General features: G+C 39.7%; 10 protein-coding genes across 21 annotated transcripts in view; 8 read left to right on the forward strand and 2 right to left on the reverse strand.

Moving 5' to 3' along the window:
• Positions 1-7,321, forward strand: part of grwd1 (glutamate-rich WD repeat containing 1) — a 7,551-nt gene extending 230 nt beyond the window's left edge. The window contains exons 1-7 of the mRNA XM_074653471.1: positions 1-67; positions 172-289; positions 3,065-3,227; positions 3,333-3,543; positions 4,684-4,829; positions 5,490-5,681; positions 6,737-7,321. The exon at positions 1-67 is cut by the window's left edge and continues 230 nt beyond it. Coding sequence (XP_074509572.1) covers positions 1-67; positions 172-289; positions 3,065-3,227; positions 3,333-3,543; positions 4,684-4,829; positions 5,490-5,681; positions 6,737-7,045 — 1,206 coding nt within the window. The 3' untranslated portion in view covers positions 7,046-7,321. The remainder of the gene's footprint in view (positions 68-171; positions 290-3,064; positions 3,228-3,332; positions 3,544-4,683; positions 4,830-5,489; positions 5,682-6,736) is intronic.
• A 119-nt stretch (positions 7,322-7,440) lies between these two features.
• On the reverse strand, positions 7,441-10,171 carry cdc42ep5 (CDC42 effector protein (Rho GTPase binding) 5). Of its 2 annotated transcripts, XM_074653473.1 has the most exons (3): positions 10,011-10,171; positions 8,377-9,263; positions 7,441-8,229 (listed from the first exon to the last, which is right to left on the reverse strand). In XM_074653473.1, the coding sequence occupies exon 2, from the start codon at positions 9,259-9,261 to the stop codon at positions 8,377-8,379; it is 885 nt and encodes a 294-aa protein (XP_074509574.1). In that variant the 5' UTR covers positions 9,262-9,263; positions 10,011-10,171; the 3' UTR covers positions 7,441-8,229. The 2 variants fall into 2 exon arrangements, with proteins under 2 accessions (XP_074509574.1, XP_074509573.1); XM_074653472.1 differs by having other exon boundaries at positions 7,441-9,263.
• Positions 10,172-17,947: 7,776 nt separating this feature from the next.
• On the forward strand, positions 17,948-31,160 carry leng8 (leukocyte receptor cluster (LRC) member 8). Of its 2 annotated transcripts, XM_074653475.1 has the most exons (15): positions 17,948-18,271; positions 20,489-20,624; positions 21,061-21,264; positions 21,451-21,528; positions 22,801-23,230; positions 23,577-23,748; positions 23,831-24,001; positions 24,203-24,451; positions 24,541-24,699; positions 24,831-25,125; positions 25,395-25,496; positions 26,251-26,319; positions 26,411-26,540; positions 26,690-26,897; positions 27,002-31,160. In XM_074653475.1, exons 1-15 carry the CDS (start codon positions 18,231-18,233, stop codon positions 27,162-27,164), a joined length of 2,607 nt encoding a protein of 868 aa, XP_074509576.1. In that variant the 5' UTR covers positions 17,948-18,230; the 3' UTR covers positions 27,165-31,160. The 2 variants fall into 2 exon arrangements, with proteins under 2 accessions (XP_074509576.1, XP_074509577.1); XM_074653476.1 differs by lacking the exon at positions 21,451-21,528.
• Positions 31,161-33,325: 2,165 nt separating this feature from the next.
• On the reverse strand, positions 33,326-48,262 carry rbfox1l (RNA binding fox-1 homolog 1, like). Of its 2 annotated transcripts, none has more exons than XM_074653477.1 (12): positions 47,837-48,262; positions 41,589-41,825; positions 37,876-38,055; positions 37,410-37,463; positions 37,229-37,321; positions 37,063-37,132; positions 36,922-36,981; positions 36,704-36,839; positions 36,579-36,618; positions 36,427-36,494; positions 35,048-35,129; positions 33,326-34,941 (listed from the first exon to the last, which is right to left on the reverse strand). In XM_074653477.1, the coding sequence occupies exons 1-12, from the start codon at positions 47,921-47,923 to the stop codon at positions 34,897-34,899; spliced, it is 1,152 nt and encodes a 383-aa protein (XP_074509578.1). In that variant the 5' UTR covers positions 47,924-48,262; the 3' UTR covers positions 33,326-34,896. The 2 variants fall into 2 exon arrangements, with proteins under 2 accessions (XP_074509578.1, XP_074509579.1); XM_074653478.1 differs by lacking the exon at positions 47,837-48,262 and adding an exon at positions 43,229-43,339.
• A 2,965-nt stretch (positions 48,263-51,227) lies between these two features.
• On the forward strand, positions 51,228-52,796 carry rps9 (ribosomal protein S9). Its single transcript, XM_074653444.1, has 4 exons — positions 51,228-51,382; positions 51,487-51,609; positions 51,806-51,992; positions 52,534-52,796. The coding sequence occupies exons 1-4, from the start codon at positions 51,286-51,288 to the stop codon at positions 52,709-52,711; spliced, it is 585 nt and encodes a 194-aa protein (XP_074509545.1). The 5' UTR covers positions 51,228-51,285; the 3' UTR covers positions 52,712-52,796.
• Positions 52,797-53,892: 1,096 nt separating this feature from the next.
• mboat7 (membrane bound O-acyltransferase domain containing 7) lies at positions 53,893-65,968 on the forward strand. Of its 2 annotated transcripts, none has more exons than XM_074653480.1 (9): positions 53,893-54,025; positions 55,742-55,824; positions 57,156-57,285; positions 57,928-58,054; positions 58,154-58,310; positions 58,715-58,910; positions 60,012-60,164; positions 60,293-60,469; positions 62,252-65,968. In XM_074653480.1, the coding sequence occupies exons 2-9, from the start codon at positions 55,749-55,751 to the stop codon at positions 62,655-62,657; spliced, it is 1,422 nt and encodes a 473-aa protein (XP_074509581.1). In that variant the 5' UTR covers positions 53,893-54,025; positions 55,742-55,748; the 3' UTR covers positions 62,658-65,968. The 2 variants fall into 2 exon arrangements, with proteins under 2 accessions (XP_074509581.1, XP_074509582.1); XM_074653481.1 differs by having other exon boundaries at positions 55,745-55,824.
• Positions 65,969-66,134: 166 nt separating this feature from the next.
• Positions 66,135-76,837, forward strand: tmc4 (transmembrane channel-like 4). Of its 5 annotated transcripts, none has more exons than XR_012596154.1 (17): positions 66,135-66,701; positions 66,880-67,066; positions 68,444-68,592; positions 68,727-68,876; positions 69,603-69,688; positions 70,146-70,291; positions 70,436-70,583; positions 70,684-70,842; positions 70,937-71,094; positions 72,434-72,560; positions 73,850-73,947; positions 74,074-74,257; positions 74,355-74,485; positions 74,731-74,886; positions 75,055-75,133; positions 75,271-76,396; positions 76,453-76,837. XR_012596154.1 is itself a non-coding variant. In XM_074653479.1 (16 exons), exons 1-16 carry the CDS (start codon positions 66,647-66,649, stop codon positions 75,358-75,360), a joined length of 2,103 nt encoding a protein of 700 aa, XP_074509580.1. In that variant the 5' UTR covers positions 66,135-66,646; the 3' UTR covers positions 75,361-76,837. The 5 variants fall into 5 exon arrangements, 1 of the variants encoding a protein (XP_074509580.1); XR_012596153.1 differs by having other exon boundaries at positions 75,271-76,368; XR_012596151.1 differs by having other exon boundaries at positions 75,271-76,312; positions 76,379-76,837.
• leng1 (leukocyte receptor cluster (LRC) member 1) lies at positions 76,807-83,073 on the forward strand. 2 transcript variants are annotated; one of them, XM_074653482.1, is made up of 5 exons: positions 76,807-76,937; positions 77,246-77,416; positions 78,968-79,156; positions 80,877-81,184; positions 82,137-83,073. In XM_074653482.1, the coding sequence occupies exons 2-5, from the start codon at positions 77,285-77,287 to the stop codon at positions 82,354-82,356; spliced, it is 849 nt and encodes a 282-aa protein (XP_074509583.1). In that variant the 5' UTR covers positions 76,807-76,937; positions 77,246-77,284; the 3' UTR covers positions 82,357-83,073. The 2 variants fall into 2 exon arrangements, with proteins under 2 accessions (XP_074509583.1, XP_074509584.1); XM_074653483.1 differs by lacking the exon at positions 76,807-76,937 and adding an exon at positions 76,975-77,112.
• Positions 83,074-86,747: 3,674 nt separating this feature from the next.
• Positions 86,748-113,529, forward strand: lmtk3 (lemur tyrosine kinase 3). 2 transcript variants are annotated; one of them, XM_074653484.1, is made up of 16 exons: positions 86,748-87,373; positions 89,784-89,932; positions 90,301-90,448; positions 92,054-92,127; positions 92,334-92,452; positions 94,640-94,727; positions 95,623-95,771; positions 96,410-96,494; positions 97,530-97,651; positions 99,502-99,651; positions 99,772-106,048; positions 106,146-106,309; positions 107,729-107,862; positions 108,868-109,202; positions 109,292-109,376; positions 112,091-113,529. In XM_074653484.1, exons 1-16 carry the CDS (start codon positions 87,283-87,285, stop codon positions 112,222-112,224), a joined length of 8,304 nt encoding a protein of 2,767 aa, XP_074509585.1. In that variant the 5' UTR covers positions 86,748-87,282; the 3' UTR covers positions 112,225-113,529. The 2 variants fall into 2 exon arrangements, with proteins under 2 accessions (XP_074509585.1, XP_074509586.1); XM_074653485.1 differs by having other exon boundaries at positions 86,749-87,373; positions 89,784-89,917.
• Positions 113,530-114,703: 1,174 nt separating this feature from the next.
• On the forward strand, positions 114,704-121,594 carry prpf31 (PRP31 pre-mRNA processing factor 31 homolog (yeast)). Of its 2 annotated transcripts, none has more exons than XM_074653490.1 (14): positions 114,704-114,876; positions 116,389-116,604; positions 116,700-116,766; positions 116,908-116,991; positions 117,100-117,197; positions 117,638-117,744; positions 117,870-118,039; positions 118,168-118,325; positions 118,441-118,530; positions 119,615-119,742; positions 119,899-119,971; positions 120,922-121,050; positions 121,134-121,232; positions 121,324-121,594. In XM_074653490.1, exons 2-14 carry the CDS (start codon positions 116,389-116,391, stop codon positions 121,435-121,437), a joined length of 1,533 nt encoding a protein of 510 aa, XP_074509591.1. In that variant the 5' UTR covers positions 114,704-114,876; the 3' UTR covers positions 121,438-121,594. The 2 variants fall into 2 exon arrangements, with proteins under 2 accessions (XP_074509591.1, XP_074509592.1); XM_074653491.1 differs by having other exon boundaries at positions 116,700-116,759; positions 116,907-116,991.
• The last annotated feature ends 447 nt before the right edge of the window (positions 121,595-122,041 follow it).

The following is a 122,041-nucleotide window of genomic DNA, read 5'->3' on the forward strand; positions in this document are numbered from 1 at the left end:
CTGAAGCCCGGGGAGGAGCTGGAGATGGACCGCTCCGCGTACCGCATGTACCACGAGTGTCAGACAGGCAAGTTGGAGCCTGTAAAAGAGTCACCAGCTAGATGTAACACCTCTTTATAAGTGTCGTCACCACGCAGGAGGTGCAGTATTAACTGTTTGTGTCGTGTCCAGGTGCTCCATGTCTGAGCTTCGACATCCTGAGAGATGGAGATGGAGACAACAGGGAGCAGTTTCCTCTGTCCATGCTGCTCTGTGCGGGCACTCAGGCGGACACGGCTCTGAGCAACAGGTACAAAACATCCGGGCAACCTTTATAAGCACTGTGTGTTCAAGGTTGTTGCTGTTAGTTATTAAATTAAGTGAACTTTGATCAAAGCACACTGGCTTTGGAGCTTTTTCAGTGATGGTAACCAGGCAACAGGGAGGAAGTTAGAATTAATTGGACAACATAAACATTCTAAATGGGCCCTTTTGTATTTCCTGTTGCAATGACAGGAAGTCAACTTGGACCAAAGCTGTTGCCCTAGCAACAGAATGGCAATGAAGCGCACACACACACAAACACTTGAGAAAATGTAAAACATAGATAGCACAGAAATTGAAAAAAATGCAAATAAACAAACAATTTGACATTGTTATCCATAATGTTTCTCAAGAGATGTGATGTCTTTTTGTTTTGTTTTGAGGGACTACAGAAAGAATCATACAAAAAAGTATTTTTCTCAAACAATTTTAGATAGATAGATGGATAGTAACTTTATTGATCCCGAGGGAAATTCAAGTCTCCAACATCACAGTTCCATAGTGCAAAACATGTTAGTAAAAAGGCAGTAAAAAAGTTAGTAGTGCAAAGTACAAAAAAATAAACCGGATATAAAAATACAAGGAGATGAAGAAAACTCTTAAAAGTGAATATAGTGCAGGGTAACAGCTGTGATACAGGACTATTAAAAAAGTGAATATAATGCAGAAGAGACTGTTAAAAATGAATATAGTGCAGGGTAACTCCAGTAGCTCAGTCTATGAAAGTGCACTATGTGCATTATTATCTGTCCTGCAGACCGTCCTCCTTTGTCCCCACCCCTCCCTCCCTAGAGAGGTGTTGTACAGTTTGATGGCTCAGGGGACAAACGATTTCCTGAGCCTGTCTGTGGAGCACTTGGGGAGCAGCAGCCTGCCGCAAAACGAGCTCCTCTGTTTTTTTATTTTATTAGTTTTTCGAACAACTACAACAACGTACAGCACACTATAAATTACACTGTACGTTAGGGCTGACCCAAATGCTTCGAAGCTTCGACCACTGCCATGGTAATCAATCTCCAAATCAGTATTTGAATGCTTTGTTGTTGTTTTTCCTTTAAAATACAACTATGTAGTAATAATAACATTAATCATTATTAGTTATTCTCAGAACAATACCGCTGTCTGCTGTGTGTAGAGGTGCGTCTGTGTACAGTAGTGCTGCAGCAGCACTGCCCCAGGCACTGAAACGGGGGACATGAGGAGATGAGATGGGGACAGACAGAAGAACGTATCCGCCTGCTGCACCGCGCCGCGCTGCGAAGCTCGAATACCTTCGAATAATTCTTACCAAAGCTTATTCGGGACAGCCCTACTGTACATACACAGGCAGACAAGCAACATAACACACTCACAACAATAGGACAACAACAAGATGACAACAAGAGATAGAGAAAAATAATAATAAATAAGATAAAATCAGTCAGACAATAAGTTCAAGCACCGATACTCCGTCCTGAAGGTTTCCATGTAAGAAGAAAGACAGTTCAGTTGACCAGAGATTAACACTTTCTGCAGGGAGATGGTCCATGAGTGGATTCCCAATGTTCAGAAATGACTGGTCATTACCTTTAAGCACAGAGGTGATCCACTCATGTGGTAAAACATTATATATATCTCTTTATACCACAGAGTAACAGAAGGAGGAGTGTCCTGGATCCATTTTAACAAAATGCATTTTCTTGCCAAAAGCAATAACTTATCCAGCAGTTAAAATTTCAGTGAGGGAAGTGACACGTCTTTAGAGGGTAGACCCAGCGAAAAAAAGGGCCGACTCTTTTTTTAATTTTGATTTTGAAAATACAACTAAGCTCCCCAGCTATGCAGCTCCAAAAACGTGATATGTATGTACATTGCCAAATAAGATGAATATAATTCCCTTCTTCTCTGTGACATTTTAAACAGAGAGGGGATAAACTATGATCATAAAAAAAAAGTCTTAAGTTCAACACAAAACAATGTTTGGAAGAAACTGAAGAAAGTTTTTGAATGTGCCAAAGAGACAAATCAATTTGATAAAATAGATTGTTATTTGACTCATTCAAACAGAAGACCGTACCTTCTGTAACAGGGACAAAGTCATGATAACACTCCCAAGATTAGCAAGGTATGTTGAGTTCAAAAGTTTTGCAGAAGGAACATAAAACTGGTTGCATATAATACTGCATATAAATAGACGGGATTAATTCCCGTGTTAATGAAGGCGTTCACATCATGAAGATGGTTTTATATCACGACTGTTGAGTTGGCCATGTGAGGATTAAAACACAGTGCACCGACAAGATAACACTGACAATATAACTCTGACAATATAACACTGACAGTATAACTCTGACAGTATAACTCTAGACACATACAATTAGGGTTTAGCTACTGTTTCGTTAAAGGTAGATTAACTGGAAAGCCCACACGGCAGAGCATATTATGGTATGGAAGTAGCAACAGTAGAAATAAAAATATACAAGTTTAAACAGCAGATTGTTTTGAAACTGTATGCACCTAGGCATAATTCACAGTACAATTGGGCTTTTGTTTTGTTTTGCACAGTTTCAGTTCTGTTTTGACATCATCCACACAGCTGTGAAAGAGCTGGGGATTTTCCTTCAACGGTTCAGTTAAAGTTTAATGGAAAACATTTTTAAAAAAAGTTCAGCCTATTTTGTTTCATAATAAAACTCAGCACCTGAATACAGATAACAGACTTATTTCTTAAGTAGTTTGCTTATCTACGTCTTCTTAAATGCATCATTTTACTTTCTGGCAGACTTATCGTCATACGCATGCACAACCTCCATGGAACAGAGAAAGACAAAGAGGGGGAAGAAAGCAGTGATGAAGAAAGCGATGACGATGAGGAGGATGAAGATAAGAAACCACAGATGGAACTGGCCATGATGCCTCACTATGGAGGGATCAACAGAGTCAGAGTATGTTATGTTTCAATTCCCAGGCAGACATGTATATGAATTAAGCCATTATTAACTTTACTTGTCTAACGTTCCTAATTACTGATTTTGCGTCTGAATTTCCAGGTGACCCGGCGTGGCGAGCAGTCGTTGGCTGCCGTCTGGTCAGATAAGGGACAGGTAGAAATATTTGACCTCCGAGCTCAGCTTGAAGCCGTGCACAGTTCTGCTGCGATGGAAACTTTCATCAAACAGCAGAAGGAAGCCACAGCTCTCTTCAGCTTCTCCGGACACATGGCTGAAGGCTTTGCTGTTGACTGGTCACCTACAGTACCTGGTGAGTGTCTCCTTTACCTGCAAGGGTAAGCTGCAGATGAAAAAAGAGACAAACTCTAGGGAGTCTTGGCCGACCACCATACGTTGTGTCCTAAAAAGTATAAATGTGTCCCTGACTGCACTTAGGTCGACTGTGTAGTGTGTGAGTAACATGAGAAGAACAGTTTGTACCCGAACGTGAAGTATGATTTAATCCCTCACACTCTTTATTGTCTCTCCCTCTGTGTCCTTTTCACAACATCCGTGTTTGCTTGCTGTTTTACAGCAAAACAGCTTATAAATGACTGTAAAGTTTTAGATTTACAAACATTTTTAAACACTTGGTTCCGGACCCATCTAGAATACACAAAAAGTTCCTTTACATGGCCCATGAAAACAAAAAGAGCATGCATGAACTACTAGAATGGGATTGGAATGAAATATTTTAATCTTGAATTTATCAGACATCCTCCTAAAGTCATGATAAAGTGAAATCCGAGATTTGTTTAAAAAAACGTTTTACATGTTGGAAAATAAAAGATGTGCTCATAAGTTTCTTGGAAATTAGTCATTCAGGATTAAAAAAAGCACAGTGGACACGACTCCAGCATTTCAGAGCAGATACTGCTTATCTTTTCACAATTTTGGAACCTAATTTGATATACTCTGCATGTTTTTTTTTTTATTGAATCATTAAAATTTGGCTTGGTGGTTAATAACGAATTTTTCTTAGAACTCAGAACATATATTTATTTTTACTTTACCCAGATTTTAAAAACATAGATACATCATGTTTTACACAACTGTGAAAATTCTGATTGGATGGGGTTTATTTATTTTATTTAATCTTTATTTAATCAGGCAGTCTTAAAGATCTCCTTTCCAGGAACACAATCAACAAAACATAAACAACTACACTATAAACAGGAATTAAAAACGGTTACAAGAATCATAAAAAAAACATCAGATAATAAAGCTTTAAAATCTCCAAGAGAAATGCAAGACTCTAGTTTGAAGGCAGTTTGCAGCTCTTTCCATTTAAAAGTTGCATAGTATCTGAAACCTGCCAACATTAGTGCGTTCAGTACATTGGGGAGATCTAAGAGGAAGTGTAATAGCACCGATGGGATGCTAAAGTGTTCTGTTTGTACTTTATTATCAGGCCGTCTTGTCAGCGGAGACTGCAAAAAGAACATCCATGTGTGGGAGCCAAGAGAGGGAGGTACCTCGTGGCAGATTGACCAACGACCCTTCAGCTCCCACAGCAAGTCTGTGGAGGATCTGCAGTGGTCGCCCACGGAAGCTACAGTACGTTTGTAGGAAAACAGTGACGCAGTGGGTCAGACTGAGGGTAACGTAGACGGTGCTTTAGAGGGCGGCACTGTCTGGGATCTGTCTGTTTGTGTGGGTTTCCTCCCAAAACCAAAAATACGTACATGCAAAGTATTAGACATGCATACTGGGATTTGACATGCAGGTTAGGTGTCCTCATGACATGCCCCCTGACCACTGTGTTGACCTCAGAGCTGGAGTAGCCCCACTGATCCCAAATGTTTAGGATGATTTAAATGCAGAGGATGAATTCCTCCACAGAGTTCAATAATGTCAAACTGATCTTACAGCTCATCGGTGCTTTAAAGGTGTTCAGATGGAAACTCAGGGTGTGCTGAGGGGAATGAATGATTGGAATGAATGATGGCACATAGTTGCAGTGTTAACAGATGGTGTTTTTAAAGTCAACATGTTTCATGGTGTTGTAACTAAGAAACACAAACTAGTTTTTGGCATGTGGATGTGAACCCTACAGCCTCACATGGGTGGTTACCTTTATGCCTCTATGGGTGTACACTGTTTTGCAAGAAATACAATAGAGTTCCCTGTTTGGTAAAAGACCAATTAAGTCTTGTGTTGTGTATATTTGATCCAACGGTTAAAATTTCAGGATGCGTTCTGTCTTGTTTGCTGCAGGTTTTTGCATCTTGCTCCGTGGATCAGTCTATTCGTATCTGGGATATCCGCTCCCCGCCCAATTCAATGCTCTCAGCCAACGAAGCTCACACATCTGACATCAATGTGATCAGCTGGAACCGGAGCGAACCATTCATCCTGTCAGGAGGGGACGACGGGCTTCTGAAAGTCTGGGACCTTCGACAGTTTAAGGTAAAAAAACAACAGTTTAATTTGCAAATCTAAAATCAGTAACTTTATTAGTAATCATTCAACTCGTACAAGATAATTCAGTTGACCATAGAGCGCCTCAGGGATGAGGTATTTTTGTAGGCCAACCAGGAAGTTAGCATCGCACTGGGTTCCCTCGACAAAAAGCCAATGGGATTTTTCCATTAGGTTTTGGATTATTGCAGAAAATAAACTCTGTGGCAAACAAACGTTTATGATACTTACACGTTTTGTTCAGCAAGGTAATCTCCACAAATGAACACCACTTTTATGATTTTTGAAGCGTGAATGCAATAGCCAGAAGTAAAAAGCCAACGTCAGGGCTATAAAGGAGCTACACCACGGTCGCATGACTTCAAATCACCACCACTCAGCTAAAGACGGTCTAGGGTTCGCCGCGATGACGTTTAGTAGTCTCATTTAGCCACTTGTTAGCAACCGCCTTTTTAAAGATACATAAAGGGTTAAAAATTCATGAGTGTGATATTTACTGACCTACTATATATTCTAGAACAAAAAAATGTCTTCAGCTTGTGTTAACCACAGACCTTATTTCAGGCATGTAACTAAAAACCCATTGACTTCGAGACGAGGGAACCAGAAGTGCTTAAATGCTAACTCATTTCCATGTTTTAGGATTCCTGCAGCACTCTATTGTACAGCTATCAGTTATCACTTGCTAATGTATGACTTGGATTGAAGATCTTTATTGTTTGATCAGTGGGCGTCATCACAACAAAGTAAACCACCATTAGTGTTACAATACAAACAGTGCTTATATTCACTCACCAGCCCCACCTCACTAAAAACATTTGTTCCATCTTGTGCCTGTTGCACAACAGTGCGTCATCATCACCGCAGTCACCATCCTCCTAATACGGGAATCCATTTTTAATTCGCATTTTACGCATACACCCTGTTATTATCTTGTTGAGACAAAAAAGCAGACAAGACAGATTTATAAACCTTCGTGTTAGGATTAACACTGTACAGGATGAATAGCTCGTCACACCTCTTATTCCACCTCTAACCTGCAGACCGGGCGACCCGTGGCAAACTTCAAGCAGCACAGCGCTCCCATCACGTCTGTGGAGTGGAGCCCTGCGGACTCGAGCGTGTTCGCCGCCTCGGGGGCGGACGACGTCGTCAGCCAGTGGGACCTGTCTGTTGAGTCGTGCGACGTGGGCGCCAGGGTGGAGGGGGTGAAGGACTTACCCCCCCAGCTGTTGTTCCTGCACCAGGGACAGTCCGAGATCAAAGAGATCCACTGGCACCCGCAGATACCTGGCGTGATGATCTCAACGGCTCTGTCAGGATTCAACGTGTTCAGGACGATATCTGTGTAATGTGTGTGTGTAGTGTGTGTTTGTGTGTTTGAGAGAGATTTACATGAGTAGTACACATTTAATGTGTAATGAGCAGCAAACTCTAATATGTCATTAAGGAGCCTGTAATAATGTACATAACTCAGCTGTGTAGGTAATAATTCTTCTTTTTGACATTTACTGGCGCCATATGGTGTTATAATCTTTGCTATTGAACTTTCAGTCTGTATGTTTTACAGATGTGGAAACTATTTTAGGCATTCTCCATTGTTCTTAAAATAAAGTGTTTCAAACTTTTTTTAGGTTCTGCCTTCTTCACTGTTTTCAAAGAGACGGGTGTACTCTGTTTTTTTTGTTCATAGTGGAGAAAAGCACAGAATGTCATTTCCAAAGAAAATACACGTCATAGCCGATGATTAATATTTTAAAATCCCAATAATTGTTTTATTGTTTTCACTGTAATCCACAGGATAACACATGTGTTTAAACCAGCATTTAACAGATGAGCACAATGGTTTCTCCCTTTTACAGCATTATGAAATAAAATATTTGTTCAAAATAAAAGAACTATACAAGCAAAAAATAAAATAAAAACATGTACAAAAATACACCGCTGGTCCTGATTTACAATTTAAATCCCATGATTGTCTTAGCATCAAATTAGTTCCAGCCCCACAGCCCAAAGAAAAGCTTTGGTAACTTAAACATGCTAAATAACTGCACTATGAAAACAGATGTGTTAAACAGAGAAACTCACACTGTCAGACTTGGAATGTGACAAATTCACAGTAATTAACTAAACACAGAATAACTTTATGTCTCTGGGAACCATTTGTAAAGCTCGTCAAATGCATTAAACATCAAGAGAAGACATGGAGATCGTAGTAAACATGCAATATGAGAAATAATTATTAAGACATTGATATAGCACACATGGTACAATAATGTAAGAATACAGCTCTCTTTAAGGCACTATAACATAAAGCTCAATAAACACCTGTTGTGTGCGCTTCCGATGGTAAGAAATAGTACAAATCAACAACGTGAGCGTCATTAACTTAGTCTGTTTCATAGCAAAGCTTCCAGGTCAGTGAAATAAATCAAAGTGCTACAAACCTTTCACTGTAATAACCTCCATGACACAAATCTGTTACCCTCACAGATAAAACATGAAATGTCTTTTCCAGTTGAGCAACATCGTCAAACTGTAAAAAAAAGTAAGAGGAAATAAATCCAGTTTGCATTCTGTTTAAGCCTCCCATTCAAATGATACTGAAATGATGAGTGAAGGAAAATACAGTATACTTGATTTACTTGACAGCAAAGATGTGTCTTTAAAGGGGAAACCGTACCTATAGACCGATTTCATCATCAAACTCATCTTCAAATGTGTAGCCCCGTCCTTCCTCCTCCTCCTCCTCCTCCTCCTCTGAATCAGTCTCTGAGTGGCAGCTGTCGACCCTCCTCCTGTCCAACGGCGTGACTCCTTCATACTCTGAGCTATGTGACGAGGCCGGACTAGGTGGCAAATCTACTTTGTGGTTGGTGATCTCACCTCCACCTACTACACTCGTTGGACTCGCCAGCTGATCCTCATCCTGGAAGTCAAACCCTTGACCCTCTTCCTCTTCGGACGCTTGGCGAATTATCTCCTCTCGTTTGTCACTGAATCGCACTTTTGGTCGCAGCCCTTTTGGCTTCCCATCTGGTATCCTGCCGTCTCCCACCTGGTCTTCATCCAACCCAACCAAGTTCTTCCCGTTCAGCTCGTTCTGCATGTTCACAGACATCTCCACGGCCCCTCTTTCCTGCGTCGTTTCCACTGAGGAGGCGCCAATTTTGGGATTGAACACGTCCTCCTCGTTGGAGTCGAGCCCCAAACCGTCCATCACCCCGAGAACGTCCCCCAGCATGGACGGGCCTAGATCAAAATCCAAGTCGAACGAAGAAACTGACTCGGAGTGCTGGAGCTCATTGTCCTGTGGGCTTCCTGGAGCGTCTGTGTGAAGATCACTGTGGTTGGACGCCGCCACCTGAGGGTCAACAGCCGGCGACGGCGGCGGCGGCGTCTCCGGATCAGGGCTGGCTGAGCTCGGGCCAAGAGTGGACAGGAAGGAGGTGTCCCCAAAGGCGTCGCCTCCTCTCCCAATGTGCATGGTATGGCGAAAGTCGCCCAACGGGGCCGAGATCATGGTCGGGTCCAGGCGAGGTGCCCGGGTTGATTTGTGCAGTGGCATGACTGTAGACACATTGAGGAAGAGGAGAAGAAGAAGGAGAGGGAGAGAACTCTTTATTTATATATGATAGCAACCCTGAAATGAAAGAAAAACAAAAAACTGTGCAGGAAGCTGGCAACCCTTCCAGTCGTCCTGATAAGACATGGAGGGCAGCGTCAACACTTCACCATGTTGTGCAACACTGTGAGACTCCAATGAGTGAAGGCCATGCTGAGACTTGTACTTGAAATACACTCATGCAACGCTAGCACATACTTTTCTCTAGCCTTAGGGGTGTACAGCGGACAAAAACAAGACTGTTACTTTCTCTACCAAAAAAAGAAAGAAAAATCTATAAAACCAAAGTCATTGAGCTGTGCTACTTTAATGGCCATTACAATTCCAGCATAATAAAGGTTAATAATTATTACGGTAAAGTGGAAGCCAATATTGCCTCATACTTTTTATATTACAGGCTCCACCTTAATGGCAGTTTCTTTATCAACATCATACATTAGAGAAGTTTTTCTGTGCATGTGTGTGAGTTAGACTTGTGAGGGGAGGGGGCTCACAGGCCTGACCCCAACACTCAACACTTACTATGATAATTAAAATAAATGGTATATTATATTGGTTAAATATATATACCTAAACCAAGAGCACCCGAGGGTTACACGTATTGACAAAGCAGTGAGGTTCTGATCAAACTCACTGATCAATAGATCAGACTGAGACTCTTCAGCGACACATTCAAAGTAATGAAAACTTACTTTACAGAGAATATTCAGGTCTTTGGTTGGCTCGCTCCTCAGGATCAAACTTTTTCATCTGGCTTTTTGACTTTTGCTTCCCTCTCCACTTTTCCCTCGCTCTTTTTCTCGCCGTCGTTTGTCTGTGTGAATTTTCTTTTTCTTTTTTTTTTTTTCCAAAGGGATGGGCATCATGGGCTGAGGAAGTGACGCGACGGTGTAATGTGGAGAAGCTGGATATCAAAGTATCATGTCGACTTTACCAGACGTTATTAAATAGAAACGACACTAACAGACTGCCTCTGCCTACACAGAGCAGATCTTTATTTAAGGTTAGGTTATAATTGTGAGCCATAGTTTATTAATCAAGCAACAGGATGTATGTAGATGACTGGAAGTTGATGTGATTGAGGGTTATGTGTATAAATATCCAGTTAAAAAGTATCAAATTAACAAGTTAATTAATAAGTAACTGTCATGATGTCAGCTTTAATTATATGTCTTTTATTTGATTTAAAAAATATATTTTTTTATTTATTTTCTTATTTTTTATTTTTTATTTCTTTATTTAATTATTCATTTATTTATTTATGTATTTATTTTTTTATTTATTATTTTGTATTTATTTTTTTATTTTTTTATTTATTTAAAAAAAGGATCCCCATTAGCTGATGCCAATGGCATCAGCTAGTCCTCCTGGGGTCCGAAACCCAGTACATCATATTTATCATATACATACGTTATGTCTTTTTCTTTTCTTTTTCTTTTTATTACTATTATTACTGTTATTAAATAGAAACTAGACTAACAGACTGCCTCTACACAGAGCAGATTTGTATTTACGGTTATGTCATACTCTAATTGTGAGCCATAGTTTATTACTTAAGCAACAGGATGTATGTAGATGTGTATAAATATCCAGTTAAAAAGTATCATATTGTAACTGTCAGGATGTCAGCTTTAATTTAATTAAATGTATTTATTTTATTTATTTTATTTATTTTATTTATTTTATTTATTTTATTTATTTTATTTATTTTATTTATTTATTTTATTTATTTTATTTATTTTATTTATTTTATTTATTTTATTTATCGAAATCCAGTACATCATATTTATCATATACATACTTTATGTCTTTTTATTTTAGTTTTTATTATTACTATTATTACTGTTATTGAATAGAAACTAGACTAACAGACTGCCTCTATACAGAGCATATTTTTATTTAAGGTTATGTCAAACTCTAATTGTGAGCCATAGTTTATTACTTAAGCAACAGGATGTATGTAGATAACTGGAAGTCGATGTGATTGAGGGTTATGTGTATAAATGTCCAGTTAAAAAGTATCAAATTGTAACTGTCATGATGTCAGCTTTAATTTGATGTCTTTTATTTATTTATTTATTTATTATTATTTTTTTTATTATTATTTATTTATTTATTTTAAAAAGGATCTTTATTATTACTAACTTATTACATTAAGTTATATATATATATATATACTTGACAAGTAATCACTTCTTCCTACTCCTAAATCCAAAATCTAATCTAAAAATCCAATCAGAAAAATATATTATATATAAATATTTTTTTTTAATTCAGGCTACGGTTGTGCTCAATGCTTTAGTATACCAGACACATTTCATTTCACACTGAAATTATTATGAAGGTTTTAACTGATGGAATGCAGTCAGTGAAGTTCTAACATTTTCCCCACCACTTAGCTGTCAACGGCATATTTTTGTCAGGCTGGTGCATAATTAACTCACATATTCAATCCCACATTCATTCACTCACACAACCAAAGGAATCCTCTTTAAAAAAACGACAGGAGAAAACCTGAATTTGGATCAACAACAGGAGTGGAGTAGAGGTGCTATTTAAGAGTCCATATTGTCCAGCTTCCTCTCATGGGTTAAAGAAACACAGGCATTACCAAACCCCAGGTATTCACACAATGGTGCTGGGTAGTGACTCATTGTCTGTGAGATCTTGTCACAAATGCTCAGCATATTTGTGTGATGATGTTGCCGACAAAACAACAATGGTAACGAATTATTCATTCAGCAGGCGCATGATATCATTCACTGTGAGAAATGGACTGGAAATTACACTAAATACAGTGTTTTATTTATTTTATAGTAACCTACATCAGTATTAAAAGGCAGTACAACTCTCTTCAAAGAAAAAAATGATGATTGTATCTCTTGAAACGCTCATGTGAGCAGGTATGTATGAAATGTCTTTATTGTGGGGAACCATAATAATTACATGGTGAGTATAGATTAGGTAGCTTCTGGATATGTGTGCATGTACATCATTTGATAATTGTTCAGTGGCGACAGAAAGCAAAGAATGAATTGGATCTCTCCTCTAAACACCATTATGATAAGGTGACATTATTATTTCATTATTTGTGTCAGTATGACTGTTTCACTTACAGCACCATTACAACAGTCCAGGTAATTCTTTCCTAACAGATATCATGAAACTTCCCCAGTTGATAACTTACATTAAGACAAGTATTTCTTTTATTACAATTTTTGTGAAAATGTATGTTTAAATATGCAAATGGAGCATTATGTTATAAAATATGTGCTAATTTGCAGAACAGAAATGTGACTATTGGATAAACCTGGGTTCAAAATTCTTGTTTCATTTAGTCAAAGAGTCAACGGTTTTTAAAGAGGTAAATTCAGATATCTCTTGTATCTCATAAATCAGAAAATACTGTAAAAATCATTTTCGCCATGTTTTTTGGAATAAAATGTTATATAACTCAGGCTATGAATGATATATGAACAAACCCCTCTGTAAAAACCTTTAGACTATAGAGAGGAATGAAACTGTAAATTGTGTTAGTGCTACTGAAGTGGAGATTTCTGACTCAGAGTCTGAGAAAAACATAACTTTAGGAAAACAGCCTTTATTGTAAAATTACATTTTGAACAGTGCAAATAAGGCATTATCTAATGCTAACTTTTGGTGAATTTAGGAGAGATCTACAGACGTTTTACATTTTAAAAGTAAATTATCATCACATTTAAATCATGATGTCTAATTATCTTTTGATATGTTTAGATACATTTTCTTTTTTTTCTTCTGTAGGGGAGAGTGGGGTAAAATGAGCCAGTGGGTAAGTTGACCCACCCCCTGTATCTTGGCAACTGTGATTATGTTTTGTCATGTGACCATAAATTCAGGAAGTACCCATCATTTCTATCTTGCTGTGATGGAGTTAAGCACATGGGAGAAGTAGTAAGTACTTTTTTACACCAAAAACAGTTTTTTCCCTATCAAAGTAAATTTTCTGCATGTCAGGAATAATGAATGTTAGGTCAAAGCAAATTTATCCAGGTCTAAAAAAATATATTATACACGTTGGTGATTTACTAAGATATAACACCATGTTAATCCCTTCACTAAAGATTAGCCTGAATTGCTAAACTGGGCCATTTTTTCCAAAATGGTAGCTATGGGGCAAAGTGAGCCAAAGGCTATGGGGTAAGTTGAGCCACTGGCTCACTAATATTCTACTATTATTCCGAGCCACTGGCTCAACTTACCCCACCATAAATTAACCAAATTAATTCTCTGATGTATAAAATGGTATTACTGTTGAGTGTTACACAACTTGGTTTGATTTTTTTATGTGTTAACCTTTATAGAAGAGGGAGATAAAGGAAGTTAAAACAGTTGGTTATAGTGGAACAGCAGAGGCAAAGAGGGTCCTCACAGAGGAGGTAGAGAAGGAGCTTGCAGACCATATCAAGAAGCTGGCTGAACAGTTCCACGGCCTTACTCCAAAGAAATGCTGTGAACTGGCATTGGAATTGGCAGAAAGAACAACCTTCCTGTCCCCAACAACTGGAAAGAGCAGGGTTTAGCAGGTAGGCAAAGACCAAGACAAAAATCACAGCGTACAGCAGTTCTGAGAGTGTGTTGCCATCCCATTTGATGACACTTCTGAGCATGAGAGTTCTAATGATGAGAGAAGTAAATCAGACATCTCAGATCTGTCAGTTGGTGACTTTGTCATAGTAAACTTTGTATCCAAAGGCAGAAGCTACCATTACATTGGCTTGGTTGAGAGCCTGGAGGGCAACGAAGTGAGTGCAAGATTTCTCAGAAGAATCCGGGGGAACACTTGACGTGAGAAGCCCACCTTTGTATTCAAGGAAAAGGATGAGGCATCTTTTCCACTGAGTGATGTGCTGAAGGAGCTACCTCAACCTCAAAAGGCTGGAGGAACTGCAAGGAGGGAGCAACAGTTCATATTTCACTGCAACCTTGACGACTGGAATATTGTCGAATATTGAATGATATTTTGATTGTTCAATGGTCTTGAAACTCACAGGTGGTTTGTTCTCACAAGTTCATAACTGTGAAACTGTTTGTTAACACACTTATGCTGAGGTTTAAACTTAAAAACTCAGATGTTCAGTTTACCCCACGATGGCTCAACTTACCCATTGACTCGGATCAACTTACCCCTTACCTGGGGCAAGTTGAGCCACAGGAGCACTTGTTTTGGGAAGGTCATTTTTTCCAGACAGCTTTGTGATAGATGCATGCTGATCATTTCATTTGATAGGAGAGATCCTGAATTTAAGGTTCAAGTTTTCATTCTGCTTCTGTCTTATTTTTCCTAACCTCGAGGACAGCATAAGTAAAAATTGGCTCATCTTACCCCACTCTCCCCTACTGTTTTTTGTATGTATTTCATTGTTTTTATTGGATTGTTTTCCACTGTTTGGTTAGGGTTTTTCTGCACATTTTGTGTACTTCTTGTTGTTGTTTAACTTTTGTTGTATTTTTTAAATGATGTTAGTTTAGATCTTTCTTCCTTTTTTTGTTATTGTTTTTTTTTCCTGGGGTTGCGGGAGGTCCTTTGTATAAGCCTGTGGCTTCTTGACCTCTCCTGACACATTTCTTGTTTTTTTCTTTCATTGACTGGATTTTGTGCAGTTTTATATATGTGCAAATATATAAATAAAAATAAATAAATAAATATTACAACTTTATTCTCGTAATATTGTAACGTGAGGTTCGTTGTGTGGTGGTGGATCACTCTTTAGGAGAATAAACATGCAGGATGGAGACGGATAACCTTTTAAGCAGCCACTTTACTGTTCTTCCCACTTCATCAGTTTCACAACAACAACAACGATACTTCCTTGTTTCCAACTCACATGTCATAGAACTAACCAATCAGAGACCAGAAGGACCTGGACTAAGGTAAATGTCAGGGAGATGCTTACAGGCAGATTCAAGATATTATTATAACTATTTCAAAGATGCTGCCGTAAATATTTGAACATTATGTAAATAATAATCTTGTAGACATAAATATGTAAATATTTAACTGTGTAAACATTGTTAATATATTTTTAGTAACTTAACTCAAATATATAAATTAACTTCTAAACCTAGGTTAATTGTTGACTCTAAATTGCCCGTAGGTGTGAATGGTTGTCTGTCTCTATGTGTCAGCCCTGTGATGGACTGGCGACCTGTCCAGGGTGTACCCCGCCTTCGCCCAATGTCGGCTGGGATCGGCTCCAGCCCCCCCCCGCGACCCCTAACGGGATAAGCGGTTGCAGATGGATGGATGGAACTTCTAAACCTTACAATATTCTGATTTTATTCTCGTAATCTCAGATTTTTTTTTTCCCCTCAATGTGGCTCTAATACTCTTAAATGCACTTAAACCTGCTTTGTATTAAAAAAAGACATGAAAATCAAATATTTTACAGTATGGGACCTTTAAAGTAGGCATTTGATTAGTGGAGCCTGTAGGGGGCGATACAGAAGGTGAGGGCTACCGAGGGAGTGAGCTTTGCCTCAGAGGATATACCCAAAAAACCTCTCTTAATATTACAACTTTATTCTCCTAAATTTATGACTTTATTCTCGTAATATTACGAATTTATTCTCATAATTTTACGATTTTTTCTCGTAATATTATGACTTTATTCTCTAAATCTCCGATTTTTTTTTCTTCCTCAATGTGGCTCTAATACTCGGTCATAATATATAACTTAAACCTGCTTTATGATAAAAAAGGCATGAAAATCTAAAATGTTTACAGTATGGGACCTTTAAAACAGGCATGTGATTGGTGGAGCCTGTAGGGGGCGGTACAGAAGGTACAGAAGGTGAAGGCTACTGAGGGAGTAAGCTTTGCCTGAGAGGATTAACTCTGGGCAAAAAACCCACACTTAATATTACAACTTTATTCTCGTAATATTCTGACTTTATTCTCAAAATCTCAGATTTTTTTTCCCCTCAATGTGGCCCTAATACTTCGTTGTACTATATAAATACTGTGAAAGTATCCAAACATTAAATCCATGGAGAAACACACACAGCCCATTCAGAAACTGTGCCCTTGCAACAAGCTGTCAAGATTTCTGTAACTATTGGTTCCTTCAAATGAAACTCGTGATCTCGTGTTTACAACATGGGAAGTCGTGTACACAATATGCTTGGCGTTCAAGTGATTAAGACAACACAGCTGCAAAGCAACAGCAATATTAATGTTACTGTCAGTGTCTAGAGCCACAGAAGCTAACAATTAACAAACTAGCAGGTGGGTAACACAATGCATCAAATAGAAAGGCAATGACAAAGTAAAAAGATGAGGATGTTGGGAACCTCAACATTTTCCACAGACATATTATAAAATTACGAAGAATTACAATATACAACTTAAATTACAATATATTCACTTATTATGTACCGAAAAATTTACTTGCATGGTCTGCGCCATTTCTGAAACTCGTGAACTCGAGCTTTCAGAAACTTTACACTCACAAGGTCGTGGATACGACTTCAGGGCGGCGTTCATATGGAGTCTTCTCGTGAACACGGTAAACACGACCCCATTTGAAGGCACCACCGTAATATAGCACTTAAACCTTTTTTATAGTAAAAAAAGACATGAAAATCAAAAATTTTACAGTATGGGACCTTTAAAACAGGCATGTGATTGGTGGAGCCTGTAGGGGGCGGTACAGAAGGTACAGAAGGTGAAGGCTACTGAGGGAGTAAGATCTGCCTGAGAGGATGAACTCTGGGCAAAAAAACCCCACACTTAATATTACAATTTTATTCTCGTAATATTATGACTTTTTTTCTCCTAAATTTATGACTTTATTCTCTTAATATTACCACTTTATTCTCGTAATTTTACGACTTTTTTCTCGTAAAGTTACGACTTTATTCTTGTAATATTATTACTTTATTCTCGAAATCTCCGATTTCCCCCCCCCCCCCTCAATGTGGCTATAATACTCCGTTGTAATATAGCACTTAAACCTGCTTTATAAAAAAAAAGACATGAAAATCTTAAAATTTTACAATATGGGACTTTAAAACAGGCATGTGATTGGTGGAGCCTTTAGGGGGCGGTACAGAAGGTACAGAAGGTACAGAAGGTGAAGGCTACTGAGGGAGTAAGCTCTGCCTGAGAGGATGAACTCTGGGCAGAAAAAAACACACTTAATATTAAAATTTTATTCTTGTAATATTCCGACTTTTTTTCTCCTAAATTTATAACTTTATTCTTGTAATATTACGACTTTATTCTCATAATTTTATGAGTTTTTTTTATCGTAAAGTTACGACTTTATTCTTGTAATATTATGACTTTATTCTCTAAATCTCCGATTTTTTTTTACCCTCAATGTGGCTATAATACTCCATTGTAATATAGCACTTAGACCATTTTTATAATAAAAAAAGACATGAAAATCTAAACTTTTACAGTATGGGACCTTTAAAACCGGCATGTGATTGGTGGAGCCTGTAGGGGGCGGTACAGAAGCTACAGAAGGTACAGGAGCTACAGGAGGTGCAGAAGCTGAGCTCTGCCTGAGAGGATGAACTCTGGGTAAAGAACCCACGTATCAGTGTTACTGATCTGCCATTTTGTATCCCCACTCAGCCGCTGCTCAGACCAGCTCAGAGGTAGACCTCAACGAAGCAGGACAGAAACATGCGATTTGTTCACTTCTCTTGTTAATCAGCATCTTTAAATCATAGTACATTACATTACAGTTCGTATAGCTTGACGTTAGTCTCGGCGGGCTGACTGTGATCGTCGTGTAATCACCTGATCGTCGTGTTAGACTTCATCTTGTTGACGTTAGCAGCGGAGCTAACGCTAGCCAGCTAGCTTAGCTTAGCTTAGCTTGTTAGCTTCCTGAAGCTACCAGCAGAGTCTGTGTGGTGAAATGGCGGCCAACACGGCACAAGCAACCTCCACTACAAACTGGTAGGTTCCTCTCTCTAGTTACAGAACAACACCACAACACACAGGGGGAATTAAACACATATCCTGGTTTTAACTGATTGACAGCTCTAATGTAAACATGTTTCATATCAAACACTACTTCACCATCTGTGCGACTGAAAGGTTTAATGTCCTTTGATGGAAGTGTTGGATTAGCTACTGAATAATGCACTATACTCACGTTTAACAGTCTCTTCTGCACTATATTCACTTTCTTAATAGTCGTGTATCACAGCTGTTACTCTGCACTATATTCAGTTTAACAGTTTTCTTCATCTCCTTGTATTTTTATATCTGGTTTATGTTTATGTACTTTGCACTACTAACTTTTTTACTGCCTTTTTACTAACTTGTTTTTGCACTATGGGACTGTGATGCTGGAAACTTGAATTTCCCTCTATCTATCTATCTATCTATCTATCTAATAGACTCCAATATATTTAGGATATAAACAGTCACATGTGCCCAAATACTAGATATAGTATGATATCTCAGAAACTACAAGGAGCACAATCAAGTATTTGGTATCCATGAACTCATAACAAGTTGAATATCAAAGATATGCACACATATGCAGAGTAGAACAATATTTCATGCGGAAAAAAATTTAATAAACACAAATGAAGATATTTTTTTACCTATTTTTTCACAAATCTGGATTTTGACTATTAATAAAAGTGTTTTTTAAGTGATCTAAAAATGTCAAAGTTGTCCTGTTAGATACTTGACCAAAGTATGTTCGTACCACATTTAAAGACTTGTATAGATTGTGTGATATGGTAAAGATGACTGGTGTTATTGATAAAGAGGTCAGCTGAGGGTGTTGACAAGTTAAGCATACCCAGCGACACACAAGCTAACCTGTTAGCTGCTTAACGTTAGCATTGTTTAACACTGTATTAGCTATCTAAATTCGTATTTCGTTATGTTTTAACTCTAATGTTGGTAAGTTAGTAACGTTACACACTAACATAACGCTGATTAACAGGCTAACAGTGACGTTAACGTGGATAGCTGCCTGGCTGTAACCAAGGTGATTAGCTGGCAGTTAGGCCCTAGAATAGAACGTTGAAGTCAGCTGATATGTAGGTCACTGTGAATGTCGTTCAAACATGTAAACAAACATACATATTTACACCCAGGGACTGAAGTTAGCACCCGCCACCTGCCAAATAACTGGGTAAATGTTGGCTGTGGCAGGTATAACATTTCAGGCCACCTGCCACCATGGCAGAACCCTTATTTATGTATTTTATTATATCATTGATTTGACTGATCGAGGTGTGTATGGTGAACACTGTGATGGAAAGTTAGAATATTTATGTTTAACATTAAGTTATATTCAGGATGTATGTAGATGACTGGAAGTCGATGTGATTTGAGGGTTATGTGTATAAATATCCAGTTAAAAAGTATCAAATTGTAACTGTCATAATGTCAGCTTTAATTTTATGTCTTTTATTTGATTTAAAAAAATATATTTTAATATGTATTTATTTATTTAAAAAAGGATCCCCATTTTATTGTTATATTTAATTTTATTTAAAAAGGATCCCCAATAATAATAAATAATAAACTTGATCTGTATAGCACCGTTCCAAACATAGTTACAAAGTGCTTTACATGAGTTAAAATAGTGCAAACATCAAGATAAAAACATAGGCCAAAATAAAATGTTGAACATAAGACTTTTGTACAAAAAGTCAACAATAATGAAACAATAATGCATACAAAAGTAAACTTTTTTTTGCTCAGATTTTATAAATATGGCGGTGTGTTTTTTTATACTATGACAGTTTTCCTAAAATTTGATTTATTTAAAATCGCGATATGTTATGTTGCTTACCGTACCGCAATATTTTGAATCATAACCCTTGTATCATGATACGTATGTTATCGCCAGATTCTACATAGATTTCAGAAGTGGCAGACAAAACAATTGTGTGGCTAGTAGAAAAACTTAATTTTAGACCCTGTTAACACCTGTCTGACACATGACAAACATTAACCTGATTTGGAATAAACCTTTAATATGTTGTATTTTATTTTTATATTATGTTAATGTTGTCATTGATAGATTATCAATTTTGTGTTACTCAACCTCAAGACTGTCAAGCTTATACATGTGCTATTGATTGATGACAAATGAAAGCGTATAAATAAATACCTAAAACACTCATGTTTTTCTCCTAATGACAGGTCCTATGGCGGTGCTGGAGATGGCCAGGTACATGAAAACCCAGAATGGGAGAAGGCAAGACAAGCACTAGCATCCATTAACAAGAGTCAGAGCTCTGCTAAGACTGCACAAGCCAACCGGACAGCCACAGCAGAGGTGTGCTTTTATCTCTTTGTGTGTCTATATATATATATACGTATTTACAGCGAATGCATATGTGTGTCCTGACTACATTGGGCACCTTTAGTCATCTGCATAAGAAGGAGTACAATAGCATTCACACACTGTCAACATAACAAAAAGTGCAGCAATTAACAGGTAAAGCAAGAGTCGATACCTATGGATTGCTTCTTCCTTTATTTCTTAGACCTATACAGTACTCCTGTAGCAACGATAATGGGTGTTTTTGATGTGTGAGTTAGGGTAATGCCTCTTAACAGCTGTGCTCTGTTCATGTTTTGGTTTGAAATTAGTTTCCAAACATTTCTTTTTGTCTATTCTTGTAGCATTGCCATTTCTGTCCCTGCTAGATGATTTCCTATCTGTTCTGGTTTAAAATAACAAGTCTATTTGTGCATGTGTCTCATTTCAGGCTGGTCAGTTTCAGCCAGCAGTGACTGACTCTGCTGCCATTCAGCTTCAGCAGCAGCAACAGCAACAACAACAGCAACAGCAGCAACAGCAGCAGCAGCAACAGCAGCAGCAGCAGCAGCAGTACTATCCATGGTACCAGCAAACTCAGCAGCATTATCCTGGATACACATATCCCTATAATTACTACTACCCCATGGGTCCAGTAAGTACAGAAAGGAATTTTGTTCTTATCAATATGATACCATAATAACGTTTAATACAAATGCATCTACTGCATTCAACTCTGTCCACTGCAAAGCTTGTTCATCTGTATCTCCTAAAATAACATGATGCTGAGAAATTGCGAGAAGGTTCTACTATGACAACATGGGTTTCTCTGAATTTCTAGTATGGAGCTGCATATCCACCAAATCAGTATGGTGTACCCACAGGGCCTTACCCGGGAACTCCCTCCTCTAATGGACAGGTACATCATAAGAATTTGTAGTTATTAGGGACGTTATTTGGTTAACCACAGAGATATTATTTTGACCAGTTAAGCATGTCGGTCCGTAGGTTAATCTACAGTCTATATGTTAATCTAGCATAGGCATCAAAAGGAACATTCAGCGGCCATGTTAACCAATTGAGCTGTTCAGACAGGACGCACCACTGAATGTGTGTATGTATATCCAGCTGTGTCGCTCTCAGGGCGAATTAAAGAGCAGGTGAGAAAGCAAAGAAATGAACATTGAAAACATTTCAATTCAGTATCGATGCGTCATCTGATCGACCTTTATAGAGACAACCGATCAAACCTATTTAGAACAAATAGCAACTGATAACGATCTGTGCACCGTATCAAAGTGCGGCAATAAACTTGAGCAAAGCAGAACAGAAAATAAAAACGCTGACAGATCTCCGACAGTATGATAATAATGCACTTTGCGTGCCTAGTCTGATAGTCTGTAGATGATATAGCCTATAAATAAGATATATTTTAATAAAATACAGTTGTACCGACAGAATAGAGTAGAGCACAGAAGCCATTTCCATGCTGCGAGGCAGACAAGCGCTCTCGTATGCCTGTCATTTCACATGAGGAGCGCAGATACCCCGCGGATTCCAGTGGGACGTCAGTTGAGTAAGTGGTCCAGGACACATTCGCGTACACACTGCTTAAAGAATGAGGCCATATGTGGCCCAGACCACCTCTGAATGTGGTCTGAGTGATCGGATCTCAGTGTACCTCTGTGTCTTGAGTGCGTTCACAACTGTACTTAGTGCTGTCCACTTGTGATCTGATCACTCAGGACGCATGTTAATAGCAGGTCTGAACAGGGCCAATGGAGCGCCGGAGTAAACAGAAAGCGTAATTTTTCTTCTTCTTTTTTTCCTTTAAACATTAACCGCTTAGTTACCGGTTAATGGGTGTTGGGCTATCAAAAGCAAAGTTAACCGAAACTTACATCCCTAGTAGTTATTCATAGACCCTTTAATTACGTCAGATATATAAAAACGGACCTAATTGATGAGGTTTTGTCACTGACCCCTTAGATTTTACAAAGCTAGAACTATGAGCAGCTGACAAAGTAATGCCTGAGTCACTGGACATGACCAATTAAGCAAGCATTTGGTGATATTGATGTGCAGTGTAAGGCATGCCAAATTTATTCCCCTTGCATTTCTGTAGCTTCTACATTTTTATCTTCAAAAATAGCTAAAGAGTTTTTTTTTTTTTCTGTCTTTCCTTTCATAGCCTCCACCGGTGCCTGGAATGGAAGACCAGTCCTCCGGCTACCCCTCTCAATCACAACCTGTTCCCCCTGCTACTCCCCAGCCACCCCACAGCCCAACCACCTCAGAGAAACCCCTTCCTCCTCCTCCCCCAACTATTCCTCCCCCACCCAACTCCCAGTACCCCCCTCCTCCATCACAGAATGCTTACAGTGCCAATAACTCCATGTCATACCCACCTGGTGACCCCAACCAAATGCAGGTTTACAATCATTCCCAGGGAAGGCCTAACTATGGACAGGGCTTCCAGGCCCAGAACACCTATCAGCCCTCTCAGAATACCTCCCAGCAGCAACAGCAGCCAGGCCAGTATGTACCAGGGCTTGGCAGAGGGGAGGCCAACAAAACCAAAAACCAAAAACAAGGACAGCAACTGTGGCACCGCATGAAACGTAAGATTTGCTCTTTTGTGACGTAGCTGACATGTATACATTTTTTCAACTGAATAGCTTAACTGTTATTCTCTGATGCAGCTTACACACATTATCTCTACTGTTCCATATTTGCATTTGAGTGCAGTATTTACAGGCTTGTTTTAACTATAGCTAAAAGCTACATTAGACCATTAATGTCACTGCGGACAGAAAGAAAAAATCTGGGTTATTGTGGGATTTAAACCAGATGTCAGTTTGTCCTACAAAACATTGCTGTTGAAGGAAATTGCGTGATTTACATAATCAATACATATCGGTTATTGTATTTCTAATTATATTCTTTTTGTATTTTTTGTTTTCACAGAGGCACCTGGGACATCTTCTGTGAAGTTCAATATTCACAAGAGGCCCTATCAGGTTCAGTGTTCTCCGATGTCCAATCAGACTTTCCCTCCAGGCGAGCAGCCTTCAGGATTGAATCCAGCTCCCTCCTCCCCGGCTTCTGCCAGTACTTCACCCGGAGGTGCTCAGACACGGTGAGAACTGGTCTGTTCCTACAGATAAGAAAAGACGGAGTATCAGTGAATAATATGTTGACTTAAAATGCTTTCTCTCCAGACCTCAGGACTGGCCCCAAGCCATGAAGGAATACGTGCAGCGCTGTTTTACAGCCTGTGAGTCAGAGGAGGACAAAGATCGTACAGAGAAAGTGCTGAAGGAAGTTCTGCAGGACCGGCTGAAGGATGGCTCTGCTTACACCATTGATTGGACTCATGAGCCATTGCCAGAGTGAGTTTAGTAGTGGACTAGTGTTTGCCTGAAGTATATATTAATTATCTAAGCTTTGAAATTTCTTCAAACTGCTGCACATGAGCTTTGTGGATTAAACCAATATATGTAGTCCCACTGCAGCGATCTTGATTGATGCATCTCTTTACTCTAAATAGTTTAGAATTTTGATTTGGGTCTCTTTTTCTTTTTCTTTTGTAGACTAAAGATGAAGCAGTCTCGTTGGGAAAATGTTCAATCCCAGAGGACACCAGATGGCTCGATGAGCCGTGGTGGAAGTACAGCAGCTGCATCTCCAAGAGGCAGGGGTGGTGGACACAGATTGGGCCACTACAGGAATATATTTTCTCAAAGGAGTCCATCTTCTAGTTCCTCTCGCTCCTCCTCCCGCTCCCCATCCCCCACCCACGGCCGACACAGGGACCGCAGTAATCAAAGGCACAGACGCAGGTGAGACACCATTTCCATATTTTGTATTTGGTTACTGTAGGTGTCCTGTGTATTTCCCTTTTATAAAAGTCTTGTGTCTCTGCTCTCAGTGATTCTGGCTCTCAGTCGGACAGCAGCATCTCCAGTGACCTCCGACCTCAGCTGTCACGACGAAGAGGCGCCCGTGGTCGTGGTAATGACAGGGATAGAGGCCGTGGAGGTGGAGAGAGAGGACGAGGAAGAGGAGGAAAAGCAAACAGAGGAAGACGGTAAATAAATAAATATGTTATTACAAAAAGTTCTTCTCATTGATCATTGTTGTCTTCACTGGAAGGCTCACTACGTTACTACTCTATGGCACAGGGATAGCTTATGAATAACCTTTAACTTATTCTCCCAGAAACATGGACGATTCCAACGCAGGTGTTGGAAAGAAGAGGAAAGGTGGCAACGCTGGACTGGATTTCCACGATCCAAACAGAGAAGCCAAGAAGCAGAGCAGAGCGGCTCGTTTCCACAAGCAGCTTCGCTCAGAGCCCCTGGTTCTCTCCATCAATTCCCTCGACTTACCTGATGGAACACAGGAGGGCCTCAGCTGGGAGGACTGCCCCATTGTGGGGACATGCCAGGACATCAACAAGTCCTACCTGAGGCTCACCTGTGCCCCGGACCCCTCGACTGTGCGCCCTGTGCATGTAAGTCAGCCTTTTTAATGTATTCGTACTGCAGTCTTACAGTCCTGAGGTGATGTTTAGCTTCTTGGAGATCTGTCTCTCTTCAAAGTTATTGTCTGAGAAATAAATGTGTTGTTAAAGTGAAAACCTTTTCAGCATACTTTATCCCATGCAAATTGCATAAAACACGGGAGAAGAAGGGGATGACATAATGAAAACTTTGAGTATATTTATCTCACAGAAGATGAATATCCAGACTTTGATCTTTTTCTGAACTTGTTTTTACCCAGGTCCTGAGAAAATCTCTGCAGGCTGTGAAAATCCACTGGAAAACCCACCAGGACTACACCTACGCCTGCGAACAGATGAAGTCCATACGACAGGACCTCACGGTTAGTATCTTCTGTCTTTGTTTTTTTTGTAATGACTGTGTTTACATGCACACTAATATTCCACTATTATTCAGAATATGACAATATTACAAATTTGATACGGGTCATGTAAACAGCATATTCCGTTTTGAGTTAGGCCTTATTCAGAATGGAGCATTTTCTGATTAAGACATGTGGGATATGCCGATATTATTCAGGTTTTAGGAGCATTCTTTGGACATGTATACAGCTCATTCAGAATATGCGTCTCAATTGGGGTTTTACAGCAGTTTGCGACACGCAGCCAGCCTCTTGCCTGTTCACGGCCAGCTCTGTGCGTTACACACAAACCAGCTAGCCAACAGGTTACAGGGATGCATGCCCAAAAGAAAAGCCCACATTTGTGGTCAGAAGGAGAAACACAACTACTTTTAAACATTATGAAAGTCTCAGATATCAACAGGTTTTTGGATATGTGCAAATAAATCACAACGCTGACCTTTTCAAGAAGGTGGTTGAAGGAATGAAAGACGAGGATGTGTTCGCACGGTCAAACAAGTCCACCACCGGTTACGTTAGTCGGGGTATGCACGGCTGCACGTAAACGGGAATATTCATTTTCATTAGCCATGTAAACCGATTAGAAGGAATATGGTCTTTTTCAGAACAGGGCTTTATTTTGTGCACGTAAACTTTAGCCAATGTTAACTTCCGTCTGGGATTGTCTTTTCTTTATTGTTTTCTAAATGTATTTATTTCCCCCGTCATCATCCAGGTCCAAGGAGTTCGTACTGAATTCACAGTGGAGGTGTACGAGTGTCATGCACGCATTGCTCTGGAAAAGGTGAGTCTGTTTTTCTTTATACGTGTTGATAACAGTGATAAGTGATAACAGTACATATTTTAATACCAGCTGAATGTTTCATTATCTTCAGGGAGACCACGAAGAGTTCAACCAGTGCCAGACCCAGCTGAAGGCCCTGTATAAGGACAATCCCTCAGAGAACATCGGAGAGTTTACAGGATATAGATTGATGTATTACATCTTCACTAAGAACTCTGGAGGTATGCTCACATTGTTTTCTTTTCAGTTGCTATAGGCCCTTTTCACAGCAGCCCTGTGTTTCAGCCCTGTGAAAAGGGCCTCTTACACATGTCGTCAACCTTTTCCGCCTTTTCCTTCATATTTTAACTCTGACCATCTTCCCCTCCAGATCTCACCACTGAGTTAACCTACTTGACCCCGGCACTGCGGGCAGATCCTTGCGTGGCTCATGCTCTTGCACTCCGCGCTGCCTGGGCGTTAGGAAACTATCGCCGTTTCTTTAAGCTGTACCGGGAAGCCCCGCGCATGGCTTCATACCTCATTGACAAGTTTGTAGAGAGGGAAAGAAAGGCTGCGCTTCGGGCCATATTCAAAACGTAAGTCAAGTTCCACAAAGATATTATTACATACTATTATATTTGCACATTTCTGGTCCTCATAACTTACGGGATGCCCGTGTCTCTGTTTCCTCTGTCCACAGGTTCAGGCCCGATTTGCCGGTGCAGTATGTGGAGTCCAATCTGGGCTTCACTTGTTTAGACTCCTGTTTGGCCTTTCTTACTGGGCTAGGTGTCACCTTCTACCCCTGTGACCCCCATAAAATAGACTGCAAAGCCAGCACAGCCGCTTTGGCTGCCTCCTGAGGGGGGTGGGGGGTAGCACCATGAAGGGACCATCATGGATCCTTACATATACAATGCACTGCACTTCAGACACCTCAGCCTGTTCAGATAGAGTAGTTGGCAAACTAACAACTATAGAAGACCCATATAGAAAGATACGTGCTAGAATAATTCTGCTGCAAGATTCAGATTTCAGATGTAACTTATGACACTCAGATCATTTAAAGGAGGAGTCCGCACACACTGTCACTCAAATATTGTAGGTTAGCCTGATGCCCAAGTGATCCCACTACATTTATAATGCCAGAAAAGTGAGTTTAGATTTGGGATTAACATGTAATCTCAGCGTTTAGAGGCCAAGAAGTCACAGAACCAGATCAGGGAGGCACCCTCATGGTTCCTGTTCCGTAACCACCATCAGATGTCAAAGCTAACAGTGTTCTGTTATGTTTTTTCCTTCCTCAAGTCAACAGCTCCAAGACCTGAAGATTCAATCCTTGCCAACCAAAAGGGAAAATACAAACAGATGTCCTTCAAGTCAATGATCCAGCTCTCCTGTTTGAAGTCATGCCTACAGAATCAGGTCAATGTTCCTCTTAGAGACTGTGAGACAACATGATGAGAAGATGTCTGAAAGAAGAAGAAGAGGTGGTGGTTTGTATGTCCCTGTCCTGCGCCTGGTTTCCTCAAGGTATCTACAGTTGGCTGTGCATCCTGTTCCTTGCATCCCCCCCCCGTTAATCAAATGGACTGAAGTCTTGTTCCTGATTGAATTAAGTGGTATTCATTCGCTCATGAAATCGTTGGCCAGCTTTGGGGAAAAGTCTCAATCTGCTGAGCATTGACTTTGTCTATGATAAAGGATAAGCTGAGCTCCATCTCCAGAAGAGGCAGAGAGGGAATCTGCTTCCATCATCCTCAGGTAGAAATCCTGCCAGCACCTGGAATCCAGCAGAACCCCGACCAACACAGCAAAGTCATGAAGCCCATCTGCGATCCATGTTGGCCGTCTTTTACCTCACCAGCTGCTTTAATCAAAAGAAACATCTTTAAATACAGCTGAAGGTGAATCCTGCGCGGTGGATTATCAGCGGGAAACCTGCTGCTGCCTCAAGAAGGAGTAACAACGAGTGGTTTGTATGCTACATCTGGCTCTGGTGTTTGCGAGGCTGGTAAGCGAGAGGGACTTCTCTGGAAGGAGGTGGATGACGGCACAACAGAGATGTTACCTCACATCTCTTCTGTGTTTAATGTTTTCTGTCTCTGTTTTTTGGACAGCAGTAGTAATATACACATTATTATGACAATTTACACGTTGATATTGATGAATTAAGTATCATAACCAATTTGACAATATCCTAAAATGCCAAATAGCGCCATTAAGATCCCAGAAAATTTACTGCACATGTACTTGTGCTGTCTGAATGGTAAAGTATTTCAAACTGATGTAGACAGTAGTTTAATAAAGAGGGAGATGACTAGTGCTTTTATTTCCATTTTTCCAGTTATGATGGATTTTCTAAAGTAAAAGCTGCAGTTGTAGCCTATTTACCCTAAATACGAGTTGTAGTGGAGTTAGTTCTTTCTGATGTGATTCTGGTCCATTTATCTTGAGGAGGATTGTGCTTTCCAGGACATAGAATAATATTGGTTGATTATTTTTGGGTGATAATCGGGAAAAATGTGTACAACAATACTTAATAGTAGTGATTAGACGGCTCAAACATGTCCCCCTTAACCAACACAACCTTTCACACTGAATACATTTGGTCCTGCTTTCCACCATATGCTATCATTTAGGTCCTTATAGGATAACTTAGCAGAAATTGAAAACACATTGTTCCTTATAATTTGTGTTTTTTTAATTAAATTTTTTTATTTGAACAGTATTAATTACCACTGTAGAAATATTGAGCCTGAGGTATTTAAGAACATGAGTGGATGTAGGCTTTGCTGTACAATCTATGTTAACTTGTCTACAGAGTATATTTTTGTAAATATTGTATGATATTGCTGTGATTTCTTTTCAATTAGTGCATAGTGTAGGTTTTTTTATTCACACAAGGGGTAAGTGTGATTTTGTTTTTCCCCCTGGGTTTTGCAAAACTCCTTAGACCATTTATGTGAATATGTAAAGTTAAATGCAGACAGGTCTTGATTGGGATGTGTGCTATGTCTTCATCAGAGTGGGTGTAGTGGTGGAGTTGATAATTGCCAGTTTCCAGTGCTAGTTTCTCTCAGTACAGCCTGAAAACATTAGCACAGGCTCTTAAACCAGATTGTGGTGAGATTTAAAGCTCAATTTCCAGTGATATGACAAAAATATTGTCCCTTCAGGCCTGTTTTGTGGCAGTTTTGTGTTGATAGATTGTTCCATGCAAAGCTAAAATATACTCGGCAAACACACGTATTGTTAAAGCCTTCCACAAATGTCCATCAGATGGACAAAAACCTTCTTGTAAACCTGTTTGTCAAAGTGTTGATTGTTGACCATTATTTCAGCAAACATTTTGTAACGATCTCAACATGTTTTCTTTCTTTCCCCATCATTTACCTGATCCCCTGTCCTCTTTGCTATCCCCCTCCCCTCGCTCCCTAAACCCTTTCTCTCACACGCCACCAGACCTCTCATTCTTCAGCTCGTGGCTCTGCTGCATTGCAGGAGCACATGGAGCGATGATAAGTGGGCGAACCACCTCCAGACGCCAGCCGGAGAGAGTGAATTGTGAGCAATCCGAGTCTTGGTTTGACCCACTCGAGTTGAAGTCTCACAGCTGATGAAATACAAGGGAGCCTCACATAATGAAATGTGGAAAATGCTGCTGCTGCTAACGTGATTCTCTGCTAACCCAAATATTTAACATGTCTTTCTGTGCAACATAATACCCGTTAAGTTTTTAAAAACAATGTTTGAGGATTGACGAAGTCACCATGTACTGCTGTTTTCTGTTTGTCCAGATGCATTTATATTTGTTTAACTTGCCGACAGTTTGCTGGTAAAATTTTACGTCATTTAGTGTTTGTTTTCTTTCCCCTTATTTAGTAATAGTTTGGAATAATTTGGCCGCTTGAGTCCGTTACAGAGTTGCATTAGAGCCTCGAGAGTTAAATCCCTTTATCTGAAAAATGTGTCTGGACATACAGAACATGTTGTTATCCTCGAAATTCACATAAATCTAGTAAAAAAAAAAATATTTTCCTTAGTATGCAGTTATCTTTAAGCAAAGTTTCTTATTTGACAAGTGCTGGCGCGCGCTCCCATGCTAAAAAATGACTTTTTGTTTTCTTATGTAAATGAGCTGACAGTAGTTTGTTGCCTCTGGTTTGTTTAAATGTAATATGTTTTAGCCTACACACGTTTAAAGTGTGTACATTTGATGTCTCAGGTTTTCAGCATTGATACAGCCCAGGATGTTTGCTTTGTTGTTTATTTTGTTCTTTTGTTTTTAAGTAGAAAATTCACCCCAGACAACTAACAATACACATTTTCATTTTGGATGTTATGTTTTTCCTCTCCGATGCCTGAGTCATGTTTTCAGTATTTTTTGCTCCCATGTTACTGTATACCTCCCATCAGTCTTTGTAACTCCTTCCTTGATATTTACTGGAAGAACTCCCCGTGTCCCTCACCTCTGCTCTGTTCATTTCCTGCCATTTCCTTTGAATTAGTCTCTGTTCTCACTTTCTCTCTTACTTCCTCTCCCTGCATGCCGTCCTCTCCTGCTCTCTCCTAAAAGATAACCAGTGTTCCTTCTCTCCTCATTCTTCTCTTCTCCTTTTACGTTGAGTATGTTTGTGACCGTTTGCCGTGTGCAACTAGTCACTCTCACTAGTAAGTATTGTATTGCGTCTGCAATGCTTTAATAGTTTATGTTGCAGCTCACTAACAACTGAAGCTGAAGGTTTATCTGCAATGCCGCCTCCCTATCTACAGATCTGACATGATAAACTGCCATTTTGTAAATATCGTGTATATATATTTTTCGAAAAAAACTAATAAACTTCAAGTATAAAGTGCATCCAGTGTTGTTTTTAAATAATGCATACTGTGGCAGAATTGATTAATATATTAGATAAATGGAAAAAAGCACAAGTTTAAAATGATATACTGAGGAGTCGAGTTTTCACAGACAGTTTATTGTCAAATGTCATAAATATCGAGTGAGAGGCACCTGTGACACTGAAAGAACACCGGTGTTTACTTCCATGTTTTTTTTCATACAGCTGTGTATTACATCTTTATTATGGCCGACACATTTGAGGTATATGTCAACAAAGTGAATTGAATGGAGTAGTTGGAAAAGAAAAGAGGAGTTCCAGATTTGAATGATAGTGGAAAAATATTTAGAAAATTTGAAATAATAGGGAAAAGGAGAGAAAGTACAGCAGTAATCAAAGATCAATGTAGAAGAAATATGATAGGCTACATGCAGGATAGAAAGTGCAGCAGTAATCGAAGATTTATTATAGAAGAAATATTTTAAATAATATGCAGGATAGAAAGTACAGCAGTAATCAAAGATTAATGTAGAAGAAATATGTAAAATTACAAGCAATTTGTTAAAAAGAGGGAAAGAACAGCTAAAGATTGAGCTCTTGCAGTTAAGTTTGAAAGGGAAAATTAAGCAAATAGGAAATGAAAAAGCAGGAAAATAGAAGGTTGAAAGCTTTCCACATAGGATAGTGCATTGAAAGTGGAAAAAATAATCACACTAAGACACCTCTGCATAAAACGTGCCTCAAAATACAAAACAAAATGTTATCTTTTACTTGATGTACCGCTAAGTCATCTCCATATAATAACAGATGTCATAAAAGGTACTTTCACATTATATCTAACAAGATTCTGGTCAAAGGTTCGGCAAAAGACTGGGACATCTTGTGTGTTTGTTAACAGTTGTCTCATTAAAGGTGCATTAAAAAAAAAATCTCAAGTGCACAGTTTGAGAATTTGTTAAACTTTGTAATGAATAAACTTTGTCATGAAACCAGTCCAGTTAGAGAAGTTGGTTCAAATCAAGAGAAAAAATAAACTATAAAGAGCAATAGAGCAACTACTGATGAAAGAGGAAAGTAGAGCTGCAAAACTGTAGCTCAGAATTTAATAAACAGAACTAAGCACTAACAGGCAAAGAGCAAAAAGCTAATTTAATGACAAGAAATGAAAAGCGAGATCTACACAGATCTGTGCAGGAGCAGAAGAGAAGAATTATGCATCATGCAAAAAGAGAGAAAGTCATGAGCAAAGGTTACAGTCACTCAGAGAAAAGATGAGTGTTAAAAAGCAGAAAGAAGATTCAAATCTATATCAAGTATTATACTGGTACAACTACACCTACTACTACTACTAAAGGAAAGAATGGAAACAGTGACTTTAGGTCAGAAAATGGAGAAAATAGAAACAATAGAAGACAGACAGATGCAAAGTTAGGTTACTCTATCAAAAACGAAGCACAACTACAAGCCAAGTATACCTTTCTGTAGAATATTAAGTAAACTTTTCCTAAGTATATCTCGATCAAAAGATTAAGTACAAGTAGGCCTTTCAGCCAAGTATACTTAGGCTTTTCTGTATACTTGTCAGTATGATCCAAGTATACTTAGGCTTTCTTGTATACTTGTCAGTATGATCCAAGTATACTTATGTATACTTTCGTTAAGTATATCTCTGATAAGTACATAAAAAGTCAACTGAAAGTACACTCTCTTATTTTAAGTTTAAAAGAAGTATACTAATGGCACACTTGAATAAACTTCTTTTTGGTAAGGGCATGTATATTTGTTTCCTATAGTGGTGCAGAGTAGGACAGAAGCAAGAAGAGAAATGAAAGCCTGACTACCAGGAAAAGGAAGGAAGTGAGGTGACAAGGTAGTAAGCATTGAAATGAGAAAAGAACAACAAGCAGGCAGAAAGGTCAACACAAGCAAGAAATAGAAAGAAAGAGGCTGATTCGGTTTCTCTATAAGTCCTGATGGAAATGATCCAGACATGTGATGAAGTCTCATTCTGTCATCACAACTACAAGAGTTGCTTTGCCATTAATTTCCAATCAATCACAAGTCAAGACTTCTTTAGCATCAGAGCAGCATAGAAACAAACAAAAAGACACAGTGAATTATGAGAGATGAAAAAAAAAAAGATTGGAAAATGTTAGGTTCAAATAAAGGACAGAAGAGGAAAAGAGAGAAAACAGTTTTATTTAGAGGTAACCATCAAACACAGCAGAAAAAGAAGTGATCAATACAAGTCAAGAAGTCATTCCACAGTTCAGAATGAGGAAGGAGAGAGAAAATACAGGAACAGATGACAGTAAAGAGTGAAATGAGGAGCAGTTATATCTGCAGAATAAAGATGAGAGAAGCATTTACTGACTTTAATCCTCAGTTTGTGTCGTAAAGCCAACAGCAAAAGACTGCTTCTTAGCTGCAATGTGTATAACTGTGTGAATGTAAAACAGGGTTTAAAGCAGCTCAGTAAAATAAACCTTCCCTGGGTGAGTAGAAGAGAAGAAAACACTCGATAGGCATCCGGCTCATCGGGTAGTGAGGTACAGAGCCACACAAACAGAAACTAATTTAATAAAACTAACCATTTTAAAGGTCTTATTGATAACATTTTTGTGTAGAAGAATAATCCTTAAAGAAAATAATACATCCACATTGTTTTTAGACGGATGCCAAATAAAAGTATCACTTTTCCTAAAAAAAAAAAAAAGATTACGATTGTGAATTCATATTTTAAAAAAATGTGGTGCATCCAAAGTGAATGTTTTGTTTATTTCTGTGGAAGATATCTGACGTTTGGTTCCCACTTCTAACAAGTCTTATGAGCCAATAGTAAAGCAACGATGGTATAAAATGTCTGAGTCTCACTCCACTCGACTGTAAAATATGCAAGTTGTGCAACGAACCGGCAACCACTTGTTGTGAAGTGAATGCAATGGAACGGGGGGAGGGAGAGTACGACATCTAGTGGCGTAAATGTTATCAATAGCACCTTTAAATTAGCATTTATGGACATAGTATATATTGAGAATTGAAGAGAAAAGAAACAGCTCTGCAGAATCAAAGATCACAAACACAGAGAAGGATTCAGGATTAATAATGACAGCTGAATTTAAAGCTAAAAACGTATGAGAGGTAGATTGTTAGAAAGGCAAAAAACAAACAAATGAAATTCCAACTACATCCAGATAAAACATTAGTTTGTAATAATGATACCAGTGTCACAGCTGTCTCTCCGGCTAACTGAACAGTGTTGATGCGTAACCTCACTCATATGCTCACACACACGCTCACACACTCACTCAAACAGAGATTTAGTAAATAATTGTCATCAAAAATAAGTCATTTGACATTGTACAAACTTGTTTGTACAGTTTGACCCCTGAAACTTGAAAAAAAAATTACTCACAAAATTCATTCTCACAGTATTTTTCACCAACTTCTGTCGTGTTAGCTCTTTAAATTCAGAAAATAATCCTTTAAATGTTTTAAGCATGTGTCTATATATTACATACATAGCATCCTCCTCCAGGTGCTAAGTATTCATCAGTAGACTGGACAGTAAATGGGTCCTACACTATTTACAACTTCAGTCTGTTTAGTCTCTGGAGGAGAGGTTGTGACGGAGGCCGGAAGTAAAACCATTTCCACATTTCCAAGGATCTCACAATCTGTCCTGCAGCGTCCATGGATCAGCCAGTGCCAGAGTAGAAAAGAGACGTCTCCCCCACCCTCATCGGTGGGTGTCTCAGTACGGGGTGAAGCGGTTATATCCTCCTCTGTACAAACTGGCCTGTTGACAGAAGCAGTGTGCCAGGTGTGACCAGGGTCTGCTGCTAACCGCAGATGTAACCAGAGAGCTTCAACAGAGGCTGCGTGTGTGTTTTGACTCAACTCACCATTGTACCAACTCCATATGTCGTCGTTGGTCCAACTGAGTGGTGATAGGGATCCGCAGCTGTCGTGTAAACGCGTCCGTATCTGGTCAAAAACATCAGAAGCAAGCAGATGTCATGTGCTGTAGCCTGGATTGTAGAAAGGCAAACTCCTAGTTAACCTCCTTTATTTATTAATTTAGCTGCTCAATTATAGTTGTTTGTAAGTTCTCCCTTCATAACGGCCTTCTCCACTATTTTATTTAATTTGACCTAAAAATGGTCAAAGTGAAAGACATTTAATCTAAAAAAACAACGTAATTAGCCTTAATAAAACCCGTCATGTGTAGTTTGTGTTTAATTGTATATTGAAAGATTCTCAACAAGTCTTTAAAACCCCAAATTTCCAGACATAAAACCAAGGACATGACCTCTCTGCCTTGAACGGCACATTAACTTTACGTTACTTGAATGATAAAGGGAAAATAAATAGGTTTTTCTATTTTTACCAACTGATTGGAGGTTAAAGAGGTCCTATTATGCTCATGTTCAGGTTCATACTTGTATTTTTGGTTTCTACTAGAACATGTTTACATGCTCTAACGTTACAAAAACGCTTTATTTTTCTCATACTGGCTGTGCTGCAGCACCTCTTTTCACCTTCTGTCTGAAACGCTCTGTTTGAGCTCCTGTCCGAAAAGCCCAGTCTGCTCTGATTGGTCAACTGGCCCACTCTGTTGTGATTGGTCAACCGAACCAAACTCTTCGGACTCTGTTCGAGCTCCGCTCTAACTAGCTTTGTTTGTACCAAATTAGCTGCTAGGCAGGTATTATGCAAATGTGTTACTTGATGACATCACCAAGTTACGGAAGAAAAGGCGGGACTTCAATCAAGGTGTTTCAGGCAGTTCAGCAGCAGTGTTTCTGTGAGGGAGAGTAACTCCCTTTGGTGTGGACTTTGGACTTTGTAACTTTGCAGACCTTTTACATTACAAAAAACTATATAACACATTAAAGAAAAGGGGAAAAAAGCACAAAAGCATAATAGGTCCTCTTTAAAGGATAAAACTTATAATGTCTTTTTATACTGCATTTTAATTATTCAACTAACTGTATTATTCATTGATGTATTCAGTTATATTTTTGACTCATCTGATAACCTTTTACTGCCTTTTGATGGTTTGGGGATCTATAAAGTATGCACTCATGATAGAAACGTGTTTGTAAATGTTGCAAGTGAAAATCTGCCTATTACCGATATTTGATAAAATGAAAAATTGTCAGGCACTCTGGTGTAGAACGGTTCAATCGGTCTAGATCTAGAAAATAAACCATTTGAAGTTGTCACACCAGCAGTAAAAGCTGATCTGTAATCTTGTTGTGTGCGGTGTTTATCTGCCTACCCGTCACTGTAGGTTGCCGTGGCAGCAGATGCTGATTGAGCCATTCTGTAAGCTGCAGGATAGCCACCCTGCACAAAGAGAAACACAATAACATGAATACAGCGACAGCACTTTAAAACAACTTTAATGAAGAAATGTGTGCAGCTACTTACGTAGACTTCTGCTCCATACAGTCCATCCTGATACACCACCCTGATAAAAACAATATTAAAATGTTAAAGCAGTGAATGAAGTGAATGCAGACCAGGCACTGGTACTTGGACACAGATAGTCTTACCCGGGGTAGCCGGGCACAGCAGTAGGCGTGGCTGCAGCAGAGCGAATCGTGTTGTAGACGGCTCGACCTCGACCGCGCAGCGCAGAGCCCCGGTAGGCCAAGGTGGGAGTTGCTACAGGATACGGGAAACTGGCAACTGAAGAAAAAAACATAAATGGTATAAATAGTGACTAGTACAATGCTGGTGACATTATAATAACAAATCAGTCTTATCTCACCTGTATAGAGTTCAGGTGCGTACATCGCCCCCATGACAGGGTTGATCTTCCATCCAGAAGCTGCACAGAAAATGAGAATAAGTTTCCCAGAATCCCTCAGCACACAAAGTGAAATGTGCAAAGAGGAATGAGGTGTCTTACTTGAAATTTCAGCATTCACAAGAGGCGTCTGGGGCTTCTTGGTAACTACTCTTGCAGTGGCATTATTAACCTGGGGGCACACGGAACAGGACAAAGGCAGTGATAAAGGATGAGTGTGCAGAATATTAAAGTTGAAACTAACATATAGTAGGAAATTCTCCCTCACCTCGATCTTTCTCCCCTCCACAATCGTCCCATTCAGCTTTTCTCTTGCTCGGTCAGCCTCGCTCGCACTCTCGAAGGTGACGAACCCAAAGCCCTGCACGTTCGCATAGTCATATTATTTGTTCATACTCTGTTTTTGGTCATTACAAATTGAGCTTGTATGATATTTCTGTGATGCTCACCTTGGACCCCCTCTCGTTGAAGATAATTTCTACATCAAGGATCTTCCCAAATTGCTGAAAATGTCAAAATAAGTATTTTGTGAATATAATAGAACAGATAAAGATAATTTAATTTAGTTTACCAATATGGACAAGAATTGTATAAATGCATTTAGAGCTGCAATGATTAATTGATTAGTTGTCAACTATTAAATTAATGGGCAACTTTTTTGATAATCGGTTTGGGTAATTTTTTAAGGAAAAAAAGGTTCCAGCTTCTTAAATGTTAATATTTTCTACTTTCTTTGCTCCTCTATGACAGTTAACTGAATATCTTCGAGTCGTAGATAAACAAGACATTTGAGGACGATCGACATTTTTCATAATTTTCTGACATTTGATTCTGACAGATGAATCAACAATGAAAATAATCGTTAGTTGCAGCCCTAATAAAGTGTGCTAATGCGTGATATTGATAAATCCATACCCCAAACATCTGGCGGAGGTCCGGATCTCTGAAGCGGAACGGGATGTTGGAGACGTGGAGGCGTTTGGGTTGGGCCTTATCCGACCCCTCATCATCACTTCCAATTCCTGCTCCGCCCCCTGATGACACCGACACGCTCAGGGACTGGGGGTCAGAGGTCACAGGGGCCAAAACATCCTCCTGACAGTGAGTAAGAATGAAAATAGGACGAGGATGAGGAGGAGGAGGAAGAGAGGAAGCGAGCACGTGGAGAGAAGAAGAATTGACAGGAAGGACGAGGACGTGAAAGAACAAACAAAAGGAGGGCATCAGTAGAAAGGTAAAGAAGGAAAGGGGGAAAAAATCATAAAGTCAATCCAGAGAACAAATCCTGCAACATCTTTCAGAGAATTCTGTTTGTGTAAAATTCAGTTGCGTAAGCATCACATGGAATTAGGCAAAGATCATTTTCATGACTTGATTCAAACCAAAGTTCAAAGAGCATTCAGCAACCAGTGATCCTTCTCAGGCAAATGTGAGGAGGCACGAAAAGGGCTCCATTTTAGTGAGGCGTCTTTGAATACATGCCTGTCAGACAGTATAAAGACTAATTCGCTGTACAATAACAATAAAGATTATATATTTGACACTAAAATGTTCACTCAAGCTGTGGCAAAAAGAGTTAAATAACGTTTAAGCTCCTCTGAAAAGCAAGAAAGACTGTAACTACGCAGTTGTTACAATCTGTAATACACATACATACTATGGTAATATTTAACTAATTAAAATGCCCCCATGCAGAAAAATTCAAGTACTAATGTGCCAAAACCAAAACATTCAGTATCCCACAATGCACCACGATGCTAGTGTGTGCACGTGTATGTGTTGGACAACCAGCATCATCAACCATTGCAAAAATAAATGTTAAAAATATGTTTTTAAGACAAATTAATGAGTCCAAACAAGAAAATGAGAGTGAAAAAGTCTGCAAGAAAAGAAAAATAAATACAGTGAGCTTCAGCAGTGATAGCGAGAGAAGGGTCAGAGTGCGTTGAAAATAAAAAATAACGTTAAAAAATAAAATCAAAATTACTGGAAAAGTATTGATATATTTAAAAAAAAGTTTCAGTCCTTTATGCAGATGTGAAGACTTGATTATTAGCATTCTAGTACCAAGAGGCAGAGACTGGAAGTGGCCTCAGAGCAGCAGTGAAGAGTAAAATTAAACCAAAGTAAACAAGGCAAAGAAGGTGCGCAGAAAGCTTGAAAAGGAAGAGGGTGATGGGGGAGGAGTTCAAAACTGTACGTTCCACAAGGGTCAGTCGGATCACGGTGCTGCTTTTCTGCCAAGGGTTAAAGGTCATTTATCAAGGGGCATAATTAATAAGTTGGGGATAGACAGAAAAAGAGACACATTCACACACGGCAGCGTTTTACACACATAAACGCACACAGGCCACTGGATTACACTGGCTTGCCACGGCTGACTACTGCAGACTATCACATCCACCCACACACACCACAGACAGGCCACAGTGGAGGGGAGACAGGGAGAGAGGGTTGAGTTGGGTGGTGGTGGCATGTCACGATGCAGAATTGTGTTTCTGGACCTGAGCGATATTTCAGAGGGAGAAAGGGGGCTCATCTGGTCAGCCTCCCCCTTTGACCCCTCTCCCTCCACGGCGACGTCTCAACTTTCCCCCGAAAATCAGGCTCTAGTAATAAAATATATAGATGGGGCCACAAAACATGAAAGGAGGAAGAGAGATGTGCTGCAGCAGGACACAGAGCTGACCTGCCACACAGATCAGACTAAACACCTCTGACCTTATCATAGTGGATGTGTTCATGCCTGAAGGAGATGTATGCCATATAGTAATTAATACTCATTTCGGTCTAAATGGAGTCCTGAAAACCTTAGTCTTCATTAAAGGGAAAAATCTGCCAACAGAATATTTCAACCTGTTTCCAAATTAAATCATATTTTCAAAGAATTTTCCATTATCAGGCCATTAAATAGGCGTAATCAGTTACTATAAGCACCATAGATGTGTGTCATTAAGGGCCTGCTAAGTTGTTAAAGTGAAAGAAAAACTTAAAGCAACACCTTCTAACATGTAAAACTACATGAAACATTATGTTTGGAGCACAAACAAAAAGGCTTCTTTGGGTTTATGCATAAAACTACAACTTTTCACGCTCTCTACACTACAGCGCCGGACTTCTGCTTCTGCTCCTGCCCTAATTACCACGGTCGCTAGAGGTCGCTGTCGTCTTATTTTATTCCTTCTTTCGGTGATCTACCATGTGAATAGATGATAAAACCTACTATTGGGTGTAGTAGGCCCCTACTGACCCACATCTATGGTCCCTATGGCGACCGATAACGCCTATTTAATGGCCTGATAACAGTCTAATTGGCTGAGAAATGAGTGTCTGTGCTAACAGGCTCACGGTGACAATGCTAACATGCTGATGATTAGCAAGTATAATGTTTACCATGTTCACCATGATAGCATGCTGAGGCTTACGAGAACGTCATTAGTTTTGCAGGTATTTGGTGTTGAATTGTTGAATTAACTGATATTTTGACCCAGTGAACGCATTAGAGGAAAACGCGGAGGATCAATGACTGTTTTACTTATTCAAGATAATATAAGGTGATGTAGAAATGTGAGTAAAAATGGTCAGGAACATTCATTTACGCACAAATTCGCTCTTCTCATGATTTATACATAAGGTCTATTGTGAAAAGGGTCGCAATAATTTGTCATTTTTAAAAAGTGGGTCACCAGAAAAGAAGTTTGGGAAACACTGATCTAGGGACCTTGGAGAAAATTTCATGGAAATCCATCAAATAGTTGTCAAGATTATTTCAATCAAAACTAAAAATGTGAACTTCACCTGGGACCATGAATGTCTCTACAAAACTTCACTGCACTCCAGGAAATTGTTGTTGAGATATTAATGATTGGACCAAATAGTTGGACCAACCAACAGACCAATAATAACATCCATAGCGTCATAGTATAATTTGATTTTAGTAAATATTTAAAACAAGTTTTGTTTTTATTGGGAACAGGTTGAAATAATCTCACTGCCCTGGCAGATGTTTTCACTTAATTTAAGAAAATTTGATGAAAATGACACATTACAGACAAAATGGCATGTTAAGGAGTGTTGAATTTTCATAACAAACAGAAATATCATTCTTAAATTAACATACAACCACTTTCTATTCTATTACAATTATATTTCAAATATATTTTCCAGCAAAAACTGTTGAAACAATAAATCCTTTTATAACCTCTTCCACAGATCTATTTGATTTCTGGATTGGACGAACCACAAAAACACAACATACAAACTGTAACATATGTTGAGTACATCCTCTACACACTTAACTGTCAATATCATCACAAGATGTCCCACCCATAATCTTGAAAGGTGATCTGTTTTATCGCCTGCTAAATAAGACACACGGGAGACATGAAAGTAGGGATTTATTTTCATCAACAAATCCCCACCCAGCCGCCCCCCCTCACTTTGAGTGTGAGCGGCGTTCCCGTACATGGACACAAGAGTGGAAGTGCTGCTCTAAATATAGAAGGAAACTCTATCTGGCCACGTTCCCCTGATAGGACATATGGATGCACTACCTGAAGCAGCAGGGCTTCTTGTCACATTAACTGACTGAGGATCAGGTTTTATTGGGACTCACAAACTGTTCTTACCGTGTTATTGGACGTCAGAGCCTCCACCCCGTCCAGCTGGGGGCCCTGGTAGATTCGGAGTTGAGGATGGTCGGCGTACTCTGAACCTGGGTGTACAGAGGTGAAATCAAGAGGTGGCAGTCTGCCTGCAGATGTTGGTGGACCTTGACCAGGCGGGGGGTATGAGGGAGGAGGGGCGTAGACCTGAGACAGGCCTGGGTCGCCGCTGCCGGGTCCGGCCTCCTGAGAGGGGCCTCCCTGAGGAAGAGAGACAGAAAGAGAGGAATCAGTCACACAAGATGTCAGAGATGTAAACAAAGTAACCACCATGTTGTTATTGTTCTTCTGCTTTCACAATAATTCCTTTTTGTGAGTCGTAAATGTAGTTTATGATGCATAAACAAGTAAGGGATAATGTACAGCAAGCCGGTCATTAATGTGAAATACACTTGCAACCTGGTCCTGCATCACCCTGAAGGGGTTTATTTCACAACAATGACCCGCTAGCTGTACATTATCACGCTTATTACACGGCTACCTACTTAAGAAATCAATAATTTGACACAAAAACGGTCCACCATACTTTTATTCAGCACCTTTGTAAAAGCTCTGTGGATGTTTTTTTGTTTTTTTTTAAATATTCGTCTACATAATTTTTTATCAATGACACCTTTAAGTACAATTTTGAGGTATTTGTACTTAAGTATTTCCATTTTCTGCTATTTTGTACTCCACCACGCTTCAGAGGCAAATATTGTACTTTTTACTCCAAGACTTGTTACTTTGCAGATTCATAATAATAATAAAAAAATATAATCAACATATAAATCTTCAATTATATAAAGTTATTAAAAGTAGCTCAACCAATTAATGTATCAATAGTTATAAACCAATAATATAATATGTATTATTCTAAAATGAGCCGTTCTGCATAATGAGAACTTTCACTTTTGGTACTTGGTATGCAAATAGTAATAATAATAATAATAATAATACATTTTATTCGGTGGCGTCTTTCAAGACACCTAAGGACACCTTACAAAGATAAAATTAAAGTATAATAATAGTTCTACACTGTGGTATTATTATTTTATTATTTTATCATTATTATTATTATTATTATACTTTTACAGCTAGATCTGAAACAATTTGTTCATTAATCAATTAATTTTACATTTACAATTTGATATTAATATTTAACCATGTCTCATTGGTCAAATATTTCCTGGTTCCAGTTTCTCAAATTTGAGGATTTCCTGCATTTCTCTAGTTTATACCATAGCAAAATTTACTTTTTTTGGTTTTAAACTATCAGACAAAAGAACCAGGGACATTGTGACCGGAGTTTTGCACTATTTTCTGACTTTTTATAGAATAAATGATCAGTTCATTAAAAAAAAAGAATAGATAGATCAATGAATGATGGAAATAACTTTTAGTTTTGAGAGGCTGCACTCAGACACATCTAAAGTTCCTGTCAGTTCAGCCTCATTTCAGTCAAATCACACTGTAAAACTAAATTTTAACTCCTTCAAGTCATAAACAGAAATAGTTAAGCTTAGAAATGTAAATGAAAACACAGAAACAGAAGTGAACAACCGTCCTTTACAGCCTCGATACAAGTGAATTATCCCAGTTAGGAGCTAAAAGCATTGTCTTACCCCGTTACTGCATTCCTCGATCTCTGATGCATTGTCCAACAACTGCAGCATCTTTAAATGCCAGCTGACCACCCGCCTACTGCACCATAAGTCCTACTCATCCCCCAATCAAATCAAATGATCGCCAGATCCCCAAAAGGGACCAGGAGGCCACACCAGCTGTGGTCATCTGTAACTGTCAATCATCCCCCTCCACCCACACTGCCTTCACTTTAAACACTCATGAACACACACACACACACACACACACACACACACGCCCAAGATGAGGTATTTATGAAAGTATATGCTCCTACAGTTGCAAGTCAGTAAATCATGGTAAAGGTCGACTCTAAGTATAACACGTTAGAGAGGTCAACGTGGTTTTATTACTTTTCCAACAACATTTTTAAATAAAATATATCCCCACCGAGGCTACTACTCTGGAAAACAGGTCTTCCCTTCTTTTCCCAGATATATTTCTGACTTCATGCTCAAATATTTAAGAATTAAAGCGGTGCCTTCAAATGGGGTCGTGTTAAACGTGTTCACGAGAAGAGTCCATATGAACGCCCCCCTCTTGTGGTATTCATAACCTCGTAAGTGAAAAGTTTCTGAAAGTTCACCGAGTTCACAAGTTGCGACGTGTTTGTTGACGTTTTCAGAAATGGCGGGGCCATGGAAGTTACTTTTTTGGTGCATAATAAGTGAATATATTGTAATTTTAGTCGTATATTGTTTTTCTTCGTAATTTTATAGTATGTCTGAGGAAAATGTGGATATTTCCAACAGCCCCTGTCATTATGATTTACTTATTTGCATTTTGCATACTTGTATTTACTTTGCATTTATTTTTGCATTTTAGTGCAGAAATACTTTTATTATTTATTATAATACTTTGCAGGTTAAGATTTTACATACAGCTACAAAATATTCCTCATAAAATACAACTGCTTTCTGTTTAAATCTTGTCAGTGTTTGTTATTGACTATGAAAAATACGGTAAATATAAAGCTAGCCGGCAGCTGGTTAGCTTAGCTTAGCATAAAGACTGGAAACAGGGAAAAAGTATTACACGCCGTTTTTACACTTTGGTTTTGTATGGATTATAACGACATATAAAATGTCTATTAATGAGCTTTAAAGGTGCTGGTTGGTGGATTTTGTTACCTTTGGACAGAGCCAGGTTCACTGTCTCTCCGTTTCCACATATTTCCCAAAAGGTCAAACTATCCCTTTAATCGAGCATGTTTCTACTGCACTATTAATGTTTTCACTTAATTAAAAGGATTATAGAAGTTCTTCCGACCGTATCTGTATCCTAACATCACTTATATCCACGTGTTGCCTTACATGCAAAATGCCACAAGTTTGTCAGCCAGCTTTAGGATTTAGAAGGATTTATTATAATTAAAAACTCGCTCAACTGTCATTTCATAAACTCTCATATATCTCTCTATCAGCTGCACCGGAGAGGTGTGAAAAATTAGAGATAATGAAGATGCAAATACAATAAAGAAAGAAGCACTGGAGCCTAGGTTTCAAACTGCGCACTAACGTCTCTCTAGCTGGCAGCATTAAAGTAGCCTACATGAGACAACTCTTATTTTTTCTCTCGTGAATATCAGCTTTTGCCATCCAACAGAATATTTAGAGTACCAGAGGTTAGACTGCACAGATTACTGAACTTTTTCTTCTCTCACTCAGTCAATTTGTATAATCACAGTATGACGATGTGCAGGTATAATGTTTACTATGTTCACCATCTTAGTTTAGCATGTGAGCACGCTAACATTTTGTTAATTAGCACTAAACACAAAGGACAGCTGAGGCTGGTGGGAATGGCATTAGTTTCGAAGGTGTTTAGTCATAAATCAAAGTATTGAGATTTAATTTTTGACCTGGTGATGGTGCTAGAAGAAAAGTGAGGGGATCACCAAAGTTACTACAATTCATCCTGAAGGACATGAATGTGTGTACCAAATGCAGTGGTGGAATGTAACTAGGCCTAAGTACATTTACTCAAATACTGTTAGCTACTTAAGTACAATTTTGGCATAGGCCTACTTGTAGGCTACTGTACTTGAGTATTTCCATTTTATTCTGCTTTTATTTCACTATATTTCAGAGGTACAGTCGCAGACTTAAGTCCCAATCTCTGCTAAAAAAAGTGGGCTACAAGTTTATAGAAGTATACTTGGCGGATAAAAACTCTTAAACTAGTAGTTTACTGAGAGTATACTTTGAAGTGCATGTTCATAAACCAGAAAGTGAGCTACAAGTTTACACTTTAAAGTATACTTTAATAAACTAAAAAACTATCAGTATACTTATAGTATAGTTGCAGTACAAAATAAAATGTAGGTGTAAACAAGTATAGTTAAGTATACTTTTATAAACTAAAAAGTGGCCCAATTTAGTCCAAAGAAGTATTAAAGTAGTACACTTACAAATATACTACTAGTACATTGATATTAGTATACTACTAATATCAATATAGTATACTCTTAAACGTATTTATTTATTTTTGCATTTACTTATTTTTTATTTTAAATTGAATACAAAAATAAAGAAGCAAATTAAAACAGATATATTCATTTATGTCACATTTTATCAATTAATTAATGCATATATTTATTTTTAATATTATTTTTGGTACATTTAATGGCATATTTATTTATTTATTTATTTATTATTGATGTTGGCAGGTTCTGTCCTCCATACACTTGAGCTGTGAGGCTAAAAAGTGTAAAAAAAAGTGCCTTGTGATGCAAAGCATACTAGGAATGTAAATGAATTTAAATGGACACATTAGAAAGGCCTACCCTGTTATTACGTTTGTTGTTGTTGTTCATTCTATCTAATTCTGGAAAGTACAGTATAATGAGGGATTCTCCAGGTTGTGTTAGTCACAGGATCGCGCTGGAACATGTTTCCAAACACGTCAACACTAACTCGTGTCTGTATCGTGTCCCATTTATCTTAAGAAACAACCAATGTCTGACTGCCTCGACCCTCCTCACAGATAAAAGAAGTGACAGATGAGTGAGGATAACACAATCTGTTAGATATCATTAATAGTCTTTGGATTCCCACAGACTGAAACCACCAGCCACTGTGCCTGATTCAGTATCACAGTGTCAGCAGGCGTTCAGACACCGTGTCCCCCTCCCTCTCCTCCTTGCAGGCTTTTTTTGATTACCATTTGTTCCCTCTTCTTCTCGTCTCCCTCCTCAGCTGTCAGTTTGTGGTCAGAGGTCAACAGCTCTGAGCCAGGTGCCTGCTGGGACAGCTGCCGCAGGATTGACATACACAGACGACACTAAACTGCAGATGTGGCCTTTTAGTGCCGGCCAAGTTACAAACGCTAGTGAACACGTAGCTTATTGAATGAAACTAAATATTCCTTTCTCCACCCATTCATTCTCCACATCCTGCTTTCTCCTATTCGGGTTCCTTTCATAATATTCCAAAAGATATTTTGGGGATTTTATCAGATGGTTGATAATGAAGGGAAAGACGGTGGAGAGACAGAAGGCAAAGATGTGACAAAAGTCAAACCTACACTCTTCAAACAGATGCTGCGCTTCAATCACGCAAACATGTCTGCAGAAAACTGCTGAAGAAGTGCTCAGAAATAGAAACATGTTAAAGTAGTTAAAAGTTCAGATTGTTTTGGAGACGTATCACATTTCTCAGGCCTTGAAACTCTCTTTTTGGTTCCAGTCACCCCCAAACAACACCTCTCTCTTTTCTCAAAGTACCCCTCTACATTTTCTTAACTAAAGAAACATGATGTGAATATAAGCTTGAACAGCTAAATACTCAATATCTAAAGGCACAGCAGACACGTTTCACACCATTATAAGTACAATTGAGTGCAGAAAACAAGAAAGGTGACAGAATCTCCTCCTGTGATTATCTGCTCAGGAGAGGAGGGCTAAAAATACAGCTGGTGTGAAGCCCAGAGACAAGGTAGAGAGATACCAGATGCATTGTGGCATCGATGGTATTTCAGGGACACTTAGACACATATACACACACACACACACGCACACACACGTGTACAGCCTGCTGGCATCGCTGAGGCCAGTGGACTAAAGATAACCCCTAGTGTGTCCTTACTATTAAACAAACAAGATATTTCGCAATCAGTGTGCTTCAGCCAGCTCCCATCAGGCCTCTTTGATTTGTAATTCCTCTAATCTCTTCTGTTCGTGACACATTTTGTCACTATAAAGCAATAAACGCTTAACTAAATTGAACGTTACTCAAGGAAACAAGGGCCCTTTGGTCTCTTCTGGTGAACTAAATGTTTTCCTCCTCACTGTTGTTTCTAACTTACAATAAAAAACTAATTTAGAGCTGAAAGAAATCAACAGACAGTGTTGTTTCAGCTTATTAGAAGTGAACATTTGCTAATTTCTAAAAGTAAAAATGATTACTTTTGGTTACCCATGTGACCAAAAGTAATCATTTTTACATTAAATCAAGAAGATAATCTGCAGATTAATTGGTAGGGAAAATACTTGTTAGTAACAGCCCTGAACTCATTCAAGTATGGATTTTATATGGATAACTGAGAAGAGGAGATTTTGCAGTTTACAGAGCAAATTAAGGAGAGTTTACCTGAACTAGGCCCGGGTAGCATGAGGTTGTCTGTGGGTAGACAGGGAGTCCATAAGGCTGGAGAATCACAGTGGGTGAGGAGAGCATGGCCCAAAAACCACGCACAAGGAAAAAGGGAACGGTGGACGATGGGAGGAAAAGGAGAAGGAGAGCAGGGGAAAAGGAAGGGTTGATATGCACACAGGAGAGCAGACGATCAGGCTGGGAGAAAAAGAAGAAAAAATCCCAACAGGAGAAAACAGAAGATCCAAGAGGGCGAGGGGAAAGAAGGTTAAGACTCTATTTAACCTCGCAGATGAGTCAAAGAAGAAAACGCAAAAGCAAGTCCACAAAACAACCGATGTCCTGTCCGGAAAAAACAGGATATAAAGCAGTGAAAGAGAAAGCAAGTGAGCCTCTGTATGTCCATCAGTTGATCAACTGACTGACGGACAGAAACACATGCTCAGGGTCCCATTTCAGAGTTATATAAATAGTCCCCCATGTCCTTCTCTCTGAGTTTACCACCTTACCACCCTCACTCTTAAACATGTTGTCATGCAAGATTTCTCACCACTTGTTACACACTTGTACAAGCCTATTCAACAGTGTATATGAGAAAACCTTGAATAGGCTAAAGCAGGTCATTTGACCCCTCATGTGCCCTAAAAGTTATAAACTCCAGCAGCCTAAGGTCTATTATATTTTTCAGGTAGGCCAATATGACTTCATGAATCATATTTATAATACACACATATCTGTTGGTAAGTAGGAATACGCACATATTTGAAACTAGTACCGTCAGTGTTTACTGTTTTCAGCTGTTTTTTCCTGCTAGACCAGGGGTCAGCAACCTGCGTCTCCGGAGCCATATGCGGACCAGCTCCTCCCCAGTGGCTCACTGCGGATTTTTAAAAATGGAAATGAATAATTGTTTTTTTGTTTACATTTTCATTTTTACTTATCATTGTTGTAGGTTTATGGTACGACGCTACGATGGAGTATTAGGGCCACATTGAGGAAAAAAAATAAATCTGAGATTTCAAGAATAAAGTCATAATATTACGAGAATAAAGTCAGAAGTTTAGGAGAAAAAAAAGTTGTAATATTATGAAAATAAAGTCATAGGTTTATGAGAATAAAGTCATAATATTATATTATAAAGTGGTAATTTTACGTGTTATTTTCTTCTTTTCTCACTAAAGTTATGACTTTATTCTCGTGATATTACAACTTTTTTTCTCGTTAAGTTATGAATTTATTCTCGTATTATTACGACTTTTTTTCTAGTAAAGCTATGACTTTATTCTTGTGATAATACGACTTTTTTTCTCGTTAAGTTATGACTTTATTCTCGTAATAATACAAGTTTTTTTTCTCATGAAGTTATGACTTTATTCTCGTAATAATACAACTTTTTTTCTCTTGAAGTTATGACTTTATTCTCGTGATATTACAACTTTTTTTCTTGTTAAGTTATGAATTTATTCTCGTATTATTACGACTTTTTTTTCTAGTAAAGCTATGACTTTATTCTTGTGATAATACGACTTTTTTTCTCGTTAAGTTATGACTTTATTCTCGTAATAATACAAGTTTTTTTTCTCATGAAGTTATGACTTTATTCTCGTAATAATACAACTTTTTTTCTCTTGAAGTTATGACTTTATTCTCGTGATATTACAACTTTTTTTCTCGTTAAGTTATGAATTTATTCTCGTAATATTACAACTTTTTTTTCTTGTAAAGTTATGACTTTATTCTCGTAATATTACGACTTTTTTTCTCGTTAAGTTATGACTTTATTCTCTTAATTTTACGACTTTTTTTCTCGTAATATTAGGACTTTATTCTGGAAATCTCCGATTTTTTTCCCTCAATGTGGCCCTAATACTCTGTAGTACATATGCACTTGGGCCCTCACTGCATAGACTTATATACTATATACTTAGACTATAAGCTGTGTTACCTTCATCACAATGCTCAAATGTTTTGCTGCTCCAGACAGATTTTAATTTGTTTTCCCTAAAATGGCTCTTTTGATAGTAAAGGTTGTAAAAGTGGCTGACCCCTGGGCTCGACCAACAGAGGGCGACAAGACCAACATTCCCACTTCCGTTCTGGCGCAGAGGTGCATGATGGGATATGTAGTTCGTGCGTCGGCCCTATAAATGAACAGGAACTTCCTTTAACGTCCTCTTTACTCTGCTGGCCTGAGCGACACAGGTACGATCTGCTGCCTCATGCTACTCTACATCACTAACTCACAGCGTTTAGACCTTTTACATGTACAAACATGTGTAGGCAGTGAAAGAAAATATGGTTTTAATGGCGAATGTGTCTTTTAAATAACCCACGTGTAGTTTTGTGTTGGTTTGTTGGAGTGAGAAGCTAACTCAGCTAAGCTAACGCTAGCTCGTCACATTGAACAACGTGGTGCGCTGCAGCTGCGGCCTGGTCGTAGTTCAGACCCATAGATTGTTTTCTAACGCAGAGTTACGTGATTTCTTGTAGTTATAAACACAGTTAATTTAGCTATTCTGGCGTAGCAGTGTTGTGAATACATTTCCACACATTAACTGTCTTCACCTCAATGACAGCAGATCTAATTGATAACGTTTTCTCTAACTACCGGTATGTTTTAGTTGTTGGGAGGTTGAAAAGCAACTTTAACTGTAATTCCACAATGAAGTATAATGTAAGAAGGAACAACCGATAAAGCAGAATCATACATCAGATTTATTTTTATATAAATTGTAGCACTATGCATTATATTGTTTAAAATAAAAAATTATTTTGCTGCACTTTCAAGGGTGTAATGTTAACACTTGTGAAACTGAGTTAATTCAATGTGAATGGGACTAGCTCAGGGATCAGCAACCTTTACTACCCACAAAGCCATTTATGCAACAAACAAAAAAAACTGTCTAGCCACAAAACATTATACAGCTTACACACACAGCTTATAGTATATACTGTAAGTCTAATGCAGTGAGGGCCAAAGGGCAAAAAGTAACATGAGAATAGACATAACTTTGAGATGTCATATTATGAGAATAGTCATAACAGGTTAAATTACTACTTTATAATATGACTTTTTTTTCTTGTAAACCTTTCACTTTATTATCATAATATTATGACTTTATTCTTGAAATCTCAGATTTATTCTCAATGTGGCCCTAATATGCTGTATCATAGACCAACAATGATGAATGAAAATGTAAACAAAAGTTATTCATTTCCATTTTTAAAAATCCACTGGAGAGGGGCTAAAGAGCCGCATGTGGCTCTGGAGCTGCAGGTTGCTGACCCCTGGACTAGTTCAAGAGGATGTCTGTTTAGGATTAGAGTTTAGGGAGACAGTTGTCTGTAGTTTACTGTAAATATTTTCCCATCTCTGTTGTAAAACTAGCTTTTTGATTATTTGCATTGACTAACCTAATATCTGTGATATTGCAGGCACTTCTAAGATGCCCGTTGCCAGGAGTTGGGTTTGTCGCAAGACATATGTCACCCCCCGCCGTCCCTTCGAGAAGTCCCGTCTCGACCAGGAGTTGAAACTCATTGGTATGCTCCGATTTCATTTGAACAGCTGTGTAGTTATAAATTGCCCTATTTTTGGGCTAGATGGTACAGAAATTTGACTGTTTATTGTCCCATCTTCTTTCAAGGCGAGTATGGTCTGAGGAACAAGCGTGAGGTGTGGAGAGTTAAGTTCACCCTGGCCAAGATTCGCAAAGCTGCCAGAGAGCTGCTCACTCTTGACGAGAAGGACCCCAAGCGTCTGTTTGAAGGTATGCAAAACACATTCAAATACAGGTTTGAGCATAGTATTGGCCGATGATTACATTATCATTATTCAGACTTTCTGTGGTGTCAAGAATTCCTCGTGAATGAGGCCAATATTGTTACTTAACTAAAAAGGATTATATGCACACTATATGTGCCTGTGTGTTTAGGATTGTAAAATGGCTCCTGTGGTTTTTCCAGGTAATGCTTTGCTCAGGCGTCTGGTGAGGATCGGTGTGCTGGACGAGGGTAAGATGAAGCTGGATTACATCCTGGGTCTGAAGGTTGAAGATTTCTTGGAGAGGAGGCTGCAGACGCAGGTCTTCAAGCTTGGACTTGCCAAGAGCATCCATCATGCCCGCGTCCTTATCCGCCAGAGGCACATTCGGTAAGCTCTAACGATCCAGGGGAACAAATGTCAAATAATAAAGGGGTCACAAGTCTTATGAGGGACTCATCAGAAACTCAATGCTTCCTCTTTCATCAGAGGACCATCAACTTATAACGCTCTCCGCTGAGATCAGTTAAACATTTCAATAAGGTCAATTCGGTATCAAAACCGTATACCTTGTCAGTAGACATTGCCCAGAGCCAATCTTGCCAGTGAGGGCTTGGGCTGAGCCACTGTGGTGTTGTGGCTATCAGGTAAGGTACTGGGGATTGCACCTCGGGCAATTGTAGTATTCACTACACCCTGTGTGTTATGACGTACTAAATATTCAGGCTGATGATTTAACTAAAATATTCTGATTTTCTGTGGAGTCAAGAATTCCTCGTGAATGAAGCCTGCAGTAAACTGATGGCACTAGCCCGTTTACATGTTTAAGATTATTACATTTGGATAAAATTGTCTGCTGTCATCCAGTTCAACTTGCCTTTTTTTCCCCTCAAAGCAGAACATGTTTTCTAAAACTCGTCTGTCTTTGCAGTGTGCGCAAGCAGGTGGTGAACATCCCCTCCTTTGTGGTTCGCCTGGACAGCCAGAAGCACATCGACTTCTCCCTGAGGTCTCCATACGGTGGTGGACGCCCAGGCCGCGTCAAGAGAAAGAACGCCAAGAAGGGCCAGGGTGGCACTGGAGGAGCTGACGACGAGGAGGAAGATTAAGCAGGATGTCGTCCAGGGAGTATGATCTGATGCTTCCTGTTCTGTCAAAATTTTGAATTAAAAATATTTGGTTTGACCAGAGAAACTGAGTTGTGTTTTTCCCTCCCTATAATGGCTCATGAAGTCTATACCACTGTCATTTTATATTGTGAGATGAGAAGTCAGATAGTTGTATTATACTGGGAAGAGTGATTTAACTTTTAAATGATTTACCAGAGGTTATGAAGTACATTAGCTATGAATGACTGGTAAGGTTTAGCCATGTCGTCAAGAGAATTTGGATTGGTTTAGTCTACACTTCTGAGATTGTACTTCCTGACGAGGTTGGGATCATTTAACATTGCACAAAACTCCTGCGGATATTCTATCAGCCAGTGTCCTTTTCTATGCTGTGGGGGCAGCACAAGTAAGAGGTCCCTCAAGGCTGATCATGCGGCCAGCTCTGTAGTCGGCATGGAGCTCGACTCTTGTGATGGTGGCAGAGGAAAGAATATTCAACAGACTGCTGGCCATAATGGACAACACCAGCCATCCTTTGCATGCCGTCATCCCCAAACAGACAAATCCTTTGTCCCCCAAGCCATCAAACTACAACACCTCTCTACGGATGGGGGTGGGGGGGACAAAGGACGGTCTGCAGGACAGATAATAATGCACACAGTGCACTTTCATAGACTAAGCTACTGGAGTTACCCTGCACTATACTCAGTTTTAACAGTCTCTTCTGCACTATATTCACTTTAATAGTCCTGAATCTCAGCTTTTACCCTGCACTATATTCAGTTTTAACAGCTTTCTTCATCTTGTATTTTTATATCTAGTATATTTTTTTGTATTTTGCACTAACTTTTTTAATGCCTTTTTACTAACATGTTTTTGCACTATGGAACTGTGATGCTGGAAACTTGAATTTCCTTTGGGATCAATAACGTTTCTATCTTTCTATCTATCTCTTTATCCATCTATATCTTTCTATTTATTCATCCATCTATCTATTCATCCATCTATCTATTCATCTACCTATCTATTCATCTATCCATCTATCTATTCATCTATCTATCCATCTACCTATCTATTCATCTATCTATTCATCTATATATCTTCATCCATCTATCGATCTATCTATCCCCCTACAGTCAGAATGGTACAGTCCTACTAGAGGCGTCATCGTTCACCAACCAGGAAGTATCTAGCCGCTGTGTTATTGTGAGGTGTGAAGGGTGTGGATGGGTGGTTTAGTTTAGTTGGGAGGTTGTGCAGGTTGCTGCTAGAGACCAGACTTATTAAACCGTGGTGATTCAACACGTTATAAATGTAAGTACTCTAAAGCGTTAACACTTTGCTGATGATGAGGTCGGTCACTGTGTTAGCTGCTAATGAAGATAATAGTTTGGACCTCCAATGCTAACGTCTGCTGTTGAGCTAACATTAACATGTAAACTCACCTGGAAGCAGCTCTTTAAAGACTAGAGAGTGATGGTAGACATGTTTTAGTCACTCTTAAGATGATTAGAGTAAATTAAACTATTGTCATTTGTTCTATATAACTCATTACATCTAATGAAAGTGATCAAACAAGCAGCTGTTTTCTCCTCCTGGACTCAAATGCTGTCACAAACTTCCTTTGTTAGCCTGTGGATACATTCCCACGTGTGTTGTATTATATAAACATAATATGTTGCATTTAATCTCTTTATCAACGCGTTTATTCGACCTTTCAAGATAATGGTAACAAGCTGCTACAACAGTGTTACAAGGAGCTCTTGCATAACTCACCGGAAATTACACAGCTTCACATGGAGGATACATGATGGTGAAATACACCCTGAAGACTTTAAGTTGAATACAATCTATCAGGACAAAGTGGACAAATTTCTCACAATCAAAAAAACGAAATTGCCAATATAAATGGTAGACAAAATAAAGTAATATGTTTAGAATATTAAGAGTAAAAAACATTTCCACAAAGGTCAAAGTGGAGAGAAATGATTTGGGCAAATTCATGATATGGAAGAAATAACATATAGACTGAGAGTTAAAGGGACTGTTTGTAAGAATCAGAAATGCTTGTTAACAGCGACACCTGTGGCTGTTAAGTCAACGAAAGACAGCGTCGGGCTCTACATAGACATGAACGAGCATCGCTCAACAGAGTGAGGCGACACACGTCAGCTAAAACCACAACATCACTCTATATTATAACGTTTCTGGCTGTGGAGCCCCGTCACTTCACAAGACACGGGAAACCTCTGTTGGTCTGGAGGAGCTGCAGCATTTATTTCTGCACAGATGTCCACTGTACATTCACTAGATATTCTCAGAGCTAAACTAACTCTTCTGCAGTGTGTAGTGTGCGCGCATGCACGTGTGGAGCGAAAATAGCGAGAACAAGCGCGGTGTGATAGTTAAGGCAAGCAGGCAGAGGAGCAGAGTACAGCAGAGACTCCGGCCCTGGAGACCAAAGCTACGGTCTCCCCCGCGTCCTCCTACCGCGGCCAACACTGTTTTGCAAGACAGGCTTCACTAGATATAACTTTGCGGTTTTGGTGCTTCTGTGTAGTTTGTGTAGGAGTCTGAGTCTGAGCAGCGTAGCCACACGCGAGCGCGCATGGGACACCGACCCGGATTGATTTATAACGTGTTAGGACTTACAAACAGTCCCTTTTAACATTTCTTTGTAATAAAACAATTTCAAACCAAAGTAACCAACCCTCACTTTTTTTGGACAAAGTATTCCCTCCACATTGCAATATTATGTGATCCAGCACCTAAAACATCCTCCAAACCCACTATAGGATTTAATCAATACATCTGTGATGCAGCCTCAATAGAAATAGAAATGTTCAGCTTCACCAAGTTAGTATTTGTTGCAGGTTATTGGAGTGGATAGCGGTGTATTGCCTGCATGTGTTGCTTTTATTGTGTTCATCATACTTTGTTCTGTGTAATGTTCACTCATAATTATGGATTGTCTATTAATGATGTTTCATATGTGTGTAATTATTTATATGATCTGTGTTTCTGTGCCAGCAGAGAGATGTCTCCCGATGAGCTGGTGTACTTGGGGATTCTTGCTGCCTCCATCCCTGTTGGATTCCTCTTCCGTTACCTCAGTGAGTATTTTGGAACATAATTCATAATAATAATAATAATAATAATAAATGTATATTTATCCTCTAAATGGCATAAACTTATGACCACGTACCCGGACTTTTGATATTTATCACATATGTATGTAGATTTTGGTGATTTGTCTGTCAATGTCTTGATGGTTAGTTGGGTTTATTTATTATTTAATTTTATTATTAATACTATAATAGTATTATTCTTATTTTATTTTAATATTTTTATTTTATATTATTATTATTTTTTTTATATATATATTTTTAAAAATGTATTTACTTACTTTAATTTATTTGTTTTAAGTTTTTTATTTTATTTAGATTTATATAATTTCATGTATTTATTTATAGTACATACTTTTTTTAAATAACTGCCTTTTTGGCTATTGTTATAATAATAATAATAATAAACAAACATAATGTCATTCTTAAAATCCCTAGTTGTTGTGTACTTCTCCCCAATGATGATTGTGGTGCCATTTCTGCACACGCATCAATTATCTTTCTTTTTTTAATGGAGAGCAATGCTCTCTTTTTCAGGAACTAAAAAAATTACAGTTGTTACAGTTTTGAATTGTGAGACAGGAAGTTATCAAAAACTACGATCTATTATTTTTCACATACAGAGAGTGGACAAAATACCAAACAGTATAATTTTAATATTATTTAACTATAAATCCTGAAATGTGTCTAATAGGACACTGGACCATTTATTTATAGGAAAGCCTTCTGTTCTAAGTGGAAATCTGCTTAACAGTCTCTGCTCCACAGCCTACTGTTAAGGATTAGTGGTGCTTAATCTGGTGTTTGGGGAGACCATGAATGATGCTGAAAGATGATTTATTAATCTTTTCCTTTGTTCAGGGTTCTGGGTTTTGTGCGCTTTAACCTAATGTTAAGCCTGTCTATATGCTTCGCAGCCTCTTTTCTTTTGCAACTACAGTTTATATGTTGTCATTGTTTTGAAAATGTTTCCAAACATATGAAAGGGATGATTTTTTTTAAAGATATTTTTTTCTATAACGCTGTTGGAGTCACGATGGACAGTTACGGAAAGACAGACAGAAATAAAAGGATCAAAATAGATATCTTCTTTTCATACCAAACATTCTTCTTCCTTTTCAAAACCTGGTGCCCACGTTACCCACAATGCAAGTCATATTTTTCTTTTTTCATTGCTGCTGGAGAGGAGAGCAATATGTGGAAATATACAGATTTTATAACACTTTTCATGCTGTGTCTCAGGTGCGTTTCCCACACCGTGTAGCCCCTTGGTAGATTGTTGTAGGTAACTTAACTGTATAACTTTGCTTTCACTTCAGGTCCTCCTGTGAAGCAGGGGGCAGCTCTTCTTCTGGGCCTCTCTGTGGCCATCGCCACCTGTAACATCCACACGCTCCACTCTCTGGTGACGGTGATTGGAACATGGATTATTATAAAGAGCAGCTGGCGGTGAGTGATGAACAGCTGTGCTTTTACAAACGTATTTCAGACATACACTGGTAGTACAAAAGTCTGGAAAGTCGGCCTGTAACTCAGAACTATTTTTTATTAATTAATCTACAGTAATTATTATTTATATTAATGTTAAATAAATGCATTTAGGTAGTGTTAACAGGCTATCTCATTCTTTTCATTTTCTCTCATCAGTTAAACAATATACATTTAGGCAGCGTTAACAGGCTCTTGTTTTTTTCTTCTCATCAGTAAGACAAACAGAACGTAGACTAGTCTTTCATATTAGATTCAATGTTATAAGTCGGCTACAATTATCAGAACAATAGAAATATTCAGGCTCCCTCATGTGGCTCAAAGGTGTATTGCAGATATTAATCTTAAATAAAAGACTATTGAAGAAATTCCGCCAATTTATTTGGTGACCCTAATAAAATCTCCTGCGACCCACCTGTGGGTCCCGACCCAGTCTTTGGGAATCGCTGGTGTACAGCAAATGCTGATTTGATGATGCACACAACAAGAGTCAAAGGGGACAAAACAGTCTACATGAACTGGACTATGGATACTGTTACTGTCACTGTTACTGTGTAGACATAACATGTAAACTCACTCCTAACACTTGTGTCTGTCTACCAGGCATGCCCCAGCGTTGAGTCTCACCTGGACCTTCGTCTACCTCCTTTTCTTCCGTCTGGTCACTTGGTTCGGTTTGCCTCCACCGACACCTTTCGCCAACGCCATCCAGCTACTTCTCACTCTCAAGGTACAGAAAACCTAAAATCTCCTGAAACAACACACAGTGTCTTTACAATTTGTGCATCTTTGTTGATGTGTCTTTTTTTTTTTTTTTTTTTTAACTCAGATGGTGAGTCTTGCAAACGAGGTGTACAGCTTCCACATGGAGAAGAAAAAGGACGTGAGCTCTTTCGCCAAGTCTCCCGTCATTGGCGGTCTGTCTCAGGAGCCCTCCCTCTACGATATTCTGTCCTATAGCTACTGTTACGCCGGTATAATGACCGGTAAGTCTGTGGAAATGTCTGACACTTGTGTAGGACGAAGTTATATCAGTTCTGATGTTTAAGTGAACATTTAGCTGTTTATATTCGTGTTTCTTGTTGATGCTCATTTGCTTTTGCATGAATTTTAACTGTTGTCTCTCTTTGTCTCACTCTCCGCTACTTGTCCAATATTGTGAGTCCAAACATCGTTTTCAGTATTATTTAGAATTACTTCTGGTTTTCATATACCTCTACTCTCTCTTTGTTTTCTTACACCCCTCTCCTTTCCAACACCACCCTCTCTTCTTTTGAACCTCACTTTTCCCTTTTGTGTCTTGCATTAACCTTGTGGTCCATTTTTGTCTATCACTGTCCTCTCAATACCGCCTTTGTTCCTTAATCTCATCCCCCCCATCTCCCCAAAGGTCCGTTCTTTCGCTTCCAAACCTACGTTGACTGGCTGAGGCAGCCGAGCCCTCAGGCGCTGCCCGGCTGGGTGCCGTGCCTGCAGCGTCTGAAGCTGGTTCCTGTCTACGCCGCTCTGTTCCTGGGTGTCAACTCTGTCTTCCCGCTGGCCTACGTTCGCACAGAGGAGTTCCTGGATCAAAACTATTTCTTTAGGTATTGTTACAATGTGGGCCTCATGCTGCCTCTTAAATTTCTCTTATATTTTCTGTTAAGAGAAAAAATAAGAGAAGTCAACTCTAGATGCACCAAAACGCTCTTAACCATCCAAATCTGCTCTTACCCAGGTGGGCTGAATGATCAGTCCCACTCGATCATAACTTAGAGGTGTGTGGCTCATTGTTCATTGTAAGCATAGGTAACGCCCCCTAAACACTACATAATGGCAGGTATTGTGTCGTTTGCAAATACCCTGGCACATGCCCAAGAAAAAGAGAGCAGTATGTAAGTCATTCAGAAGCTGAACGCATGCAATGTCATCCGAAGGGTTTTTACAGTCTTAATTGGGATCAATGGACCATATTATATACAGTATATATAGTATTTCATAATCTAAATGTTATTATATTGTATTCATGTGGTTTTTTTATGCTCCTCAAATTTAATACTTGGTTACTAACAAAATATGAACAAATCCACCCACCTATAGGAGTTGTGGGTTTATCATATAATCATATCGCATCATTTCATGAATGTGTGTATTAATAATGTGAGCAACTGCATACAATGCAATAACTTAAATGCTAAGAGAAGAATACACTGAATCAAATTTGAGAAACTAAGATAAAAGAAAGACCGTTATCCTGCTAAAAACTTGCATAAAAATGTACATTTTTAAAAGTGTTTTTGTTTTTTAGCAGATTCTTTTATTTAGTGGAGAAAGTTTATCTCTTTCACTTTTTCTCGGACTGGAATAACCAAAAGAATGCCGAATACTTATAGGGGCTTATAAGCTAAATACGGTCCGTGCTCTTGTCAAAACTATTTCTTAAATGTGGTGAATAATATGTCAGAATGTTTCCTAAAACGTCCTGGAAGCCAGTCAGGAGTCTGGCTGCCGTTAGTCTGAGGAAGGCAAATTAAATGAGACAAATGAACGAAAACAAAGCATTCCCAGTGAGCTAAGTACAACAGTGCTGTGGTTTAGGATGTAGTGGACGGCCCAGTAGTGATTTGGGGTTGAATGTCTGAGTAATATTCCTGCAGTTGTTTGATAAGATAGAGATGAATACTGTCTTTTTCTCTCTCCATCACCAGGCTTTTCTACATGATAGCAGTGTTCTTCGTGTTCAGGATGCGTTTCTATGCAGCGTGGTGCGGAGCTGAGGCTGGTTGTATCAGTGCAGGTCTGGGCTGCTATCCAGAAAACGCTCTGGCCAAACCTGGAGGAGGACCCACCGTCAACTACAGGTACATCATCACAGGACCAACAAGTATATTGAAAGAGGATGCAGCAATGTAATCTTGGTCTGTATTGAGTTCATGTTTCTGTTATTGAAAGTTAATATTGATGCCAATTTGTTTTCCCTTGTGGCCAGTCCTGATCCCACCACTGAAGAGAAATATGACTTCAAAACCATCCAGAACATTGACTGTTACAACACCGACTTCTGTGTGAAGGTCCGCCATGGCATGCGTTACTGGAACATGACGGTGCAGTGGTGGCTTCATCACTACATCTACCCCAACGCCCCCTTCAAAGCCTACGCTCTCAGGTAAGGCTTTATGTGTGCAGCACTTTCTGCTTATTTCACAGCCATGAATCCCCGAACTAGTCCATAAATCCCTGTGTGGTGTCTTAATAGACCTGTGCAATGAGATAACATCTTAAAAGATAATAAATGTGAGGTAATAGCAAGCATCTCTAGATTTTAAAGCAGGTTTTTGTAGTCATTTTCTCTTTTTTTAATCAGCTTTGATCTTTAAATGTGATTTTTGTGCAGGAATACCAGGCTGGTGATATTCAATGTTAATTATTGTCAGTAAATCCCATGCGAAGACCAAAATCAACTATGTCTTAGTTCTTCTGTGGAACTCCATCCTACTGAACATGCAAATCTTAATAAAAAGGGTCATGATTATCTGTTTTTACTGTTTTAGTAAAAGGACACATAGTTTCTTATAACAGCAGGGCGCTGTAGTTTTTAACAACCATTACTGAAGTAGGAGTAAATAGTGCATTTTGGGACTGTTTCAATCATGGATTTGGTTCACTAGTGAGTGTTTAATGCAACAGGGTGGTGTTAAGTGGGAGCGATTAAAAATAAGCTGTGTTCCTGGTAATGGAGGAACAATGTGGCTCATTTATGTGTTTTTAATAGTTTTTGGACAGAGACAATACTTAGTAGAATCATTGTTGTTTTTTTGGTCTCTTCGTGGGATTTGTTGATAATAATACAAACGCAGAATATCACCAGATTAAACCTTTTAAATCTCATTTTATTAGAAATTTATTATTTATTATTCCCTGAAACATGGAGGACATGTAGTGAGAATTTCATGTCCTACCACACATTTCTTTTGCACATAATCCATCCTGATCCTACCCCAGCATCTAAGGGTGCTTTCACATCTAACCTGTTTGGTTCGGTTAAAACAAACTCAAGTCTGTTTGCCTGGTTAGTGTGTTTGTTCGGGCCGGTGTGAAATCTGTCAATCAAACGCTGGTGCGGACCGCTTGAAAAGGTGGATCTTTGGTCCGTTTCCAAATGGACTCTGGTGTCGTTAGTTTGTGGTGTGAAGGCAAACGAACCAACCACAGGATTTTATGATAGCAGATATGTGATTTTAGCATGATTTCAAAAGCTAAACTACTAATAAATCCATCTGCTGATCGTGAAATCTGTTCAGGAAGCAATCTTATTGATCTGTATTTAAGGCTGTGTATATAAGCACGTCAGCGTGGGTATTTTCACTCACTAATAGGTTAAAAAGTGTGTGACCACGATCCCACAGTAATATGCCTCATGCACGTGTCCCTGCGCTCTCTGACTCCCTTCCTCACCATGTGTTTGCACCAGTCGTGTGGGAGCGTGCAAAAGGGCTTTTGTACAGTCCTGGCCCTACTATTATTCATTATAACATGCGGTCAATTTGCAGTCTAATAATACTAATAATGCTTCAGTTGTTAATCAAAGAACATAAATATACACATCAGAAGCATTAAAGTGCTGCATAAACTTCTGTCAGTCACCAGAATTTGATTTCCCCAACTGGGTCCTGAGGATGCAGGATGATAATCAGTGAGTTACCTGTCAGTGTGTAGAACTTCAAGTTTACTCCTCTGGTTCGTTTGTAAAAAGTAAATGTGAACAGGAACCGGACCAGAACTAAAATACCACAATATATAATTTTTTCTCTTGGTCCGGTCCAAACTACAGATGTGAAAGCACTCTTATTTGTTTTCCCTTAAGTAACTGAAATGACAGAAGACAGAAACCCTCACAGTGGCGTGTCCGTATGACTTCAACTTCTCTCCTGTTTTCTGTATCTCTCAGGGCTGGCTGGACCATGTTCATCAGCGCCTACTGGCATGGACTACATGCCGGCTACTACCTCTCCTTCCTCACCATCCCCCTGTGCATCGCAGCCGAGTCGGCCATGGAGTCCTCTGTCCGAGTTAAACTGGGTCCTTTTGGACAGAACATCTTCGACTGGGTTCACTGGTTCCTGAAGATGAGGGCCTACGACTACATGTGCATGGGCTTCGTGCTACTGAAGGCCTCTGACACCATCAACTACTGGACGTCCATCTACTTCGTCATGCACATCATCGCCGTCTGCTGTATAATAGTCGGCAGAGTTCTGAAGGGAGGGAAACGGGAAGGAAGGAGAGGGGACAAGGAGGAGAAACGAGAGGGAGACAAGATAGAAAACGTGAAAACTGGAGAAAAAACAGACTGAATGGAGGAAAAGAAAAGAACTGGGGGGATACTTTTTTTGGGACATGAGGAGGGGTTACCTAAACACTAGAACATCAGCCGCACCAACTCTCATCTTCCTAGCAACAAACGTCACACAGGTCCCACAAGATTTCTTATGGAAAAATGTAAAAGTTATAAAATAAATGTAGATAAATCAGACTAAAGTGTGTAAAATTCGTTAAAGGACATTCCATAAATGTACATCAAAGTACTGTGAACACTGGGAGAGGAATGTTTGAGCTCAATGATTGTTACTTTTGTAGTGTGAGAGGGTTGTAAGCGACTGGGTTGTAAATAGTTGATTCACTCCCCTCATCTGAGCGTCTGCTTGTACAGTACGTGTGCTTTTATTTCACCATACCATTCACAGTTTTGAGTGTTTAAGTGAACTATATTACTGGTCAAGCCGAGGTTGTTGAAATGTCAAGATGCTGTTTTAAAAACAGGCAGTAGGGTTCTTCAAACTATAACCAGCTAAATCCTCATAATGATCTTATAAATATTTAACCAACATAACATTCCAGCAGCACTCAGTATTATGTTACAGTACGTTTATACTCGAGTACAGAATAGATAGTGATGGAAAAAACATTATGATGGTGTCATCATCCAACCCTATGTCATGTGAAGACGTACGACATTACAAGGACATTCCGCATGTAATTTTTCGCCTTTTCGCGTGTCATTTGTACGCCTTTTTTACGTGTCATTTTTACGCCACACAACAAAACTAATGTAACAGCCGCTATCAGGTTCAGGCAACAAAACCACTTCGTTAGGTTTAGGAAAAACATCATGGTTGGGCTTAAAATACGTAAACTAAGTGAAATACGTACGGAAACAACGTAACAGAAGTACGCAAAACACGTCACAAAAAAACATGCCACAACAAAAAAACACTTTGGGACACAAACACCGGTCTTCTGGTTGAAGGTCCTGTGTTTGTTGGACCATCGACCTCCCCTCCCACCCACCATAAACAGGTTTTATTCTACGTCACTAGCTCTGAGCGTAGCATATTTACATAGATTAGTTTACATTGCAGTCAGTACAGACTACATGGCGTACAAATGACACGCAAAAAGCAAGAAAGACGTTCTTATTGCATGCGAAATGACGCCGTTTAGTGCGACCAGGCTGCATCATCAGGGCTCAGCTATCATTTTTGCGTGTGAGCATTATCAAAGTTTTTCAATTTCTTTTTTTTTTTACAGGACAAAATAATTTTCTGCCATTTGGCGTCTTAAATCAGCACCTTGACCGTTTTTGACCACAATAAACAATCTGAATAGGATTATGTTTTTGTGACAGTTAAATACAGAGATGTAAAACTTACTGTGCAGGAACAAAGCAAGGTCCGGATAATATTTAAATTGCTTGCTAGTTATAGTAGGACTTCTTTAAGTGTTTTAGATTTTGGTTTTCAGCATTATAATGTTCCTCATTTTATTTGCCGAACTTTTCTGTGCTTTGGTTCACTCCCTTGATCCAGTGTATCCAAAATGTCTCTTTGTTTACTGTTGTTCTGCCTGTAACTGTGATCATTTCAGGAGCATCTGCACTGACTGATCTCTATAGCGGTGTTGTATATATGAGCGTGCCATGTGTAAGATAGCAAGAGTCCGTTCACTGCCAAAATGTCTGTACTGCCATCGTGGACCATTCAGGGTTGGGACCAAACATTTGATACAAAAAGTCGCAAGTTTCACATCATAACTAAAAGCTGCCAACGCTAATCACGAATAACAGCACAGCTAGGGCCTGGCGATAAAAACATCATCACAAAAGTCTTGAAATGTGGTACGAACATACTTTGGTCAAGTATCTAACAGTACAACTTTGACATTTTAAGATCACATTAAAAATAACACTTTCATTAATAGTCAAAGTCCAGATTTTTGAAAAAATTAAATTGTGTTTATTAAATTTGTTCCACATGAAATATTTTTCTACACTGCGTATGTGTGCATATCTTTGATATTCAATTTGTTATGAGTTCATGGATACCAAATACTTGATTGTGCTCCTTGTAGTTTCTGAGATATCATACTATATCTAGTATTTGGGCACATGGGACTACTGGTTATTCCTAAAATATATTGGAGTCTATTGAAAAAAACAGTAGTAGTAGGCAATCCCACAGAACACTTCCACCAAAGGAAATACAAAATTTCAGTTGCATGCACAAATGGTTAAGTTGTATTTGATATGAAATATGTATGCATTAGGGCTCTCAATTGATTAAAATAGTTAATCGTGATTAATCGCAAATGAATCCCACATTTTTTATTTGTTCAAAATGTACCTTAAAGGGAGATTTGTGGAGTATTGAATACTCTTATCAACATGGGAGTGGGCAAATATGCTGCTTTATGCAAATGTATGTATGTACACAAAACAATGACAGCGTTATTTAGCCTTCTTTGTGACATGCTAGTATGACAAACCAATGGATTCCTCAGGTCTTCTAGTTTCATTTGATGCCAGTATCTTCACTCTGGCTTTAAAACTGAGCCAGGTACAACCTAAGAATCGCAAGTTGCGTGAATCCGTTTAAGAAATTAGTGGCGTTAAAACAAATTTGCGTTAACGCGTTATTATCGCGTTAACTTTGACAGCCCTAGTATGCATATATAAAATAATCAAACTGATGTTCAATAAACTCTCTCAATGCTACGTATGTGACCAAACTTATAATGTGTCTAAAACAAATATTTTTAATTAGATCTGAAACATTTGTTCAGACAGCAGAGATATCTAGAATAACATTAAATAGATCATATCGATCAAACGTTTCTGCTAAAGGTTGATAAATGATATTGAATTATCGCCCGGCTCTAACCCCGATAAACTGTGAACAGTTGGAAAACATGTTGAGAGTTCTTCCACTCACTCACTGTCTCAAACTGTGATAACTCTACTGTGTCTCTGTTTTATATATGAGCGTGACTGAAAGCAGAACTGAAAGATCTTATCTCCCAATATGTTTTGTTTTCCACGTTATCTCAAACCGAGATCATTTGAATTAATGTATTTTGTGTCATGCCTTTACCCTCTGTGCCAAAACTCATCCCTTGTAGAAATGATTCCCTTTATTATTGCACAGTGATGACTTCTACTCCTTCCATTGACTTCTCATCTCCACACTATTTATGTCTGTTTTTTTGCGCTTGTCTTTAGCTTCACATACTGCACCAACTGTAACACTCCCTGCTCTGTAACAGGTGAAATACATATCAGCATTCCTTCATTAATCTTGCTTTTTCTTTCTTTAAAGAACTTTAAAGATTATCTGTGACTTTTTGTGTTCATTATGGAGACAACAGTTACCTTGTGTGAATCAGTGAGATAAAGCTAGTAGAAAAAAGGCTTTTAAATACATCACATTCTTTCAGTTGTGAGACTGGGAAATCATTAACTCTCTGGCATCAGTGACACGCCTGCTTAGTTACCTCACAACAGTGTTTCAGTGCTTTCTTTGAGCTAAGAGGAACGGCAGCCTCTTGATAAAACAAACATTTTGTGGCCGGTAAATTTATAATATTAACTTGTACACATTTATTGGATGTATTTAATTTGCTCCCATCACTACCTACAATTGAAATTCACCAAAATAATTCCTGAAGTACACTTAAAGAATTTGAACTCCTCAATAACACAAATGACTTTCCCGTTTTTAATGCTGTATGCTTCTTTTCTTCCTGCTGGTTATTGGACCGTGCAAACTGTAAATGAATGGTAACTATGTATTTGGAAGTAATGGGTTAAATCATACAAGGAAGTACCTGTGTGGTCATTAACAAAGGGAGTAAAGTCCGTGAGAGAAGACAACAACAGGGAAAGAGTTCCTGGATTGGCAGCGTTTCCTCATGACCAGCTGGTTCACCATTTGTTTTATTCTGGATTTGTATTAGATGTTTTTACAGAGTAAAGTCCTTAAAGCTGGTTGTGTTAAACTGCTTCAGAGAAATGGCCAGTGAACCACAGAGACGAGGCTCAACAGAGGTGCATGACTATGCTGAAGGTGTGTCTTTTCTTACGTCTGATCACATTTACTTACATGTTTGTTTATTTTAAACACTAAACAATCAATATCTGAATGGACTGAATATCTAAATAATGTGATGTGGAATCATCTTAATTGTCTTGACACATGTTGCTCTGATCATTTTCTTTGCTGTGTTTCTGTCCTTCTCTCACAGAGAACGGTTACCCCAGTGACCAGCAGTCGCTAAGGTTACGACGGGTTCCATCTCAAGTGTCCAATCAGAATCATCCTCAATTCGACTGGAGCTCGACCCCCGCAGAGGAGGATGAGGAGGGCAGCGGCGGACCGCCTCGGGACCTCAGGAGCAGTCCTCTGCCCATGTCACTAAAGAGAGCTGTGAGGTAGGAAACCTACTGCTGAAAGTTTGGTGCTCATTGGATCCACAAGAGCCTCAGCTTTACAGTGATACCCAATTAATGCAATTCCAAGACTGTTTAGGGACCCCAGTATGCAGAAATATTAAAATACAACATTTTAGTATAGGCGCATTTATACTGCATTAAAAAAACTGCATGTTTTTTGCCCCAAACTGCATGTGATTATCATAAAGTGGGCATGTCTGTAAAGGGGAGACTCGTGGGTACCACTAGAACCCATTTACATTCACATATCTTGAGGTCAGAGGTCAAGGGACCCCTTTGAAAATGGCCATGCCAGTTTTTCCTCGCCAAAATGTAGCTTATCTTCGTAGCGTATTTAGCTTTCTTCCCGACAGCATGACACGGTTGGTACCAATGGATTCTTTAGGGTTTTTGTAGTTTCACATGATACCAGTATCTTCATTCTAGCTTGAAAACTCAGTCCGCAACAACCGCTGAAAGACAGAATAGCGAGTGAAGTAACAATAAGCGTCTTTGAGAAAACTATAAAGCGCTATATAAATCTAATATATTATTATTATTATTAATAAGCAACACACATTTTTAGTGGAGGATATTTTAAATGGTACACAGCTTAACGGTACAGTGTGTTGGATTTGGCAACATCTACTGGTGTTTTGTCCCCCTCCGCTCGCTCCTCCCTTTCCAAGACTGCGGTAGCGTGAGCAGCCGAGTACAAAACCGTGGTAACGCCGTTCGCTTCACTCAGTGGCCATCCTTACCATAATAACACTTCTTTTTGGCGGTACCACGGTTTTGCACTCTGACGCTCACGTTACTGTAGTTTCACAAGCGTGTCGGAGAACTAAGGCGGCCTTCAGGTAACGTACAAACGCGAAAGGCTTTCTATAGAGCCAGTGTTTGGTTTGTCCGTTCTGGGCTACTGTAGAAACATTGTGGAGCAACATGGTGGACTCTGTGAAGAGGACCTGCTCCCTATGTGGATATGAAGGACTCATTCTAAGCTAATTAAAACACAATGATTCTTAGTTTCAGGTGATTATACACTAATGAAAACATAATTATGAATATTACATTCCATTTCTGCTAATAGATCCCTTAAACGTTACACACTGTTCCTTTAATACAGATAATACTGATGTGACAGAACTGTCACACACTGCAATTAATTGGAATTAATTAATTAATCAGAAATGTACCAACTGAGCACTGTCTCTATAGTTTCCCTATAATTAGAACCAAATTACATGTTTCTTTTAAGGAAATGTCTTGGAAATTATTTGGAAATTACAGACCCATAAATTAAAGTGTTACCAATAATTATATATCACACACTATTTACTCCAGAGTCCTTTAAGTGTAACTTGTCCGTTACAGGCAGGTGCAGCAAATGCAGGTGCCTGTGGTTTCCAGCAGGGAGTCCTGGAAACGGAAAAAGACCAAATCTCTGCGTAAACTCAAAGACAACGCCAGAGGATCTCTCTACTTTTTAATCCTGTGGAGCAAGACGTTGCAAAAGATTGGAGGTAAACCTTTTACCGCTAGTCAGGACTGCAGATTACACATACTGTATACTCCATGCATAATATGCTCAAAGAAAAGTGTTAATTTTACACGTGGTTTGCATTTTGAATGAAATCATGGCCCTTTGCCCCCACAGGGAACTTCGGAGGTGGCGTCCAGTCTTACTTCCTGTTCCTGCGATTCTTGGTGGTTCTCAATTTTGTTTCCTTTTTGCTGATTGCTGGATTTGTCCTCATCCCCAGCATCGTCTTCAGATCTGTCGAGCCCAGCGTTGTTAACAGCACTGGTAATGACTTGTTCGGTTTGTTAGCTCGCAACATTTCATTTTGCTTTAACTTGAGGATAACACATGGCAGTCATACACTGTGTTGTCATGGTTCTTCATTTCCTCTTATTTCCTGCGTTCTGATGTTTTAGCACAATTCTTTCTAATATAAACGGGTAGCCATCCCACAGTCTGATGCAACAGTTGCCAGGCAACAGAGGCTCAGAGGCGATCATAGTGTAAATGTAGAGACCATACAGCACCAGCCGTGGTATTCCCCTCCGAAATAAAGTGAAGTCACCGGTGCATGAGCAGAAGATATAAACGATATCTGAGTAAAAATGTAATTACCTGAGGTTCATCTGTAAGTTTGTGTAAAATATAGAAGACATAATGTTGAAACATTTTGTCATGCACGGCTCCGAACCTTAAAGTTGACTTAAAGTATGCATTACAATTTCTCATTTTATTAGATAAAACCCTTTGATTCTTTGAAAGCTGTGAGGAAACTAGTTTTATCTAGATGACAGTGTAGGATTAAGACCCTCTGCTATCAAGTGAGCCACAGGCCTGCCTTTAATCACCACTGCAGCTTTCACTCTCCTTCTCTTTCTCTCTTTCTGTTACTCTTAAAACATTTGGACAACTACATGACCTATACACTCAGAGGGGTTCAGAGAAATCTATAGAAATACTATAATCTCTGAGATTGCATGCAGATATCATAAAGCTATGTGTGTTTTCCAGGTCCAGAGGAATGCATGGAGTACGACCCTAATCCTCAAGGCTTGGTGGAGTTCTATAATTACTTCCTTGACTTACTTTCGGGAACGGTGAGAAACTGCAGCATCGCAATGACCTTCAAAGCTATGAGACGTGCAGAACGTATAGCAAAACAGATATTAGTATTTTTTATTATTGGACATTGTGATTCTTTACACTTTCAGCTTTTCTCAATAAATGCATCCTTCTGGTTTCTCAAAAAGAAGCCATTCTCTCCATTATTTAAATATTGTATACTAAGTCAATCCATTCATCAACACTAGTTGATGTCTTTTTTTCAGCCATTTATTGGTTAGGGATTTCTTTTATTTCAGCAAAACTAAAGGTTACACATAGAGTAGTAACAGGATGCAAAATACAGTGGCCATGACCTCAGTGTCCACAATAGTAGCAGCTTCCACATGCTCCTACTATATTCTCTGCTGATGAAGGGTGAATTTAAACCACATCCCATGAACATTTAGAACATCAGACATGCTTATTGACCGTCCTCTCCTCTTTGTTCAGGGTTTCATGGAGTATTCATACCTGTTTTATGGCTACTACAACAACACAATGGTGGAGGACAATAACTTCTCCTATAACATCCCCCTGGCCTACCTCTTCACCGCCGTCTTCTACTTCATCTTCTGTCTCATCTGTATCATAGCACGGTCAGTCCCAGAACAAACTGGTTTAATATTAATAATCAAGATGCAGCCTGTGTGTGTGTTTGTATGTACAGAATGACATTTAAAAGCGGGAGTCGAGAGTTCAGTCACCTTGACCTGCATCTGTATCCTCTTCCCTGACTGCAGCATGGGGACTGCAGCTCGAGTTGCCGTGGCAACGGGAGGCAGCGCCGGGGGCAACTACAGCATGATAGTGTTCACCAGCTGGGACTACGGTTGCCTGGGAGACCGAGCCACCAAACTGAAGCAGAAGAACATCCACTACCAGCTACAGGTCAGAGGGGATCTGTCCCACTTAGCAGGATGGAGGAAACACAGTTTTACATAATCATGCTTTCAGATGACCCCTCGCCTCTTTTCTCTCTCTCTGTCAGGTGGATCTCGAGGAGGAGAGCATAAGGAAAAGGGCAGCCGCTCTGACTTTGGGTCAAAAAATTGTTTTATACTCTCTTCGTGTTTTTATGGGTTTATTTTCATTTGGGCTCATTATAGCAGCTTTCTACGGCATCTTCGTGGCCACCGAATTCAGCCAGGTAAATGATGGAAAAGGTGTGTGATGATGGTCATGTGGTCTCCTTGGGTCTGAAAGTCGTTGGTGACCTTTTGGTTCCCATCTCTGACAAACAGGGAAAGAGTGGACAGGAAGGGATCCTGGGTTTGTTTTTTGAGTATCTACCTTCCATCGTCATCACCACCGGAAACTTCCTGGTACCGCTGCTGTGTGACCAGATTGCCCTGATAGAGCGATACGCCCCCAGCACTACTGTCATAGTGGCACTGTTAAGGTTTGTGCCGGTGTTTCTGTGAGACAGTGATTATGCCAGAGCATTTGCATTTAGTTAATTTTTGTTTGTAAAAAAAAAACACTGAGAAAAAACCCTAACAATTTTGAGATTTTACAAAACCTGCTACAAAAAGGAAATGTGTGTCATCCGATCTCAGTGGTGGAAGAAATACACAAAACCTTTACTTAAGCAAAAGTACTGGGGCACCGCTATAGCTCACCTGGTAGAGCAGGTGTCCCATGTACCAAATGCTGAGTCCATGCCACAGCGGCCCAGGGTTTGAATCTGACCTGTGGCCCTTGGATGCATGTCTCTCTCCCCCTTTCACTACTATCTCTCACTCACTATCAATAAAAGGCATTGAAAAAGCCCCAAAAATAATCTTTAAAAAAAAAAAAAAAAGCAAGAGTGCCAATACAACAATGTACAAGTCCTCCATGGCAAGAAAAGTCCATAATTCAAAAGTGTATATAAGTAAAAGTACAGAAGTATTAACAACAAAAGGCAGTTAAAGTATCAAAAGTAACATTTTACTGTTGTAGCTGGTTGAGGTGATTTTAACTGCTTTATAAACAGGTAGAATCAGTTTTATTTGCCAAAAAACGTCTATGTACAAGTCAAGTGTTCTTTACTGAATGAATATACAGTACATGGACTGGATGATTATGTACATGTATACATATTTATATACTGTATATACAGCGTGTAGGATTTATATTGACAGTGACAGATGATAAGTACATATTAAAAAAAAAATTGTAAGTATTAAAGCATTATAGACCGCAAGAATTAAAGTCTATAACAGCAGCAGTGAATGTTTTGGAGCTAGTTTAGTCCAGACACCTTGGGGTCGGGCCCCCTCTAGATAAATCTGAGGTGTCGTGAGATGATTAATGGGAGAGGAAAGAATCAAAAACAAAGTTCTGCAACACAAATGTATTTATTTATTTATTATTTTACCTCTCTGGGCCTCAAACACGTATCCACATGAAACCATCTGAGAGGTTTAGTGGGGAAATCATCCTTTTGGTGGAACTGCTAACAACTCACCTAGACATCTGAAGGCTGTGTGAAGGGGCCACATGTTTTGTATTGTATTTTATAAATTTACCTTTGAAAATAAATAATAATAATAAGTAATAATCTTAATAATCTTAATAATAATAATAATAATAATAATAATAATAATAATAATAATAATAATTTAGTGCAGTAAAAAATAGAATATTTCACTCTAACATCATTTTAAATTAAATAATCTGTCATTTGACCTCTTAACTACGAAACTTAGTATCACAGTTGGTTTGATAATGATTTGTCTGCTCTCTTCCATGTTTAGGGCAGTGTTTCTTCGTCTGGTGAGTCTGGGTGTTCTCCTCTTCACCCTGTGGCGTCAGATCACCTGCGAGGGGGACACAAATACTGGAGGTTGTGCAACGTGCCAATACAACTATAAAGTCTACCCGGTAATTATACTTCTTGAGTGAGTTATTGTGCATATGAAATAATGTTAAAGATGCTTCTTCTTCACAAGCAGCATTGAAGGAGTTTCCAAGCTGTTAGACAACAATTTAAGAAAAACATAGAGAGGGATTGAGATAACAAATACAATTCTGCACTTAGGAGAAAAGGCCAAATATTTGTTTTTTCCTCATCTCACGTCCCTGTTATGGCTGTGTTTCCATGAGCAAAGAATTCTGTTTGCTGTTTGCTTTTACATAATTGCAGAGACAGAGGAAACTCTACATTAGCTGGATCAACTGAGGACTAACACTAAGAATGAGAAAGAGAAACAAACAGATTGACAGTAGTTTTGTTTTGCCAAACACAAATGAGTCACAATAAAGAGCCATTATGAAATGATTACTATCTAACAAAGTCATAACTGACAGGATAAAGCATCCACGGTTTGATCGTTTTTCACTAAATCATGATGGTGGTATTGATGGAAGTCTCTTTTGCCGACACTCATGTAAAAATGCATATATAAATGTGTGTAATTTATGACATGGAGTATAACTACAGCCTTTGTGTACAATGCTATAATCAGGAAATAATGTGCATACCTATGTTGAGCAACATAGTCCTAATTTATGAACGGGGGAAACACCAAAGAATACAAAATAAGGTTAATTTTTTTTAATATTTTCCACATTTAAAAGTACAGTGTGCAGGATTTGGAGGCATCTAGTGGTGTGGTTGCGGATTGCAACCATCTGAGTACCGCTCCACTCACGCCTCCCTTTCCAAGACTGCGGTAATGTGAGCCGCCGGTGCAAAACTGTAGTAACGCCGTTCACCTCACTCAGAGGCCATCCTTACCATAATAACATTACTTTAGGAGCAACAGAAATCAGACGGCGGCTGGCGGTACTACGGTTTTGCACTCTGCGGCTCACGTTACCGCAGTTTCACAAGCGTGTCGGAGAACTACTGTGGTCTTCAAGTAAAGTAAAAAAAACGTGAAAGGCTCTCTAGAGCTAGTGTTTGGTTTGTCCGTTCTGGACTACTGTAGAAACATGGCGGAGCAACATGGCGGATTCTGTGAAGAGGACCCGCTCCCTATGTAGATATGAAGGGCTCATATTAAGATAACGAAAACACTGATTCTTACTTTCAGGTGATTATACACTAATGAAAACATAGTTATGAATATTATATTCCATTTCTGCAAATAGATCCCCAAAATGTTACACACTGTTCCTTTAAATATTGTAAGACAGGTTCATCTTTTCATGTTTTTGTCATCATGTAGTGCTGGGAAACACGTGTAGGACAGGAGATGTACAAGCTGACGCTGTTTGACCTCCTCATCAACATTGCTGTGCTCATCCTGGTGGAGTTTCCACGCAGGTACATACCAATGTCTATTTTAAATAAGATGGAAGTTATGCAAATGAATACAGTACATTCATATTGGTAAACAAAACTGTTGACAGTGAGACATTCAGCCGTGTGATTGTACTGTGTGTGTGTCAGGATGGTGGTGGACAACTGGTCCAGTAAGCTGGCTCAGTGGGTGGGTCGACAGGAGTTTGTGGTTTCCGCCAACGTGCTCGGACTGGTTTACGGTCAGACCGTGGTTTGGACAGGAGCTCTGTTTTGCCCTCTGCTGCCGCTCATTAACACCATCAAGTTTGTCCTCCTCTTCTACTTCAAGAAGGTGAAGATGTTGTTTTAATACGGCCAACGTTTCACACAAAGAAAGTTATCCACCAACACTCTGCTTTGGTTTTGTCTCCATTGACTTTCCTCCTCAGATCACACTCTTCTATAATTGTCGGCCAGCACTGAAGACATTTCGCTCCACCACCTCCACCTTCTTTTTCCTGGTGGTGCTCCTGTTTGGCTGGGGTCTAGCCACAGTTGTCATGGTTTACAGTCTTGCTGTGTGAGTGCTGATTGCTGCCTTCTCCCCTGTTACAATCATAACAGAAGTGCTTTTTAGTTTAGCGGCAGCAGTGACAAATAATTATTGTAAAATAGCAGTAAAAGTGGACATTGAGGTTTTTACTCTGCTGGTCGGAAAGTACACAATTCCAAGAGGACTGGTTTATTTGGTTTAACATAGGATAATAATGTTTTCAATGTTATATTACATTGTCAAAGAACAAGTGTTTCCCTCTTTCCATCCAGGATCCATCCTTCTATGGGTTGCGGTCCTTTCCGTTTCTTCCCCAGCATGTGGTCGATTGTTCCAACATCTTTCTACGGCCTCTCTGAAGTTACACAGGAGTTTCTCTTCTTCATCGGTTCTCAGGCGTTCTCCATCCCTCTGTTTGTGTTATCTTGGTGAGTGAATTTATGCTTTCTGTAGGATTATTATTCTGGCATATACAGTACTGTACTTAAACCCAAATATATAATATATAGCCTATATTTTTTCCTGCATATTATACATGTATCACCCTTCGCTGTTTATTTTATGATGTATAATCATGGCTCCTTTCTCCCTGGCAGTGTGGTGATGTGCTATTTCGTAGCCTTAGCCTCTGTCTATGGGAAAAGTGTTGCCCTGCTAAGAGCTCAGCTTAAACTGGTAAGTTGTTGGCATTTACCTGAACTGTAAGGCAAAGACTTACATGGTATTGAATTTTGGCAGTATATATATATTTGATTTCCTAATGCTCATAGGTATTTAGTTTACTAATGCAATGGTGGGTGTTTGGTTTACAGGAGGGCCGTGACAAGCAGTTCTTGGTGAAGCAGATTGAGGAGCTGAGTCGACATCAGATACTAAAGCATACAGCAGGAGCACATGACTGAACATACCATAGGGACCATGTTTAGGTTTTACAACCTTCTAAGCATGAGACAACATGATGAGGCATCTGAAAGGACTGCATGCACCCTATATGTATAAAGATAAGATAAGATAAGATAAGATAAGATGAACCTTTATTAATCCCCGGGGGAAATTCAGGTGTCAAAGCAGCAAAGCGCAGATACAGAGGTACAGGTGTACAAAAAGATTATAAAACAATAAATAGAAATACAGAATATACATAGTGAATGAACATAGTGAATGAACATAGTGAATGAACATAGTGAATGGACATAGCATATATCTGAGAACACCTTAATTTAAGTCTCAATTTCATGTATTTCTTTTACCCTATTTTCATAGCTTTTTTCAATGGCAAGGTTTAATCAGCTATGAGCAATGTTTGTATGTATGTCTTTAAGTTCAGTTTCATTTAAAGTTGTTCAGATTGCTTAAAAGGCAACTTTCTGAAGCCTTCAGATACCCCAATGGTATACTGTTGTTTGTATATATTTTCTTGTGTAAACTTGGGACAATTTTTTAAATGTAGTGTACAATAAATATATGTAATATGTACAGTCTATAAAATGATATATGGGATGTATAGTGTAAAGTAAGTTTAAAGTTTAAAGTGCACCAGTGGTTAGGAGAGGTGATTGCAGGTAGTGCAGATAGATGCAGATAGTCCAGATAGATGCAGATAGTCCAGATAGATGCAGATAGTCCAGATAGATCCAGATAGCCCAGATAGTGCAGATAGTCCAGATAGATGCAGATAGTCCAGATAGTCCAGATAGTACAGATAGTCCAGATAGATGCAGATAGTCCAGATAGTGCAGATAGCCCAGATAGATGCAGATAGTCCAGATAGTGCAGATAGATGCAGATAGTCCAGATAGTGCAGATAGATGCAGATAGTCCAGATAGTGCAGATAGATGCAGATAGTACAGATAGTGCAGATAGATGCAGATAGTACAGATAGTGCAGATAGATGCAGATAGTACAGATAGTGCAGATAGATGCAGATAGTACAGATAGTGCAGATAGATGCAGATAGTACAGATAGTGCAGATAGTTCAGATAATCCAGATAGTTCAGATAATCCAGATAATCCAGATAGTCCAGATAGTCCAGATAGTGCATGTTTTAAGTTTAAAGTCCTCATAGTTTTCATGTGGTGGTCAGCCTTGGTTGTGGAGCCTGATGGCTACCAGCAAGAAGGACTGACCCAGGTGTCAGTGTCAGTTAATGCTGGCTGGGGTTTAGCAGACAATATTGAATGAAAGATGTTTTGGTTCTTGACAGATCAGACAGAGATCAGTTTTCTAGGAAAATGTTAAATAAATAAATAAATAAATGATGCAAATAGTGTTATAAATACAAAGTTTCACCACTTGTTTGTCCATGCAAATAGAGATATACTGTATGCCTTTTACATAATAAACCTAGAGGAGCTATAGCCCCCTCTGGTGTCCACACGGTGGTGCTGCAGACATGTGTGATGTTTACTTCCTGTTTGTGTCTACTAGTTCCTGTGTGCTGCAGCCATCAGCAGGAGAGCAGCTGTTCTCCCAGCAAGTCAGTGGTTTTGTTCTGTTTGTTAATGTTGAACTGATGAAACGATGAGTTTATTGTGAGTTAAGTGTCTCTCCTCGCAGCTGTGTCGTTAACATTAAAGTATAGTTGGAGAGTAGCAAACAGTGGCTAACGTTAGCTTACCTGCTAACAGGGAAGCCAGCTGAACACCAAAACGGTGCATTTCTCCTTTTTCTGACTTCATATTTGACTTATTTTCAGCCCTACTCATTTCCACACTTCTTCTTGCTACAAACGTGACGGTTTTATGAACACATTGAGTGTTTGACCGTGTTTTATTCACACTTCAGTCTAGCTAACGTACAGTAGCAGCAGTCGCCAAGGCAACCATGAACATCCTCCCGAAGAAGAGCTGGCACGTCCGCAACAAGGACAACGTCGCTCGCGTGCGGAAGGACGAGGCCCAGGCAGCAGAGGAGGAGCGCGAGGCCAAGCGTCGCGTGGAGCGTGCAGAGCAAGAGGTGAACCCGGTGTTGTCATGACGATGGTGATGATGCTGCTACTGATGATGAGTAGTTATTTACTATGCAGACCTACAGTGGGTCATAATGACTGAGTTGTCCAAAAGTCTGAGTCCACCTCCAACACCTTTGGGTCTTTATCATCAAACACACAGTTAACTCAAATGAACTTATTTAAACGACATTGTAAGTCAAAATGATTTGTAGGTTTTGCTATTTCCCTTATAGTATCCTTTTTTTACTGTGTTAGTTGATGCATCTTGTTTTTTTGCAATATCCCCTTTGCTGCTGTACACTGCAAATTTCCCCACTGCGGGACTAATAAAGGAATATCTTATCTTATCTTATAAACGTCAAGTATATCATTAAGGCTAAAACTAATTATTCATTATTGATTCATTTCGAGATTATTTTAGTCATTTATTATACAAAATATAAATAATTCCATTTATTTCAGAGCTCAAGGTGACATCTTCAAAGAGCTTGTTTTGTCTGACCAACAGTCATAAACTCGAATATATTCAACTTAATATCATATTTAGCAAAGAAAAGCAGCAAATCCTCATTAAAGAAGTTGAAAACAGCAGCAACAATTAGTCAACTATTAATAGTTGCTGCTCAACCCCTTTATTTCTTGACCATTTCAGCTCTTAATTCACACTCAGTGTTAGCAGCCATGTGTTAATATGTGAGCTGAGTGTTTGGCGTTTCTAACTTTGATAAAGCACACACAGAAAGGCGCTGCAGCGCACAACTCTTCTCCCAACATTACATACTTTATTCCCCAAACATTTTCTGCCTTCATCAAGGTGAAATATCTGACAACAACATGAGACAGCCTCACGGAAGGTTGTGAGATTAAGACAAGAGATTTTGGAGCGGCGTATTAGATGATGCTGTACACAGCCATCGTCAAAACAGAAAAACACCTGAACACACTATTTAGTTTTTAGTTTTTTCCCTTGATGTATTTGTACTTCATACTAACATTTCTATTTTAATTTGTGTGAGTTTTATTTTTTTGAGGCACATGCGAAATTGCATTTAGCAGTTCAGCTGGATAAAGAGATAGTATTGGTTGTAGACTCAGACTGTTGGACCTGACTGTGCACATTTAGAATAATTATAGTGTTCAATAAAAACATGTCCTTACTGTAATATTTGTTTTATGTTCTTCTATGCTACTATTGCTAATATTTATAAAGTAATCCTTAAAGGACTATAAAATGTGCCTTTAGAAATCTGTACGAAGCTTGTAGTGAATTTAGTCTTCATGTCATCTCTTTATTTCCAATGGTATCATCCTAATATTACTATACAAACTCACTTTTATGCTGCAGTATTTGTATAGTTTCTTTGTAAAATACAACAAACGATAAGGCTGAAAGGCTTCGTGGTTGAAGCTTTAGTTACAGTAAATCAATAACAAGACTGAAGCAGAAGGAGACTTACCCTAGCCTGTGTGGAATACCTATATTCCACATCATGCATCATAAAGAAGCATTTATTGTTCTTCATGTAGTTTGGAATAACGACTCTTCCTCTCCACAGGCTCGTACGGAGTTTCTGAGAAGGAAATCTCGAGCTTCTCTCCCTTCATCAGGAGAAAAGAGGGATGAAGATGATGATGAACGAAGTGGAGGAAGTGGAATTCTGGAGCATCTTAATCTTTTTCCCCTGGAGGAGTCGTCAGAGAAGAAGGGGAATGAGGAGTATCTCAAAGAAAAGCAAGAAGAAAAGGTGACGGTCACTCTCACACGTCTCAATCACAAAGATGCTTAAATAGAATAATATAGTTGTAGTTTACGTATTAATAAGGTGACGTAAATAAATAAACCATGAAAAGTTACATTCAATTTGGACCATATGTTATTACAAGATCCACTTACTTGGGTTGGGGTTTTCCAGAGCTTTCAGCCACGGCAACAAGATGGGTCCACGAGATGTGGCTGAAAGCTCCAGAAAAAAAAGCGTGTGACCCTGTAATTACAATTCTTTGTCAAACTGCTGTTTTCAAGGTCAAGAATTAACCTTGAAGCTCAACTTGCATCAGTATTGTAGCGATCACTATGAACGATAATGAGACATGAAAAGGCCTGTTTAGCGTAGAACTACCTTTTCACACAAAGGTCTAACATGAGCAAACAACCGTCTGGTGTGAGCGGTCAAACTCAAATTGATCTTGTGTTAGGTTTGCCTGTAAAATTGGTATAATTGTACCATGGGGATTGCAGTTGTGATCACTAGGGCTGCACAATTAATCAAAATTTTATCGAAATTGCAATATGGCCTACTGCAATATTCTAGTCTCAGGAGGCGCAATATTTGTTGAAGAAATATGTGTCAAAATACCATTTGAATTAAATATTGTCGTGCTGCAGAGATGTCCTGGCCTACACATCATATTGTACAGACTTAAGAAAACATCTTTGTTAGCAGATCCCTGCAAAAATCACGCCATAATTGTTTGAATAATAATGATTTAAAAATGACCATTCCCTTATCAGTTAAAATAATCGCAATTTGACTAATAATTAGACTAGATTATTTTTTCAAAATCGCGCAGCCCTAGTGATCACTACAATTTGAACTAGAAGTGCACTCAGAGAGTGCAGAACTATGCCAAGGCAGGTTTCGTGTACGTCGCACACGTAGTGTGCCTTGGTTGAAGTAAACTGTAATGTCACCGTGTTTGATGAGGAAAGCTGGCAGAAGGAGAGAGCTGCGTGATGCTTCATGAAGTGTCATCAGTTACACTGCGCTTGTCTTAAAGCCTGTGGTGTTAATGCACAGGCTGAGCGAAGTTATTAAAAAAAAATCCCGAAGCGTGAGCATGAACCGGATTGCCACCAAAGTCTAATGGATTGTTCATTGTGCCACACCCCACCCTTCCAAACAATTTCATTCAAATCCATCTCAGACTTTTGGAGTTATCCTCCAAAACAACAAACCAACAAACCAACGCTGGTGAAAACATAACCTCCTCACTAGGCCTTCGGCCTTGGCGGAGGTAATAAACAGTGCGCCTGTTGTGGCTCATTTATTGATTGAGTTGTTTGGGCAGCAGTTACACACTACTGGTGGCATATTGAATCAGATATTTAAAATCAGTGGAGGCGGTCAGTCTCTTGTTGTGGTCAAAAAGCAATATATATTCTGGATGCAGCCCAGCCACATTATGCATACAAGCAGTGTAAACAGATGGAGCGTGAGAGTGGGGAAAACTAATGCAGACAGAGAGTTAGATAAATAAAACCACATGAGACACAAACTGCTATTTCTATTAAAACACAAGGATGTGATTCAGTTTTCTATTCAAATCTCAGACAAGAGATTAGCCAAATGAAAAGTGAATCATTCTACAGTTTTTTTTTTCCTTCTCTACATTTGTCATCTTTTGGCACTGCTGTAATCTCACAACTCATTTTAATTACTGTTGGTTTTCCTTGTTTTTTTCCAGGAGAAGCAGGAACGAGCCATCGGCTTGCTGGTGTCTCTGGGACCCCAACCAGGGTCAGAAGTCACTCCGTGGTACCTGAAAACTGGCAAAGAAAAAGAAGAAAGAAAAGAAAAAGAAGAGAAGAAAGAAAAGGACAAGAGGAAGGGAATGAGTGAAGAGGAGAAAGAGAAGAGAGATCGCAAATTGAAAGATCTTTTAGACCCGTTGAAAGATATGAAGAAAGCTCTGGCTGTAAAGGAGAAGAAATACCACAACAGTAAGAAAAAGGAAAGAAGAGACAAAGGGGAAAGGAGGAGCAGTGGAGAGAGGTAAGAAAGTCAATTTCTCTTGTTACTTATAACATTATAATAATAACTAATAGTAAATATTGAAGCATCTGATATGAGATAATTTAGTGGATTAATTTCAGCCCAGTAAATCTGAATACTGTTGTCAGGCTATTAAATAGGCGTTATCGGTCGCTATAAGCCCCATAGATGTGAGTCAATAGCCTACTACACCCACTAGTAGCTTTTATCCTCTATTTACATGGTAGATCACCTAAAAAGGTATAAAAGAAGACGGTTTTCACCAAGGAGACTAGAGTTTGCATATCGTGCGAAACCAACAATGTGTGGTTGTTACAACCCAAAACATGATGTTTTTCCCTAAACTTAACTGTTTGTTTTTTGCCTTAATCTAAAGAAGTTGTAATTTTGTTGCCTAAACCTAAAGAAGCCTTTTTGTTTGTGTTCAAAATGTCATTCATTTTCATTTTTTACAACAATGCACAATGTTAGAACGTGTTTCTTTTAAGTTTCACTTTCACTTTTACAAGGTAGTAGGCGTAGTAGGCCCCTATTGACCCACATCTATGGTGCTTATAGCGACTGATAACGCCTATTTAATGGCCTGATAACAGTCGAACCGGGTCAATATTTAGACATGATGTGCATGGTTTTTCTGTTTTTCCTGTTTAGTCCTGGGTTTTAAAGGGATAGTTCAACATTTTGGGAAATATACTCATTCGCTTTCTTGTTGAAAGTTAGATGAGAAGATTGATACCACTCTCATGTGTACGCCAAATGTGTAGCTGAAGCTAGTAAGCTTCGCATAAAGACTAGAAACAAGGGGAAACAGCTAGCCTGGCTCTGTCCAGGAAGACAGTTCTTGGTTTCCTGATGATTAAGGCATTGAGTGTGAATGTCATATGAATAAAATGTGATAATGTTGTAAATGTCCTTATGGAGAAAGATAATATAATCTGCCTTTCTTCTCTAGCTCCATAGAAAGGTTACGTGCTGAGCGCTTACAGAGGGAGGCTGAAGAAAGGAGGAGAACTCAGGCGCTGCTCGACCAGAGGAACGGCAAAAGGAAGGAGCCAGGGAAGGAGACGAATGAGAGGGAGATGCCGTACAACAGCGCATACTTCCCAGAACTTGCTCGAAAGCGCCAAAGACGGGATCGAGACAGCTGGAGGGAGGAAATATTAAAATCATGAACTATCTTTATGGGTCGTTTGAGGAGTGTGACCTGTGTATATATAATATCGAGACCAGTGTGTTTCCAAGTGAAGCAAATGTCCAGAGGAAAGAAGGTAACATGGGAAGTGTGCAGAGTAGGTTTAGAGCCACATTAAGAACATACTGGTAACCTGGTCATGTTATTGTCAGTAAGTTGAAGAGGTAGCTTGTAGACCAACTTTTAATTTATTTTTGTTCACCCAGAAAGTCAGAGGTCCGGTTCAGATACAGTTACCTTTATTCCCCTGCAGTGTTTTGCTCATGATCACGTCAGCAGGGCAGATGGTTGCCATCACGGGGGGCTTGAAGCTCTCAGCAAAGAAAACATGCAGTGAACAACAACAACAAAACATTGTTTATACTATTGCTGAAATGCAAAGAGATTTTAAGGTGATAAAAAATCAACACACACTGAATGAACACGTCTTTCAGTAAAGAAATTAAACTGGAGAGAAGAGCTGAAACAGTTAGGTTAGTCGATTAATCAATTAGTTGATCGACAGTAAATGTATAATTTCACTTATTGTTCAAGCTGAATTGCCAACCATTCTCTGTTTCCAGCTTTTCTTTGTCATGTATTTCTTTAAGCTGAATTTATTTTTATTTTGGAATGTCGGTCGGATACAACAAAAACATTTGAAGAAATAAAAAAAGGTGCACCTAATAAACAGATAACTGACTAAACATGTACACAACAGCTTGATTTTCTTTTTTTGCCGAAAATGAATGTTTTTAATATAGTGCAGTTATGAGCATTCACACAATATCACTTGGAATACATTTCAATAACAGTGTTTATTAATAGTGTTTTTTTTTTTGTTTATAAACTGAAGACGGCTTGCACTTTTTATAGTCGCAGTCTCAATTAAAGCTGCAGTAGGTAGAATTGGAGCAAATATAATTTAAAAAAGTATTTTTTATAAAACGGTCACTATATCCTGACAGTAGTGCATGAGACAGGTAATCTGAAAAAATCATGTGTCTCTGTCCTCCGGTGCTCCTAATGGCATCTAAAGATTTCACAAACCGGCGGAAAACAACCAATCAGAGCCGAGCTGGAGCCTGCCGTCTCTGAGCAGCTGTCAATCACTCACAAACTCTGATCAAATGGTCAATCTAGGCAGCGCTGATCAAATATGAATCAATATTCTGTTACTGTAATGCCTATTTCTTGCCTCAAATGTTTTTAGAAACATCTTGTAGTGTACTGTTTAGCTGTAAAATTAGAAAGTTTGTGACCCGGCAGCCATGTTGAGATCAGTTGAGGAAATAACAAGCACCGCCCGCCAGCCGGAGCACAGCCAATAGGAACGCTCTCTCTGAAATTACCTGTGATTGGTCAAATTCTCCCGTTACAGGATAGATTTTTAAAAGCCTGAAAACAGAGCCATGAGGAGGAGCAGAAGTCTAGTTATCACTCAGAGCATGGGCTTGGTTCAAAATCGCATAGTATGCACTACATACTTAACAGGTGTACTTATTGTTCATCATTCTTTTGGCTGAATAAACAGTAGTATGCATCTTTTCGGATGCACAGAACTGTAATTTACGTCGTCACTTCCTGAGAGCCTCCTTACCAGTTGGAGACGTGTAACCATGGTAACCCGTGCCAACCTCATGTGTCGAAAAAACACGGTTTGTGAGAATCAAAGTCTGCATTAATTTAAAATATATATTACGCCTAGTAAAGTGAATTGTTATACTTAGTTATATTGAAGCGTTATTGACGTTACAGAGCTGTCAGTTAACGTCCGTTATGAATGTTGTCATCACTACCGCATTGCATTGTGGGATATTTATGACGTGTCCACAGTTTATGTAGTGTCCACAGTTGCATACTGTAATATTTAACCGGAAATAGTATGCAATTTGCGTACTATTCATTTCATACTAAGGTTTCGGACATACTAAAAAATGTCACACACTATTTTAGCATACCGAATAGCATGTTAGTGTGGAATTTCGGACGCAACCTTGAATTAAATTATGCTGAAAGTTATGGAATTTTTGCACAATGATGCCAAAAACATTCTGCCTACTGCAGGTTTAAAGGTCCCATATCATAAAAAAGTGAGATTTTCATGTTTTTTTTATTATAAAGCAGGCTTAAGTCCTATATAAATACTGTGATAGTATCGAAACACTCAATCCTCAGGGAAATACACACAGCCAATATTCAGAAACTCTGCATTTGAAACAAGCTGTCAGGATTTCTGCCCATTCGTGATGTCACGAATATACAATATTTAGACCCTTTTCACAATTTTAAATGTAAACATTCTGAATATGTCCCAGTTTATTCCTGGTTGCAGTGTATGTGAATGTCATCAGCTGACAGGAAGTACACATGGACCCAAGCTGCTGCCCAGCGACGCAATTCTGTTGCAATTCCGTCAAAATGCGCTTAAACGGGGCTTTTCAGACAGAGGGTGAATACAGGCATATTCAGGCTGACAGTATGAGGAAAATAATGTTTTTTTGAACATTACAGCATGTAAACATGTTTTAGTAGAAACACAAAATACAAGTATGAACCTGAAAATGAGCACAATATGGGCCCTTTAACACATTTTATTATTTAATAATAGTATAAGTGAATCACATCACACTCCCAAAGTCCTCATATGAATACTGAAGTGATGATTTAAAAAGATTTAAAAAATCAAAATAAGATCAATATAAACCCACTAGCTGAGCACCATTAAAGCTCCCTGTGGGAATATCATCAGAGATGTTCTTCTTCTGTGGTTATAGCATGATGATGATGATGATGATGATGAAGCTGGACCATGACAATGCGCGCTGTGTTTGTGATGTACACTGTAAAAAAAAAAGTGTAAAATAACGGAAATTACTGTCCGTTAATTAACATAAATAAACTGTAAAAAAACAAACAGAAATTATCTTTATATAATTAGCCTTTATTACTGTAATTTTACAAGAAATATTTTACTTTTAACATATATTTATTGTTAAAATAGTCATACACCGTAAATCTAAGACCATTTACATATAAATCACAAATGAAACATGTAATTTTATGTTGCAAAAGCCCAAATTTACATTAACTCAGAAGTTTTGCAAAAAACATCTGTATTTTTACAAGAAAAGTTTTTAGAATTCCATGAAATCCAACGTAAAATGACATGTTTCATTTGTGATTTATATGTAAATGGTCTTAGATTTACGGTGTATGGTAAATAGACTTGGACTTATATAGCGCTTTTCTAGTCTTCCGACCACTCAAAGCGCTTTACACTACATGTCAGTATTCACCCATTCATACACTGATGGCAGAGGCTACTAAGGTGCCAACTTTGCCCATCAGGATTTAATCTAAATACTCATTCACACACCGATGGCTATGCCTCCGGGAGCAATTTGGGGTTAAGTGTCTTGCTCAAGGACACATCGACATGTGACCCGGAGCAGCCGGGGATCGAACCACCGACCTTCCGATTGGTGGACAACCTGCTCTACCCTCTGAGCCACAGCCGCTCAGTAGTATCCTTTCTTAACCTCTGTTATACCTTCATGTTGCCCACCCCCACCCGCCCATGTATGACTCTATTCTAACAATAAATATACGTTAAAAGTAAAATATTTCTTGTAATATTACAGTAATAAAGGCTAATTATATAAAGATAATTACTGTTATGTTTTTTTACTTATGTTAATTAACGGAGAGTATTTTTCCGTTTTTAACAGACATTTTCTGGTGCCCATGCTGCCGGAAAATGTCCTTTATTTTACACTTTTTTTTACAGTAAAAACATTTTTTTGAAAAAAATCTGTATTTTTACAAGAAATATTTTTAGAATTCCATGAAATCCTTTTCTTCTAACATAAATTAATTGTTAAAATAGAGTCATAAACATCTAAAAAACAGAATAATTATCTTTAAAAATGATCAAGGAAAAGCTTAAATACAGATAAATATGATTGTGATTACAAAAAATACTGTAAATCTAAGACCATTTACATATAAATCACAAATTAAACATGTCATTTTTACAATTTTTTTTCTGTCATTTTTGAAATACAGACAAAAAATGTAAAATTTCTTGAAAGAAATTGTAAAAAAAGTTTTTTTTACAGTGCATGAAATCCTTTTCTTCTTACATAAATGAATTGTTAATCATAAACCTCTAAAAAACAGAATAATTCTTTAAAAATGATAAAGAAAAGCTTAAATACAGATCATTACGATTGTGATTACCAAAAATACTGTAAATCTAAGACCATTTACATATAAATCACAAATGAAACATTTCATTTTTACATTTTTTTCTGTCATTTTGAAATACAGACAAAAAATGTAAAATTCCTTGAAAAAAAAAACTGTAAAAAAAACTGTTGTTTTTTTTACAGTGTAGGCTGGCGGAGGAGAAAAACACAGACAACACTGAGAGATAGAGGGAGAAAGAAATATATATATATAGAGAGAGAGAGGCTGCATGTATATATATAGGGAGAGGGATATCTGGTGGTTGTTTTCATCAGAGCTCCTCACAGACAGACAGACAGACAGACGGAGGCAGAGCAGCAATAATGGACTGAGGATGCACAATGGAGCAGCGAGCACACCGTGTTTAATTGCGGATTAGAGGAGGAGGAGGAGGAGGAGGAAGAGGAGGAGGAGAGAGGACAACAAGGAAGGAGAGGAGACGCTTCTTTATTATTGGGAGAAAAGCAGCCGAGGAGGAGGAGGAGGGGAGACACACAGACAGCGTCTCTGAGCACCGGAGAGACGGAGCAGACCAGACCGTGGCGGGGGTGACGGTGACGGTGACGGGAGAGAGGAGGAGGACACCGACACCGACACCGACACCGACACCACCGACAGCCGGCGGCGTCGCTCGGATGGTTGTGTTGTTGTTGTTGTTGCTCCGGACGCGGCGACGATGCGGCCACACTGCTGGGTGATGGTGGCGCTGGCGGGGACCATGTCGTACTTCAGCCCGGAGAGAGCGCTCGGAGCCCCGCAGAGAGAAGGTGAGAGGAGTCGGAGGATGGAGGATTGAGGATGGTGATGGGGGGATGAAAATCAGTGATGCTGGAGAAAGGAGGAGAGAGAGCCCCCCTTTCTCTCCTCCTTTCTCCAGCATCACTAGACTCAGTTATGAAAAGGCCTCTCTCTACATTATTATCAGACATAATGCAAAATTGCAGCAGCATACGTGGCTGACTTAATGAGAACAGGAGGCTGCATGATGTGGTGGTGGTGATGGGTAGGGTACCATATTTGCATGCAGTGATGAAAATATTAGGGATGGAGGAGGGGGGGTGTTTTGGTCTCGGGCCTCCTCACATCGATGGCATTTAAAAAAACAGCATATACTGTATGAATAGCAGGCTAAAAACCGTCTAAATATCCAGTCTATAAATAGCCAGCGCTTTGGCACTGCACGTTATTTAACCCTATTTAACCAGTGCTGGCATCTTTATTTTTCTCAATCTGAATATGCCCTTTTCTCCCCCCTCCCCAAAGATCTGGCAGTGTTGTGTTTGTGTAATGTGTGCAGTCATTGTATTGTATTGTTTTGATAAGAGCTGCTGCTGGCACTGTGGTGCTGCTGCTGGAGAAGGCCCTGTGTGTGTGTGTTAGGTTCCTATTTATATGCAGTGTCTGTCTGGACATCTGTCTAGGGAAAGATGAAAGAATAGCACTGCACAGGAATTGTGCATCAGGATTGGAGCCACCAGTTATTATGTTTGTGCATGTTTTTTAGGGGACAATGCTGCCAAAAGGGTCATTTAGTTTTCATATTTAGCCCCTGTTTTGCAGGTACACTCATCAACATTTAGCTGCATTTCTCTGTTTCATGGGCTAAAACTCATGTACTGATTATCTACAATTTATTGGAATCCAGAGTACCAATTTGGTTTTTAATTAGCAACAGATTGGACCATTCACCAGATTTGATATGAAGGTGGTTTTATATGCTGAACACATCTTTGCTTACCTTTGCGCAGGATGTATGAAACAAGTGAAATCCTCCTGTTTCTGTCTGTGTTGTAAGTTTTTTGCAAACAAGAAAAACACAAGAAAACAAGAGGTGCTAAAAGTGTAAATTGAAAAGAGGTCTGCATATTTATCTTGCAAATAAAACAAACTTCACGTCTTAGATTTCTAGTGGAATGCTGGTCCTCTTTTTACAATATTTATTAAGTTGGTAAATTATTAAATATACTTTGAAATTTATGTATGCCATGTTTACAATATCATGACCCTGTGAATGGATGTATTTTTGGATTTGTATGAGGGACAGAGAATGAATTTGGGATATTTTGAGACAGCACAGACTAAGTCATACATTTCAAGGTATCATTGTTTATGTAACCCCCTGGGTTATTATTATTATTTTCCCTAATGCATTTTATAATTTCACATGCTTAAAGGTATTTGACATTGTGATATAGCTTTTTTTTGTAGTGTTAACAATTTAAAATGTGTGTAATATCAGTGAATACGGCTTTGTTTGGAGAGTACACGTGAATTTCCTACTAACTACCTTGCTACTGTTGTGTAATATAATGCCTAAAATGCTGCTTTGTTTGCAGAGAGTTAGACAAGATAGGCTGAGGTATGGTTTGAATATTAATGTTTATATTTAATATACAAGTCCTTCACTGCAGGAGTTGGACACCTTCTAACTGTTTCAAGGTGTCATTGTTCCTCTCTCTTGTCATCTCTCATAAGTGATATCATGTTTTGGCTACAGTATTTAAGTGCAACCTATAGATAACTCCTGGAGGGTATTTAACCACCCTGCCCTGCCCCTTTTCTTTTCTACAGATGGTTCACTTCCCACAATCGACTACGTTGAGGTACAAATATCAAAATGTCCCGATCCCTCCCTCTCTCACCTGAGTAGTAAACCTTCCTGATTTGAGTAATTCTTTTCCAGTTTCCAACCCTTCCCAATTAGCGCTCCTTGTTACCTAAATGACAACCAGCCACCCCTCCCCTGCTTCTTAACTGTGTTTCCTGAGTGGAATGCCATTTCTGATATTTCCCCTTTCCCCCCGTGCTTTTTTCCTTACTGGAATGGTATATTATCCCACTTTCAGACTTTAATTCCAGTCTCTATTTTGTTTTGACTGAGTCAGACAATCGTTTTTTTTATCTTCAACTTTCTTTTCCTGCTTTTTTCCCCCCAAATCCCTGATGCAAGCTGTCCATTGGGGTTCTCCACTGTTTCCCCAAACCTGCCGCTAAGAAAACGCTCCAATGGTTTCCCTCTAAACAAAACACCTGTGTAACAAGATTTCACACTTTTCTGATTCAGTGAAGTCTCTCTTTTCCTTCTCACTGACTCAAACCTAACAGTGTGAATCCCTTATATGTCTGTGTTAAATCCTCTCCTCCCTTTGTATTTTCTTCTTCCTGTCTTCCTCTCAGTTTCTCAGACCAGGGCTGCGTCCCTCTCTCCTCCACCCTACGTCGTCATCCTCATCTCTTGCTCTGGGCTCGTCTCTTTCGTCCTGCTGCTCCTGACCTGCCTGTGCTGTAAGAGAGGAGGAGTGGGGTTCAATGTAAGTCTTCAACATGTAAGAGATCTATTCACCTCTCTCTGCTTGTCACACCTTTTGTGCATGCCGGTATGGTTTTTATTTAAGCTTGACTTGATAAACTGCAGGAGGATTTGGTATGGAAATGCTAACAGGACTCAATAATTCAAACTTAATGAAGTAGAAATGGTCAATAACCATCTCTCAGTCTAATCTTTGACCTGACAGTGTTGTTGAGCTGGCAGACAGGGTGTCATTAGTTCAGAGTGGCTGCTCTCTCATTGTCTGCCCTTGTTGGTTTCTGCTAAATCCAACCCTTATTTTTATGAAGTGACAGACTACAGCTTATTATATATTTTTGATTATACCACTATTGTGATTTTTCTTTGCTGTTGCGGCTCAACCAGGAGTTTGACAATGCAGACGGGGAGGAGTGCTCTGGAGGCTCCAGTCCCATCCAGGAGGACAGCCTGTCGTCATGTCAATCCCTCCCTGAGGTCTACACCTTGCCCATCAGAGAGAGGCCCAGCTGCCCCGCCCTGCAGGATGGAGCAGGTAACAACCTCAAACAACTCTCCTGTTCTCTGACTCTCATTTGAGCACAAACCCCCTCAACTTGAAGCTGAAGTACTGTCCTGCTCTAAACTCCCTCATGGTCTGTTGCCTGAGTCACTGATGCGGATCCATTAAAGGTCTCAAACTGAGTGTACAACTGGTAGCATTGGACTCCCCGCTGAAGTTCAATGAAGTGGAAACTGTGATCTGAGAAAATTCTGCATCAGTGCCTCGTATGAGCACGCCAAGTTGGACATTTGGCCACAGGCAGGGATGGTGTCAGCACACCTTATGAACTTTTGTCTCAGGAAGGGTATTGTTCCCACTACAATGTGCTTTGCTTATTGTTACTTTGCTGTGCAGAATAATATATGTGCATTAGAAGTCTGTTTTCACATTTGACATGTGCTCAACTCAAATCTGAGTTTAAAGGACCAGAGTGTAACATTTAGAGGGATCTATTGGCAGAAATTGAATATAATATTAATAAGTATGTTTTCTTTAGTATATATTCACCTGAAACTAAGAATCATTGTGTTTTTGTTACCTAAAGCTGGGAACACCAACCCAACATGAGAGAACTATCGGCGACGAAGGAAGCCTGTTGCGTCGCCTCACATCGCCTTTGTTTTGGCTGACAAGTTGCACCCGAGCACACTGCTAAAACTACAGCCAACGGACAGTTAGCACGGACGTTCTGTGCCTGCGTGAGATGAAATAACTCTCCACACCAGCAGGCGGTGGTAGTCTGTATCCGTCATTCAAAAAGGGAAACCAGAAGACAGAGGATGGCTGTTGTTACAAGCTGTTGTTATGATGCGTACATGAAACAAAGCAGCGCTTGCCGTTTTCACATCACTCACCGCTTAGCTTCATTCCAGATGGCCATGTTGTTGTAAAAATATCCGTGTATTGGAACGATCAGATGAGATGAAGATAAAAAATTAGAAGAGTTCTCTGGGTTTTTTTTTTTTAGGACTTTACTCGTTGGCTTGCTTTCCTCACTTTCATTTCTCTTCTTGTGCACTGATTCGTTTAAGCTGAACAGCCAATCAGAGTGATTTCTCTCACCGACGGGCACCACCACCGATTCAAAAAGCTGAATCGTCCGAAAAACCTCGGACAGACTAGAGACGATAATACGAGACACACTGAAAAAACTAGACCGACGGACGCTCACTGACGGCCCCAAAGTGTCTGACAGCCGACCATCATTTAGAATGAGCCGTTTATATCTCCATACGGAGCGGGTCCTCTCTTCACGGAGCTGGCCGCCATGTTTCTACAGTAGCCCAGAGAATGAAGAAAAAGGAGTATATATCAATTCTAATCATTTTTAAGTGGGTATTTGAACGTTTTGTGGAAAAACAATATCAGATGCAAATTATTATTCAAAGCAGAGTTTTTTATATGTCTTAAAACATGTCTGGAGGGGATCTTTAATGTTTTGGTGATGGCTGAAAATACTGTAAATAATGTATTTTCCTGAGTGTATCAGTTTTTAAAAGTGATTTTTGCTCCTGTTCTGAGATATTATATCAAAACATCATCAAAAGCAGATGTGTGTGACCCTGATCTTTTTTTATGTCTCGTCTTTTTTTACAGACTGCAAGTCTAAGTGCTTCAAAAGACACACTTTAAACTATCTTCAGGAGATAGGGAATGGCTGGTTCGGAAAGGTAAGATGATCGTCTCTCACATTCAGATATCATTGTGTTATCATGTAAAATATGACCCACGTCATTGATTTTCTCTTGGCTCTGCTCTGTTATATTTAATACTGGCCACCGACCAGATAGGGAGTCTTAACTCAAAATAGTTCTTTTACTGCTGTACTGCTTCTGCTGGGCACCCTCCCATGTTATTGCCCATCGATCTCTCCTAGGTGATCCTGGCTGAAGTGCTGTGTGAATGCAGCTCCTCTCAGGTCGTGGTGAAGGAGCTGCGTGTCAGTGCCAGCCCTCTGGAGCAGAGGAAGTTCTTGGCAGAGTCTGAGCCGTACAGGTGGGAGAAACTGATGAAACTCTGGTAGCCATTTTGGAGGCAATATGGCTACGTTCCAAACTGCATGCTTTTTCTTTTTACTTTTAGCATGCACTGCAGCTGCCCTTACAAAGTACATACTGTTGCATGCAATATGCATACAATTGGGACATACTACTTCGTCATAACATTGCACCTTGAACATCTTGCTAGATATATCCAAGGATTCTGGGTCAGAATAGCCAGAAAAGCGTGCTAGCTTGCATAGTCTACTTCAAGATACGACTGGATGTAGTAGGACATCCTGGTATTTTTGGCGGTATTTTTACGTCCAAAATTCCACACTAACATACTATTAAGTACGCTAAAACAGTATGTGAGATATTTTAGTATGTCCAAAACCTTAGTATGAAACCAATAGTACGTGAATTGCATACTATTTCTGGAGAAATATTATTGTATGCAACGCGTGGCACTACCGCGGCATAAATATCCCACAATGCAATGCGGTATTGACGACCACATTCATAACAGATGTTAAGTGACAGCTCTGTAACGTCAATAACGCTTCAATTTAACTGTAAGTATAACATTTCACTTTGCTAGGCGTAATATATACTTTAAATGAATGCAGACTTTGATTCTCACAAACCGTCGTTTTAGTCACATGAGTTTGGCACGGGTTACCATGGTTACACGTCTCCAACCGGCAAGGAGGCTCTAAGGAAGTGACGACGTAAATTACAGTTCAGTGCGTCCGAAAAGATAAATACTACTGTTTATTCACACAAAAGTATGTTGAACGATAGTACACATATTGAGTATGTAGTGTATAGTATGCGATTTTGGACAAAGCCAGTATGTATTGGGACATACTAAATCTTTTTCTGGCATACTAAATAGTATGATAGTATGATAGTATGGGTATTGGAACACACAGTGTGTGACTTTTCCTTAACAACAACCACTGTGGCCACAGTTGTTAATAGTAAGCGTAGCATAACAGTAGCACAAGCAGAGAAGAGTTTTCTAGTCATTGAAATGACTGTTTGAAGTCCACTCTATACAAAATCTAACATTAGCCACCATAAGCTACTGGTCCTACCAGACCAAGTAAGGCTGTATTGGCATAACCTGAGTGTATTTAGTTGATTAAAGGGTGCATTATATTGATTATTAATTCACTTCAATCATTGCTAAAAGGAGCAATAATATATCTGGCTTGAGTTGTACCTGTTTACACTATAAAATAGTGTTTTAATGTTTAGCTGTGTACTCAGATAGGTAATGTTACTGCAGGTAGATGGTAATAAAACTTGCTCTCAAAGGCGAGCACTGAGCCGACCTACTTAATGTTTGACTCAGAAGCTGAGTAGCCTTTTGGCTGTCCTTCTCTCTCTTAAACACACACACACACACACACACACACACACACACACACACACACACACACACACACACACACGCACACACACACACACACACACACACAGGAAGCATCCAAAGACAGGGCTGTCTGTTCTTTTTCTCTATTCCTATCTCTGGGCAAAACCCACAACAGCCACCACCATCCCTACACACACACACATACACACACAAATATACACCTACAAGGAGTCATTTTCACACACTGATGTTTACGTCTCCGGTTTCTTTTGCTCTGGCTGAGGCACAAACCCTCCCCTTGTCCTGTTTTCGTTCGTGTGTCTGATGTAAACACACCTACACAACAACAAGCAACAAGCACACACACACAAAACACCAATATGCTTTATTTCCATTTTCCAACTTTCACTCACTGCACTTCATTTGGCTTTGCTGCAGTGCCTCACACAAGTGCCTCTCCGTTTTCTCTCTCTACTTTTGGCTGTGTGATTCAAGGGCTGCCAGCTCATTACCATCTATCTATCTATCCACCTATCTATCTATCTATCTATCTATCTATCTATCTATCTATCTATCTATCTATCTATCTATCTATCTATCTATCTATCTATCTATCTATCTATCTATGTATCTATGTATCTATCTATGTATCTATCTATCTATCTATCTATCTATCTATCTATCTATCTATCTATCTATCTATCTATCTATCTATCTCAAGCTAGCTCTAGCTACTACTGTAATTTATCTTGTAATACTGTTTGTCTTTAACTGTCCTGTAATCTGTGTGTTCATCTATGTGGTTTCTCTTTCTCCCATCAGGAGCCTGAAACATCCCAACATCCTTCAGTGTATGGGGCAGTGCAGTGAGAACATCCCCTTCCTCCTGGTTATGGAGTTCTGTCAGCTGGTGAGTACAAAGTGACTAATAACGTAGTACGCATAATTTTGTAATCACTTTGTTGAATTTGTTTTTTTAATTCTACAATTTGTGCACAAATAATCTGGCATCTTTGGAGCTGTGTTATTGTCTCACTTTGCTCTGAAACAAAAAAAAAGTGATAATTGCCATACTGCTTTTATTACTGACATGCTGTTAATCAGCATGAAAGCAATTATGTTCCACCTTTGTAGCAGTTTTTCATTTATGTTGTAGTTGCATCAAATGTTTGGGTTATTTTCACAAGCTTTACTTCAGCTACTCCTTGTTTTAATACATTTTTATGTGCGTAGTTCTGCATATTATTTGCTGCAGGAGTGATAAACTATTAGAATTATAGATGCTCCGGTGTCACTCGATTTGTTTTCCTTCAGCCGGCTTAATCACTGACTGATTAAGAAAACCATATGAGTGGACTCTCAGAGACACAAACAGATCAATTACAGCAACCCAGCGAGAGAAACACTGGAGGCCTTATAGGCTGCTGCTATTATCCTGTTTGATAAAGTCTCCTATTGTCCTTTCCTCATGGATATTTTCCATCCTTTTTATATAGTCCTCAATTTATTTCCTTGCCCTTCCTGAAGCTCAAATGACTAATACAAAGGCTGCCAGCTCATTACCAATTCCCCTGCAGCTTTAGAGGCTCTGTGATGGAAAACACCTAAAAAAGGGACGTATTTACTGCAGAAGTCACAAATATTCTCTTTGCCTAAACGGTGCTGCCTGCAAGTTTTATCTCTGTTTTAAGAGAAGGGCACAAGCACTTGGCATGCACACTTATGGCCGAACTGGCATTAACTCATTTTCTACTTAAGTCTGCATGCAATTCACTGCTTGTGTTATTGTTGTGATGTTCAACTAGGGTGACCTGAAGAGGTATCTGAAAGCCCAGCGCAGGTCAGATGGGATGACCCCTGACCTCCCGACTCGGGACCTCTTTACTATCCAGAGAATGGCTTTTGAGATCACCTCCGGTCTGCTGCATCTCCATGAAAACAACTACATCCACAGGTCAGTCTAGCCCGTTCTCATTCCCAGGGCGTCAAATACCGAGGCTCTGTCACGGCCATCCGCATTCGGTATCACCGCACAAGGCACCCCTTAGCGCCGGAATGAAACGCACAGAGCGTTCCATTAACTACAACATAAACCCATCAACAGTAAACACTTCGAGAAAGTGCGCCGGGAGTGTGGTGATGTAGTTTAAAGAGCGAAAGAGACACAGTGGGCGGGCAGGAGGGGAGGTGTATAGTATCCAACAAACACAAGGCTTTCATCCAGGAGACCGCTGTTTGTGTCCCTCGCATCACGTTGGAATCAGCTGTTCGTTTGTATCCCGTGTTCACACGTTAACGTAAGCCCAACCACGTATTTATTTCCTAAACCTAACTATAGTGGTTTTATTGTTTAATCCTAAAGTGACGCCAAGGATAACTATAGTGGTTTTGAAGCTGAAAATAAAGTGACGCCAAGGGTGCAGGACAAAGCGGCGGTATGTGACGAGTTGGTATGAGAACGTGTTGGTCAGTCATGACTTCACCTCTGTACATTATCAGGACTCAAGTCTTTAAACAAGATTATATCTCTCAGATAGATAGACACACTGTGTATCCCTTGTTCAATGTGGCTGATTGTTCTACTCTCTGCAGTGATCTGGCTTTAAGAAACTGCCTTGTGAACTCAGACCTCACTGTTCGGATAGGCGACTATGGCCTTTCACACAACCATTATAAGGTACGTGGATCTCTGCTTGTATTTGTCTGAAAAATAAACCCTAACTTAAGTTCATGATCTATCCATGTATGCTACCAGATTTTTTAATCCTAGATTTTTAAGGGGAGACACTACAGATGAATAGGGTAAAAACTCCCCAGATTTCTTACATTAATTAATTGCTAATACAACAATTTTTTGTATTACAAATTGTCTGAAAATGTATGGTTAAATATGCAAATGAGGCATTATCTTATTAAATATGTGCTAATTTGTATGCATTTCCAGAACAGAAATGTGAACATACCAGGTTCAAAATTCTTGTTTCATTTTGTTGACATATTAGAGTCAAAGGTTTTTACAGAGGAATTTTTTATCACCCCCTAAATCAGAAAATACTGTCAAAAGCTATAAAAAAGTTTTTAGTTTTCGCCATGTTTTTAGGAATGAAATGTTCTATAAATCAGGCTACGAATGATATATGAACAAATCCCTCTGAGAAAACTTTCAGAATATAGAGAGGAATGAAACGGGAAAGTTTGGTGTTTGTTAGTGTTACTGAAGTGGAGATTTCTGGCTCAGAGTCTGAGAGAAACCTCATTTTGAGAAAACAGCCTTTAAAGATATGGATTGTAAGACACTACATATGAATAGGGTTAAAAACTTAACTAATATATCACCGTGAAACTTCCCCAGTTGGTTACTTACATTAAGACAATTATTTTTTGTATTACAAGTTTTCTGAAATGTTATGTTTAAATATGCAAATGAGGCATTATCTAATGTAAACTCTGGATGAATTTAGGAGAAATCTACAGATGCAAATAGACAGTGTAGTAAAATAAACACCTGGATGTGTATTTTGGATGTTTTCTTTCCACTAGACTGAAAGAAGACATGCTATGGAAGCAAAATAGCTCAAAATCTCAAAATTGACCAGTGTATGTTTTTGCTTGGGGTGTCTCCCCTTAATTTTAAGAACCCTAAAGCCTTTGTCTTGTCATGTAAATAATTAAATTTTTCTTCAGTATAAAAATAATTCTTGTCTTTGTGAAGGAGGACTATTACCTAACTCCAGACAAGCTCTGGATCCCACTGCGCTGGATTGCTCCTGAGCTGCTGGAGGAGTACAGAGGATCCCTCATCGTTACTGACCAAACCAAGACCAGCAACTTGTGGTAGGTTTTAGAGCGGTCACAGCTGCTTATATAGAGTGTAAGTAACCAGGCTGGTCATGGTCAGTTCATGTAGGTAATGCTATGATCATGCTCGTCTATCAGGTGTTTGGTGGTATTCACTCAGCAGCCACTTTATTAGGTACAATTGTAAAATCAAAAACAATCCAATATAACAGCTGAGCAATAACTTCTATTAGAGCTGTCCCCTCTTAGTGGATTAGTTGACTAATCGGTCGTTTCGCTCTTAGTCGATTAAGATGTTTTTAGTCGATTAGTTGTTTTTTATGCTTTTTTCATGCTGAATGACTTATTTCCAAGAAACTTCTGAGCACATCTCTGGTAAACACAAGATTTAAAGTGGTGCTTTTGTGTGATTCTTTGTGGAGAAACTCAGTTTCACAGATCTGTTGATTAAATCAACTAGTCGACAAAATCGTATGAGTGTTAGTCAACTACGAATTTCATTGGTCAAGACCAGCCCTAAATTTTACCTTTGCAAAAATAATGATGATGATGACACTGTCAGAGAGGTATTAATTGAACTATATGTTTATTATTGAAGTTGTTGAATTGGGCTGCATTATATTGAGAGGTGTTTCTAATGTTTTACTCACCCCATTTACCAACATGAGAGGGCAAATATTTTAGAAACACATTTCAACATAATGTAGCCCAGTATGACACCACCACTAACTACGAGCTAAACATATCGTTGAATTAACACCTCTTGAAAATGTTAACAAAGACTGGCCGATATAAGCTTTGTAAAGGTAGAATATGTTAACCTGATGTGCCAGATGGTTTGTTACAGAGAACCATCTGGGAAGCCGTCATTGGAAACTGTTTGGACACAAACACATTACTTGAAGCATGACAAGATGGATTTTTGTGTGATATGGGAGCCTGCGATTCTCGTGTGATCTCGTGAAACCACGAGAATCCAGCGGCCGTGCATTGTAAAGGATACGTGGCAGATCTGTTGTACTGGATTGCATTAGATTGTATAGATCTTCCTTACGAAGTGGTGTATATTGTATATACATTTGTATACTAATCTCCATTGGTCTCATAGCATTGGTTTTCTTATTCACTTATTAAACCAGTATCAGACCATGAAAGACCAACAGCTGATACAACTAAATGCTTGTTCTCTGAGGAAAACAAAGTAAACCTCAAACCTCTTAATGTCTGTGCCGTTGAAATCATTTTGAGGCTGAGATGTTCTGAATGTGCAGATAATCTGAAATGCTCTTTGCAGCGTCTTGTTTGTAGTCTCCATTAGAGCTTTGATTTGGCCCAAAATCTCAAACTCTTTGAATCTTTAATTGAAGCTGAACGAAAGTAAAGACATAAAGGGAGCTGTTTTTTTGTTTTCACCACAAATACTTACATAAGTCTACCTTTAACGGTCAGTGTGACCTTAATTTTGCTGAAGCAGAGTTTGGAAGTCCATCAGTGTGTCAGCAGTTTTAGCGCCATTGCCAGGCCCAGTAATATCAGAGGGAGTGATTGAAGAACAAGCTGGACTGAACCCTCAGTCTCCGATATTACAACTCCACTTTAATATGTTTTGTTGAATCAGCCAACAAGAAAACACTCTTGGAACAAAACACACAAGTAGAGCAAGAGTACTCTTTGCTCTCATGGAAGAAATGACTGGATAAGATTTCTTATTCCTCTCCTCTAATAATATAACCAACAAAGCATGTTTTCACCTGTTTTTTCTTATTATGCCTCTCTTTTAAGTCAGAGCTCTGTATAAAACAAGGTGCTGCTGTAAAAGCATTACATAACAAAGAGGTGTGTGAAGATCTGTCTCTCACCGTCTCTACATCTTCTTTTCCCTCCAGGTCCTTGGGGGTGGTTATATGGGAGCTGTTTGAATTTGGCTCTCAGCCCCACAGACACCTGAGCGACGAAGAGGTGCTGACCTTCGTCATTAGGGAGAGACAGATCACCCTGGCACAGCCCAGACTCAAACTCTCCCATGCAGACTACTGGTCAGTACTCATCTGCTAAGTGGAGTTGTGCAGAACTGATGATTATGTTAATGGAGAGTGATAATGCCCTCATTCTGTCTCACCGAACTTAATCCCTCTGTTTTTCTCTCTTGTCCTCAGGTATGAGATCATGCAGTCCTGCTGGCTACCTCCATCTCAACGCCCCTCTGTAGCAGAGATATTCCTCCTCCTCTCCTCCCTCCTGGCCGCTGAGCGGGGAATGGCGAGGGGGAGTGTCGGGGAAGAAGATGAAGAGGATGAGGAGTATGAGGAGGGCAGGGGAAGGAGAGGGGAGAGCGAGGAGTCGTTTGAAAGACGCTGGGACTTACTCCGTCCACCTGCCTTCCAGACTGCTGCAAACGAGCGGCAAAGGGAGAGAGAGTACGGCAGGGATGACAGGGACAACTCCTACCCCCTGCTGGACCCTGTGGGGAACTGTATCACCCCGTCCTCGTCTGAACTGGATGACATCCTGACAGTCACTGAAACCAGCAAAGGCTTGAACTTTGAGTATTTCTGGGAAAAGGCTCATGCCAGACGAGGGTACAAACCTCTCCCTCCACCTCAGCCGATCCCGACTGTGAACAATAACCACAGACAGTCTTTGGACACTCCCACTGTGGTCCCAGTGATAAGCGCCCGCAGCCCCTCCCTCGCCAGCGAGTACTACATCAGATTGGAGGAACACACTCCCCAGGACAAGTCGCCAACTCTTAAAGGGAAGTCCTCTTTCCGCTCTGATTCCATCTGCCCTGGAGACATGGAGTTGGTGGAGATCCGCAGTGGAATGCTGGGAAAAGAGCGAGTCCCTTATTGTTCTTCTGACAAATGTGGAAAGGGCCTTCAGACTGTCAGATCAAGCGAGGTTCAACTCCAGGTGCCCAACATGGGTGTGGCTGAATTCAGAGACACTTCGAGCAGAGTGACTGACTTTTCAGTCGTCGATTTAGGAGACGATGATGAAGAGGACAGGAGAAGGAGTAGCGATACAGATAGAAAATCCTCCATGAGCTCTCAAGCCCCGGTCCTTCCTCCCAAGCCTCGCTCTATGTCCATGTCGTCAGCCAACCACCTTCACTCGCGCCCCCTCCCCGCCCCTCCGCACGGTTACAGAGGACTGCCTCACTACACCATCGGTGGAAAAATTGAAACAGACCCCCATCACATGAGCAGCTGTCCACCTTCTACATATGATCACCTGGGGCTCCATAGGTCCCGACAGACTCTACCCCCGTCCCCGTCCCTCTCCCCGTCCCTCCCCCCATCGAGCCATCCAATTTACCCCGTACCTCCTCAAATGTGTCCCCCGCCCCTCCCTCCCCACTCCAAACCACAGAGAAGCTGCCCCAGCTACAACACAGCAGAGACTTATTCACGATACAGCAAGCCACAGATGCAGAGATCCAGTAGAGACCCACTATCCTGTGACTTGTCTGATAGAGAGGGTGGCAGCAGGCACTTAGCGTCATTGCACAACTCCAGGGAGTCTTCTCATTCTCGTGCAAAAGACTTTGACTCTCCCATTCGTCGAGAAAACCCATTGCGCCCAATTTATCGCAATTTACCCCGCCCTCAGCCCACACACCCCCAGATGGACAGACAGTCTTCATCCAGTCCCACCTACTCCGATGAGGATGACTCTCCCTTCATGTCCCCTGAGAGACCCACCACTGTCACTCACTCCAGCCTATCTGAAGACGCAGACCCGGGTTGTGCCGAGCTCTTCTCCAGGGGAATGAAAAGGACTCAGTCACGCCTTGACACCATCCTGCCTGCCATTTGGAGGGAAGACGCCGAACTTCATGCAGAACGTGTGGCCGCTGCCAAGAAATCACCCATGCATCTGTTTCTGACGGAGATATCTAGCGTGGCAGAGTCTAGCGAGTCCAAGACAGAGACTTCATGGGAGGGAGAGAAGGAGGAGAAAAGAGATGGAGAGAGATGGGGGAACTTTGTGTTGCCCAACAGAGGGATGCGTCGCTCCCAGTCGCTGATCACAGAGCTGGGGTCAGCAGGACAGTCATGGGGGCCGGAGAAACGCAACAACAGGACAGGAGCTGAGGAGGACGATACAGTCACTAAAGAATCATTCCAGAAAGATCTTTTCCTCACAGAGATCGACACGGGAAGGATGGACACGGATCCAGAGGGAGGATCACAAACTGATCCAGTAAAATACCTCTATCCTTCCGGATCCAGATTGCGGCCCTATGTCTGTGCTCCCGGCCTTCCCTCGTACACCGAGGCTGAGGAAGCCTATTCAAAGGGTATACGGAGATCCCGCTCTCTGCTCTCTGAGATCACCATCGGGAAGCAGGAGTCTGACCTGCAGCAGACTGAGAAGGAGCCTCGGAGAACAGAAATGACCAGGGAGGAGTTCATGAAGGAGATCCAATCAGCAGAGACCTTCCTGACCGAAATCATATCCAGACAAAACGCTGCCACAAACAGAAAGGAAGCAGACCCATCTTACTCCCCTACTCCGCTGTCTCCTGAATACGAGTCCATATGCATTGACCCCGTCTCCGCTCAGACCATCAGATTTCAGTCTGAGAGCTCCGTACGAGCCAACAAAGGAAAAGATGAAGCGCAAACCGAGGCCATCTACGCCCAAGTGACCAAGCGTGCTAAAAAGAGTGAGATAAAGGTTTCTATGAAACCTGAGATCCCAGTGCTTCATATAGGATCAAATAAACAACCTCCAAAACCGGACAGCGAAGAAAGCGATGCCGACCACTGCCAATCTGGTGAGTTTGTGTTTTCAGAAATCATGCCCAAAAATGGTCTCTTGCACAACCAAACACTTGCAGGTCAGAAAGAAGAGGAGGAGAGTTCAGACGGCCCTGCCTTACCCGCCAGAGGAGAGCAAACAATCTCTCCTTCTGAGTCCACTCAGAGCGTCAAAGAATCCAACACTGTGCTACAGCGAGAGAGCAAATCGCTAATTACAAATGAAACAGATGCTCAAAAGGCTGCCGTTATAGGGAACGGTGAGTTATTAAAAGAACACCCACAAGCCAGCAGCCCTGAGAGAGGAGAGACAGACACCGCGTCATATGATCATGACAAAGAAAGGTACCACACCAACTCTGAACACATCACAGCAGCTGATTTGGAGAATTTGGGTTCTCAAAATAACGACGAGACGAAAAGAGAGAATTTATTTCAACACACCGGGCAAGAAAATCACTGTCACATTGCCGAAAAGGTGCCCACTCCTGCTGACACTCCAACCACTCCAGACTGGGACCCGTCCACTGATGTCTCACTCATCACCCCTACCGACTCGGTCCTGTCACCTATGACTTCTAACTCAGCCGACTGTCTCACACCTAGTGACTCATGGACAAGCGGCGGAGGAGGAGTGGGAAGTGGCGGGTGGCGAGCTTTGGGAAATGAAACGCCGCATCGAGACTCAGCTTATTTCTCAGACAGCGACTGGGAGGGGGACGGGTTGAACAGGAGGAGCAGTGACGGACTTGTTGCCTCCAGGCCGAGCAGCGGTCGAGGAGGGGAACGGGGAACGCTGACAGGGATAGAGGAAAAAATGGAGGAGGAGGGAGAGATGGGAGAAAAGAGCCCCTTAAGAAATAGCATACAGATGTCAGATAACAAAGGTGAAGTTGAAGAAACTATTGAGATGTTTGAGGAAACGACAACTATTTATCAATATGCTCCAGAAACCATTTCTCATTTCGGTGATGACCAAGATATTCTAAACAAAGGGCTAGAGTCAACACAGAGAGACGATTCTGGCATTTTCCAAAACGAGAGCAAAAAGTCGACACTGCTGAGTGATGATCCGCAGGCCAAGGACTGTGTTGACTTAATTGATAAGTTGTTCTCAAAATTAGATGAAGAGCCACTGAAAGGGCTCCCACACAGCGGTGGGTATCCGATAGACAACCATTACACAGATGGCATCATCTCTCAGATAACAGATCACAAACACCAGGACTCTGCAGAGAACGATTTCAATCGACACTCCAAGAGCCTCACTGAGACAAATATTTTGATCGAATCTGTAGCTGACAGCCAGTCAAAGGATTGCATGTTAAGGCCCAGCAACAATGATTACCCAAGTGTTACAGAGACGGATATCAATCTCTCTGCAGTGAACTCCCTCAAATGTGGAAATGACACTGTGGAATCTGTAACGTCATCCCAAGATGACAACGGAGAGTCAAGATTATCTAAACTGTACGGCATTCAAACATTTCAAACCTGTGATGCCACACTCAGTGATGAAACCCCGGCAGTAGTTGAGCCAAGCGATGATGGGAATGATAAACTGAGTGATCTGACGGGTCCTTCTTGGGCCGAGGAGGGCGGTGAAGAGGCCGAGGGACGTGAAGAGAGGCCCGGTCTGGACCACAACGAGCTGGGCCTGAGAAACCTGCGCTGCTCAGACGGCGGCGAGGACAAGAAGGTCACAACGGAGACAGAGAAACAGCTGGCTGCCGCAGAGCTGAGTAACGCCATGAAGGAAAAGTCACCCTTGAGAGGAGCAGCGAGTCAGATGCAATCTGCTAACAATGTGGATAAAGACTCCTGCGAGGGCTTGGATGTGAAGACTAAAGAGTTATGGAGCGCTCTGGAGGAGGACGATGAAAGTACAGGATCTGGTGTCGTTAGGGGAGAGTTTGACTGCCACCGTTTTTCACAGTCGAGGGACTTACGCTTGTGGCCTGATGAAAATGACCAGTGGGCGTCTCCAGAGAGGAGATGCCAAGACATCGAGCTGAGATCTGAATTTTTCTCTGGGTTCGCTAACAAGGCCTGGGAGGTGGGGGAGAGGCTCGTCGTGGGTCAGGAGTTTTGGGAGACGGAAGAAAACGATGAGCTTGCAGGAAGTGAGCCGCACCCTGCCGTCTTGGAGGGCTGCGAAGAAACCTGGAACGATGAAACACAAGGACTCGCTGGTAATCTCGCCATGAAGGAAAAGTGGGACGCTGCAGACGACGATGACCAACTAGCTGTCGAAGTGGTAGACGTACAACAGGAGGAAAATATTGAAAACCTAGGAGAAATTGTCGATTTTAACAAAGACATGAAAAAAGAATCATCAGATGCTGAAGAAGAGAATATAGAAATCCCAGAGCAGGAATCCTCGGAGCACGAAGAGAGGCAGATTTCGTCATGCACAGAGACAGACGGGGACAGGGAAGGCCTACTAGACTCCACGGAGACAGAGGAAAATCAAAATTTTAACAGATGGCCTAAGAATCCCCTCTGCGAGATCCAAATAGAGGGACAAACATCAGCTGACGGAGAAACAGGCTCTAAGTTAGAGAACTGCTTCAGTCACACTTCAGAGAGCTCACATATATCTATTTGCATCACCGAAGCTCCTCAAGAGAACTTTTCAGACCTAGAAAACGTTGAATTAGGCGCAGATTCAGAGGCTGAAATGAGACCATGGCTTGCTGAGCAATATATCGAAGAGAGAGTAAGCATTATGGACGAAGAAGAGGATTACAGAGACATGCCCCTTCCACCCGACCCTATCCCTTGTCCCAGTGACCTTGATGTGCAGGAGGAGGTAGATCAGTCATATCCACAGGTAGACAATTTCAGCTCAGTAGATTTTCCCAGCCCTCCACCAAGCATAGACCTTGATATGCAAGATGATAAATTGGAGAGTTTAGACGACTCTTTTCCTAGCCCGCCACCATCTGTTACAGACGCAGAGGAGTTTATTAGTCACATTAATCTAGAAGACTTTATTGCTAGCTCTGAGACACAGTCGTATATTTCCCCAACACACAACACAGATGTCCCAGCAGAGCCACCTCTACAGGAATCCCCACCTGCTACAACTCAGAGTAAAGGGATCTCAGCCAATCTGAACCTCCCCTCTGTGCATATAACACTGGCCGATGAGAGCAACCTTACACACGACATAGAGATACAGGATGAACATAATAATCTGTTCCAGAAAACATCATCCGCCACCCCATCTTCACCCCAAGTTCCCCTCAACAATCTCCCAGAATTACTCATATCTGAGTGGAAAGATTTGGACGAGGAACCCCTGGAGGATTTTGAAAAGCTGGAACAACTGTGCTGCATATCTGGGGACGAGGAGGACGACCTTTTCCTGGGGAACCTGGAGCTCCTGGAGTCTTTGAAGAAAACACCAGAGCAGAAGGGTGGCAGCGTTGGCGAGAGTGATGCAGGTGAGGAGACATGTGGCTCCTCTACTCCTGAGGGGAGCAGGGTGGATTTGAAGGAGGACAGGATCTCTGATAGCTCTGATGAGCTGGCAGAGTCTGCACCACATCTGATCCTGGATTCTGAAAAGGATGACGGGAAGAGATCACCAGGCAAAACATCTGATGTCAAAGACCACGGATCTCTCTCTAAGATGACAACAAGGAATGGCCTCATGATGCAGGTGAGCATGTGTTTTTGTTTGTTGTAAGAGTGCTCCTTATATTGCCTCTCTGGATTTATTCACCCTTCTACTTTATTGTTTTGTTTTGTTGCTCCAGGTGTGTGAGGAGAGGCTGCAGTTCTCCCTCTGTGAAAATGTGAAAACAAATGTGCTCTGGGGGTCGACTGTTAAAGACTCGGTGACGCTGCGGCCCTGGGGGGAACAAATCACAGAGAACAGCAGCGAACTGGTCACTGTGAAAGAACAAAAAGAGGATGAAAGGTATGAAGAAGGCTGAACTGGGAAATCTGAGTTCATGTTAAAGGGTCGATTCACCCGAATTACAAATAAAACTTCACATATTTTCTTACTTTCCTCGGCAATACTTCATTTTACAAGTCTGCAAATTTCATGTTAATTAGGTGTTAATTAGCAAGTAACGAATTTCAAAGTTTCTTTGGAATTACTACCAAATTACCCCAATATTTACTTATTTATCAAAAATTACTTTATTATAAACATTATTTAATAATTATATGCTTAAATAGCATATCATTGTTAAAATAGGGCCCTTAGGCTTGAGAAGCGGCTGTGCGCTGCTCTTCACCAGAGGTGGAAAACCAAAACGAATAGAAGACACTTATGATCAGACACAAATCTCACCATTGTGGGACTTATTGTCTACACAAATGTAACCTGGTAGCTAATGTCATGATTCAGGGAGGTTTTTTTTAAGAAATTTCAAAGAAGTTATTTGCTAATTATTATCTATTTACCAGCAGACATGGAAATAAAGCATATCTATTAACTTTGTATTCTTTTCCTGGAAATGTATTAAATAAATTACCAGCTATTTTTTACTGCTTATTGGGAAATAGCTAAATATAATTATTAAATAATGTTTATAATAGATATAAAATAATATATAAATAATAATAAAAGTCCAGAGTCAAGTCCCAAATCAAGACAGCCAAACAAAGTAATTTTTGATAAATTTTGAGGTAAATATTGGGGTAATTTGGCAGTAATTACAAAGAACTACTCTTACTTTTTAATTATCATCTAATTACCATGACATTTGTGGACCTGTAAAACGAAGTGTTACCCTTTTCTATAGTGGTATCTTAAGGAGCCCTCAAAGTCCTAAAAGACGATTTCTTTTTTTTCCGTTATTCACAAAAAATATCCTCATCCGTGACCTCAGGGGCTCAGTAGTATTCAGCCATACGGAAAATTTCGGTTTTATTTACCCAGCTTTTGAGATATTTGTTCACTTTCCCCCCAATATAGTGAGGGTGAATGGGTTTTCATTTGCAGACCATTAAAAATGTATATCTAAAAAATTCTAAATCATATCTTTTCAGACAGTGTCCGTGTTACTCTGGATAATCTAACAGAACACACTGTTTTCAAAGGGACGATTTCTTTTGTAGAAAGTAATTCCAATGAAAACTGTTGACAGCAACATCTGCGGATTAGAGTAACAGGGATACTACCTACTTTTTAAATGTCATTTTTCAAAGCTGTGAGCACCACAAATTAAAGGAAAAAACATGAATAATCCAAAACCTGGACAAATAAAACCAAAACTATCTGCATGGCTAGACTCTACACAGGGTAAATGATATTCTGGTGAATTGACGCTTTGATATTCATGTTTTAATTTATTGTGTTTTTTTGTGTGTTTTGTTGTTGTTGTAGCCAAGAGGAGCTGGAAAATTCCTCCAGCATTCAGCCCCACACCGAATCTGATAAAACTAAAGCTGAGCCGCTCACTGTGATTGAACAACCTGAGGTCAAGACGCCTCAGACTACTGCAAACCAGGCAATGAAAGGTACCTTCATGTTGCACGTATTGCTAATATTCATTACTGAGATTATTAAATACAAACTACAATTTTATTTGTTTTTGTGTCAAAGTTTGTTCCCCCATGCCCAATCACAGCTTTATGTTAAAGGGATAGTTCGGGTGTTTTAAAGTGGGGTTGCAAGAGGTACTTATCCATAGTCAGTGTATTACCTACAGTAGATGATGGTTGGCACACCCCCAGTTTCGAGAAGCAGACAGGAGTGCCGCCACGGACACAAAGCAAAGTATTGCTGTGGACGGGGACGGCAGCAAAACATATTTTAGCCACCTAAAAGAAAGGCCCAACTAAAAAATTCAACATGAGTTTAAGTGTACGCTATATTTTGAATATTTTCACCGCTTTACCTTGCCGTCAGACAGCTCTTTCCGACGGAGAACTGAAGCCGTTGTATTCATCTATGCTCTCGCCAAAGCCACCAGAACCGTCCACAGCAGTACATTGCTTTCGTTCCTGTAACTCCTCTCTGTTACTGTCTAAACTGGGTGACTTACCGACCGCCATCTACTGTAGGTAATACACTGACTATTGATAAGTACCTCATACAACCCCACTTTAACACAACCGAAGTATCCCTTTAAGCCCCTTACCCCAATCCTTGATCATGGCAGCATTGTGGGAAACACTATTCGAAGGGGAAACAAACAAAATAGAGCAAGCAAAAAAGTGATATACAGTGAAGAGAGATAGGGAAAATATGAAAAAGCTAGGCCCCTTTTTTTTGGACACAGAAAACAATGCAAACAAAGAAAACTAAAAAAACTAAATGAAAAACACTTGTGCATAATTAAATAAATGTCTTCAATCTAAAGAGAAAAAAATAGTGGGTGCCAATAACCCCTAAGCAAACTGTGTCTGTAGAGTGCAAACTTTCATCCACATCTTTAAAGACTTTTCTGACAGGGTAGAAGTAACTGCTGTTATCAGGTTCCTCTCATATCTAACATCTCTTCCCTACTCTCATTTTCACAGCAAAACTAGCTCGTCTGTCTCTCGCCCTCCCTCCTCTCGCTCTGACTCTTCCCCTCATCCCCACGGGTAAAGGAGGATTTGGGGACGGTCCGATTGGAAATCGGATCGGAAGACGGAGAGGTCTGTCCTCAGGAAGCGACCCTGACGATGAGGAGGAGGACGAGCAGGAGGATGAAAGCTCCCGGAGGGTGATCGTTGTCACAGAAACAGACGTGGACAAACGTGTCGGGCTGAGGAGTCTGCTGAAATCACCCAAGGAGCCGATGGACAGAGAGAAGGACAGAGGACGAAATGTGTCCTTTTTTGATGATGTCACAATCTATCTTTTTGATCAGGTATTTCCTGTTATCAATAATTGATTTATTGGAGATAGTTTTTTCATATAATAAAAGGAGGCCTGACTATTCTGTTTTCATTACAACAGGAAACTCCAACCAATGAGTTGAGCAATTCAGCGCCCACTAGTCCAGCCCCAGTGTCCGTCAAAAGCACCAAGTTGGATTTGCGTGGTAAGAGCATGAACATTTAAAACATCTAATCATCTCACATTCATGATGAGACGCAGAATTAATTAACTGTTGTAAATTTTGTACAGACATTCATGGTAACTTGCTAAACTAAGATGGTGAACATGCTAAACATTATACCTGTTTAACATCAGCAAGTTAGCAGCGTCACTAACTAACCAGATCGATGTATCGATTCAATGATCAACGATCCAATGTCATTGAAGTGAAAACATCTAAACATATCGTCATCGTTAAGATATGCCTTTATTTTGAAAATCTTATCTGATAAAAAACATTTGCACTGAAACATGAGAAATATGGCACTTTATAGTGAACAACAGGAGGTACATTTTTATTGTTTTTATTAAATAGATTGTTTTTCATTTAAATATCTGGAAGTGTAACTGATTGTGTTAAATGTATATGAAATATGATATTGTCTCATATCAATTGGAGGCCCCTGAATTGAATTGGATCAAAATCGTATCATGGCAGACTTTGTGATATCAGCAATATCGTATCATCCAAAGAATCAGTTTAATATCATATTGTGATTAAACTTGTGATTAATTGTAAGAGTGCGCATGTCAGCATGCCCGCATGCCCGCATGCCCGCATGCCCGCATGCCCGCATGCCCGCATGCCCGCATGCCCGCATGCCCGCATGCCCGCATGCCCGCATGCCCGCATGCCCGCATGCCCGCATTAGCATTTTGCAGAGCTGTAGTACATGACTCGAGTCCACCTTTTTGAAGTCTTGCACTTGTCTTGGACTCGTGCCTTGTTGGACTCGGGCTCGGCTACTGAGAACTGGTCAAGTTGCTCCTGGCTGCTGATTTGAGATTAGTTGTACAGAACGTTGACTGATTATAACAGTGTTTCCCGTATATGCATTCATCAGTGGCGCTGCTAAAAATATCCCCGAACCCACTCTAGTTCAATGAGTGCAAGAAATGCAATATCCTCTTTACGAACACTGGAAGAAATCTGAAAACACTATAGTTTTAACAATAAGTTTAAACTTTATCAGTTGATAGTTGTTTTAGGAGCTGCTGCAGCACACCTACTTCCTTGTTCATGATATTTTTGTTAGTAATAATCTCAATAAATAAATTGAAAAAGAAAATTTTATGAAAAGGTCCCTGCTTGTGGGCATATTGCGGGTGATCAGTAGCAAATATTAGATCAAATTCAAGGTTTATGAATGTAACGTTAGACTCTAATGATCCTCAAACTTAAATTCTATGCATTGATTAGTTTGATGTTTGAAGATAAATCAATATTGTTTATGGATATATTATTTCTGTCCATCCTAACTCATTAATCACTATATTAGCATTAGAAAGACCCTATTGCCTATTATGGCCTTGACTCGGACTCGATTTGCTCTGGACTTGGTCTTGACTCGGACTTGATTAAGTTGGACTTGCCTACAGCCCCGGCATTTTGCTCGAAGCACCGCTGTGCAACATCAAAGAATCCCTAGCATGCTGCAGACTCTTCTTATCAGACTGTAGAGATAATAAGTCTGAAATATGTTTCTTTCTATACATGTATTCAGTCGCCACCTTGAGCCGGAGAATGACGTAATAAAATCTGACAGACACTAACTCATCCCCACCCACCGAAATGGAAAAACCCTCAGTTCAACCATCTCCTCCCCGAATACGCAGCCAGAATTAATCTTCTATAATTATCCCCCTCGACACTGTGACATGTGGAACTGAGCGGCGACATAAATCCTGCGCTCAACAATGCAAGCCTAAGCTGTGTTTCCCAACACATTTTCATTTGCTCTCTTGACTTCCCCTCTCCATCTTGTACACTGATTACCTCATTTCACAGAATAATGAAAGTCTGGGCTCAGAGTTTCCTTCGGGCTGTGTGTGCACATATACAGAAATGCAAAAACTCCAGAATTAGATGCTTTCATGATCTTTTGGAGCCTTTAGAGTTGGAACTTCAAAGTCTTGAAAGAAGAGGCTGATTTCCCTTTGAGTTATTTTTAACTCAATACTGCATTGCTTCAGTGTGATTGTATAAATAGATATAGATCATTAGTTTATTTTCTGTCTTGTATTTGGTGCTAGTATCTTACTCTATTTGTACTGAAGACACCTGTGTCTCAGTCATGAAAGGATTATGAGACAACGGGCCCCTGGGCTCAGACGTGTGGCCCCCACCCCTTCTACACAGGAGTAAAACATGGACACGTGTCAGACTTTCTGCAGGTGAACCTGAACTCTCAGGCGCTGCTGTTGGTTTAAAAGCTGCACCTGAACTTCACTATTTAGTTTACAGTGGAAATTTGATTCTGGTTTAAATCGCTTTACTAATTTTACTATATTTTAATAAATAATTACTGTAGCCTAGGTATGCTGTGCAGCTCCAATCTCGCCTACTTCAGCTTTAAATAAGGGCTTTTCAAGTGTTCGTAGTGGGAAGTTGGTTTACCTAAAAAAAAAAAAAATCCGCTGAGTTACAGACGTCTCTTTCCCAACGTAAGTCAAACGGGAAAATTATTTTTGGGCCCAATGGCATCACATGACGGACACGGAAGTTGTAGTACCGCCGTTTGGCCACTATGAAAATTTGCTTCAAAGCCCGACGCACTTCCTCGGGGCTTGGGAAGCTCAACTCAACACATGCACCTGAGGAACTTGTGACTGGGCCTTCACATTGTGCTTGATTTTTGTTTTTTTTCTTTCCATCAGGGCCGAACATGAAGAGCAAAGAATCGAAAAGGAAAGAGGATTTATCAATCAAACCAAGGTCCACTGTGGGGGCCAAACCAGTGACATCATCGCGCTTCACTGTCAGCCCTGCCAACGACCCCCACTTGGTGTGATGTTATCGTGGGAACCTTTAGAGCTGAACCCTCTTGGACTGGCCAGTGAATTAACCCCAACAACCAGCCCATTCACCCAGAGGCTATTTTTTTATTGAAGAGGCAACTGAAAGAATGAGACTCACGTTCTAAAAGCTGGACACATTCCAGGTTTTACCAGCGACAGGATTTTGTATGACAGGGGTTGTTGTGCTCCTGCCTGCCACTATTTACAGAGTTTATTCATAGCCTTCAGCTACAAAAGTCTTTGGAAAAGGCAGCATATGCTAGGAGAAGAGGAGCCTGGAGAGATTTGACAGCTATGCAGTGGGAGTCTTGCTGTGTACCAGCTTACCTTCTCTTTTTCTTCTTCATTCTGTTGTATTATTCCCCAGATGTGCGGGGAATGCACTTTCTTTAGTCATTCATCCGTCTATGTAAACACTTGGATCCCAGTCCTCTCCTCTCTTTATTAAAGAAGTTTTTCATTGCAGTCAGTCAGTTGTTCTTGTAGGCAGCAGTTTGGAACAGAAATCGCTTGACTCCTGTATTTGAGAATACTCATTTGTACAAATATCATAATACAAGTGAATACAATATCATTTTAGAGCTGTTTACTTTTAGATGTATTCTTAGACTGCACGAAAAATGAAACAAGCTATGCTTCTTTATACTTTCAGTTCAAAAAGGATTTTTCTTATGTTATTAATTTATATTATATATATTTATTATATTGTTTTATTTATTTATGTGAAGCCAGTTTCCATGCAATATTTTATTTATTTGATTATTTATTTACTTATTTATTAATCAGTTTATTTATTTGCTTTTCTGCAATTAACATATATTAACTTACCTATAATTTGTTTGGGACAGAATGCATCTAGGTTATACCTTCTCTAAGATCTTCATAACAAATAAATCAAAATATTTTCCCAAACGTCTTAATTGCAAAAAAAAAGTATTTTGTATAATTTTACTTGTTAATATATGCCAATCTGTATGGAACTATGTCCTGTAATGTGTCATTATTTTCCGATGTCTATGGATTTTTAGCTGTCTTGTCATTATTTTTACCTTGTTTAAAGACCGTTAATGTAGCTTAGCATGAAAAATCGAAGCCTCTCATCAGTAAATAACTCCATTTGTTTGTGTATCTGTTAATTTACCCCATTTTCTACTAATAACAGTTCATCCTGCAGTCGAGGTCCAACTAGTCCATTTGTTTAGTCTGTTTAAATGTTGGTTTAAAACCTGTATTGTTTAAAGAATGGTTTTCAAGGGATAATGTATAAACAAGGGGAAATAAAAACTACAAAATGTGAACCTCTTATTGAACTGTTTCATGACAATAAATCGTATTGTTTTGTAATCGTAAAGCGCTCTATTTATAACCAAGAAGACCCATCTCCTCTATATAACACCTCTTTGTTTGTGCAGTGTATTGACCTCATATGCACACACTAATAAACCAGAAGCTGTCAAGCATGTACTAATAGATTGAACCAGTATAAGGAAGAAAGAAGGTCATTAATATCAGGACTAAATAATGGAATAAACAATGTTACATTGGGGAATCTGCTAGGAAAAGACACCAAAGAAATTACACAATCTGCAATCTGCATGTGACCCCCCTAAGGTGGGAGCAGTGTTCGATGTGTAATATATTTCATAATAAACACAGGATTGCTTAGTAGAATATATGTATATATATATATATGTATATATATATATATACATATATATCAAATCTTGAGTGTTACTGATTGAACCACAGTTTTAATCTTTCTAATATAATATCTAAAACAAGACTGTGTGTTTAAAATTGCTGAACATGTCACAGTGATAAAACCCAGATGCTATCTTTCTGTTCTGATTTTAAGTAATATAGATTTTAGGGCTGTCAATCGACAATTTAAACAAATTAATCACAAATTCATTGCACATTTTTTATCTGTTCAAAATGTACCTTAAAGGGAGACTATACAATACTCTTATCAACATGGGAGTGGCCAAATATGCTTGCTTTATGTAAATATATGTATATATTTATTATTGGAAATCAATTAATAACACTAGGTTACGCCTCGTGAGCTGGTTAATGTGGCCCGGGAAAGGGAAGTTTGGGGTCGGGTCGCTGGAGCTGTTGCCCCAGCGACCCGACCTCGGATAAGTATAACACAAAAAATGACAAATATTGTCCAGAAACCCTCACAGGTACTGCATTTAGCATAAAAAATATGCTCAAATCATAACATGGCAAACTCAAGCCCAACAGGCAACAACAGCTGTCAGTGTGTCAGTGTGCTGACTTGACTATGACTGGTTAATTAACTTAAATCAAATATATATATATATTTGATTTAAGTTAATTAATTAATCAATTACGTATTTTGTCTGTACAGACAAAGGTAAACTGAATATACCGTTGTACATCCTCCGGGTCGGCAGGTGTCAGTATGACCTAAAAGCTGCAATCCGCCAAAACACGAGAAGAAGAAGAAACCGGAAGTAGAGTTTATAAACACGCTTAACTCTCAGTCTTCAGCTGCTGAGACCGACGAGGAAAACATCTCATAACGAGGTGTTTGCACCTTAATACAGGAGAAGGACGCCTCCTTAAGGCACAGTTAACTTCTGTCTCATTAGGCGAGCAGAGTTTGAAGCTCAGAGGTGAGTTTGTGTTTCGTATAAAGAGTTTAATAACGTGACCGGATAACTACGTCAAGCGAACGTTTGCTAACGCGAGCTAGCTCTAGTTAGCATCAACTGTTGGCTACATCAGCGATCAAACCTGCGTGTTGAGTGTTTATAAACATGTTTATCTAATAGCTACATATTCATATTTCGTCTGCCACATTATTTATCGTGTGTTACATGTATTGATGTTGTTTGAGAGTGAACAAGGCCGTGATACCCTGAACTCAGCAGTGTTGGCTGCAGCTACTTTTAAAACCAGCCCTCATTCGTGTGCACGTTTTTAGTTTAAAGGTTATTATTATTATTCATCATTGACTCGTGGTTTCCTGTTGTGTGGTTGAATTGACAAAACATCTTTCACAAATGGCAAGAGTGCCATGTTATGATTTGAGCATTTTGTTATGCTAAGTTTCAGTGCTTTGTGTTATTAATTGATTTCCAATAATAAATATATACATATATTTACATAAAGCAAGCCTATTTGTCCACTCCCATGTTGATAAGAGTATTAAATACTTGAAAAATCGCCCTTTTGAGGTGCATTTTGAACAGATTAAAAATGTGCAATGAATTTGTGATTAATTCGTTTAAATATTAAAATCAATTGACAGCCCTAAAATTTATGTTATATTACCTAAAATCAGAACAGATAGATAGCATTTGGGTTTTATCACTGTGATATGTTAAAGGGACTATTTGTAACTTTCAGAAATGCTTGTTAACAGCGACACCTGTGGCCGTGAAATCAACGAAAGTCAGCGCTTGCTCGCTCGCTCTCAATATACCTGAACGAGCATCGCTCAAAACAGTGAGGCGACACACGTCAGCTAAAACCACAATATCAATCTATATTTCAGCTGCTTGGCAGTAATGTTAGCTGACCAGACGAAGGTCTCTCCATGAACATGATTTAGATCTGATCCTAGTGTCCTAGTAGGCTTTTCCTGCCTAAGTGCAGGCTGAGGCAGCGGGGCGGTAACGAGAAGACAAGTAACTCTGCACAGTTCGGTCACTTCACAAGACACGGAAAACCTCTGTTGGTCTGGAGGAGCTGCAGCAGTTATTTCTGCACAAACGTCCCCTGTGCATTCACTAGATATTCTCAGAGCTAAACTAACTCTTCTGCAGTGTGGAGTGAGCGCGCGTTCACGTCTAGAGGTGGAGCAAGCTGAGCTGTCTGAGTGAAGGAGAGCAGGCAGAGGGGGAGGGTACAGCGGCTACACGCGAACGCGCATATGTGAGCGCGCATGTGTGACGACCCGCTACATTTATGCACGTACAAAGTTACAAATAGTCCCTTTAAGCAATTTTAGAAACACAGTCTTGTTGTAGATATTATATTAGAAAGATTAAAACTGTGGTTCAATCAGTAACACTCAAGACCCCTGGTGATCCTTCGGATTCATTTTGGATACTGATTGGAATAGCCTCATTTACCAAGCCAGTCACCTCTAATGTCCTCAACCTTTCTGCTGCTGATTGCAGATGTCTCTGGCGGACGAGCTCCTGGCCGATTTGGAGGAGGCCGGAGATGAGGGGGAGGAAGGTTTGTACCCAGAGGGAGAGGACGGTGAGAGTGATGGGGAGGCGACACAGGGAAGGGCAGGAGAAGGGCTGGAAGACATCCCAGAGGAGATGGAGGTGGACTACAGTAAAGCTGAGAGTGTTGCGTCCATCGCCAAGCTACGCAATAGCAAAACTGTGAGTTGTATCAAATGAGAGTATTATACAAGCTGATATTAGTAGTAATGCATCTGTTCTGGTCATTCCAGCATAAACCTAATTTTTGTCTACAGTTTTCAGAGATTACGGACAAAATTTCCATGTATAGTGGAAAGCAGCGCAAGAACTCAGAGGGAGAGTGTGAGTATGATTTCCATTTAATGTGTGAAAATATGGTTTATGTTTAAGAAGTTCCTCACAGCATTTAATTTCAGTCAAATGTTAACCAAGAATCTGAATAAAGTTTGGTATGATTCTGTTGTATGTTTTGTTTCCTTTCAGTCTCGGGTCCAGTCGAGTCCAACCCAGAATACAGACTGATCGTCGCAGCCAATAATCTCACAGTGGAGATCGACAATGAGCTCAGTGAGTTGGCTGAGCCGGCTTGGTTAAAAATACTCAAAATGTAAAGGGTTTAATGTTGTTTTGTTCTGCATAACAACGTTTTCTTATGTTTTCCTGCCTGGGTTTCAGATATCATTCACAAGTTTACTCGGGACAAGTACTCCAAGAGGTTCCCAGAGCTCGAGTCCCTGGTGCCAGATTCTCTAGATTACATCCGCACAGTCAAGGTGAGATGAGTTGAAATGTTTATTCTGTTTTTGATACAAAAAAAACCCATTTCAGAATGAGAGTAAGGTACCGTGAGTTGCTTTTGCTGCACTATTGGTGATTTGTATCGTTAGCTGGACAGAAGACATGTTTTAGTTTTGATGAATGTATGGCTATACATCTGCAGCAGGCCAATAATGAATTCTAACTTTTCTGCAACAGGTTATATACAGTATTCATGAGATATATACACAAAAGGAAATCAGTCTTTGACTCCAAATTATAGCCACCTATTTAATGGGAACAAAACAAAATGGTTTAGAGTTTGTGTTATCACTCATGTTAAAGAGATTACACTGGTTAAAGAAAAAATAAGTCATTTATTGTTAGAAAAATTTATAAAATATTTTTTCTCACATGTGGTTTGAGCATCATATATTCATTTGTGTTTCCTGCTCAGGAATTGGGAAACAATTTGGAGAAGTGCAAGACCAATGAAACTCTGCAGCAAATCCTCACCAATGCTACTATTATGGTTGTCAGTGTCACAGCCTCGACCACGCAGGGGTGAGTCAGCAGACATCTGTGATTTTATCGTCTTTTATCGCTCCTGTCCACAGGACGTCTGATGGTGACAGTCGCCGTTTAAATGCTTATCATTGACTTGACTTTGTGTATTTTCATGGTTTTAGGACACTGCTAAGTGAGGATGAACTGAAGCAACTGGAGGAGGCATGTGACATGGCTCTGGAGCTGAACCAGTCCAAACACATGATATATGAATATGTAGAGTCCAGAATGTCATTCATTGCCCCAAATCTGTCCATCATTGTTGGCGCGTCGACAGCTGCCAAGATCATGGGTGAGCAAAAAGATCCGTTTAAATTGTTTAGACTTATTGATATTACATTTTGTTACTATATTGTCCACGCTATCTAGCCCAAATAAAATAATTTTATCATCACTCTCTGGTTTCCCCTCTGGCTGCAGGTATCGCTGGCGGCCTCACTAACCTCTCCAAGATGCCTGCCTGTAACCTGATGCTGCTGGGAGCTCAGAGAAGAACCCTGTCCGGCTTCAGCAGCACCTCCCTGCTGCCCCACACCGGCTACATCTACCACTGTGATGTTGTGCAGTCACTTCCACCTGTCAGTAAATATATCAACATAAACATATTGCAGTGTTTTTGTGCATTTAACTCAGCACGGGGACCTTGTAGCTAACACCTTCTTCATTTCAACGTCTTCCATTTTGTGTCTTCAGGACCTCAGGAGGAAGGCAGCTCGTCTGGTGTCTGCAAAGTGCACTCTGGCTGCCCGAGTGGACAGTTTCCATGAGAGTTCAGTCGGCAAGGTGACTGTCTAAATTGAGCACATACACATTAATGCTGAGTTTAAAATCCCCCTCCAGTGTATTTTGCCATTTCTATGATATTTCCTATTTATTTTAGTAATTTCCTGACTAAGTTGATTATCTACATTGTTTGCCAAATTTTTTTTTGACAAATAACTTAATTTTGTGCTCAAAGTTTAAAAAAAAAAAAAGAAGTTAAAATGGGAATATGACATCTGACTATATTAGGAGCTGCAGGTCATGCGTCATCCTCCAAGCTTGTGCAGGCGCACTCAAACTGATAAATCTGTTTATCATTCTGTCAGTTTGTCTTTTTAGTTAGTTAGCTAGTCAGTTGTAGTTGGCTAGCCCAACTTGTTGCATTAGCTAACTGAGGGTTTTCATTTCATTTTTATTTTCCTCCACCTTAGTTTATTGTGTTTATTTTCACAATGGCATTTATGTGTGACGGGAACAGGTGCAATGTCAACGCAGTGGATTGGTCTACACCAAATCCCATCGGCAAAATTAACACAACAGACCGACTGTCTCTCACTCGCTCTCTTCTTTACCGTCTCCTCCTGGAGATAAATGAACGGAAAGCAGCCAATGCAGTTTTGGGGGGTGCTGGAGCTGAGGCGAGAGTGGCCTTGTGCTGGTGGACGGTGCACCTCCAAAACGTCCTGAAACTGCATTTCAAACGTCGAACCATGGCACCATGTCTACCCGTCCTTCGAATTACGTCTGACTTCTAACCACACCCCCATTCTCTGTTTGAGAGAGAACGTTAACCAAAAAAACAGGAAGTAAAACTGTGTGGAGGGGGGCTTTAAGCTGTGTGGATACTAACAAGGGATCCAAAATAAACCTTGTACCAACGGGCTTAATTCTCTAATATTTTCTCGACCTCATTTACACATATGGAGGACCAAAATATTTGAATATAACACAGTATAAGTTGATCAACCCATCAAAAATGACACCCTCAACCATTGCTATATAATGAGATTACACCTCTCTGACACTGTCAATATTGCATGCAGCAATATTAAGGAAAAAATACATCTGACTCCTCTTGTGTTAACTTTTGTGTTGTTTTTTGTAGGTTGGCTACGATCTAAAAGAAGAAATAGAGAGGAAGTTTGATAAATGGCAGGAGCCTCCACCAGTGAAGCAGGTCAAACCGCTGCCAGCCCCGCTGGACGGACAGAGGAAGAAGAGAGGAGGAAGGCGGTATGGATCCGGTCACTGCTCTACACTTACAGAACCTTGCTGAACAGGCCACAGATTTAGAGAAATGTGGAATATAGAGAACTGGAGCTTGAAGTAAAAATTCAACTCAAAATGTGTATATAGCATAACTAACTCCACTGCTTATTTCTCCTGAAGGTATCGAAAGATGAAGGAGCGTCTCGGACTGACTGAGATCAGGAAACATGCTAACAGGATGACCTTTGCAGAGGTCAGTAGATATTATCTATCATGTCTCATTTCTTGTTTAACTATGCTCCCTATATTTCCATTTAATCCAGTGTTAACTTTAAAGCATTAATATGTTCAGTATTAATACTGTTGTCTACTTTAAGACAAAAGCAAAATGTGTACAAAAGTAGTGAAAAAAAATACATATTAAATATACAGAAACGTACACTGATAATCACATTGGATACTCTTCCCTTCCAGAGCATCTAAATATAAACACACAGAGATTCAAACACTGAACAAAATGTTAGTGTTGCTCACTTCAGTTCCTGAGAGCAGCTTCACTAGCTTATGATTTCATCAGTTTACAACAGCAGAACAGATACAGCACCAAGACCCGAGAGACATGGTTTGCTCTAGTATTACAGCCAAGAAGCAGAGTGGTAATTTAAACTCTATTTACGGCTAAGCCACTGTAGCGAGATGAGGTTTCATGTCTTCAATGTTTGCCCTCACCAAAATGCTCGCTTTAGCTTCTGAATAATAGGATGTCCAAGAGGTCTTAACACATAAGACAAGTTGATGAATGAATTTAGCGACAATTAAGGCTCTAAGAAAGTATTAAAGTCTTAAACGGCATTTTCCGAGGTATGACATTTTGTAACTTGATTTCAATATGTATGTTTGTCGAAAGAGGTTGTATGCTAAAATGTGCGTGATTACTTTTTTTTCCCATACTATGACTTTTTTATGACTTTGTTCAACATACTATGACTTTTTTAAAAACTTTTTCCTACATCCATACTATGATTTTTCCACATACTATGACTTTTTTCTGCTTTTTTCGACAGTTTTTTCATACATACTATACTGTGACTTTTTTCTATATAGACTTTTTTCACACATACTGTACTATGACTTTTTTTGACATACTATGACTTTTTATTACATACTATTTTATATAGCTTAATTTGTGATGCTGTGTTGCAGATTGAGGATGATGCATATCAAGAGGACCTGGGCTTCAGTCTGGGTCAGCTGGGGAAGAGTGGCAGTGGGCGTGTCAGACAGGCTCAAGTCAATGAGGCCACCAAGGCCAGAATCTCCAAATCCCTTCAGGTAAACTCATTCATGGCTCATTTTCCATTTATAAGTTGTTGTTTTTTCAGTCTCTTAAGTCTATTTTTTGTTGTACACAACAGAGGACGTTGCAGAAGCAGAGCATGTCATTCGGAGGAAAGTCCACAGTCAGAGACCGCTCCTCAGGAACCAGCTCCAGTGTAGCGTTCACTCCTCTTCAGGTAAAAAGAGTTAAACATCCTCTTTTATTGAACGTCCCCTGAACACTGCAGGTTTATTTTAGTTAACCAACCGTTGTGCTCTTGTCTGCAGGGGCTGGAGATTGTGAACCCACAGGCTGCGGAGAAAAAGGTGGCTGAAGCCAACCAGAAATACTTCTCCAACATGGCGGAGTTCCTCAAAGTCAAGAAAGAAGCTAAGCCGTGAACACAGACACACACACACACCATCACCCTGCACACAGAAAGTTAAACTCAACATTGTAAAGTGTTAGTATTTTCAAAATTGTTTCAGATTGTGCTTAGTCCTGTATTTTGATTTTACTTATTTGTTTTTTCTGTTTTAATAAAACTTAAAGATCTCATGACGCTTCATGTCTTCCTTAGAGAAGGAAAACAATTTTGTCGCCATTAAACTGATTCTCTTAAAAGCTATACCCTACAAGTAAATGCATACATCAAATCTCAACCCATTAGCTAAAAGTTGGTCTTGATACTTAGCCACTGCACTCGGATAATCCATACTAAACATCAATTTAACATGAGTGAATCCATATTCCATTTAGGAATGACAGGACTTTACACCACACACTGACTTGTAATTTCTTAAAAGTATTTATTGAAATTTTACAATCCTGTTTATAACCCCGTTTTATGACATCTCCCATGCAGAACTGTGATGAGAAAAAATTGTAAATACGTCTTGAAATTCACATTTTTAGCAATTTCTTAACTGACCATCCCTTTCTGAAAACCTTAAAAGCCCAAAAAATAGAATCTATAAAAGGCAAATCTCTCATAATTTTGCTGTA

The sequence above is a fragment of the Sebastes fasciatus genome, chromosome 12 (genome assembly GCF_043250625.1).
Source record: "Sebastes fasciatus isolate fSebFas1 chromosome 12, fSebFas1.pri, whole genome shotgun sequence".
Classification (NCBI taxonomy): Eukaryota; Metazoa; Chordata; class Actinopteri; order Perciformes; family Sebastidae; genus Sebastes; species Sebastes fasciatus.

Excerpts from the sequence above, each read along its gene's own strand:
- leng1 (XM_074653482.1), top strand. The coding sequence starts at position 77,285 with ATGAACATCCTCCCGAAGAAGAGCTGGCACGTCCGCAACAAGGACAAC. Across the intron at positions 77,417-78,967 it reads TGGAGCGTGCAGAGCAAGAG|GCTCGTACGGAGTTTCTGAG; the intron begins GTGAACCCGGTG and ends TCCTCTCCACAG. Across the intron at positions 81,185-82,136 it reads AGGAGGAGCAGTGGAGAGAG|CTCCATAGAAAGGTTACGTG; the intron begins GTAAGAAAGTCA and ends TTTCTTCTCTAG.
- cdc42ep5 (XM_074653473.1), bottom strand. The coding sequence starts at position 9,261 with ATGCCACTGCACAAATCAACCCGGGCACCTCGCCTGGACCCGACCATG.
- leng8 (XM_074653475.1), top strand. The coding sequence starts at position 18,231 with ATGGCGGCCAACACGGCACAAGCAACCTCCACTACAAACTG. Across the intron at positions 24,452-24,540 it reads AATCAAAGGCACAGACGCAG|TGATTCTGGCTCTCAGTCGG; the intron begins GTGAGACACCAT and ends CTCTGCTCTCAG. Across the intron at positions 25,126-25,394 it reads CGACTGTGCGCCCTGTGCAT|GTCCTGAGAAAATCTCTGCA; the intron begins GTAAGTCAGCCT and ends GTTTTTACCCAG.
- lmtk3 (XM_074653484.1), top strand. The coding sequence starts at position 87,283 with ATGCGGCCACACTGCTGGGTGATGGTGGCGCTGGCGGGGACCATGTCG. Across the intron at positions 94,728-95,622 it reads TTATGGAGTTCTGTCAGCTG|GGTGACCTGAAGAGGTATCT; the intron begins GTGAGTACAAAG and ends ATGTTCAACTAG. Across the intron at positions 95,772-96,409 it reads GAAAACAACTACATCCACAG|TGATCTGGCTTTAAGAAACT; the intron begins GTCAGTCTAGCC and ends TACTCTCTGCAG.
- rbfox1l (XM_074653477.1), bottom strand. The coding sequence starts at position 47,923 with ATGCTCTCCTCACCCACTGTGATTCTCCAGCCTTATGGACTCCCTGTC. Across the intron at positions 38,056-41,588 it reads CTCTGACGTCCAATAACACG|GAGGATGTTTTGGCCCCTGT; the intron begins GTAAGAACAGTT and ends ACTCACTGTCAG. Across the intron at positions 37,322-37,409 it reads TCAACGAGAGGGGGTCCAAG|GGCTTTGGGTTCGTCACCTT; the intron begins GTGAGCATCACA and ends GCGAACGTGCAG.
- prpf31 (XM_074653490.1), top strand. The coding sequence starts at position 116,389 with ATGTCTCTGGCGGACGAGCTCCTGGCCGATTTGGAGGAGGCCGGAGAT. Across the intron at positions 116,767-116,907 it reads CAAGAACTCAGAGGGAGAGT|TCTCGGGTCCAGTCGAGTCC; the intron begins GTGAGTATGATT and ends GTTTCCTTTCAG. Across the intron at positions 117,745-117,869 it reads ACAGCCTCGACCACGCAGGG|GACACTGCTAAGTGAGGATG; the intron begins GTGAGTCAGCAG and ends TCATGGTTTTAG.
- rps9 (XM_074653444.1), top strand. The coding sequence starts at position 51,286 with ATGCCCGTTGCCAGGAGTTGGGTTTGTCGCAAGACATATGTCACCCCC. Across the intron at positions 51,383-51,486 it reads CCAGGAGTTGAAACTCATTG|GCGAGTATGGTCTGAGGAAC; the intron begins GTATGCTCCGAT and ends TCTTCTTTCAAG. Across the intron at positions 51,610-51,805 it reads CCCCAAGCGTCTGTTTGAAG|GTAATGCTTTGCTCAGGCGT; the intron begins GTATGCAAAACA and ends TGGTTTTTCCAG.
- tmc4 (XM_074653479.1), top strand. The coding sequence starts at position 66,647 with ATGGCCAGTGAACCACAGAGACGAGGCTCAACAGAGGTGCATGACTAT. Across the intron at positions 68,593-68,726 it reads GACGTTGCAAAAGATTGGAG|GGAACTTCGGAGGTGGCGTC; the intron begins GTAAACCTTTTA and ends TTGCCCCCACAG. Across the intron at positions 69,689-70,145 it reads TTGACTTACTTTCGGGAACG|GGTTTCATGGAGTATTCATA; the intron begins GTGAGAAACTGC and ends CTCTTTGTTCAG.
- mboat7 (XM_074653480.1), top strand. The coding sequence starts at position 55,749 with ATGTCTCCCGATGAGCTGGTGTACTTGGGGATTCTTGCTGCCTCCATC. Across the intron at positions 58,055-58,153 it reads AGCTACTTCTCACTCTCAAG|ATGGTGAGTCTTGCAAACGA; the intron begins GTACAGAAAACC and ends TTTTTAACTCAG. Across the intron at positions 58,911-60,011 it reads GATCAAAACTATTTCTTTAG|GCTTTTCTACATGATAGCAG; the intron begins GTATTGTTACAA and ends CTCCATCACCAG.